Raw genomic sequence first — 144,179 nt, forward strand, 5'->3', positions numbered from 1 at the left:
ACCGAAACACTGAAATCAAGACAGATGGCACAACTATACAAGCAAGAGGAAGCAGAATTCTGTGATGAAAAGCATCAAGGAACATATCTATAGGTGATATCACCAGTGTGTCTATCACGCTCCTCGTATCTCTTATGATAAAATTCCAGCCAATGAATCTCAACTCTGTGGTTAGTTATGTGCTCCTTTCCAGTGATTTGGATGAGATTTCACTACATGACAAAACAAGTGATTTAGGGGTAGCAGTACTCAGTACAGTAAGAAGAGAGTTCAGCTTCTTGCCCTGATCTTCTTCTTTCCTTGAATCATGTCTATTTTTTTACCTAAAGCCATAATAAAAAAGAGCTCTACCATCTCTAAACCAGCAGCAACCCTAACAAGTCCCAGTCAAGCACAGGGGACCGTGGCTGAGGCAGCAGCTTACATGAGCAATGCCTGAGAGGGTCAGACTCTTTTGGGGCAAGGCTCCACATAGATGTGTGCATCAGTGAGCACATCTGTGTGCAGCCCCAAGCACTCCAGGAGCTCCCCAGCACCCCAGGCTACAGTGGGGAGAAGAAACACACCTGTCTACCACGTTTGCAAGAAAGGATGCTGAAGAGCTTGCTGTAAAAGCTGCTTCCAGATATATCACACTTGGCTGCCCTGGGAAGCAGGGTGAAACTCAGTGGAAGAGGGGCTACAAAGGGATGTCTCCTGGGTATGCCCCTCTACAGTCCCAGTCTCCATCACACTGGCTGCTGTGGGCACTTCTGCCTCTGCTGACCCTTCTCCCAAAAAGTGAACCTATGCATAGCACTGTATGTGCTGACTTGATGCCCTGGGGATTTGTTGAGAGGAAAAAACAGATCTGAAAAAGGCAATTAAGTGGATGCTTGTTCCTGTACTTCTGTATTCCTGTAGCTTCCAGAAGAGCTTCCTGAATATGTACCTAACCCCTTGACAGCTTTTTAAACAGCACACTGACTATGGCAATGCAAGGATGATGCTAACATATCCAGAACTTCCTGGGACATATTTGTGTGGAACTGATAGCACTGTCAGCAAGATATGGGACAAGGCTCCCATAATAAACTGGGCTACATGGGCATCAAAATGGAAAAAAAGATGCAAAAAGTAGAAGGCAAGAATCCCAAGCCTTCTTATTTTTAAAAAGGGGAACATTTCAAAGTGAGTATCAGGCACCTGTTGTTATGTGCTAATGGAGAAATCTTTCCACCAGATCCACAGGGCAGGTCTGAGATAAGCAGCTGGAGAATGATAAGTTATCTCTGTTGCGATTCAGGAAATATAGATGCTTCAGATGCTAATGGTGTGTCAGCAGGGAACCAGACACACAGTGAACTGGGGTTAAGTAAGCCTAGGAAGGTGTTTATTCATGTATAACATTTGCAGAGAAGGTGACTCCCTACCTCGCTCCTGGCTGCCCAGAGGAACTGCTTATAACCAGAAGTGCGCTCAGAGAAGTCAAGCAGAAAGGTCAGGCAGGGTGAGAGGTGAATCCCAGCCGTGACAGCCCTCCCATGAGCACTGGCACTCCCCAGCTCTGCACATGTCCTGGGAAGGACAGGGGTCTGGCCACCTGCACCTGCCAACCACGGCACCTCGGCATAACCCAGGCAGGCTCCGGTGCCGGTGCTGGCAGAGGGGCACTGCCAGCGCTGAGGGACCGTAAATGTGCTGCAGCTCAGAAGAATTAGAGGTCACTTGTGCATCCTTTGGCACTGGGCTGGATCGAGTGTAGCTAAACCATTCCCAGCAGACATTTGTCCAATCTATTTTCAAAATCCTCCCACTGTCACTCTAGGCAATCTATTCTTGTGCTTTCCAACTGAAAGTTAGAAAGCTGTTCTTAATGTCTAATCTAAATCATAAGTCAACTTTAAAAATGACAAGTATGGTTAAAAGTTTTAAGATTTTTCCTAATAATAAATGTGATTTTCATTTTATTTCTCTGTTGGTTTCTGCACATTCAGGGTACTTTCAAATCACTTTTTAAAACATCCCTCTAGAATCATGATGTATAGAAACCATATTTATTATTTTTTACAAGAGCTGAGATTGTCATTTAATTACATAAATCCAAGAGTAGGAGATTTAAGGAGGAAAAAAATTGCAATAAAGTCCTGAGAGAGATGCCAACACTTAATTTAGCTGTAAAAGGTTTTTGGGATTTTTTTTTATCTGTATGCCTCACAGACCCATTGCCCAAAAATGTTCTGAAGTGATAGCAATGTCAAGCAGAAAAGATATCTCACCCATAACTAATAGAGAAAAATATCTCGGGTGTAGGAGACATATTCCTATGTATTTGGATACATATTCCTTCCTTTACCACTCATCAAAATCCCTACTAACTATCCCAATCACGTGAACACTGTCTTCCAGTAGATAGTTTGCAAGACCCCATTCAAACCAGTTAATAGCAAAAGAGGTAGTTTCCTCCTGCCTCACTGAAGATGAACCCTTAGAAAACTGCCACTTTTCTCTGGTGCTTGAATTCAAAAACATTTCTCAAAAAAACCTGGACTCACTTCCTGATTCAAGCTTTTTGAAAGTGCAGCTGAGGTTGCTAGCAACCCTGATTCAAATGCAGAAACACAATAAAAACACAAACCGGAGATCTGATCTTTTACATCAACAGCACCAGACATGAAGGAAAACTACACTGGCTCAACTTTCTAGGATACACATGGCTGGGCACTGATTCATCCCTGGAGACAAACATGCTCAAAATTTACATCCTCAAAGCTTGTTATTTATCACTGGAAATACCCAGCTTTTTAACTAGGGTGTCACATTAATTTTGTTTAACTTTACATCCGTGGCATAGTCAGCTGTATCCGAGTGAGTTACCCTAGGCACTGCACTTCCTCCTAGAGCAGACACAGAAGCACAGCAGATGAGCTGTGCCTCCCCTTGGCTGCCAATGGCTCCTGCACTGCAGACATCTGAAGTTAGGCCACATTATTGTCACCCTCACTGCCTGCATCCTTCTCTCCAGAGCTACCCAGGGAAGAGAAGAGAGCAATTCCTGCTAAGAGACAAGTGACTGTCTCTCCTTACCATTTCCTGTCAGCAGGCTCAGGTCAGCCAGCCTGCCCTTTTCAAGGTGCCTGCTTATCAGGATTGTAATTGTGATAACGTGGAGTGCACTTTCGGGCTCTGAATTCCCTTGGAAAGCCAGATATCTAAAAATTAGGTATTGCAACCCTGAGTTTCAGACCCCTTCTATGTATCTAGCCTGAAGTGCATTGCTAGTCTCTCTTCTGTACCTTCAGCAAACGCAAGGGAGGGAAGAGGGCTTCTGGGTGTCCTAAGCTGTTTATCTTTTTCTTTTACCACATCACACTGGACCTATATGTAGGATGTGCCTTTTTCTTTATGGATATAACACATTATCTACAAATTACATTGAAATCAAGAAGCAGTGGCTATGGTCTTGTCTTTTGCAGGCTAATCTAAGACAATAAAAATGGTCGAATGAAATGTCCAGGAGAGTTTCACTCCTAGAAAAGAAGAACAACCATTCATACTCATTGTGTCAACCATGAACTTAGAATGTGAAGGCATGTAATTTCCAAATGGCCCAAATTTCCACCTTCAGCATTCCTACAGGGCATATAGCATCAAGCTGGATGATCTCAGCCATGCCTGGAAGGGCTAGTTCTGCTGTGCTATGCGCTGCATCTGAAGCCAGTCCCTCTCAACCTGTTCCCCGCTCCTTAGACTTTTTTCTTTGCCCCACTGTAGATTAAAATCTACATAATGAAAATTTTTGTCCCCATTTCCAAAGCGCTGTGTGGCGATAGAAAATCTGGGCCTTATTGATGCGATCTAGCAACATTATAACCAAAAACTTGTAACTGGAAGTATCACACAACTATAACAAGGGGCAGCTCTCTCATTCCCGCCTGTAATGACCAGGACGCGTTCAGATAGGAAGCAAAGAAAGAGTGAGGTCTTCATCTCCCACCCTTAAGACCAAAGCAGGCAGATTTTTTAATGAATGCATTTATTTTTTTCAGCAGCTATAAATATGGACCTCTTTCTAAATAATGCATGAGCACTGTATGTTGACCAGGCTTTTCTGGATAGTTACTGGCTAGATATGTTGGTATAGTATAAAAATGCCTGTAAGAAAAATGAAGAAAGGAAATAATGGGGGGGTGGGGGGAGGCAGTACAAGAAGCCCTGCAATAAATTTGTGAGAGCTGGTAGAAGGCGCTGCACCCAAATCACCCTTGAGTAGTCCAGTCTAACCATGGCTCACCATCCCAAAAGGTTTGAACCAGAAATGCCAAAACTCTGGAGCAAAAGGACTAAATCAGAGACCCTTTTGGCGGCATGAAGATCTTTTATTTTGAGCAGAGAGCAAGTTGTCGTGAAGCCATGGCAGGGAAAACACACTGACACAGGGTCCCCCAGGATTACTGGTGCCAAACACAGAAGCTACTGTCAGCTCACAAAATGCTTTACTGACATGCCAAAGATAAAAATTCTGTATTGCCAACTACCCTTACCACACAGCCCAAAACCTGCCATATGGCCGAAAGTACGACAATGGATTTCTCCATTCCTCGGGTTTGGGTGTGAATTGACAATGAGTCTAACATATAAATTACATCATCTTTTAACTTTTTGTGATATATAACATCAGACAGCTTTGTCTGGGACAATCCATCATGAACTAGTCTTGTTGACATTCTGGATTCTCTCTTCTGACCTTGTCCTTTCAGCACAGGCATAATTGTGCTTATGATAATTTTATTCCCAGTTAGGCAGTGATTTTGCACACCTTTGAGTTACAGAATAACTAAGAAGCCTGTTCTCTGTACGACTGCTGAAACAAGGCACCTTGAACCAATTTATGCTGAAGCGCAGTCCGGTAGTGTAGCAGTAAATAAAAGTGGATAAACTCACCTCTCTCAGTGCGCATAAGTAGGTTAACTCTCTTTAGTCCTGTTTACTGTTGACTATACCACAGGTGCACTCTCAGCTGGGGGCTCCCCACTGAGGAAGCACCAACCATATGTTTGCGCAGCAGAAAGTGGAGGGGGGAGATGTAGGACCCAGTCTTCACGGTGTGAAGGGTCTAGCAGGCAAAGGGAAGGAATCCAAGCTCATTTCTTCCACCCAGCTCACGTGCAGAGAGACTCCCATTTCAGCCACGGAGTTCTAGGCTCACTTATCATCACTAATTTTTCTGTACTTGCATATCATCATGGGGGTTTAGGGATTTTTTTAGAAATGTAACACTTTAGCAATCATCTACGGTGATGGGCAAATCTTTTTTGTTGAAGGATCGGCTGTTCGGTGTCACTTTAGTGGGAATATACAATTATTATGGTACATGAATTATTTGAGCTGTTCCCTATGAAGACTGATTGCCTTTCATGAGCCGTGTGTGGGAGCAGCAGAGAAATCCCTGCTGTTCCAACTGGTGTCAGCACCCCCAGACAGTCAAGCATAGCTGCAGAAGTGCAACTGTCTCGTCACCTGTAGCAGTGCCTGAGTCATGGTCCCTGCCCACCCTGCACTCAGAGCAAGGGAGTGATTTAGCTTGTTTCAAACCACTGGATTCACACAAATGTGAGAAAATAAGTTGGACTGCAAATACTTAAAATTAAACTTTTTTCTGTCACTCACCACAGCAGAGAGAAAGGGGCATCCCACCACATCCATGTCTGCATTTTCAGTGAAGAAATGGTTATGTCAGCTGTAGCCTCCTCTCAATATGAAATGTCTGGACCAATTACTAGATTGCTATAACAAATAGGCTATTGCACTCCCACTGTGATAACTTGGTAACCAGAGTGCTGGTGTGTTTTAGTTGAAGACCACTACCACCCAGTCACTTCTGCCCTCTTCAACACATTTTTCAGCCCCTTCAGCTCTGCCACTGAAGCTGACAGGAAGATATGCAGGAACACACATCAGCTTGACCAGAGGCAGAAAGTTCATTCCTAAAGAATCAGTTGTTCTAAAGCTGGGAAGAGTGGCAAACTGCAGGCTGCTACGTTTTTAGCTGCGTGCCACAATATTCTTTTGTGTGGTTTCTGGATCTGCTTCTGTTACATGTGTTTTTCAACTGTTTCTGGTGGAGGTTCTTGTTACTGAAGTGTGAATATTTTGTTGAAGATCCTGTTCAAGTTTGCAGACTGCTTGTGTGCTACAAGCTAACTTTTACTGCCCTCAGTGCCTCTGGTCCCCCGTCTATCCAACTGTATTTGCCATCAAATTTAAAATAAAAGATATTTTTTATTTATTGGAAAGATTAACTCCCTGGGTAGTAATGACTTGTTTTTAGCATTGGTCTGACTGCTTGGCCTAGGCTTCAGACCTGAAGGAGAGCTGCTACTGGAGATCAGGGCCGAAGAACAAGACAATTAACTCTTATCTCCTCCACAGCCTCCTCACCTACTCCATTTCTGGAAGCTGTTACTTAACATAGCATTAAACATAAATGGTTATCAATCCAGTCCAGAAAGTGGGCACAAGACAGTAATAGACAAGAAATTGATGTTTTTGACAAATACTGAAGCTCATGGAGGAGCAGTAACACTGCAATAACAGAAACTGAGTTTCAATTGAGTTGAAAAACCAATTATCTGGTACTATAGAATGAAGTGAGAACAAGGAAACATTTTATGATGTTATGATTCCTCTTCCTCACAGTTTTTCGAGGTGGGGAGAGGGTTGCTGTGAGTTTTGCATTTAACTATGAGGCTACCAAAGGCCACCTCAGCTCTGCTGCCCAGTTGCTCTCCCAAAACAGCCTCTGGGTAGTAACATTTGTCCTAGTCAGGCTTCCTCGGACTTTTCTTCGGGAGCTTTCCTGGAGGCTCAGTACAAAGGCAGACACAACGAAGAGGCACAACCAGCATCCCACCACCAGGCCGGGGATGCTGCCGGGACAACGGAGCCGACAGGGTCGCCTGCCCCCGGCATCCTCCGCCCCGAGGGTGAACACCCACGCATCCGCCCCCCACATGCTACACACCCCCCCCCCCTTTTTTTTTTTTTCTTCTATTTATTTTTCCCCTGCAGAAGTCGAGGGTAAAACCCTGAAACCCGAAGCCGTGAAACCGAGCTGCTTGGCCCCGCCGGTGGCACGGCCCCGTCACACACGCCCGTGTCCGCTGCGTGGCCCGGGCGCCGTCGGGATGGGAAGGGAGGCGGGGGAGTGGGGAGGGGACGGGGGCGCGGGCGAGCGCAAGCAGCAGGCTGCTGCCCGGGATGACCGTGACCCGTGGGTTATGCGTGGGTGACCGCGGGGCTGGAGGGGTGAAGGAGCAAGGGAGAGGGGGTTTCTCATGGGCAGGAAAAGGCAGGATCCTGTGTGCCTGCGTGGAGGAGGGAGGGAGAACCGCTGAGGTTTTATTCTTGACAGAAGCAATTAAACTCAAATTAGTTGCACTCACGAGGTGGAAAGATAGCCCCATCTCTCTGGCCTTTCTCCTCGGGGCGGCCGACGGAGGCAGCCCCTGGGGCAGTGTGGGTGCCCGGGCCGCTCCTCAGAGCATTCCCGGGCGGCGGGCGAGGCGCCCCCGCATTTCCCTCCGCACCCGCGCACCCTCGGCTCTCCCCCGCCCCGCCCGGCCTCGCTCGCCACCACATCCGGGGCGGTGGGTGAGGGAAATTCAAGTTAAAAAAGGGCTGACCCAAAGCTGCTCCCCGGCCCCGGTCCCAGTCCGCGGTGAGCCCCCGGGGTTCGGGAGGAGTGGGACGGGGCCGGGAGCTCTCTGTGAGGCCGCCGGGTGCCGGCGACCGAACAAGTCCGGTCTCCCCAGCCTGCATTTTAATCCTGAAATCTGGAAATGGAAATTGTTTGATGTATGAGGAGACGTTATCTAATTAGGGCGTAAGAAATTTAATCTTTCCAGCAGGCAGGTCATATAATTAATGTTAATTTAACGCTCAAATTCTCAGTCATTAATTTTTATTCTCTTAAATGTAGTTTGGCAGGGCCCCCTGATCCATGGCAATGGATTTTACTGAATGTAAGAGCACACTTGGTCTTTGGAGTGAATTACTGGAGCCCTTCCTATCCCAATAACAAGATCACATCATGTATGCATTATTAAGCCATGTAATTGAATGGTCCATAGTTTGCATATCAGACTATTAAAGTAATGTGTTTTGCTTTTCTTCCAACACGCAATGTTAAAGCCTTTGCGAATATTTGGTGATTCTGATAATTATCACCAAATTACTACAAATGTTCTCTTCATTAACGTGATTTCTCTCAAGCATTTTTAAAAAAATGTGAATAATGCATTAAGTGGTGGCTTGTAAAGTGTTTTTTAAAATAAAACTTGTCGACTACAATTCGAAAATTAGAAAAGAAGAAGAAAAAGAGAGAAAGAGAGAAAAAGAAAGAAAGGAAGAAAGAAAGGGGAGAGAATTAACAGTTGCACAGAAAGAAAACAATTCTCCTCTAAGATTGGAAAATACGACTTTCCTTTTTTCCCTATTTCAGATAAGTGACTATACACCTTAAAAGTTTCACTTCCTCGGGAGCAAAAGTGCATGCAATCTAAAGAACTGTCGATTGCAGATGATACAGAACAGATGGAGGCACAAAGTTGGAGCTTTTCCCTTTACAGGGGATAGATGGGGACATAGGCAGACAGACAGAGAGATTGATTTGAAAAGATACTGACCTCTCTCCTTCAGCTGCAATTTAACTTGTCCTGGGGGAAAAAAAGAAAAAAAAAAAAGAAAAGAAAATCTCACAAGTGAGACCTGCCTCCTCCCCTGTCGGCCTCCTGCCTTCCCCCGCCCCAAGTTCGCACTGTCATCTGAACAAACTGCTGCGCCGATCTCAGAAGGTGAATAATTCTCAATTAACTAAGTAACTAACTTTCTTTGTGCAATCTTGAGTCACTCACTTAACTAAATCTTAAGCCTTCGAGACCCTTCATTATTGCCTTCCCCCGCCACACTATTTTCAAAGTTCAATAGCAAGGCAACAAAAAACACTGCTGCAAAATAAGAGTCTCTTTTAAAATTAAAGAGCTGCTCATTTGCATCGGAAGAAGTTATTTTTTCCCCTGCTTTGAATTATTTAGGCACCAAAAAAAAAAAAAAAAAAAAAAAGAAAAAAAAAAAGAAAATTAAAGGACACCCCACAAAGCCTCCCGCAGTCCGTGTCAGGATCAGTGTCACGGATGCTCTGCGGGGTGCGAAGCCACAGTGACCAAGTGGGTAGGCGCTGGATCAGGTGTGCTGTTGGGCTGTGCGACTCGGGGCATCCCGCCGGGCTGGCAGGTTGCTGCTCCGCAGCCAGCAGCGCTCGGACCCCGCCGGGCCGGGCGGCGGAGAGTGCGCGGCGGCGGGCGCGGGGCGGGGCGGGGCGAGGCGGCCGCCCCGCGGGGCCGGGGCCGGGGCCGCGAAGGCTCCGAGCCCCACCGGGAGCCCGGGTCGGTCTGCGGCCCACTCTTATTTTGGTTGGGAGCGGGCAGCGCTGCCGGCTGGAGCCGGGAGAGCGAAGGGAGCCGAACTGTGCTCCTCTGTTTGGTTTAGGGTCGGGTATTTTTTTCTTTCCCTCTCCCTCCTCTCTCTCTCCCCTTCCTTCCTCACTATAGCAACCAACGCCAGCCTGACAAAAATGCACCCTCTGTGGACAATGGCCCAGCCTTCCTGCTCGCCTCGCTCCTCTTCTTCCTCGCCAAGCAAAAGAAAGTTTCCAGCCCCCCCGGCCCGTTCTCGCCTCTCCTCCCGAGGCAGGCTCCTGTGCAAATCCCGCTCAGCCCCGCCGGGACCGTGCCGACCCCCACGTGGGAGGCTGAGGGCGGGGGGACACAGAAGTCGCCCCCCAGCCGGGGCCCCGAATCCCCAACCCGCCTTGGCAGCGGGCTGGCAGAACGCCCCTGAGCCACCGCCAGCCCCGCGTCCGTGTGCGGGGCCGCCCTGCGCGGCCAGGGCCGGAGCGGTGCTGCCCGCTGCCCCAGCGGGGCTCAGCTGCCGGCTCCTGGGTTCGCCTCTTTTCTGGAGAAAAACAGCATCCCCCAGTCTGGAGCGCTCCGCACCTGGGGGACGGAGCGGGGCAGTGGCGACCGAGAGCCTTCTAAGAAGGCGCTTCTCAGAGTGAGGAGCGGGAGTCGTGCCCAAAAGTGCCCCGAAAGTTGTAAGAGGGGAGGGAGGATCACGTCGCCTGGTAAAGCCGGGGCACCATTTATCTGAGCTTTTCCCGGGGATGTCTGCTTGTCTCCATCAGGCACGAGCACTGACAAAACAAACAAAAAAGCAACTGTTAGATTTGTCACAGAAAGCCGGGCACTTTTCTTTTTTTTTCTTTCCCCCCTTTCTTCTCTTCTCTTTTCTTTTTTTTTTTTTTTTCTTTTTCTTTTTCTAAAGTCTGTTGCTGTGTTTCGTCCTGCACAACTCTCCGAACAGAGCAGGCTTTGGAAAGACCTTTGTGAGACCGCTTTCCCGAGCCAGAGAGGCTGAATCGCCTCCCCTCTCCTTCCAATTCACCTGCTTTTCACGCCAACAGAAACGCCCTTCCAGCTCCAGCACGGGGCGGTCATTTCCCAGCCAGGCTTTTGAACACTAAATTGCAAACTCCGTTGCACCAATCGCATCTGGGTCTGTCTCAGAGAATTCAATAAACAAGCTGTATTAACTCCAACCAGAATTTATCTCGTAGACTGATGGAATTCGTCTTTTTTTTTCCTTTTGCTTCTTCTGCTTCTTTTTCCCCCAAGGCCTCATATTCACCACTCAAAATTTAGCAGCCTGCCTTTGATAAATTACTCAAAGTAATCCATGCAACAGCTAAGTCTGACTGGTTGACGTTGCGTTAGAAGTCTTCATAGCGGTATCTGTCTATAAAATATTCACTTGCGGACTACAAAGGGTGGATCATTTTTAATGACAAGATTCAGAACTGGAGGATGAAGGGAAAAGATTAATATCCGTGAATTCAAATAATTTAATTTCAAATACTGAACTTAGAACATTATATCCCACTAGTTTAAACACTGATGCAGATAAAATACCAGATTCTCAGATGAATGAAGCGGCCGGAAGAATAGAGTTGTGGGGAATGTTGGAAATGAACATTAATACAAACTTTACAGGAACTTTTTTTTTAAATTCTACACCTTTCTACGTTCTGTGTTCTGAGATAATCAGTATTCTAGCAGGGCAAAATGTGCATGATATTACATGTACACGTATGTATATCTATATACTCAGGGAGAGAGATTTTATTTTCTCTAGAGATAGGCGGAGAAATCTATTTAGATGGCAGATTTTAATTTCAATGGGTAATGTGAGCTTGTGCAATCAAAGTTATCAATTTCTGTCCTTTTTGTTTAGATTTCTTAGTTAAATGTGTTTGTTATATCTACCCCGAGGAGAAGCAACTTGAAAGTGTAGCTTTTGAGTCATCTTATAAATACATCCCTGAGGCTGCAGTTCTTGCCGCTTTAAGCAGTTTTCATTAAAGCAGCCAGCTGCCTCTTTGTGTAGACTGGATTTTTTTAAAGCAATCACTTGTGAAGCCCCGGCCTCAGTTTTGTCTCTCCGCAGGCCCTTAAAGTTGAAGTTTCATTCATGTCTTGGGTCTCTCCGCCGAATCAGACTCCTCGGAGCAGCACTGGAAAGAGTCACACGAAAGCACAGGCTTGAATACCTCATAGAGAAAGGTTAAAAAGGAAGCAGAGATCAAAACAATCCCATCTCACAAAAGGTGCATTAAATGCGCCCCAGCAATAAGCACAAATCTTCCAAGTTGGCCTTTAAAGCGAGCACCAGGAGTCTCACGTTTATTGCACCCAGCAATTCTCTGAGCGACTCTCCGCGTCTTTGCACTCCTGCCGCATTTCCTCCTAAAACAACATCTAATGGGTAGATAATAGACACGCGGAAAGGAGGCGCGGGGATTTCTCCCCCTCCTCCTTTCCTTTTAGCTGCGTGAGTCTATCTCAAGGTTTGGAGAGCAGAGTTTAAAAAAAAAAAAAAGCTTTTCACCTCTAAACACAACAGGCATATGCAAATATATATTCCCCACCCTAGAGCCGCACGCATCCAAACGCACATAGGAGCGCGCGTTTGGGGACCATTCCCCCAGCCCCCCGAGCCGGGGAGGCTGACGAGCGCCGGCTGGAAGCCGAGGCTCGCTAGGAACGAGCCGTGCTCGTTTTGTTGCTGGAAATGCAGCTTTCTCTCCGGCACGCACGGAGTTGAAACAACAGGGAGCCCAACATCTCGTCAGCCGGAGCCCGCCGCGGCAGCTGGGGGCGGGTGGCGGGCAGGGGACCCCTAGGTGGGGAGCTGGGGGGGCCGGCGGGGGGCGGCCAGAGGACTCCCGCAACCCGCCCGCGTCCTTCTGGATGCACCTGATGTGTATGCAGCACCTCGCCTCCCAGCCAGGAGTCAGCTCCAGTTAAGTGGCGCTCTATGTATTTTATAGCGAATATTCTCGAGTAGCTGCACTGCAATGAAGGAGATATCAAGGAGGCCTGTCAGTTCAAAGCTTTTGGGGTTGTTTGAAAATCTTCTTCACGTCAAAGTAAGCAGCCCTAGTATTTGAACAGCTGCTTTGAACAGTGAAAAGGGCTGAGCTGAATCAAAACACTGCAGTGTCTGCCCAAGACACCGCATCACCTTCAACCTGCTTTTATGCGAGCAGAGAAAAGGAAAGAAAGGCTGGTGAGACCTCTAATCCCGCGGGGTCAGCTCCGCCAGAAAGGGGCCACATGACTGTCTCTTTTACATCCCGAGTGGTCCGGACCTGAGCAGCGACCAGAGCCGGAGCCCGCGGCGGACAGCGGCGAGGCGACAAGACCGGCGGTCGGGCGCTCGCTCCCCGCTCCCCGGCACTCCTCTCCACGGGGGGAGATAGGAGCGGAGGATGCTTAAGGAGCGGTATTAATGACAGGGCTAACAATGATGGGGAGGACGAGGAGGTGGAGTCTGCGGCGGCTCTGAATGCACCGGCCGCGCTCCTCGCTGCTCCCAGCTGCGCCTCCATAGGCGTGCGCTCCGCCGGGGAGGGGGCAGGAGGGACGGCGGGGGGCTCTGCCGAGGAGACGGGGTTTTGTCCGCCTCCTAAGGCCGCGGTGCTACTTCGGTAACTGTGATTACCGTCAGGCCGTGAGATCTGCCGCTGGGGCGGCAGGGGTGAGAGGCAACACAGGACGGTGCCCGCAGTAGGCAGCACCTGCCAGAGGGCCGGGCGGGACAGAGACGGCCGGGGAGGGGGTCAGGAAATGCACGACTGGGCAGGCTGGAGCAGGCCTGGAGGGGTTTTTCCCCCCAGAGAAGTGTTGGTTGAATCTCGCTGACCCCGTGTCCCTTCTCCTGGTCGCGGCAAGCCGCGAGGAGTGCGGTGCCGCCGGCACTCCACGGGGACGAGCTGCCCGTGGGGCGTGCACTCGCCGTGCGGCCGGGACACAAGGGAGGTCCCTCTGACGACCACCGGGGTAGGTCCGTGCTCGGCGAGCTGGAGGCGCCCGCGCGAAAACCTCGCTCTGAAAACGACGCGTGGCATGGCCTGTCGTGTCTCGTCCACGCACGAACTTTTGGCAGCGGACCTGGAGGCGGGCTGGCTGGAAAGCTGCCCCGGGTAGAACTTCGGTGGCCCCAGGAACGGGGCGGGAGGGCTGGCCCGGGCGCAGAGAGCGGGGCGGCTCTCCCAGGACGGTCCCCGCGATGCCTTTGCAGAAGCCTGCTGCGGACTTGCCCTGTTGTTTTGTTTCAATTCACTGGTCTACACCTAATTGGGAGGAAAGAGACGAGAAAATGAGCATCAAATTATAAAATTCCTGGGTGCCCAGTTGTTTACACACGGGAAACAAAAGATAGAGCTTCACTTCACAGGCACTGACTTCCCTCTCCACAACCCTCGCAGAACAGGCAGTATTGTTCTTCCCTTCGCCTGCACCTCGAAGAAATGGGGAAAAAAAACCAAAACAAACCTTAGGAAGAATCTCCACTCTTTCATGGACAAAGTTTGCGCCCTCCCCTCCTCCTCTCCTTCTCCTCCTCCTCCTCCTCTCTCCCTCCCCTCCCCACCCCCCAGCAGAAGGAGCTCTTGATACGCCGCTAAACTAACGAAACGAGGTAACTCCTGCTGCGCCCCTTGTCTCAGGGCACTGGATATCCTGTTTATGCTGCTGCTGTGTATATGTTTATGTGCAGGAGCCCATCCCCCTCTCCTCCACACCCCCACGCAGAGGAATATTTCTAGGCAAGGAGCCTTTCCAGCGCTCACGTTAAATACGATGATTTATAAACAACTCGCTGAAGAAAGCTGTTTCTTGTTAGTAGTAATAAATTCCCCGGTCCGCCCTATTGTGTTATTTCGATGAAGATAGCGGGAGCCTGCGACGCACACCTACCCCCGTGAGCAGTTTATTTTCGAGACAAAGCTATGAGGCTTTCAGCTCAAAAATGGGCAGCGAACTCTTTTCGCGTCGGCCAGGCTGGCGCTGCTCATTCCTAGGAAATCCGAATCCAGTTCCAGGGTCTCCTTCCTTCCTGTCCGGGCCGCAACTTCTTTCTTTTTCCCTATCCCCCTCTTTTTTCTCTTTTTTTTTTTTTTTTTTTTTCCTTTCTCCACCACCCTCTCATCCCCATTTTCCGCATCCATGCAGAGTCGCCAGCGCCGCTCAGGCGGTCCCGCAGGCATCCCGTCCCCACGGGACGAGACAAGCGGAAAAAAACCACCTCCGCAGTGCCGAGGTGCGAAGCCCCGACATCCCCGGAGGAGCGGTGTGCTCCGGCGACCACCGGGTGCCGGGAGAAGGGCAGAGCCGGCGAACAGGCAGGGGGCCGCCCGCTCCCCGCCCCCGGGGGTGCGGCGCTCCCCGGCCGCTCCGGCGGGGCTGGCTGCGAGGCGGCGCTGAGAAAGTTGGGGGCGGGCAGGCGGGCACCCCCCGGCCCGCAGCACCCACTTCGGGGCGGCGCGGCCGCGCTCCGCGCAGAGACGCGCGTCGGGGCGCGAGCAACAGGAGCCGGCGGGCGGACCGGCGGCGGCGGCGGCGGCAGCATCATCCTCCCGCCGGTGGTGCGGGGCGGGCCGGGGCGGGGCCGGCGGCGGCGGCGCGCCCCTGCGCTCCCCCCGCCCCGCGGCCGCCGCTCCCCCGCGCCCCGTTCCCCCTCGGAGTTGGGTTCCAGCGGGGGCGGGTCGGGGGCGGGGCCGGGGGCGGGGCGCGGCCGGCGGGGAGCGCCAATGGCGGGCGGCGGCGGCGGCGGTCGCCGGGAGCGCCGGCGTCCGTCAGGGCGCGGGGAGCCAATGGCGAGCGGCGGCGGGGCGGGGCGGCCGCGCGTGCCTTCGCAGTGGGCCCCGCCGCGCGGGCCGGGGGGGCGCGGGCGCCGCGCGGCGCCCGAGGCGAAAAAGTAGCTGTCAAATGCGCGGCGCCTTTAACCGGCGCGATCAGTGCGGCTCGGCGAGTCATGGCGACCGCAGCCTCCAACCACTACAGCCTGCTCGCCTCCGGCTCCCCCATGGTGCACGCCGAGCCGCCCGGCGGCATGCAGCCCGGCGGCGGCTACCGCGACGCCGGCGCCCTGGTGCAGGCGGACTACGCGCTGCAGAGCAACGGGCACCCGCTGAGCCACGCTCACCAGTGGATCGCGGCGCTGTCCCACGGCGGCCCCGGCGGTGGCGGCGGCGGCGGCGGCGGCGGGGGCGGCGGCGGCGGCGGCGGCGGCGAGGCGCCTTGGTCGGCGGGCGCGCTGGGCCAGCCCGACATCAAGCCGGCGGTGGTGCAGGCGGGCGGGCGCGGCGACGAGCTGCCGCCGCCGCCGCAGCACCCGCCGCCGGGGCGGGCGCCGCACCTGGTGCACCACGGCGGCGGCGGCGGAGGGCACCACGCGGCGGCGGCGGCGGCGGCGGCGGCGGCGGCGTGGCGGGCGGGCGGCGCGGCGCACCTGCCGCCCGGCATGGCCGCGGCCAACGGCGCGCAGGCGGGGCTGCTCTACTCGCAGCCGCCCGGCTTCACCGTCAACGGGATGCTGGGCGCCGGGCAGCCGGGGCTGCACCACCACGGCCTGCGCGACGCCCACGAAGAGCCGCCGCCGGGGCCGCCGCACCACGGCCCCGAGCACCCGCCGCCGCCCCACGGCCCCCACCCCGGGGCGGCCGGGCCGGCACCGTCCGCCGCCGCCGCCGCGCCCCCCGGGCCGCCGCCGCACCACGACCCGCACTCCGACGAGGACACGCCGACCTCGGACGACCTGGAGCAGTTCGCCAAGCAGTTCAAGCAGCGGCGCATCAAACTGGGATTTACCCAAGCGGACGTGGGGCTGGCGCTGGGCACCCTCTACGGCAACGTCTTCTCGCAGACCACCATCTGCCGCTTCGAGGCCCTGCAGCTCAGCTTCAAGAACATGTGCAAGCTGAAGCCTTTGTTGAACAAGTGGTTGGAGGAGGCGGACTCCTCCTCGGGCAGCCCCACCAGCATAGACAAGATCGCGGCGCAGGGCCGCAAGCGGAAAAAGCGCACCTCCATCGAGGTGAGCGTCAAGGGCGCGCTGGAGAGCCACTTCCTCAAGTGCCCCAAGCCCTCCGCCCAGGAGATCACCTCGCTCGCGGACAGCCTACAGCTGGAGAAGGAGGTGGTGAGAGTGTGGTTTTGTAACAGGAGACAGAAAGAGAAGCGCATGACTCCCCCGGGAGGGACGCTGCCGGGCGCCGAGGACGTGTACGGGGCCAGCAGGGACACGCCGCCGCACCACGGGGTGCAGACCCCCGTGCAGTGAACTCGCGGCGGGGGCGCCCGGCCCCTCCTCCTCCTCTCCTCCTCCTCCTCCTCCTCCTCCTCCTCCTCCTCTCCTTCCCCAACTTTTGATTGTCCTCCTTTTTTTCTTTTTTATTTCTTTTTTTTAATTTTATTTTCTCCTATCTTAAAAAAAAAGACAAAAAATCAAAAAAACGAACAAACGCGAAAAAAAGAAAAGAAAACAAAAAGCGAGCGAGCGAGAGGGCAAGCGCGAATCACAGCGGACAGACAGATAGACAGACAAAGCACCTGCACCACACTGTCCCATAGACGGTAGGAGGTGTGATGCTGTATTTTGACCTTTCCAGGCGAGTGCCCGTGCACGGGAGTGGAGTGGGTACCGCGCACGGGCAGGCAGGCGGGCACCGGCAGGGCAGCGGCAGGCACCGGCAGGGCAGCGGCAGGCACCGGCAGGGCAGGCGCAGGGCGAAGCGGTTCGCACAAAACTCCCTCGCTCTCTGGCCAAAACATACGGCGCTGCCCTGCCGGAGAGGGGGCGGAGGAAAAGGGGGGGCACAGCCACCACGGGTCCTCTCCGCAGCCCCCTCCCGCCACACAAAGGCAGATTGCATTGTGGAATGTCGCTCGGTGTTGGCACATGCTGCTGTGTTTATTTTCTGTGGATCCCCTGTATGAATATATGTTAAAAAAAAAAAAAAAAAGGAAGAAAACCGAAAAGCTATCCCTTTTGATGTAGACAGTATTTAACCGTACCAATTTGCACTGCAAGAAAATCGAAGTTTACATAAGCAAAATGTTTATTTTGTCTTTTTTCCCCCCTTCCTTTCCGACCTTAATTTTGCAAATGACTTGCATTTTCCACAGTGAGCGTTAGTCAACCAGTGACCGGTCTACAATATGTTACTGTGTTCTAGCCTTTGCTTTATGTGTATATGTGAACTTTTGTTATAAACAAGTATTCTTAAATACGTGTAATGCTTATTTTCTCCTTTTACCATAGCAAAAAGGATTAGTATATGTGTGTGTATGTATACATATGCATGCGTGCATAGACATACATACGTACACATGTATATAATCTCTCTATATACACATATATTTGCACCTCAGCTTCCATTCTCCAGAGATGTGACTCTCATAATTGTTTAATATATGCCTTCAATGGCAAGAGTCGAGTTTGGAGAAGGGAGAATAATGCAAATCAACAAAGTAAACTTCATTTTCAGGCAGTGTGTCTGGGGGTCGAGGTGCAACCAAAGGGGGAGGAAAAAATATGTGCAGCCCTTCCAGATTGTGTCAGTGCGGGCAAGCAAGGCCTGGTGTGGGGAAGGCGGAGAGGGAACAACATGTTTCCAGAGTTTTCCCAGAGAAAGTGGCATTTCCTTGAGAGGGAAAGGGGATTATTTAGCTTCCCCACCACCGCCCCCTCAGCGCCCTTTCCTTCCCCTCCTCCCCCCGCGGCTCCCCTGCGTGCCTTTGGCATCCCCAGTCTTGTCGCCCAGGCCGATATCAGCCTCCAAACTTTCTTGTATTGAGAAGTTTTACGTCAAGGCAGAGCCAGGGAGAGCCTGAGGAGCTGCTGGGCCCGAGGTGGGGGTCGGGTGCTTACACCTGCCTGTAAACACTCGCTGCCCCCTCCTCTCCACAGAGACCGTGTGCATTTCTTTTTCACTTTACTTTTCATATTTATTTTATTTTCTATTTGTATCCAGCCCCTCTCCCTCCCCATCCTCCCCTTGTCCTTTGGTCAGATTGCGGTATAATTTATTGAAGGAAAGGACCAGTTTTAACTTGGGCAGCCTTGTGTCTTTCACTGGGGAATGAAATGAAGTGGGAAAAAATGCCATTTTTCAATCCGTGTTTCCTCCCCCCCCCCCTTTGCTAATAGTTTTAAAGTGCATTTCGTGACATTATCTTGATGAGAAATGGTTAACTTTCCAAAATAAAAAAAAGAGAAAAACCCACGGGGACAAAAAGAAAAAAAAAGGAAAACAAAAAGGAAAACAAAAAGCTCTGAAGGGAAGCAGAGGAGCGGGACCTCGGAGCAGCGCATGTATGTGCGTGTGTCTGCGTGCGTGTTTGTGTACTTATGCACACACACAGCTATGCATATACATTAGAGGAACTTTATGATAGTTATAAATTCATAAAGGGATCATTTAGTCAGCACAAACGGGTGCTATAGAGACAAAGCATTTTTATAATCTAAAAGTTTACTTAGTTGAGTGTTGGACAATTATGGAGAAAAAACAGTGGAGCATTCTCTCGCAGAACTCTCCTATAAATATTGCATTCAGTAGCTAAGGCTTTAGAATATGTTTCTCATTGTCTTTTAAAATGCCTGTGACACTGGGTTTTCTTTCCTTCTTTCTTTCTCCCTTTCTTGCTTGCTTGCTTGCTTTCTTTCTTCTTGGTTAGACAGTTGATGATTTCTAAGAGGCACATGCATTAGCCTTATTCCTGGTTTTCCAACAATTGTTAAAAAGATACGGGCACCAAGCTTTTCTCTTTTCTTTCTTTTTTTTTTTTTTTTTGGGGGGGGGGGGTGTTTGGTTTTTTTTTTGTTTGTTTGTTTGTTTATGTGTTGAGCTGCTTGTTATTTAAAGTGTTGAGGACTAGCGCCTAGTGAAGTGAATCAGATCAGGGCAGATCCAGTGGTAAAGGGAGGAAATGAACTTTCAGACACTTATTAATATGTGTGTAAGGTCAGACAACGGAGTCGAGAGGGTGTTTGAAAAAGCCTCAAACTCCAAATAGGTTTACTTAAAAAAAAGTTACCACGCAAACCTTACCACTATGTATATATGTTTAATATTTGTCCTTTGAAATGCAGAAATAGTTTCAATGTTTTCTTTGTCTATTTTCCTTTTTTTTTTTTTTTAAATGCTACCCAGGGAAATATTTTCATATCATTTTTAAGTGGCCTGCCTCAATGTATATTTATTTCTTTTAAAGCAAACAGGTTCTGGAAACTGTTTTTCTGTAGCTTTAAATGAGTAGGTGAACAAAATCTATATGGGATGTAATTTTTTTTTTGGTTCAGTCTCTTTAAAAATACTTTGTTTTGGTACATTTGGATGTGCTTGTGGGGAAAAATAAAAACGCAGAGATCCTTATATATTTATGTTAAAGTAATATTTTATTATCTACATAAAACAGAAATGCACAATACCTTCATAGTTTCTTCTAATTATTGAAATATCGTTATTTTATTTTTAGAGATAGCACAGATTTGCATAGTTCTTAAGATTTGGAGGGAGAAGACTTATACTGAGTTGAGTTCTGTGTAAAAGAACCACCGTTCCTTTATATTTCGTGGAATTTTTGGAATAAATTTGATGCCTATACCGAGAGGTTCCACGCTCATAACTTTCAGGGTCTTGAAGGAGAGCCTCGGGAGCTGTGTTCATTGTGTCTCTCTGCAGATGAACCACAGCTGTGTGTTTTGGAGCATTGATTTCTGTGCGGGTAGGGCTGTCCTGCCTTTGATGCTGGTGGGGAGATCTGCTCCTCAAGTTTGTTGCATGTTCTGGCGGAAGGCACGGGGGAGAAGGGATTCGAGTCTTCTCGGTCTCTTTTTATAATTTAACATCTGACTCCTTAAAAAAAAAAAAAAAAAAGAGAGAGAGAGAAAGAAAAAAAGCAAAACAAAAAGGCGGGGCTTAATGATGGGAGTACCGTTTGCAGGAGGAAGGAAGAATGCGGCTGCCCAGCGGGGCTGCGCACCCCCGGGCCGGGCCGGGCCCCGGGCCCCGCGGCTGTGGCCCCGGTTTCACGTTCGGCGTCTGCGGCTCCGTGCGTGTGACGAGCCGGTCGGTTTTCCCGGACGGGTACCGGCTGGGGACCCGCGGGGCTGGCGCGCTGACAAGCGACATCCAACTGCGCAGTGTTCGCACACGCGGCGGTGTGTTCAGGTCCTTCTTGGCTGGCTCGGTTTCCTAAGTGCGATATCCTGCTCTTCTCCCCCCTTCCCCTCCTTTACGATAGTTTCTGGGCTTATGAGATTTAATCATCTTTTCTAACTTCTAGTCAATATTACACTCATCCCGAACAGATTCAGCTAAATGATCTTATCAATAGTTTCGAAGAGAAGTGACAGAAAGAAGAAGTGTTTTGTGACCGCAGACGTGCTGACGGGTAAAATGTTGAAGCTGGGTATGGATTTAAAAGTCCTTGGTCAATAGCCCGCGGAACGGGCTGCAGAAAGCGAGCAGCCTCTGCCCTCTGCAGGACACTCGGGTGGGCGCCCAGGGAATATTTCGCCTTTGACGACAGGGCCCCGTTCTCGGGGAGCGTTCCCGTGTCGGGTGGACAGGAGATGACTTGGATGGATGGTGCCTCGCTCGGCGGGGCAGGCCCGGCGCCGCGGGGGCGGCCGCCTCAGCCGGTGGCGGGGTGGCGCGGCCGGCCGCTGTTCGGGGCCGGGCCGTCCCCGGCGGGGGTCCCTGGGCTGCTCCTCCGGGGCTCTTTGCCCAGCAAGAGACTGAGCTTAGGGGAGCGACTTCGGTCGTCCTTCCGGACTGGTTGTGGGGAGGCCGGCTGGTTCGGGGGTCATTCTTTTTATCTCCTTCGGTTTCCCTTTTAAGAGAAAGGAGAGGGGGAAATGGAGCAGCTATAGGATGCTCCTTCTGCAGGTGGCTGTCAGGGTGCGCGGCAGCTTCTCGGGCTCCCTGGCTCTCATTTCCAGTAGGGACACTGTCGTAGGTCAGATGTCAACAACAAAAGCCCTGTTTCCTCGGTTCGCTCTCTCTCTGGTGGAGGCCGAAACTGGAAGGGGAAGGGAGACTGCATATCCTCAAGTCTTCCAGTCTTGATTATTACCCCCAGTGTGGCCAGCCCCGCAGGGGCGAGAGGCAGTAGTCGGTGCTGCCCGACCCGGGGAGCTCCCGCCGCCGCCCAGCTGCGCCGTCTCTCTTGAGGGTGGGCAGTGGGGGCCGGAGTTTGAAAAGAGAGAAGCGGAGGAAGGGGAAATAATCCCACAAATCCCCAGGCTGCGGGGCAAGCCGGGATGGTGTCTGGCCAGGTGATCTCTCGGGCCGGGCAGCTTGTGAGAGCCCCGGCGGGGCCAGAGGCTCCGGTTGGCCCCGGCTCCGCCCCGCCGTGTCTCTCTCCGTCGGGCTTTGTTGGCGGCAGTTCGGGGTTCCCCCTGTGCCCCCTTCTCCAGTGCCCTGGCTTCCGAGAGCGCTTGTGGCTGTCGCGGGGCCGCGGGGGTACGGCGGGACTATTCGGGCTGCCTGCGCCTTCCCGGTCTCCGGCCTCAGACGTGGCCCCGGCCTGGGGCTGCTCCCTGCCCTCCGGCTGATCCGATGGGGGGAAATCCTCTCCCCCGGCTGCCTACCCCTGCTTGCCGGGCGGCCCCAGGCCTCGGGGTTGTCCCAAGACGCGTTGTTGGTTTAGTGGCTCTTTGTTGCGGTGCCGTCGGTGAGGGGGGAAGAGGACGAATATCCCGGCCGGCGAGGGGAGGCTACGGCCTCCGGTGGGTGATGAGGCGCGGGGGAGAGCGGTCACTGGCGGGCGGGAGAACTGGGCTTAGTCCGGCTTAAACCTCTGGCCTTAGGTACAGCACTGGCGGAGGGTGGCGGGCACGGAGAGTCCCCCCAGCCCGAGCTTGCGGAGCAGAGAGTGGGGATGGGGAAGGAAGGAAATTGCCTGCGGCCTCTTGGCAGTGGATGGGGCAGCCGCGGCCTTCTGCTGCCTCCAGAACGGAGGCTGGGCGTAGGGGTCTGTCCTGGGGATCGTGGCTCTCCCGCCTCCCCTGCTCCTGCGGGCGGCTGTCTATTTATTGTGCGTTTCGGAAGGGACGCAGCCTGGGCTGCCTCTCTGGCTTTAAATCTCGAGACGGAAAAGATAAAAAACCAAATTTTCAGAGTTGCAGAGGCTAAATTGGCACTCTGTGCTCGGGCTGCCGTCGGGGATGTAGGAAGATGCTCCGCAGAAGTGAGTTTGCCCCCGGCTCGCACGGGCGGTGCTGGGGGAGTGGGCACTTCTCCGGGGAAAATTAGAGCAAAGGCAAAGCGTGCTTTAGCAGAAATAGTAAAACAAATAGCAAGGACTCGTCCTCAGACCCGACTTCTCATCAAACTATAAACCAAACAAGTGGGCTTTTAGGCAGGCGAGTCCCAGCTGCAGCGCGTGGATTCTCACGCCCCAGTCGGCCTCAGCCCGTGGCCTGGCCCACGCTGTGGGTCTCTTCCTTCGAAGAGCTTATCTCTCCCGGCCAACTCCCTGTAAATACCTCCGAAACTCGGCCAAGTGTCCCGAGTATGCCGGGATTTCGCGCAGGGCCCCCGGGGCCGGGAAGGCCGCCTGTGCCGGCGCGGAGACCCTTCCCCCGCAACCCCGGCTCCGCAGCGGCCCAGCGCCAGCGCCGCCAGACCCGAGCATCCCCGCGGGACGCAGGCATCCCATCCTGCCCTCCTGTCGGCAGGCAAAGAGAGAGAGGGACAAGGCAAGGACAGCGGCAACGGAGCGGCCGAAACTGTGGCAGCGTTGCCGGGAGGAGCGGCGGGTCGGCGGCGGGCGCTGCTCCCCGGCCGGGGCCCGGGCGGCGGGGGAGGGGGTCCGGGACCCTTCCGCCCCACGGAGGCGGCGGGTTTGGCCCGTGTCTGTCTGGCCTCGTCCGTGCCCCCGCCGGGGCACAGCCGCTGCCGGCCCAGAGCAGGAGCTCTGCCTCCCTCCGTGAGTGGGGATAAAGGGCGTGGGGCCGCCCGGGGAACCCCATGGCTTCTACGGCAGGGCCGTCCCAGCGCCGGGCTCCAGCTCCCGCCCGGCTGCAGCTCTCCCGGCGGTCTCGCACCGTCCTGCCCGGCCGGGCTGAGCTGTACCGCTCCCTGTGTCCCTGGGCCTGTCCGCACAGATGACATTTTTAAGGATTAAAAAGAGCAGGCCGGTAGGAAGCTGGCGGCCGGTGTTTCTCCCCCTCTCCTTGCAAGACGGTAAATCCTGGCAGGCAGAGGTAGCTCGTAAAAGTGATGACGAGACCACTCTCCCCCTCCTCTTCCCCGTCCCGTCTCCTCCCGTCCCGGGAGTTTAAGAGGCGCTCGTCTAAAAGTTAGGACTTGTTTTTAGCCAGCCTGACTCATTCATTAATTCTCTTTCCCTCCTTGATTCATTCATGTCTACAGTCATTCATTGCCAAGTCCATGGAGGCATCAGCTCCTTGGTCAGTAGGGGAGATGTACAAACAAGGATGGTGCTATTTATTTCCCTCTGCCTGTGGATTTCTAAGACGTTCAAGCAGGCACAATCATTAAACTAATTTGTATTTGATTGTTTGGGCGGACGGGGGTGAATTTTATTGCAGTAAGCATTCAAGCACGCACGCATCGCTGATTACCAGTATACATTAAATAAAGTTGTTTGTACACATTGTCTTACCACATATAGGCAGTCTTATTATTCTAATTACTCTAATTAGTGCATTGAAATGTTTTCTACTTGATTTGAGGAGACAGTGATTAGTTCTATTACTTCTTTTAACTCTTATTTCATGGAAAACTGTTGATGCATGTTCCAATTACCTTGTTTTTCTCTTTAATACAGCGTGGGCCAAAATTATTATGAAATGATATCGTTGGCGGGTAGAAACATCCATCTATTTTCCCTTTTTAAAAGAACTTCAATTTTATTATACTCCCCCCACACCAGATAGAACACCCCCAAAGCGTTCACAAGTAATTATTTCTAGCCAAAGCAGCACGTTTCTTCTTTACAATTTCTTCTGCTAGTGCTTTAGTACTTTGTTGTTGTAGCATTAACCTTTATAATTTTTTTTCTTAAAAAGAGAAAAAAAAAGAGTCTGACATATACTTCACGCAAAGCTATTTGATAAGTTTTAAATTAAGGTTACTATTAATTGATAGGATCAGTTCATCAAACATGTTACTTCGATAGGGAATTGTAATTAAAACCTTAATCCCGTTTGAGACTTAGTTTTATCTTAAACACTTTCTTGAGGGATTTTTCCCCCCTTTTCCTTGGCGGTTGGTGCTTGAAGCACGGTGGGGGTACAGAGCGGAACCCAGACCCCACCTGAACAGGGAGGTTATTTCGTTATCAAAATACCCATCTTCGCTTTTGAGCCAGTTGAGGTTTCGTGTCGAGTTTTGGAATGTGTGTGTGTGTGTGTTGGCCTTTTGTGTTGATGTGGCGGCCACTTAAACCCAGACGGTGACAAAGCGGGAGGCGAGGATGGAATCTCGCCTTCCTTTCACGTTACAGACAGGGAGACTGGCTATTTCTCGGTTATAAAAATGCTGCTATTTTGTTGGCGTTTCCCCCTTCCTCTTCACGTTAGTTTGTTAAATAAATACGAAGGGATGGGGGAAAAATAAAGAAGGGAAAAAAAAAAAAAAAAAGGAAGAAACGCAAACCATCCCTTAAATTCTTAGAAGTCCAGGTCTGGAGGGAAATCTATAGAGTTACATAGGTAAATACTGGGCCTAGGCTGCTTATACTTTTAATATTTAAACTGGGATTATAGGGGATCTAGAGACGCCTTCCTAACCTTTGCCAATTGCCTGTGCGAGGAGAAATCCCGCAAGATGCACAAAGGGGTGAGACGGCTTCCCACTGCCTCTGACAAACGACTCCGCCGCTGGTGTGGCTGGGGACCGACTTTCCCCCAGGGTCGACGTTGGCGGGGGACAGACAGCGCTGGGCTTTGGGGGGTGTTTGTAGGTGGGGGTCCTGTTTCTCCTTCCCGCGGAGCATGGTCTCGCCCCTCTCCGTGGACCGGGCTCAGCACTGGCAGGGCTGCGATCCGAGGAAGGCGCCACGGGCCCGGGGCCGGGATTGGGGCCGGGAGCGGGATTGTGGCCGGGAGCGGGACTGGGGCCGGGATTGGGGCCGGGATTGGGGCCGGGATTGGGGCCGGGAGCGGGGCCGGGGCCGCGCGTGGAGTGCGGGCGCCCCCCAGTGGCCGCCGCCGCCGCCGCGGGGGCTCCCCCGGGAAGGGCAGGGCAGCGTCCCTCATCCCCCTCCCCGATCCCAGCCCCCTCGCTCTCCTTGCGCACAAGGACGACGGGGCTGGCCTCAGGGACATCCGTCGGAAAGGTCGCTGGAGCCCGTGGTGCCTCTGGGCGGGGGATGACAAAGTCGTGAGTACGCTCGTTGTCTTCCCTTTCTTTTTTTTTGTTTTGTTTCTGTTTTTTGGTAGTTTGGTTTTGGTTTGTTTGAGTTTTTTGGTGGTTTTTTTTTATTTTGGGGTTCTTTTTTTCTTAAATATACACACAGCAACATCTAAATCTCACGTTAAAAGTGTTTCTTGTCCTGTCGTCTGGATGGGATTAAAAAAAAAACAATAAAAAACCACCACCCATGGTTTATTTGCAAGCCCCCGACAACTGGGAGAAGATGCTATTTGCCTCCCCTCCTCCCGCTGGGGAGTTGTGCAGTCCCTCAGACTGGCAATCCCTGCGTGTTGGATAGCAGGAAAAATCTCTGTCACTTCTCCGTGGCACAGAAGCAGACCCGCGTGGTCCCATGGAGGGGGATACCTGTGGGGCTCGGCTGTCCTGACCACGCTGCGTGGGCGGGGTGTTGCTCCTGCTCCTGCCCTCAAGCTTGCAGGGAGGTGCGAGCCCAGCGCCAGGCATCCCGCAGCCGCCGGGAGCTGTTCCCGCCCGCCGCACATCCCCCGGCAAGCGAGGGCACAGCCGGGGCGGCGGGAGTGGGACAGGTCCCGGGGCCCTGAACACACCTCTGCCAGCGCCTTCCCACAGGGCTCCTTTTTTTCTGGGAAAGCAATAGGCTCAAATCCCTCCATTTCACCAAATGGCTTCTGTTCTTGCTGAAGCCAAACCACCCCACATGCCAGACCGGTGTCACCAAACACCTCCAAAAAAACCTCAACAACCCCAAAACTCTCTTCCAGTGGAAGAACCCCCCATTTCCCAAAAACAGAGATCCGGGGACAGCCCTGGTCTCTCACAGAGCCTTTTGGATGCTGGCTGGGTGCTCTCTTTTTACACCCAAGCTCATGACAGCCTCCCCAGGCCATCTGAGAGCTGTCAGGAGTTCGGATCTGTATGGGCCCAGACCCTGCAGCAGCACGGGCTGGTACGACCACACAGGTTTACATCTTGTGTTTATTTCAGTGCTGCTGGTTTGTAACTACCACTTGCCACGCTGTGTATGTACGTGCTGAAAATGTTAAAATATTGTGAATATCAAGAACCCAAGACATTCAGACATTCTGCTACAGCAGACTTCATTGCACTGAAAACTGATACGTGACATATCACGATCTCAGAGTCTCTTGTTAACTCAACAAGAAAATTGAGCTGAAACAAAATAAAACAAAACACCCAAGACAGATTAAGTTTTAGAAAGAAATAAGCATTCTGCACAGAGCTAATCACGCTACAGGCAGCCAATACTGTAACACTGAGCAGACATGGGAGAAAATAATCTGTTTTCCAGCTGAACATCAATGCTGGACTTGTTCAGATAACAGAAATGAGATGCTGTGGTACAGCAGGACTTGGAAAGGTAAGCCATGGCTACGTCTTCAACCACAGACCAAGCCTGTGTCCGTCCTACCTGTGGAGGTAGCTCTGTTCACAGTAGGCAAAAAGCTGTAAGAAAGGTTCAGCGTCTTAAGGGAAAAGATGGCTTTGTTCCAGGGACCCTTCCTAAACCAGCTGATAAGTAAGGATTGATTTATTTGCTAATAGGTCTGAGGAGCTGGAGAGCATTGGCCTTTTGCATACTAATTTTGCATACATGCTCAGTATATAAATCATATCCCAAACCAGAGGTTTTTAATTTTCGGTGCAATCGAGGCCTTTAGCTTAAAGCAGTGCCTCATTTAATCATACAAGTCTGGCCCTTTGAATTGTGCAAGAAAGGGGACAGCCAACCCAGCGTGCCCACATGCCTTGTGCAGCTAGCCAAGAGAGGTGAGTGTTCGGAGGACCTGCGGAGAGGCCTTCAGTCCATTCAGCCTCTCCAGCTGACCATGCAGAAATACAGGCCCAACAACCGTAGTGGCCAGGCTGCATGAGGTTTTGTATCTATAGGTTAGGTTTCCCTCCCCTTCACTTCCCACAGGCTCTACCCACAAGGCTGAAATCAATCTCCCTCTCCCCTGCCTGGCTCGGCACCGTGACTCTTGCCCTCCTGCGTCTACATCTCTAGTGAAAGGGCAGAAGGGGGCTCACCCCAAGAACACACACATAACCCGGTGGCTAAGCCTCAGCTGAACTTCAGTTAATTCCCCTTGGCCTGAATCCAAGGCTTCCCACATTCTAGCACTGCTCTACTGCCAGACTTGGACCTCTCACCAGAGGAAATCAGGCTAGCTGCAGTAGGCTCCTGCTACTCCTAAACACGCAGCCTACATGGCCACAGGCTGTTACAGGCAGGGGAAAGCCCCGTCATTTATATGTGCTGAGTGACTTCTAGTTAAGGTAAAATTCAGCAGTGACCAGAGAGTCTGGGGTAAGAAGGACACACTGTGGAGTTTGCAGGAGACCTTAGAGGCAGCAGCTGCAGCAGCTGTGAGTGTTGTAAAACACGAGTAACAGCCTCATTGAAATGTTACAATTCCAACCTGTTACCCAATACAGAAGAGCATCCCAAGGGAATATGGGCCATTTTCTCATATCTGTTTTAAGACAAGATACAGCACTGCTATTTCTCAGCCAGAGGGAACAGCCTCTGCCTTCTCTGGACAGATCCTGCTATTGTGTGTGAACAGAGCCACAATAAAGGGTTCAGTAGCAGATAGAAAGATGCAAGAAGCTAGAACTCCTTCACTCTTCCAAATTAAAGCTCATTATCTTAGGAGACTCCAGGGGAAAAGTGTTTTTTATAAGGAGAGAGTGCTGTTCTGAGGAAAAAGATATGCTAGGGAGCAAGACAGTACATGTACTTCCTTGCAAAGAGAGAGGAGAGTGTCTGCGTTCACTTAGTCTCCTAAATATTTAAGGGAACTGAAAGGTGTAAAAACTGCCTAAGGACTGTATATTTATGAAAAGGCAAAAAGAGGGGTTGTAACCCCACACCCCCACAACTGACTTCTTCCTAGCAGGTGACAGACAGCACTCAATCTTTAGCTGGAGATCCTTAATCCGTACCTCCTTTACGAAGATCTGCCACTTTGGGCAGAGGAGACACAGACGTAAAAGCCTCTGCACCTTTTGGAGAGCAGCAGAATGCCCACGGATCAATATTTTTACCTGAAAGCTGCTATAATTCTCTGAAAAGACTGAATTATTTAAAAGGATCTATATAAAAAAATCAGAGCAGCATTGTAGATCTCTCAGTTTGATCAGTGCCCACAGTATTTTGATCTTACAAGTCCTTTCTCTTAGCCAATTCAAAGATAGTGATTTATTCTTGCATAACATTTAAGTTCTCCAGGAGTCTCATTAGTAACAGATACAGTAAATACTACCCGGTGACACACAAATGAAAAGTGAATCAGAACTTCTTAAAAACTCTTCCCCAGGTCAAGCAGCAGCCACAGCACTGATAAAAACATAATCCAGGGCACCTGAAGGCTGTGTCCCACCATTTCTTTTCCCTTCCACAATCACTTAAAAAAGAGGAGCATCTTACATTCAGCACTATGTAGTGGTTCTAGAAAAGATATCTGCTGGGGGAATGAAAATTCCTGCAAATCATCCTATCATGTCTATCAATGAATGATATGGAAAAAAAAAGATGTGTTGAAAATAGCGTATCATCACCTTCAATGAACCAGATAATTTTGCAGACAAACCCTTTGCAATTACTAGACAGAAGCAACGGCAAAAGCACAATGAAAAATTCTCTAAACAGAGACACCACACAGTAAGTTCTCTGAAGTTTATCCCAAACACAGTAATTTTCCTCCAGATTCTTCTATGATAGGCCTTCTGTGCTACAGTAATGTTAACATTTATTATTAGATACTGGTACTAGAAAAGATAACCTAAGTAGATTGCCAGTCACATCTTTCTGTCACAATCAGTATAGTTCTTAAATAGAGACTATTTAATTTCTTTTTTTTTTTTTTTTTTTTAATATTTTGCCTGTGGCGCACCTTGAGCCCTGAGCTTGTAGCCAGTTAACAAGGCTACATCTAAGCATGATTCATCCTTTTCACAAAGAAACTATGCAGACTGCATCACGGGGTTCCAACTGCATTTAGAGACCTCTTGGCCTGAAGTTTGAACTGAAATTGTTTGTGCATTTGCATCCAGAGGGGCGGGCATGACCTTGCTACAAAAATGCTGCTGCATTTACTTTAACTTCTGAAGATATTTGTCAGTACAAAACTGCCTGGTCACGGCATCAGGGCATTTTTATTTCTAGCTCTAAAAAACTGTGAGGGAAAGCATTATGTTAAAATCTGTTTGTAATAATAAATGCCTACATTGTATATAATGACATTTGATTTTACCAGTGAATAAAAAACTGCAGCATGCATGGTATCAGATCTGCAGCATTCTGTTTAAATTTCAATCAAGATTGCCAATTGCATTGCAAAGTAACAGAGACAAGTTTGCATTTTTTAATGTTTTCACAGAACACTAAGCTCTCCTTCACCTGTCTGGACACAGAGCAGGTTAAAGTATGGTTATGGAGAACACATAACCCCTTTCAATTGCCCAAATAATGCACATCTGCCAAATAATAATGTAATGAAGTGTATTACAGGCTCTCAGGCATTAAAGTCTGCAAATCCTGAAATATTTTGAAATCTGGCTTTATCTATGTGGGTTTTGAAACTGTTTGCATTACCAGAAGTGCCACACAGAGGAAGATAGACACCTGACATATTTCAGATTTTTTGGTGTGAATTTTCAATACTGTGAAACAGGTATCAGCAGAAACAGGGCCATCAGAAATGATGTCTGAAACTGTACTCAGCAGGTGTCAAAAGTCAGCTGTGTTTTGTCCAAATGCACAGAACCCAGGTCCAGTCTTGTTCTTACACTTCTCGATAACTGGAAGCACCAGCAGCTCTAAGTTGATGCTAGAAGACAGTTTTTACACATTTGAAATTATACTGGCCTGAGGCAAAGCTGTGATACAAAAGCTGAACCCTTTAGGAGGTGCTGGAGATTAAAAGTCTTATTAAGAGTTTCTTTAGAGATGTTAGAAAACTCAAAGCTCTGTATCTGGTTTAGTTAATTGCCTTGAACAATTAACACTATCAGGAGAACCTAACACTCGAAAAATTTGTCTAGAAGAAAATGGGCACTGATTAAACCAACATCAACTTTGGAACACACAAAACCACTTTAGATAATTCATCAAAAGGAGGACAAATTCTAGCAAAGCAGTTGCTCATTTTAAATTCAACATTTGGGTTGTTCTTGACAAGTACAGTCCAGCTGATCACCTGTCCCCTTCTGGTGCCCATTTTCAAAGCTGCAGAACTCTTAACATTCAGAGTTTATCATGTTACTTAAGTTCCACATTTAAAAGCAACTGTACCAGTACGTACATAATTAAAGGGATTAAGAAATACCTTATGGTAACATAATTTGTGCTAGAGTAGGAAATTATTCTTGAAAGAAATTCAACAATTATATTTTTCTTGGAGGTCTCTCTTGGTACATTGTAATCTCCATATTCTGCTTTATATCCCATCTGTCTACATACATCTGTTGTCTCTTGCTCTGTACCACAAAATGTTTCAGGCAGTGAAGCATCTATTTCATGTAACACACCTAGTTCCGTGTGCTTTCATAGGACTAGAGGAAGCTAACCATTAAACAATAATACACTTTTCTAATAATAATAATTTTTTTAAAAAGCTAGCTTACAAATTTATATCCAAAACCTTCCAGGGCGTCTTATTTCAAAGTGAACAGTGATAAAAATATTACCAAAATGTTCCTCAGAATGCATCATATTGTGTTGTATTTCATTGTTTTCTAAAAGGAATGCACAAAAGGTCAATGAATGTAGACAAATAATTTATTTTTTATTTATTCATTATTTTATGTACACTTGGCATTTTGCAACAGAGTCAAAGGGAAACAAATTAAATGCAAAGCAAGATAAATATTACAGGTTGAATATATTCTAACACATTTCTGTCATCTCTGAATTAGCAGACACTGACAACTCAGGGAGAACATTAATTTAAACTTCTTTATACTGGTAGTAATGGAGTAAACTGCACAACACAGTATTATGACATTTTAAATGCTCCAACACAGCAGAAGAAAACAAGCTTAATTTGCTAAATAGAAATCATTGGTTAAATTTTAAAGATAAGAAGAATTTACCTTTGAATTAGCAACATAAGGCATTAGATAATTTCTCCGTAATAAATGAAATCCTTCATGAATACAGGGCTAACATCTCTGTTTTTTGTGTACGTGTGTGTTCAAGTAAACTCCGACCTCATACCCCAAAAGCACAAGTCAAAGGTATTCAAATGAGGAGGAGCCAAGTATCCATGCCTGAGCTGTGTCTGCAAATGCAGACACCTTTGGGTTTACACACAGAAAGAAAATACGGTAGCCAAATCAGAACAGAAGGAATACACCAATAACATTATCTTCCACTTAGTCAAGCAGAACACAGATCAGGGGAAAAACCTTGTTTTGAAATGTAATCAAGTACTTGCCTAAGTGTAAAAGGAAAGCATGAGTCTCAGAGAGGAATATTAAAAACAAATATACAGATGTTAAACACTGCTTAGTATACTAAGAGGAGCACAAAAGTAAAAGTAGGGCTAATTGCTGAATAGGAACACAGAAAACAGATTTGGGATCTAAGACTGCACATACAGAAAGAGCTCTTGGAATACTGACTATATTTAGGACTGCAGTGGTGCAAAGGAGTGGATATTAGCTTCGTGGGCCAGTGTAGCTTAACATCAGGAAAACAGTTCTGAAAAACACATCCAAGAAACTGCTGCCCCTCCCTCCAGCTTGGTTTGGCTAACCACTGCCTTCACCATACTTTAAATACACTCTTATTAGCCTTTCTAATCTAAACCTTCCAACATCTGTTTGGAAGGAAGGATCTCTGTTGAATTTATTGAAGCCAGTTAGGACCTGAATGTTCTCATATGTTCACAGTAACATTTTATACTTTAGGGCTTGAGCCACCATCATGAGGTGCAAATAAACAACCTCACTTTGGATATTTTTGTGGCACAGTAATGAGATGAACTATATAAAAATTAAGAAGCTTTGGATCACAATCTAGAGTGGCTATCCTCGTTTATGTGAATTTGAATTAAAACATTTGCACAACCAACATGCTCCCACCTGCTGCTTGTTTGTTTTTTTTTTAATTGAAGCTAAATGCCCCCTTCCTTCTGCTGGCTTTAATAGCCAAACTGGGAGGGTAAAAAAAACCCCAAACAACCAAAAGGACAACCACTCGAAAACATAATTTTCTAGTTTTAACCAAGATATTTTGTAGGAAACAATCAAATCCAGTTCAACTAACAGACCAAGCAAGTGGTGGCCTTTGGTGGAAGCAAGTGAAGCTAGGGGACTAATAGAGAGCACTGAGGGGTAAGCAACCTCTTACTCTGAATCCACTCGTGCTAGCTTCCAACAGAAATTTTATTTGGTTTACACAGACCTCTGCTTTTCCAAAGGTCAATTCAAGACCTCAATTTAAGACTAATCTGATCTGAATTACCCTCTAGAAGAACCTATCTACCCAGTGACAGGACCTTAGGAGGCTAGTTTCCTAACTTTAGTATCTACTCTAGAGATTTAAAATTCAATGATATAAATATCCTCCAGCTACAGAAAATGTGCTTAGAGGCAATTATCCCTTTTGTCCTTCTCAACTTGTTATTACAAAAAGGCATAACTTGCTTCTGGTGCTTACAGGCATAGCATGCACAGCACAGATATTTACAGATAGTGTCTGGAACTATTCCCTCTATTCCTGCTCTTCCACCTTTATAGAAATTAGTTTCTTTAAAAGGTAACACAGTAGGAGTTTCTTGTTACATTACTCAAACTCCTATTGTTGTGGCAGAAAATGGAGCATAGTATTAAATAATAAATACAATGCAAGTATTTTGTTGCTGGTTAGGTGATGGGGGGCAGGGAGAGACCTACTATGTTTAAATTAATCCAGGTGCTGGGTTTAGGTATTCAAATATGAAAGTCTGGAGATGCCCTTCCCTCTCCTCTGCACATATGAACAAATGTGATCAGGAAATTTCCCCAGCCAATTCACACACCTCACTTGCAGAAATCAGGCCAATCTCCACAACCCCCAATTCCATCTGCCTGGCAAGGACACGAACGCAAAATGCCACAAAGATGCTGAAGAGATGCAGTGGCTTTATGTTCACTAACAAGATCCAGAAAGATCACCATCACATAGACTTCACTGTGACAGCTGAAGGGCACCTGTAACTGTCTGTATGCCAAAGTTAAATCAGAAAGTGCAAGGTCTCCCTGTAAACACATCAATTCCTGGTTATTTCAGTTTATTTTCAGTAACTATTCCAAAGTAACTCCAAGTACAGGCTAGCCATTAGTTTCCAAATTACAACCAAACCAGCTATTTTAAATTCATTTCTGTTTGTTTCAGAACAGTGGGTATGTGCAGAAATCTGTGGCACTGCCCTAAAGAAAAATCTAGAGAAACCAAGGTCTGATAAAAGGGAATCCATCTTCTGATGGTGAGCAGACAACTCTTGACAATGGTAAAATAGTAAATATACAAAAGATGGGAATTCACCACAATTATACATGGTATCTCCCTAAAACACTCAGACATCTCAGTGTTTTGTAAACTTGGTCCTCTTTTTCACCTGAATTCAAATGTTTGTGTTTGACACTATGAACAGGTAACTCCTGTACTCAGCTTCCAACAGAGTAAGCAGGAATAACTGGCACCTACACCATGGCAATCTCGATTCAGCGTAAGGTCTATGTAAGCCAATACTAAAGATACACCAACTAAACTGTTCCTAGTGTATTACAGACAACTCAGTTTCTAATCAGAAACTATTGCCAGTGCCCAAGAACAGCGTTACTTTTCTTAGTCGTTGGTGTAGCTTTCAGACTTTGGAGTGACAACCATACTCCCATAAACCAATTGTGTGTTTTGCATGTTACAAAACTGCGTTGAAAACGTTACCAAAATTTTATTTCAGTAAGTTGCACTGCTAACTTAAACTGAGAGAAATGTTACTTCTAAAATAACAAAAAAAGGAAATGTCCAAGATTCTTATGTCTGTTCTCAACACCACAAGTTCATTATGATAGGTATTCTTTCCTTCCCCTCTCCCTACCTTCTTCAGCAATCAGTACACTGAAGCAAAGAAACCAACCACAGGCATATCTCGGATCATGGAACAAAGAATGGATGAGTTTGGAAAGGGACCTCTGGAGGTCATTTGGTCCAGCCTCCACCTGCTCAAGCAGGGCCACCCAGTCAGTTGCCCAGGACGATGAGTATCTCCAAGCATGGAGACTCCACAAGCTCTGCAGGCAACCTGTGCCATAAAATGTGTCATCCTTGTGTGCTTCAGTTTGTGCCCACTGCCTCTTGTCCTGACCATGGGCATCACTGAGAATTTGGCTCCCTCTACTTCATTCTTATATCCATCAGATATTCCTATACATCAATTACACTTCCCTTGAACCTTCTCCAGAAACTTTACCATTTTTACTCCCAAACTGCAGTTTATTTGTCCTCAGAAAAGGACCACTTGCAAAAGACCTGAGCAATTAAGTCTTACATGCACCTGTGTGTACATGCATGAAATAGTTACATTAAATAACAAAAAACATGGCTTCACAGTGGTAGGCAAAGAAAAAATATTTTTATGTAGTTGATAAAAATGAAACAAAGAGACGTCATGACTTACTGCACAAACGTGTGCAAAAGGTCAGTATTAAGAGCATCTAAATGGTAACTCTTGATTTAGAAGTATGAGCATGTGATAGTATGTGGAAAGCTATGTTTCTGGGAAAGATAATAGCTGATCTAGAGCAAGGCACTTACTTTCCTCACATCTATAAGTAGCTCTGGCTACCCTTCTATGAGTTTCCAGATAAAGCTGGATAAGTACCCCTTTTTTTCTGTTCTCAACCTTCTTGACATTTGCATTTCTTCAGGATCCAAGGAAAAATGCATTTTCAAATAGTTGAAGGTATTTTTATTTTTTTTTTATTTTTAGAAAAGGTGAACAAAACAGGCAAGAGCAAAATTTCATTCCTCACAATGGATCCCCTTCAATTTAGGACGTCTGTCCTAACTGCACCATTTACCATCCTTAAATGAAAACAAGACAAGGAGAAACCAGAGCTATGTAACTCAAACAAAAGTAACAGTATTTACTCCATTAGCTGAAAAGGAAAATCTCACCACTGCCTCCTATTACAGAGGCTGAATCTTCTTAAAGAGACTCCTCCTGCTGATGCCCTTCTCTGAAGCTCATGAGGATCTGTAACATGCAACATTCATTTCTCAGCCCTTCCAAATGTCAGTTACCACAACTTGTCCTGTGCCTGGTAACATTTAACAAAGAGCACCTTCTTGCATTTCATTATCAAGTCAGAAATCTAAAAATCACAGAAATCATCATCTCAGTGAAGGACTAATGCCTTCATCTGGGAAAAAATGTTGACTGCATCTGACACAGCATGTGCAGATGCATTAAACCAGGAATTTTTAGTCTAGCAATTTCAAAAGCGACAACTTACAGAATCATTGTAAAAGAGCAATAATGAACATGTAAATCATATAGATAAAGTCACTCCCATAGTCCTCATAATAAAATGCTACATTTTATCTAGTTTTTGTAAATTTAGCAGTCCTGCAGATGTGACATGGGAAATATATCCCATAAGATGCAATAAGTACACACAGTAAGAACCAGGACCCAGCACACAATTTTTGCAAATGCACAGTGGGTGACACTTCTGATGAAGTAGAGCAGTTAAACTACTCAGTCTTAATTATAGCAATATGAAAAATTATCAAAATAGTGGCAATACATTAATTACGTTTGTCTGTTCATTTCATGCATTTACAGAACTATACATACAGCCAGTTAGGTACACAACATTTTGGAACAGAGAAAAGGGATGCATTTCCAAAAAAGCCCAAAACCAAAAACCAAACTAAGAAAATAAAACAAATTACATACCAAAGGCATTGGCAAGGGGCAGAAGCAGATCCTGGCATTAAGAAAACTTCTCAAGTTTTCAGAATTATTTTATTTGCTTCTCTCTTGATGGAATTTGGCGGGGTTTAAGGTTTAAGGATGGATGTTGTTTGAGTTTTATTTTTCAAGACAGGTAGTACAGCACTGGATGGAATTAATCTCAGTTTTGTATCTAACCTGAGCTAAATCACAGCTTCCAGAGTCTCCAGAGAGGTTCTCTAGAACATGATTCATTCTACTTTCCTTAAATGTCTGTCTTAGGAGATTAATAACTCCCTAGAGGTGCCCAGATTCCTCCCTTGAAGTAGATGTCTAACTTTCAGAGAACTAACATTCAGTGAGATGAATTCTACTCATTGTGTACCACGATTACTGCACATCTTGTATCCGGAAAACTTAGCATAAGAGCTCTAAGGAAATACAAGGGGTTTGGTAGGTTTTGTTGTTTGTTTGGGCGTTTTTGTGTGAAACTTGAACCTCCAAGTACATGGGGGATTATAAGGTCCAAACTCCTATGCAAAACTGTTCTATATAAGTCATGCTCACTAATGGACTTAATCAGGTATATCATTTAAAGAGCAGAAACCCCATCCATTTCCATAGAGCTATGTAGCCAGACAGCTCAAAATTACAAATACAAGTAAGTACACTACTGAATTAAAGCCTCGAAGAGTTGAGAAGATGCTTTAAATGGTAAAGTTATCATACTAGTTTTTAAAACTACCCAAGGAACTATATCTTTACCTATAGGCCATCCCAGATCAATTTCATACAAGAGGGTATGGAAGCCCCCCTTTAGTTTACAAACAGGAGAAGTTTGGAGCAAACCTCTTTTTGCGGACACGTTAGCCATGGGTTTTTAACATTTGTTGCCAAAGCACATATTTTACAAAGCTTCAGAAAGACAGATAATCGAACAACAGGATTAAAAAAAGGAATATCCTTAACAGCAGAATTTAGATAACATGACTGAGGGACAGTCTAGTGATGAAAATAACAACCCAATTCAAGAGTAATTAAATTCCTCCAATGGAGGAATTGACATAATTAATTTTGGATTACATGAAATTAGAATATGTTTCCCTCTACACAACTGCTTTGCAAGGAGACAATCCACAGTAGTTATCGGACTTGGCATTCGCTCTTCGTACCCTGTAACACCTTTCAGGAGCAGACAAACCAAAAGGCACTTTGGCAAAGCAACATTGGAAACCCAGCACATCTCCTGTCCAGGCTTTTCCTGCTGCATGGCTGGAGAGGAACTCAGGCTCCAGGTACAGTAAAGCAACAGCTGAAAGCAGAACTCCTATGAAACATCTTTTGCTATTACACTCACTTCACAAAAGTAATTCCTACATGAAAAACTTAAAGATTCGTACACATTTAAGTTTGTACACACATCCAAAAAGATTCATACATACACATGAAGATATGTGTGTATATATATAATTTATGCATACATATGTATAAATAGACACACTTAAGTAGAAGATAGTGGAGCTAAAGAGACAGCGACCTACTCTTGTTTCTTTGTGATGTATAAGGAAGGTCTAAAAGCAGGTTGTTTTCTTTATCCTACAAGTATTACAAATGTCAAGTCTGGTCTAAATTCATTTTGCTGGAAGACTTCTTGGACTTATAAGGCCATAGCTAAAAGAGCTTCTTACTTCTCTGACTGAAAGTTGAAGTCTACAACTACAGATGGAAGCCATTCCCAATCATTTCTCAGGTCTTTGAGTTAATTATATATTGGCAATAGCTACGTTTTAAACAATCCAAATAAAAAGTCAACTTCAATTTATCTTCCAAATAACAACAAGAGAATTCCTGAAAAAACCAATTCAAACAGAAGATGCAATATAAGAAAGAAAAAACATTCAGTACGAAAAAAATTTCAATTTAAACCTTCTTTACGCTACCTAAAAAGCAACGGAGAATGAAATTCATTACATGTACATGATTACAAAAACACTCATTTGATTCACTGATGAGAAGTTAAACTCTATTATCTACCAAGTTTACCAGTTTGAAGGCACAATGGCTATCACTTCATCCACATCCCATTGTATTTACAGTGAAAAACAAACACAAAGGATCTCTACAGAAAAAAAAGGACATAAACACAGAACAACCCCTGAGAAGTGAAATTTTACAACAAAAACATTTGTTTTGAAATTCTGTTCTTTGTAAACTGCCATTATCTGAACCTGTGTTCTCCTGTAACTAGAATAATAATGTTTAATACTCAATTACAATGAAAAATATAGACTAAAAAAGTTAGAAGTTCCCAGAAAAATAAACAAACCCCAAACTGATTGAGAGACATGAGGTCTCACAGAGAATCATACCAAAGCTGACATCTTTCAGTGTGGAAAAAAAAAGTAAATCAATCTTAAGTTCTCTGACAATGTCCAGATTTCTTAAGAAAAAAATGGAATGGCATAATCTAGTTGGAAATCCCATAGTGCCATCTGTGTGGAGGAAAAAATCAAAAAGCCAACTGTGCATGCCCTTCTTTGGATCTGGAATTCCCCAGAGATTCAGCAAATTTTAAAAATCTGAAGAACTGGGTCTTTCAATAAAATCCGGTAAATGTTTTGTAGCTGTTTCATGACATGGTTTATAAAGTATTGGCACCAGCACAAAAAGTTCAAAGCAGTCATTCAGGAGTCACAGAGATTGTCAGATTTTTAACGATTTGCAGCAGTCCTCTAGTAGCAGTTCGTTATTTACTGCATGAACTGAAGTGTTCTTTGTCACTGATCTTCAGAACAACACTGTACTTCTTGCAGACAAAGTCTTTTTCTTCTCATCCCAGTAGGTAATAAGTGCCATCAGTACAGGAATAACAGAACCAGTATCAAATGACAGCCTATATTTTATGGTCCATATTCATCAACAATGGTTAAAAAGGTAAAATTCTAAACCAAAGCTATACATAGCAACATACTCTAGCAGTGGTATTTGAGGGGAAAAAAAAAAAAGAGAAATGCTTCATCCAAGAAAGTGCTAAAGGAAGAAACTTCCAGAAATTGTCCACCAACACAGTTTACTTTCTCCAGAGGCTAAGCAGTCTTAAAGAGAAAGTGCAATAGTACCTTGAGCTAATCTCCTCTTGGAAAAACAAAACAAAAACTCCAAATGAAACAAATCCAGTACTAAGGTTTAGTGATCATAAAATCATCAAATCATATTGCCCTTGTTTCAAGCCCGTTATATTTTCATTGCTGTTTTACTGAACAAAGATGCTTTTTTTTACACCTGACAGTAGATTTGATGCCAGTGAAAGGGACAGTTGCTAATGCATTACCCTAAGTTCTACTTTTCATGGTACTCTGCATCCAGATGTATCACAAATCAAGTCTTGACCATGACAAAAATTTAAAAAAGAAAACTACTCCAGAGTTTTCTACACATTACCAGTTACAACATTAAGTACCTGGCTTAAATTTTGTATCTCAATACCAAGAAGCAGCTGTTAATTCTATCTTTCATTTCTGCTCCAAGTTCAGGTGGTCCGGGTTCTTGCATTTATCTGTTGTGTCGCTTAGGCTGGACTGTAAAACACCACTACATCTATTTCAGGTGAAGGAAGGGAGAAAGATGTAACAGATACAACTCACTGCGAAAACTCGAAGAAGACAAAGTGCCTTTTCTATCTTTCTTATACACACTTAAATTGGCCTTCAAATAACTAATTATAGGCCAGATCATAAAATCTTATGCTGTAGGCCAAGCTAGAATGCTACAATATCTGTGTATGTATATACAAATACATATGTATACATTTATATATACACACACACGAGCACATGAAAAGGAAGCACCCATATTTTCCTTACTGCTAAATATTGAACTTCTGCTTTCACCTGGATATTAACAGTGTACTGTGTGTAACACCCTGTGAAGGGACATTTAAGAAGACATTAATTTGCTTCTCATTAAAGCCAGACATATGGCTAGTATTTAAAACATGCAGTGCCACCAATTAACAGAGTAAAATAATTCTTAGGTACAATATCAACTTTAAGAAACATAATACATTCAAATGTATTTTACCCATTTGTGTAGATAATTAATAGTTTCCGCTATTTCACAGCAGATTTATATTCTCCTTTAAAAAATCAGCACAAATTTACAGGAAAACAACTCTGTCAAACGAGTTCCACAGCGGCATATGTAGGGAGTCACTGGGTGAAACTCTTTTTTATGAACACATTAGGAAAGTTGGCATTCAGTTCTAGCACAACTCTATTATCAATCTGTGAACAGAAGGACACATCGAGTAAAGAAAGGTCTTTACAAGACTCCAGCAATTTTCTTAAAGATGCAGGGCTCACCATCCTCGTTCCTGTTCAAAAACAAAACAAACAGAATTGTAAAGTTACCAGGAATAGTGGAAAGTTTCAAGCTGTTAATACTGTGTCATGAAAAAATGCTACTAAACCACAACTTTTATCTAGAGAGTTTATATATCCAACACTACTGCAGAAAACTGCTGGCAGACACCAACTCACACAGCTCCATCTTCAGCTAACTAGCACCCCAAAAAGCCATCTAGTTCAGGATCTTGTCTATGTCAGGGCCAATTATGTTCCCCACCCTCCTTACCTCCCCTGCAAAAAAAGCAGCAGAGTTTTTGAAGTAGCTTTTTGTGGTGGCCGGTTAGCCTGTGGTACAAGGGATAAAGAGTCCGCTGGTGGGACAAGTCCCTAGTACCAAAAGAACCTCCTCAGGTTAGGGTGACCAGAAAGGCTTCTCCCAGGATGCATTGTTATGTTAATCTACCCCAGTTCTGCTTCCCTGGTTGGCCCGTGGCCCCTCCACCCCCTTGCTACATGATACATTTCATATCCTAGAAAGTTCTCCATTCCAGGTTCCCCCCACTGGCCTCTGCCCCTCACCACTCCCCCAGAGCTTCTCCATCAGTCCCTGGCACTTGCCCCACTGCCATACTTAAACCTGAGCTTTCCATTGTTTTCGTCTTTGCCTCTGGAGTCCTTCACAGTGTAGAAGTAATAAACTGTTCCTGTGGAACTCCATGCAAAGACCCTTCCTGCCTCTTTGCCGCTGACCCCTATCACTGAAGCTGTCCGTGCATTTCTGCGTGCATGTGTGTGAGTGTGTGGCTGATCCTGCTGAGCGGCTTCGCTAAGGAGATGCTTTTAGAAGATCGCTGCACCCTGCGCTCCGGCACAGAAGCAGAGAGCCCAGGATAGCAATAGCTTTTCACTGGTGAATCTTCTCAATTGCCAAAATTTATCATTTTAGGGTTTTCTAAAGTTATCTTTCATGAATTCTACCACTACTCTGAATTTCTTCATACTTACAGCCCCTTCACAAGTTCCACAGTTTACTACATAACATCAAAAAAAAAAAAAAAAAAGAGAAAAACCAAAAACTCCAGCCTATTAATTGCAATAATTAAGGTGCAATGGAAAGAAGCAGTGAGATCATTCCCAGTTTACTATTTCTAAATCGTTCATACTCCCATGCACATCTCTTCTGTTCCCTCAAGGCCATCTGTTTTCCAGACTCCCTTGCATCTCAAAATGACCCTTGTTGTGTTGTTTCTGCACTAATTTAGTACTTTTGAAACTGGATGACCAGAACAATACAGTACACTGAGCACACAGTCAGTAATTTTATAATACAGTCTTACGGCATTTTCTCCATTTCTTGTCTCCCTAATCTTCTCTATTCCCATTAGAATGATGCTGGGCAATGAGCTGATGTTTTCCAAAAATTGTCCACAGGATCTCTTTCCTACATAACAGCAGCTAATACAAACCCAGCCCCCTATATATTTAGCTGATGTTATTTTGCCTCATGTGATTTGCATTTGATTCCATGCTTTCCTCCTGCTTTATCACCTGTTTAATAAATATCACAAGATCATGCTGCTGTTTTTCAGAGTTAATTCTTCAGTTTAAGATTTTTCAACTCTGAACACCTGTGTGTTACCCTCTGGAATTATTCACCCCTCTGCCTGGATTAGCAGACCCTTGGTGACCACAGCAGTGACATAACTTCAGTGTGAAGAGATGATACATTCTTGTCCTCTGTTGTTTCTAAAACACTCAAAATCCAGAAGACAGCTAAGTTACAAAAGCAGCACAACCTTGGCTAAAGCTTTTGAAAATCCAGTGCTCTATGGATTGGAGTAGTGCTCATGTTCACCAAGAACTCCAAGGAATTCTAAATGACTGGAGAGGCATCCTTGCTGCGATGCAGCTCTCCTTCAAAATATGGTAATGTCCCCTGTATGTCCACTGACTGACTTTCTCATCGCTGCCACTGGTTTACACAGAGCAAAAGATGATCTTACTGTTTTGTAGCTCCTAACCCAAGCCCTTTACAGAAGGTTGTGCCATGTTTGTAACCCTGCATTACTCTAGCACCGAGGCTGATTTAGGAGACAGATCACACCAGAAATAAGATTTCCAGAGCCCTGTATTTGAGCTCATTTAGAACCACTGCATAAATACCATTTAGTCCTAACAATTTATTATTATTCAATGTATTGATTTGTTCAAAAGCTTTCTGTATTGGCATTCCAATTTAAGGCAGCTTTCCAGGCTAATCTCCAGGAAAGAATGGCTCTGATGTAGAAGCCTGCTTGATCCCCTCCGCCATGAACACTAATGGACAGACAACAGTTCTCCTGCAACAGCCTGGTATAGGGGTGAGCCTTCACATCTGGACTATCTACCAAGCTCAGTCACTCCTGTAGATGTCTAACACATCTAGCTGAAGTACAGGATCATTCACCTCTAGCCAATGGCTCCTAAATACTTCATATTTACTGCCTTACTGTGATTTCATTTCACTTTCTAGAGTTCATCTTCCTATTTTCATTCTCTGAATGGGATTCAATTTCAGAAAGACTCCAGATGGTTTCAGTAGTCTCCAGTACTCTTCTGCATAAACAAGGGGGTATCTAAATGTGGTCTTCAATTATCCTATGTCAGGCTCTCAGATTAGTTGCTTTAAGACCTTACTGAACATCACCCAAGGACAGTCTTTGCTATCATGTCCCCAAATTTTATCTCCTCCACAGAGACAAAGCTTGTCATTATCATTGTGATTTTTAACTCCTTTATCATTATATAATCACCATCATCAGAACTGTCTGGTGGTTCATGCAACAGTCCCTAGGGCTTTACATAGAAATTCTGTAATATGCTTTATTTATTCACTTCATTTGACCATGAACTTTACCACAGCATCACTGTTCTACCATAAGGACCTGCTCTACCATTCCAAATGCAACTCTAGGAACAACACATTATGCTACTTATCTTTTTTTCCACCAAGCCTTAAAATTGCTACTACATCAGCACCTTCATCTAAACCCAGTCTCATTTATGCATCACAGCTTTTATGCTTCAAGATCCAAATGTGTGTTTCTACAAGCATGCTAGATTTAGATGCCTAGCTACAGATTTTTTGTGTAGGATGTTCTTCGTTCCTTCCTACCTGAACTTTGATAGTTCTCCTACCATTTCATCTAAGACTTTTAATAGATTTGCAACTAAGTAGGTCATCCTAAATTGCATGTTTTATTGCACCTGGGTTTTTTTCCTCCTCAGACTCAAAATTTTATGTTAGGAAATACCTTCTTCTAAAAGCAATCCAGTTGGGGTTTGGTTATTCAAACCACAGGATAAGTGAACATTATCTGTAGTCTTACTTTTATTTATACAATGTACAGTTAGTAAGGTATGTATCTTAAAAGCCCATTCAAAAGCATTTCAGAATTTTAATACAGCACATTTTCCTTTGTTTTTGAAGGATTGACAATGTAGCCTGCTAGTTAATTATCTATATAGTGCATTTTTCTTCTGGACTTTGGAGGCTTTTGGACCTTTATTATTTACTACTTCTCCTCCATGGACTAATCAGCCATTTCTCAGAATACACACATAACCAAAACATTAAAATCTGCTATTTACTTTTGTTGTTCAGCTAATTCTCTGAAAAAATTCTCTTGCATCACCATTGCAAAAATCACCTCTGAGTAATGATCTCTTTGCTAGAACAATTATGTTTATTAGCTGTAAATAATTTAATTTATATTCATCATATATCCAAGTCTTCAAATTCTATAGCAGTTTAGGAGACCTGTGCACAACAGCTATAAAAACTGCCAGAACCCAAATTTCTTGGGCAAGGGATACTACTACACACAAAACAGTATTTCAGAGTAGCAACCTTGAAAATAACTAGCACTCTTCCCTCAAATATTCTGACTTTTTTTCCCTTCTTCCCCTAGACCAGCCAGACTAGCCTTTTATTCTTTACATTTTATTCCATCTATTGCACACAACTCAAATTCAAAATTTTAATGTACTACACATTTTCATGTTTGAATTGACTAACTACGTGTTGATGTTCTCAAGATAAAGCTGAAAAGTTTGACAGCTGGCAAGGGGGCAGTTGGGTTTTCTGTTGCTCAGGAAGGTGTGGGAGGTGTTGAAATGTAGATAGGAATACATGAATTTTGTGGTAACGAGGGTGTCTACTTTTCATTACTCTTCTTGTGCAGGACAGAGGCAGTTGGAACTTTTGGGGAGCGAGGTTAATATGATTTACTCTTCACCCTTGACAGCAGCTGAGAACCCCACAGCAAGAGAACTAAGCAGCTGATGTGATGTGCAAGAAAAGCTCTTGGCACTGTCAATTCAGGTTGCCATCTGACTTGTCACATTGCTCAATGCTGATCACAGTTTGAAGACTAGTTTTTTAACTACTGGTCTAGAGGTGTCCACTTAACTTTTGATAGCACTGGCTGATGTACTGCGTCACTACAGAACTGTCAGATGATCATAACTGGATCATTCTGACAGAGTGTGGAAATATGCCATGTCAGTCAGTGGAAAAGATGTGGGTTGGGAAGGAAATGATACTTGTAAGCAGCCAGTTCAGGATGTAGTGGGTAAAAACAAGCTCAGAACTAAAAGTTCAAGAGAAGCACATTGTCATGCACTCAGTGACACACTTGCACCATGCTTCCTCTTCCAAACTTATGATACAGCAAATATGACCAGCTCATGATTTTTTTGAACAGAAATTTACTTTCTATGTTTTATACAGCACAAACACAGCCTGACATCCAACAATGCTTTACATGGGCTCTTGAAAACCAGCAATTTTAATCTCCTACAGAGTTCTCTGACTCTGTAACAAGGAAATTGCCAAACAATTATGCTAAAGGACAGATGGGTAGCAAGCCTAGGACCTATCACCTTAAAACACCATCCAGGCTATATATAATGCGTATTTTGCACCACTTACAGCTTAACAAGATTTCTTTCAGAAGCTTAGACTCCTCCATCCCTGAAGCTATTATGATGATAAATAACCTATAACTGAAACAAGAAGTTTTCTCTGACAAGTTTGTAAGTTCTAACAGCTGCAGAGAGACACCAGTAAAGTATCTTCAACACTGGTGACTACAGTGAAGACACTCTGACCCTTACTTAGATAAGTGCTTGTATACAGCAAAAACCATTGCTTTTACACAGCTTTGTTGAAGCAAAAGAAGTTCCTTTACAGCACACAGTGCTAACCTAGCAGCAATACCTCTAGACCCTTCACAATGCATACACAAGCCAGACATTTCTGTACTTGGGAGATGACAAAGGATATAATGAGAGCACCTCTCATTCGTTCACATCACAGAGAAGACCCACTGTTCAAGGTTACTCTTGCAAAGCTGAGTACTGACCTCTGGCCTCTTACAGCTTCAGACCTGTTGTCACACTTCTACTAAAGGACAAAAACATACTACACATTTATGTAGCTTAAAGTAACAGGATGGCCCTGTATCACATGCATAAAGTAAGAGCACAAACAGACATTTATGACTTTCTTGGTACTCCTGCACAGTGAGAGTCTCACTCTTTAGTTCAGACAACAGAGACTTCTGCACTTACATGGGAACACCTGGCATATCTACCTCCAGATGACACGATGTGGTTCTACTTGACAGCTCTTTCTTTTAACCATAGACTGTAGTGGTTACTATATTCAGACAAAAAAATGAACAGTTTCCTGGCTGTTGCCAAAAAAGCAGGGTAGGTCCTTCACATATATTTTATCACCTTGTACTGACTTGTTTACAGCAGAGGACAACCTTTTTTTCATCCTACCAAGTATTTCTCTGAAGGAAGAAAGTAAGATTTTTTTTCAGATTATTCATTTTGCAGATAATTCAACTGGCTATCCCCTAGAGAGGATTTATCTGAACCCAGCATGCAGTCTCACTGGAAAACTTTGACTACAAATCCACCTAACTCAGGAATATTGGTAAGCACTCAGGGAACAGAACAAACTCCTTTTCCACCTTCACATGGTATTTAAAAAAAACCCCAAAACATTAAGATGTCAAACTGAATTAAAATGTGAATTCAAACACTAAAGAAATGTGGCAACAAGCCTTCACTGCTGTCAGAGAGGCAACAGAAGTAACAGACTATCCACAGGCTTAACAGAGCCAAACTATTCTCTGGGGAGCCTCTGGTGCAGTAAGGAGGTCTTTGCCCACTTTGTGGGCAGACACCAGGTCATTGCATAAGAAACACATGGAAGTGGGTGGTCAGGAGCACATAAGTGTTTCTGAAAGACTTAATTCACTACACCACTTGGAAACTTTTGGTGTCTGAATAGGGCAATGTGCCCCTGATAATTTCGCTACAAAGCAGATTCTCTTAAAGATATGCAAAACACAGTACCCCCAGTGGGCATATAGACTCTACAACTTGTACTAGGGGGAGGTTTTTTCTGTTTATACTCCTTCTCCATGTTGCTCAGAAGGTAACTTTCTCAGTCAGAGGTGAGTAAAACTCTTTATCATGACAGAAGAGTGTACTGTGGGTACGATCTGAAGCCATATGCTAAACACTTTGCAATAATAAATGCTGATAGCCTTAAACTTGCTTGCAACATTACTCACATTGATGTCTCTCAGTTCTTTGCAGTATCCCTCTCAACCTAAATGTAATATTTTCATTATAATTATTAAATGTTAGAAGTACACAGAGCTGTTGCAGTGCATGTGGCAGTGGCCACTACAGCAGAGCATTCAGAGGACTGATGGACAGGCCTCCAGAACACAGAGGTCTGATTCTCACCTTGGTTACAGCGAGCTCCCCTGCTCCAAGTGGTTCTTAGTTTACATGTTTTAAGTTTATTGGTTCAGGAGTTCCCCACCCAGTTTTATGTATAAGTTCATGTTTATGTATTTCCCTTAGTTGCTTATGTATTAGTTCTGGAAAGTTCTCCCTTCTTCGATGCCCCATTGGTCTACTCATGTAATTCCCTCCCCTAAGTTATCCCCATTGGTTATTCCCCTGTTATCTGCTCCTCCTCAGTTGGTTCCCATTGTTTTTTTCCCTTTGTTTCACCCCCCCCCTATAAAATGCAGTGCTTTCCCCCTTTTCCTGGTCTTTGTCCCTGGATCTTCCACTGGCAATAAACCAGCTGGAAGCTGCACAGAGACTCCTCTCTCATCCTTTGCCTCTGCCGATGCTTTTACACCACCATTGTTTGGGGCTCGCTCCTTGCGAAGGAGCCAGCTTTCCCTGCAAGCTGCAGCCAACCCCTGCCTGCAGCAGCAGAAGCCAAGGACATCTGCAGCTGGACGCTGTGCTGCCTCAGGCAGCCCCAACAGTGTCACAGAGCAGCTACTTTATTCCCTTCCATTTAAATCTTCCTTTTTCAGATAACCTGTGAAAATAAGTTGGTAAAAACACGAAGAATTTTCTCCCACATTGATGTCACAAACATCCCTGCTGTCCTACATTATTATAAAAAGAAAACCTCATATGCCACCATAAAAGAGTAAATTCAGCATCACACAAAACTATACTTCTCAAAGTCCTTACTTGAGAGTTCAAAGTATATTTACTTTAGATTTCTAAAAATACTTTCAACTATGGAAGTTGCAGAGGATTAGAAATTTCAGATTTGCTATGCTTTTTAACCCTCATCACTTCCTTCCCACCTTACTAGAAAGTCTATTTAAGTTTCGCTGTTAATTACCCTTTCATCTTTATTAACTCAAATTCACTTCCTGATAAAAATGATGAAGAAATTCAGTATTGCAGAGTATATACCTATATGATATAAATAACAAGTATTTACTGCACAAAAGCAAAATCTGTTTATTGATCAGAGACTCATGCTATAAACGTACTTCATCACACTTCACAGAAATAAAACCACAAAAGCAGAAGGAATGATAAGAAATTGGATCTTCTGATAATCAAAAGAGAAAGGCTTCAGTTAAAAAAAACTATGGTCATGAAAATAAAAATTACTGGAAAAAATCTTGCACTTAAATTCTAGTTTAAGCAATTCATACTCAGCAATCAAATTATACGGCTGGTATAAATCCACTGGATTCTGAGTCAGAATTCATGCAGTGAGTAAAACATCCCTCTTTTTTTCCATGTGCTAAACCATAATTTTAAGAAATAATTATTTAAAAATTATGTTTAGAAGACAGTTTTGTCTTAATGACTCCTCTTTAACTGAAAGGCTTTCGAGACACAGTAAAACAAACACCAATATTCCTACATCCTCTTACCCAATATATCCAGCTGCCGTAAGTGCGTACAGTTGGCAGCGAGCTCCTCGATGTCTGTGTCACACACAGACCTGTTGGCCGTGAGAAAGAGCTTCTGCAAATTGGGGAGTTTACGTGCAAGGTTTGTGAAGCAGCCTGTACTGCTCTGTAGCGTAGGGCACCAACCAAGATCAAGTTCTTCCAAAAGCTGGCAGCCTGAAGCCAATTCTGCAATCCCGCTTTCAGTTATGTTTTTACATCTCCACAAATCCAGACTGCGAAGCTTTTTGCATTTTGCTCCCATCATGCTTGCTATAAGGTCATAGTCTTCAATCTGCAAGGAAAGCAAACACTCGGTGACGTGTAACATCGTTCCAGATATACAGAGGTGTTTCAAGGTTTGCTTCCTAACACACATAACAGATGTCTGAAGCATTTGTCATTTCTAAAGAGCTCTGAGAATTGTCCATTGTATGGTACAGTGAGACCTACTTTTATAAAAGACAAAAATAAAATAAATTTCCTATAAACCCCAAATATAGGTGTTTTTAAATTCACTCAATACTGAGGATCAAAATGCAGCAAAAGTTGTTTCTTTGGAGAAACTTCTTTTGCACAGTTGTTTTCCCTTAAAAAGATGATTACAACAGCTTTTATGACCACAGAAAGTGTAAGCACTGAAGAATGCTTGAAGAATTTACTTATTTCCATTTTACATTGATCAGTTGCTACATCTCCTTATGAAAGTCTCATTAACTACTTATTAAGTGATTACGCATATAGAGAATGCCCAAAAACTTAGAAAGAGGCTGAAGAACTCTGAGAAAGCCTACAAGCTATGTTTTAGGCCTACTAAACCAGTACGTAACCCTTAAGTATATGACCAAGCTGCATTCATCTTGAACCTTCCAAAGAGTAGAGTCTTGTATCACCGTCACATTTAACACACCTTTGTGAAACAAACCCAGACTGAGTTCCAAAGCAAGCGAGTGCACACACTCACACCCACCCTGAATGGGTGGTGTCACTCACCATGACACAGCTGCCCAGGCTGAGGTGCTGCAGCTCCGAGCAGAAGTTCAAAATACTGAGCAGGGCTGTTTGCTGCCACGGGGGAACACATCAGAAGGAAATATGGAAAGTGAAACAGAGAAGAGGTCAATTAGACATTAAAGGCTGTCACCGCATTTCCTGAAATACAGCTCAAAACTCTTTTACAGATGCCTCAAATGCCACCTAATGAGTCTCTGGGTACTTTACCCATTGATTGGCTTAAAGAAATGGTAATCGTTACAAACCTTTATGCAAGTCACTTTGGATGGGGTTCTGTGCTGCCCTGAAGAGACCCACACACCACTGACCTATCCGCTCATTTCCCATAGGAGAGCTTATGAAGAAGCGTGGCAAGATCAAAAAACAGGCAAGGCCAGCCTGCAAACACAGAGGGCTGGGGACACACCAGGAGAAGAGGGCAGGCTCTGACATTCACCCATCAGCTGCAGCCTGATGGAACTGCCAATAGAGCTGCACAGCATTAGGGCTGGGCTGGTGACTTTAATGTCAAAGGAGGCTCCGTGCTGACAAGGATGCTGACAGCCATTGAGCACTTGTCACTACTATCACGCACACTGAAACAGATATAATGTGTATTTTACAGTCCTGTTCCTGTCATTTAATGTGGCCATTCTTTGCCAAAAGTACTGCACATTGCTCAGCCTGAAATTGGACTGCAACATCAGATGCACCTTACATAAAGTGCCCAGCTGTTCTGTTCCACAACAAAAGAAACTACAGATTTTTCCCTGTGTTTCTAAGATACAGTAAAGACCCTTCTGCATTGTCTGTAGCCATATTTTGTTTTGTAGTTGGAAACACACACAGTGTGAAAAAAAGAACATAATCTGGGATTCACATCCCAAATATCTGTGTATCACACTTAAAACATCACTTCATTAGGACTTTGTAATCTATATGAACTTTAAAACAGGACTAGGCTTCACAACACATTAACAACAAAAACGTGGATTTCTACAGGATATCCAACAATTTCTAACAGAAATAAACCCCCAAGCAATATACAAGTGACAAAGTCATCGACTGCTGTTAAGTGTAATTACAACAAGAACACTAGTCAACAATGTTTGTATGCAGGGGTAGTATAATTTATAGTTTATTTAAATATAAATTTACTTGTTTTCAGAAAGTTTATAGTTAAATGCTTTACTTAGTTTCCTCAGTTTGTTACATTCCAATGAAACTTGGCAGAAATATGATCCTTCATATCGCCAAGAAGAAACATCTGATTCCTTGCACTGGAGACATGGAACAGGGACACAGCACGGGGTATTCACAGAGACCATTTCAGACATTTAATTTAGGTGTCTCCAGGGAGCAATTATAAACACCCAACACTTGACATGTATGGAATCTCGATTCCAACCTGGCCTTCTAAGATTTGATTTCCCAAAGGCAGCCTAAAAGTAGATGCTATGAGTAAGCCTTCCTCACACGTATCTTGGTAGAAGTCTAGAAACTCACTGTCCCCATGAGTGCTTGACTTTCATTTTTAAAGGAAAAGGTAGCTAGGGAATGAAACACAAGCATTAAAAATTCATTACTAAAGGGGTTATTAAGAATATTTTAAGGCTGGTAAATGTGTAAATATCCAATTCATTTTAAATTGCGCCCTTAATAAGCAAATGGTTCATTTGGATCATTAAAGAGGAATAAACAAATAACTGAAAGAGAATGAGACATAGTCTTTCCTTTTCAACTCAGTGAAAGCTATGAGCTTTAGAACCTACCCAGACACACAAATTAAAAGCAAAATCCCCAAACTGCTGTCTGCAAACCTTACATATCGGAGCTAAACAGATCAGTCTCTGACTGCACACAGAGCTCCAAACAAGGTTTCTGCAGGTATTCAGATAACTCCACAGGAAAGCTGAATATACTGCTGCATTCTACCAAGTTTTTTAGTAATGGTTTCCAGACTGGAATTTAAACACTGGCCTGAAAGGATGAGAAACAGCAATCTCTTTCCTTAATTGACACAAACAGTATAAAAGTGAACAGTCACTCTGAATAGCTTGTACGATGTGGAATCAATTCCATGCTTCTTCAGAGAGGGGTGAAATAGAGAGGAAGACTAGTATTCATAATTATCTTCATAGACAACTGAGCTCCTTGTGTTAACATGAACAGGAATGTCATGGATCTCTCGGAGTACCTTTTAGTCCCTCTCTTTTTTAAGACAGTCCTTCCTGTACTGACATGCACTGAGTCCACATTTTCAAAGGTCTTTTCACAATCTATTATTTTAAATCATTATTTTAAAAACCAAAACAACTTAAAAAAAACCCACTAGAAATCTGAGTAATCGAAGGGAGCTTGGTAGAACACCATGTCATACCATCAGAAATCATGCCAAGTCAAGCTCAAGAGTAAACAACTACATACTCAACATTCATTTCACTGGCTATATTAATTCCTCTTCTGGGGCGCATACATGCCCACACACAGCAAACCAGATTTCCTTCAGACGCAGTGTCTGTTCTTCTGTAACTGAGGTGGGCTTTGCATATGTCATGTAAGAAGAAAAAACCCTTTGTGCATGCCTAGCTGTGTCTCAGTCAGTTGAGAACCCAGGTGGCAAAAGACATGAAAATAGCTGGAGAGAATGGCAGCTCACAGAATCCATATGCACTACATATAGAAGGACTATCATTGTAATAACCTGTCTGTGTCGAGCCATCTGTCAGTACAACAACATGAGTGACAACACTCTACTTAAGCAAAGGAGATCAGCAAGGCAATCACACGATCCTGGAGCTGTAACACAGGCCAACTTCCAAATGTTAAAGTGCTTCACAGGAAGAGCTAAGAGGCCACCTAAACTCCAGATCAGCAAGCCTTAACCTGGAGTCTAACTTCACTTTCTTGGCCAAGCACAGACAGTCAAATCAAAGACTGTCTAACAACATCAACGACATCTAACAACATTCTTTAGCCTACTAGCCAAGACATATATAGTTTGGAGATTTTTTGAGTTTCCCCTGAACCAAAGGCAAAGTTTAGCTTCATACATGCTCCCTTTTACAGTGATTGAGAGAAGAGTGGATGATTATAAAACCCCAAAATACACTAAAACAAAGAAACACTCTGGAAACAAACTTTAGGTAAGATTTACTTTTGCTTTGTGGAGTCATGGCTTCAGTGGTCTGAATTTCTTATGCCATCCAAGCCAAACCAAAACCTACCAAAACAATTAATTTTTATAAGACACCACAGACAACAGGAAGAGTTCAAAGTGGGTGAATAAAATGGTCTGCCCTATCCTCCATTCCCAGGAAAGATGTTTTCAGATGAGGAAAACATACAGTGAAGAAGTTGCTTTCAGAGAGAAGACTTTGACGCCAAACTCATCAGAAGGATATGACAGTGCTGCTAAACACAACATTACAGAGCAGATTTCAGAAATATTTTAGGGCATAGTAGTGAGTCATAAACCTCAGAAAAAGGGAAGATGGTCTGAAGATTCTCTGAAATCTTTATATAGTGGTACAACAAATGTCTGTCAGAAAGGACATCAACAGGGCTGATCCTGGCTTGACCTAGAGATGAGATTACCACTTGAAATCCTACTTTACTCCACACAAGACAGGTGACAGGTCTGCCCAAACATCAAAGTCTTCCACTCTGTAATGCATGCCTGGATACATACAGTAATACCTACTGGAAGATAGTTATGTGCTGTGTATACTTCAAATAAATAGGTGATATTGGACTAAATTGTATCTTGTCTTTGTAAAGGCCTTGGCCATCACACAGGTTTTGACTTCGATGTTGCAAAAGCCTTGCTGGTTTGAACAGACAACCCACCAGCAGAGAAACCAAACACTGATGCCAGAGGATTACACTTGGTAAGACTGAATCTTGCTTGACTTTTTTCAGGATTTTTTTACATTCATGATCCAGCAGAAAGCACAAATCATTTCTGATGTTACTATGATAAAGAAAGCATCCAACTGAGCTTGAGCTCAATGTCTGTTCAAACAGAAAGCCCTTCTGTCTGTGGCAGATGGGACTCACCTGTGAAAGATGCACTTTGAATATTTGACTATTTACTCATTGCAGTTTCATTGTCAAGCACTCAGAGATTAAAAAAATATAAAAAGGGTTAAAAAAATACAAATGATGCACTATAATATCACGTAAGAGCTGCACTGCCATACAAGGTATGAAAACAAGTGCACCACAGTGTGACTCTGGAAGATTAAAGGAAGAGCTTAAGAAAAACAACAAAGTTTTGCTTTGGGTTGGGTTAGGGAAGAAATAATCTGCAGCTTTTAATTAACTTTCTATAGATACATCTTTAAAGATACTTTAAAATTTGTTACTTTTTTACTGGAGACAAACAACAGGTTGTTTTTTCCTCTTCTCAGAAGAACTTTGACATAAATTGGGAATTCTTCCAGCCCCTCAACGAAACAAGAGCCTAAATCTTTTACAAGATTTTTATTCTTCTGCAATTTTTTCTTCAAATTTTTCAGTGAAGTTAATGCTAAGACAAAGGAATCTAAAGACTATCTTAAGATAATTAAAGACTGCTTCCTCCCTTCCCTTGCTTGCTTTTAATCAGGGTTACTAATTCTCCAGTTAACCTTTTTGTTGAAGCAAAAATTGAATTATGCAGGATTTAATTTTGTATTTTTAGCATTAAAAATCCAAGTTACAAGTGAAAAGTATTTCCTTCAATACCCACCCCACATCCCTGCCTCAATGAGGAGAGGTAAATGTGGTGGTAATGAGGAGGTAGCTCTGCAAGGTGCTCTAAGTATTCTGTCTTCCTAAAAACTATCTAAGTCAATAACTTTTGAATTAATTCCTTAAAATTCTTGGAACCTGAGATACTGAAAGAAAGAAGAACTTGAGAACTGCAGACTAAGGCCAGGCCAGTGAAATCTCTGTCTCTCTCAAGCCCACCAATCACATCCATAATTCTCAGAAGCTGATTCTTTAGCAGAAAAATCAGAACATTCTTAGAACTGTACAGAAAGGCTCCTCTTTCATGATCTGGGCAGAAGCTTCCCTTTTGTTCCCAAAAGGTTTAAATTTACAGCATGGGATGTTGGAACTGGCTGACTCACCCAGAGAAACACACAACTGTGGGAACAGATTAGCTCAAAACATCTCTAACTTCAGCACACACACCCTTGAGTGCTACTTGCTGTTTTTAAATTAAACTGTATTTTCAAATAGTTGATGTATCAGTCTATCTTAAGCCAGTGAGCCAGTGAAGTAGTATTTCATAGGTGTCTTTGTTTGAAAGACAGGTGTCTGCCAAGGAAGGCAGAAGCCTCCCTTGAAATGAAATATGCAACCCCCTTCCCTCTGAATTATTATAATTTTGAAATTAAGGAGTTTCAGGCAAAGATATGAGGAATAGGAATATCAGTTCTTTACTAATGTATAACCAGTCAAACAAACAACAATAACTATGGCAGTGACAGCAAACAATCACAAACCCAGTCCCAGCCTTCTCGGCTGTCGGGCCCTTTCCCCTCGGGTGCAGTTCCGCTCGCAGCCGGCAGGGGCGCTGGCGGCTCCCGGTGAGCAGGGCAGGTGCAATGGTTCCCCCGCGGCTGCAGGGGGCGCTCCGGAGCGAGCTCGGGGAGCACGCGGCACTGGCGGCCTGGGATCCCGGGAAGGGATGGAACAAAGGCTTCACAAACCCCTGGGCAGCCGATCCCGGTGTCCGGCCAGACCCTCGGGAACAGCAGGCTGGAACAGCAGGGACGAGCACAAATCCCGGGTGGCAGACAAGATGTATTAAACTCAGGAGCTGCAGCAGGAACTCCTGGAGGTCTGGGCAGGCAGGGCGTGCGGGGCTACAGAGTAGTGAAGGCTCGAAGCAACGGCAGGGGCGGCTGCAGCTCGGCTCCCAGCGGGGCAGGGAAAGGCGGGCTTGGGAGCCCCGAAGTTTTTCCTGAGGCACCCAAGCAGATGGTGAACAGGTCTCTCTTTTAGTAAGGTGGGCTGTTAGGGTCCCAGTGCAACAGCCACTCCAGTGAGCAAGCTCTACTCACAGTAGAAGGAAGGCAGCCGAAAAAGCAGAAGCCTGCAGTGCTGATGAATTCCCTCCACCACGATGGCAGCCTCTCTCTCCGTCCGAACACCGAGAACCACAGCCCACAAGCCCAGGTGAAAGAGAGTAACCCGCTGGACGCCTCCCTCTGTGGCCAGGTCTTTTGCTTCTCCCAAGCACCCAGCAATTTGTCGCCCCAGTAACATATATGGGAAAAATTCCTCAAGAGAAAAAAAAGAAAACAGAAGGGGAACTCCCCAAACCCCAACAATAGGTACCACACCAAAAAAAGTTTCAGCGTACTAGAACTACCTGTAGTAAAAAACCCCATCAACCAACCAAGGAAATCCTCAGAAGAAACCAATTCTATTTCAATCTGAGTGCCACTATTGCTATAAATATTTGTAATTACAAACACCCCATGCAAATGTAAAAGATGATCTTGTCAAGACTGTCAAAAGTAATTAAAAATCTATAAAAAATTCACAATACTTATTTTTTCCTCCCTTTGGCATTATACAGCACTAGAAGAAAGACAAAAATCAACTGTTTGGGTGAGGGGATTTTCTTGGCACAGTCTGTGAAAGAACTAAGTCAGAAATTACTTGGCATGTGCTGTTCTACCACAACGATTAAAAACCTCTTTGGATGCGAAGCCAGAATTCTGCAAACTTCTATTAAACTATGCCTTTTGGAAGGTACAACAGGGCAAACCAATACTGCCTGTAAGTAAAAAAAAGGTCTACTTAGTGAATTTCAAGGTATCATACCTCCGCGTCTAAAAACCTACAATCATGCTGCAGTAGTCCCCAAAAGCAATTTTTTCTTACAGAAAGAAGAACGTAATAGATTAATAATGCAGAAAACCAAATGTAGAGTAATGGTGAAATACAATTTTCATCTAAATCTGCTCCAACAAAGAAACTGTAAAACATGATTCCAGGATTATTTCCTCTCCCATTCATTCCCTGCCCACACAGTATTTTAAGGCATCAAGATAACTTCAGTTACGGACTTGTTGGTCTATGATACTTCAAAACAATTATGCTAAAGATACAAGGTACTGTGAGAGATTTATAGAGATGAGATGAGATGCATGCTTATAAACATGTAAGAGTCAGTGGTTTAACCAGTTAAAAAAACCACAAAGTTAGTTTTAGATAATTATAAAGTACTAGCCTTAGTTTTCAGAAGAAGTTTTCATATCTGCTGGTTGCCCAGAAAATACCCATCTTTAGACTACTTCCAGGATTTTGAGTTCTGAGGATAAATACCTATTCTCAGTAGCTTATTTTTTACAGAAAAAAACCCCACATCCAGGGATAGTACACTAACATTCAATAACACACAAAATACATAATATACTATTTCTTGAAACTAAACTTGGATCTGTGGTCTACACAGCTAGTCAAATCGTTCACCTTCTTTTGGTCTGCTTTCACTTCTCTATATGTTAATTTTCAGCTAAATGAAATGTTACAGAAAATGTCAGTTATTGAAACTGGCAGGGAATCATATGTCAAATTAGAACTAAATGGTGGCCAAATTTATTTAATGCTTAAGTCCTTCAGTTCCCCAAGCAATTTCATAAGGAAACAAATAGAAGTGATCACCTCACCCTTTACAAGGTAGTTTTTGTGGCCTTTTGGAAGAACAAGATGCCTATGTAGTCCCAGACAGAGATATCACTGCAAGTATCCAACCATTTTGTGCCCAGAAATGATTATACCTCTTAAGCAAGCTTTAACAATCCTTTTCTCAAATTTTCCAGAGGAAAAAAGGTAAAGCTTTGTAACAAACTGAACTTCCTGCAACTTAGAAAACCCTGTTATGTTATGTACAGTATTTCAAGTCCTCACACACACCCCTGTACAGAGTATCCTATATAGTACCACACATGTCAGAGAATCTCAGCCTTCTTTATATTTATCCTCATACCACAGCTATAAAATGAGTAAGTTGCTACTACACAAATTTTACTGATGGAAGAAGTGTGGCATACAGAAACCGTGCACCTTGTAACTGGCCATGGTCCCGGTCAGAGATCAGGAGAAAAAAGCTCCCAGGTTAAGTCCTCAGTTAGTGTCATCAGCACTAAATCAGAGAATCACACAAGAGCTAAGTGTGGGAAGGAACTTCTGGAAACTGTTTAGCCCAGACCACCTGGCTCCAGCTCAGCTGTCATCTCCAACCTGACTGAAAAACGCTGTCAAGAGATGTAAGACCCAGTCCCTTTCTGGGATGAGCCCCCCACCCTGTCCTTAAATACCACAATCACAAGTCTATTTGAGTGATACCTTCTTATAGTAATGCAAACAATTTTCATTTATAGATTCAAAATAAACATGGCAGCAAATAATTTTCCTCCACAGTAGAAGCTGGCATTAGAACAGGAATTCTGTTCTCCCTCAAGCATCCATCAGCTATCACCTTGCAAGATACAACATGGAAAGAAACATGATGAAAAGGGAAATAACTGAAATGTATTTATTAAAAATCAGCTTCCCGTCTTCCCCTAATGCACTTGGATTACAGGATCATTTTTGAGATATGATTTTTGAGACAATGATAAAACTTTTGTCTCCAAAACTTTACAACATGTTTGTCATAGGTTAGCAAGCATAGTCCCGGAAGGGACATCCTTGCTAAGGGGTGCTTACAGTTTCCTCTGGGAACTGATAGAACCTATCAGCTGGCCAGTTTGGATATGGACAATTCTCTAAGCCACTTAAAGTTGTGACCACCTCTGTGATCCACATTTAAGAATAGGCAAACTCCCCCTCCAAGCTCTCTCTCGTTTCCGGCGCTGGGACAGGTGGCTGCGGGCCCCGTGTAGGGGCCAGCGGGCCCGGCCAGGCCCTGCTTGGGCCAGGCCGGGCCGGGCCACGGCCATCCTGGAGCCGATGGACCTGTTCCAGCCATGGAACCCCCCCCACTGCCTTGCCGTGGGCAGCCGGAGCAGCTCGGCTCTCCCCCCTCTCCACTGCAATAAGAAAAATTCAACATTCCAGCTGCAAAGCTGCAAGGCCGAGGTGAGAGTAACCCTTTTATTGCTGTGAAGAGCTGAAAACCTGAGGGAAGAGAGAGAGGAGATGCTTAAAGCTGAAATTCTGTTGTGAAGCTATGATATATCAGAGTATCCTGTTGTAATTTCATGAAGATATGGGGGGTGGAGCGTTCAACTCGTAAGCAAAAGCACCTGCGCTGAGATAGGCAGATGCTGACGCAGCTGTAATTTCATGAGAAGTTTGGACAGGGAGAGATGGACCAGATGAGGACTTTTGCTCCAAACGGGAAAGGAGAAAACCTCAGTCCGTAGAGATGAACCAGATGAGGACTTTTGCTCCAAATGGGAAAGGAGAAAACCTCAGTCCCTAGAGATGAACCAGATGAGGACTTTTGCTCCAAATGGGAAAGGAGAAAACCTCAGTCCCTAGAGATGCTCCCAGAGATAGTCCTAAAGATGAAGATGATGAAGACCCTTTGCTCCCAGGGAAGGAGAAGGGCCTCTGTTTTTGTTTCTGAACAGCTCAACCTTAAAATTGTACCCCAAAAAACTTCAAGAGTGGACCCTCGAAAGCAGTTGCAGGAAAAGCTGCAAGTCGGGGGAAGGGACTCACATGCAGGCAGAGAGACTCCTCTTCCTAAATAGACTGAACAATATTTGGAAGTGGGCGGCTGTCTCGTTGCGATAATGTTTTCATAGCATGAGCAAGAAGAGACTTCTCTTTCTAAATGGACTGAACAAGGTTATTATGGAAGTGGTAAACAGACTGAACATCTCAAGGGTTGTCTTTGAACATTGTCAGTGGGAGAAGGGAGGAAGGTGGGGGGAGGAGGAGAGTTCTGAAGGTGTGGTATAATTTTTTTTTTTTTCCCTCTTTTAGGTCTGTTAATAAACTTCTTTATATTCTTTCAAGTTTGGTGCCTGCTTTGCATTTCTCCTAATTCTTATCTCACAGCAGATAAACAGTAATGAGTATTTTGGACCAAACCACTACACTAAATTGGTGTTTCCGCCCGGTTACAAACCAAACCCGCGACAATGTTTTAAAAAGCTGCTACAGTATGAACACTTATAAGGTGGAATGAGCCTTACTACCAAGTGCAGGTGTAGCCTTTCAAAAGTCAGAACAACTTGGCTCCTCAGAAACAGACCCAGTATAATTTGCAAGCTGGGATTCAGAATATACAGGGGCACCTTTTTGTTCTCTACAGCTAATTGGCAGTGCCAGGGGCACAGCAGAGACTGGGACACAGCAACACAGCAATTACTGAATTAATTCAATGAAAGTAATAGTCTCAGCAGTTAATTAAATTACTGTATTCTGGTTTTGCTTTATTTGGTCAAATTATGTCCTCCCTTATGTCTGCAAATCTGTTTTACACCTTCATTCTTCCCCCTCACTTCACGTTACAGGCTCAAACAACCAAATTCCACGCTATCAGCCTGACATGAAATCAAAAAGCACCATCAAGGCCCTGTATCACACGATTATTTGTCACTGACTCAACTTGATTCCAAGAATCCACATTCCAGCTAGAGCCTTTCAACTTTTTTTTTCCCCCACTATTTGCTTGCAACTCTTCATCCTAAAGATTCATACCCAAGCCAATGGAATTTTGTCCGAAGTGAAAACCCTTTAAACAATAGCTCTCAAAGGTATGATATGACCCATAACAGGTTATTTCTGAAAACTCTGTAGAACAGTTTTATGGCAGCATTAACTTATATTGCTCATGGCACAAGAAAATAAGAGCTAAAATTACTGCTACAATTCTTCTGCTTCTTTTTGGTATCCAAGATTCCCAGTGTCCTCTCTCACAGCTGCCCAAGTTCCAAATTTGTTTTTGGTCAAAATTATCAGAGATAAAATCTATAAATACAAAACTTGCTTTAAAATGTGTGAAAAACAAAATCCTTTGTCCATTGTAATTGGTTTTGAATTTAATTGATTTTGTATCTCAAATATAATTCAAATACAAACTTTAAAAATTTCTTCTTTACACATTAGAAAGATTTCAGAATGTCATGCAACATGAAATATATAATCTTACATTAAAATTTACACCCATCAATAAGAAGACTGACAAGTTCTCCTACTGTAATTGTGGCTTTGGTGTCTTTAAAATACAATTTTGGCTGCATTATTTATATGGACTAAATACTTCACAGTAAGCATTAAATTAAGACAATTTCATGCTTAAGGATAAAGATATTGCCAATTACTATATACAATAATACCTCCACTGTGTGGTGGCCGATTGGCCTGTGGCACAAGGGACAGAGAGCTCTTGGTAAGACAGTCTCTGGTGCCAGAGACTTACTGGTCAGGGTTAGGGTGACCAGGAAGGCTTCTCCCAGGACGCATTGCTCTGTTACAGTAACCTACCCCAGCTCAGCTCCCCCGGTTGGCTGTTGGCCTCTACCCCTTGTCACTCCCCCAGAGCTTCTCCATTGGTCCCCGTTCCCTAGCCCCGCCTTTTCCCTGCCCCTAGATAAAACCCCTGAGTTCGCCGTTGTTCTCGCTTTTGCCTCTGTAACCTTTGACAGTGTGGAAGCAATAAATGCTCCTGTTGGAACCCCCACAAAAGAACCTTCCCATCTCTTTGCTGCTGACTTTATACAGAAGCTAGCCGTGCGTTTGTGCGTGCACACGTGTGAGCCCACAGGGCCGGACAGAGACAGTAATACCTCTGTTTATTGTATTCTTCAAATTTATCAATGCCAACAAGTGCTTAAGTTATGCTGTGAATACACTCTCAATGAATAAACATGAAGGAGTTATGTATTAGTGAATACCAAAAACACCAGCACAAAAATCCCACAAATACAATAGTGGTCTTCAGCACAAAGAAATTACATTTATAAAAAGTTGACATTAGTTTCTCAAAGCAAGATACAAATTATTCAAGCATACACATAATCAAACAACCTTTGAGAACCTTTAATAACGAACTTATAGCACTAGAAAAATAAGCTACATTTTGTGGGGAGGAGTATAGCCAGGCAGGACACTTCTTTCAGTTACTAAAGAGTTACTGGAAGTCACTGGACTTCCTTTCTTCTAACAGAAAGGTTGAAATAATTCAAAGGCATTGGAAGCTTCAATTCAGAGGTTTGAAAACAATTTTATACACACAACCTCACACTCAATATGTCAAGGAAATAACATTATATATGGCCTTAAGAATCAGCAGGGTTAGGACCAAAGAATACAACATCCTCCAGATGGTACAGCAATCTTCCAAAGTAGCAGTGCACTAAGTAGCAGAACACCAGCATTGCCCATTTCACTAAAAATATATACTTAAAAATTGGAGCTTTGATTACAGAGACAATGGCAACATTTTCAAATACAAAACCTATTCAAAGAAAATAGCTAAAATAAGAAGAAACTGTAATTACACTTGCTCAGACAACATAACGTTATCAATTTTAATAAGTTTCCACTGTCCTCAAAATCTATGCATCTAAAAAAATCATTAACAGTAGTCAATTTTCTGCAGAGCGCTTCCTTAGAACTTCTCTATTAGTGTCACAGTAACCATATACATGGAAAAAGTACAACAAATACTTTAAATTTAGATGCTGAAATAACTTTTTTCCTCTTTTTTAGTATTAAAAGGCAAAAAAGTAAAGGGAAAGGCTACAGCAAGACTTAGACTGCGTAACAAAATCCTGTATCTAGGTAGGTACTTAAGGGTCTGAATGGGAGAAATACAATTTCTTTTATTAAAATGTTAATTCTGTATTTTTTATTAACCGTAAAGCAACACCAGAAACAGCATTATCAAATATTGACAAATAGCATGGAGGATCTTCATCTCTTCCTATGTTGTTTAATCACGTCTAAATCCACAACCAAAAGCAAAAGTTGTACTATTCACCCAGATGTGCTCTAACACATGAAAATTTTGTGATTTATTTTGAATACTGCTTGGTTTAAGAAAAAAAAGCAAGCCACTAAATTATTTAGGAAAACAGGCTAAATGAAGTGAACAGATTTTTCTTTTGGTTTCTTCTTCCTGGGTTTTGAGACAGAACTTTAACAGAACACCATATCAGCTCTGTTCTTCTCACCTTACTTTCTCATAATAAACACATACTTGTGATCAGTTTGCAGTTTTTTCTTAGTGGATTCACAGCCTCAGATTCTTTTCACTGAGCAGATCCATTGGCAACAATACAATGCCAAGCTCTTGATAATCATTAGCATTGTTCCTCTGTTTGCTCCTTAAAAGCTCCAACAATGAAGACTGCAGTACAAATTTCACGAAAATCACGAACACTTACCACTCGACAAGTTTTAGAGAAGTCTCAATCACTTCACAGCATGCTTGATCAATCTATCCTTTTCTGCATATAGCCACCACTTACTAACAAGCATTTCTGTACCAGCTGAAAAGTACAAAAGGAATGGCAGCCTATTTTGTACAGATAACCAAAGATTTGCACTAAGAGAAGCTAATGTTGAGAAAGATAATGTTACTTCTACAAATCTGTGACTTTTGTCACAGCTCTAATGCTCTAATTCAAATCCTATGCTACATCTTCATTCTTTTCCTTTTATTTTTTGACCTGTAATGCACAATGTATATTGTTAAGTGGCTTCATATTAACAAGTAACACATAAGCATCATATCCAATTTACCTATTTAAATTTCCAGAAATTTCTCTTCCACTGTTTGTTAGGAATAGTGCCTTTTGCTCATAATTATGCATAAAATGGAAGTGCAATCTTAAATAAACTTGATTATGAATGAATGTTCTTGTCAGCTACAAGCAGAGGCATGTCCATACACATGAAAGGCAGAAGTGAATCTTCACAATTTAATGGCTTCAAAGCCAGGAAATCTTTACCACCTACATTCAATCTAATTTCAAGCTCTGCTCAGCAAAGCGATAGCAGAGGAATGACAGCTACCAATCACTTCAGAGTACATCTCATCTGCTGCACTATTACAAGCATGAAGTCTCAAACTTCAGAAGTTACCTGAGTAGAATCAAGAAGATTCTAATCAATCAACAGTAGAAAATAATAAAATTATACAACCACTACCTCTGATACAATGATCTTTCCTGGATCTGAAAAAGCTTTGTGAGTAAGAGCCAACAGTCAAAATGAAATAAAGGAGATTAATCCAAGATTAACAGAAAGACTAGTAATGTAGAAACAGAACAGATACACCCAAGGCACCAATTCAGCTCTATTCAAAAAATTCAGGGCTCACCAATTTGCTTCTTGAAGAAAATAATAATTGCTTCAATACAGAGAGCAGCTACCACCATGTAACAAGTTACTGAGGGGCACTGGCTTCACAGTGACTGCACACTCCACTGCAAACCCCACAGTAAGCACCAATCATCCCAGGTAGTCTAGCCTTTAATCTACCTACCTTGTGTTATCCACTCACCATTACAGACACCTAGCTAGACCTTGGGCACAAACATACTGGGGATTCACCAAATAAAGGACAACAAGACCCAGCTAACTCTTAACACGCGTCAGGTGGGAACTGCTTATGAATGCAATGTGGTACTCTTAACTTCAGATGTCCCTTGCATATCTGGTTGACAGAACCTACTGTTCCAGCTTCATTCCTTTTATTACACTACAGATTAAGACCCCACACAATCGAGTGTCACAACCTGGCTTCCGTGTACCAAAAGCACAAGCACAAGTAACACACACAACCAAACTCTTCTTAAAATGTTTAATCTAGGATTAGAAGTAAGGAAAAAGCCTGCAGAGACATGGGGTTTCCCCCATTTTGGAGCACCTTTTGCAGCAACAGAAGTACATGTACGACAGCTTCCAAGTAAACCACAGTAGTAAGGCTGTAACATATGAGTAATGGAGCTACTGAGAGGGAATGGAATTTTTCTGATTCAAAATCCTGAATTTACAAGGATACAACATTTGTAAAATGTAGCAAACTACAAGAGACTTCTCAGCTGTAGCACACAAACCCATTCCATCCTAGAAGGAAATGTGTTGCACCAAGCAGTAACAACTCTGATTTGGGCAGTCAAGTAACTGTACAAAGAAGTAATTTTTACACCATAAATGAAAAGTTTTACAAAAAAATTGTGTTCTGTGTCTCAAATGCTGCTAATATACAAAGACTGTAGGAATCTAGTAACTAGCAAGTCATTTTAAAGGAGAGAATGTTGTGAATTAAAGAAAGTTACTAAATATTATAATTTTACAATTATATTTACCAAATACAGTTTGTCTAGAGTACACGTCAAAATAAGAGAAGAGCATTAAATTTGTAATTTTACCACATTGCTTAAAACAGCTGGTGAAAAGTCACCAATGTACCATGCAAGTTAAAACATGCAGGCCGAAAGCTATTTTGAAAATAAAAAACCATCCTAAGTTTTTTTAAACTACCTTTGGATTTTCTGGATTTACCTCTGAATTTACACTCAAAATTCTAATTTACTTCTTCATTATTGGAAAAAAAAAACAAAACCCAAAACCAACTTTATCAGGGTTGAAAATATTTATTGCAAAGGTTAGAAATAGTTGTTCCTACCTCCACTTTTGTTCTGTAGAGAATGAGACGCTTCAGGCTGCCCACTTTGGCTATGTGGTTGAAAGCCTGAGGTGGTATTTTATCACATGATGAGAGATTTAATTCCTGAAGATTTGGACACATTTCAGTGATGACCTCCAAGCACGTTTCATTGAGGAAATGGCCACAAGACAACTCAAGACGTACTAGTTCAGAGCCACAGACTTTCAAGAACCTGTAAAAGAACCCCATGTTTAAAGTGAAAAATTAACATACTTTCAGGTGAGAGTCTGCATACTGTCAAAACCTTAACCACGTAAACCAGGAAATAATTCCTTTCAACAAAGAAAGGACACTAGTCTTGAAAGTTCTGTTTTGGTTTAGAAGTTAGAAAATGCTTTGTTCTTAATATTAACTCTGAGACAATGGAGCAAAGTAAAACACTGATCATGTTTGAAAAGCTTTTAAACAGCTGAAAGCCAATTTTGACAATGGCCTGCAAATTTACACCAATAATTTCATATTTATCTCAGAAAAATCTGCAAATGTAAAAATTAGGTTAAACAAATACTTTTAAATGGATGAAGTGTTTTAAGACTTCCAGAAAAATAAGATCTCATTCTTTTCATTAACAAGTCAGAATCAACACTTGCTAGCTGTTCTAGAACACAAATTCCTAAGGAATATTTGACTTTCATTGGAATTATAGAAAATTAAGACAACAGATGACAAAAGACCTGAAATTCAGAAATTTTGATGGTCTCTATATTTTGCTGTCCTGTCAGAGATCTCGTGTCAGAAACTCAAGCTCTTTTATCTCTAATCCAAGCTGTAACCAAAACCACATAAGCTTAGTCCCTTTTCATTGCAAAGATAACCTTCAAACTATAAATTAATCACTAGGCTTGTAAGCTTGATACTTAATAGGATAAAAAACCACACACATTTGCCATGTTTGTGTTATGTTTTGGTAGTTTCTCCAGTAGAAAAACTAGTTTCTTAAACTAGGGGCTGTAATGAGTTTCCCATGTTACTTCCTAGAATAATGGAGCTACTTGCCAAAGAGCATGAATTAGTTTCTCATAATAAATGTTCTTATCTGCTCTACTACCTACAAAAACATTCATGCACACAAAGCAGCTTCAGGTTCTGACACTTCCACCACAAAGTTAGTATTACTTCTTGGGTTTAACTCATGTAATAGAAATGCCACACAGACACAAGGCTCCTGCTTGCACAAAAATTCCTACTACTAAAATGAAAGAGTTATTAGCCTTCCCAAGCATTTGTTCATGCTGAAGCTTAGGATGAAATTGCTGCTGGTCTTAGAAGAAGACACATTCAGGGAGGCATTCCTCAATGACACCAACAGTAGCTCAAGACTTTAAATCCATCTTTCAAGATCCAAGTTTTCAAACCGACTCCTTTCCTTATTTTTTCATTACTCACTCAAGTCATACTTGCCATTCATCATCACCTTTCTTTATTCCTTTCACCTTGCATATTACATGGCCTTAGTGTGATTATGCATATCCTAAGGAATACAGAGGGAAAAGGAGATTCTAGGGTGGTATCTCCATCCCTGGGTGTTTCCAAGAGTCACCTGAAACCTTGACTGACCTGATCTAGCGCTGGGGACACTGGCACTTCAAGTGGGAGCCTGGAGTAGACGACCTTCAGAGGTCCCTAACATCCAACATTTCTATGAGCCTAAGCAAACAGAAACAAAGAGAGGGTCTGAGACACAAAAGGGGAGACATAAGCGCCAGAGCCACAGGAGTTCTGCCATGTATGGTCTTGAAGTCTACTCCTCCACTGTTTTTTTCTAACTCTACAGTCTCTATCTAGAATCTATTTTAGCTTTTAAAGTCAGAGTTTAGTCAAATACCAAGCAGTTTCCATACTGGATACAGTGAATTCACAAAGACTGGTAAGCCTTCCTGTGGGAATGTCAGAGCTGAAATGACATGACAATTGACAACAATTAACATCGGGTATTTAAACATTTAAGTGTTATTTCAGACTAGCAATAGAGTTCAACACTGTTATGGAGAAATGCAGGACGAAAATCCCCTGGAAATCAGAGTAAAGATATATGGATACATTGCTGATTACCAATTAGCCAATTCCTCTATTTAATGAGTGCTTTAACAATACATTCACACAGCTTCTTTCATCAACAAATTATCAGGTTTGTTTGAATGATGGTAATTTTCCATAAAACTTTGTCAGTCACCACTTATTATACCTCTAGCTTTTAATTTGCTAACAAATAAATATTTTATGAATTACTCCATTATAATAATGGATGTTAGTTTAACTGCCATATAGTTTAACAGGGCTTGGCTGTTATAAATGTTAGTAGAGATCAATGCTTTTCTCTTTCTAGGACTATTAAAAGTTAACATTACCAGGTCAGGGAAACACTCAGTTAACCCCCTAGACTTGGAGAAGAACTCCAGGCTCACCAGCTTGAGGAGTTATTATCCTCATAACGTTTTATTTAAACTCATTACACTTGAAAAACACAGGCAGAGAGCAAACACAGTGACAGCAACAAGCATTGCCCTTCATGGCTTTGCTGCCTTGTTGGAAAAGGTTATTTAAGAGACATGAAACAGAAATAAGAGGGGGATAAGGAATATGCAGCAGGGTACAAGAATGAGCGGACATGCACGTAGGAAAGAGAGGAACAGGAACAGAAGGAGGAATCTGCGGAAGTCACCAACCAGCACAGGGCAGAGAACATCAGGCAGAAGTGCACAGTCCGCTGAATGATGGGGACACTGTGATCTTTGTTTGCATTAAACAGACTGCTCAGTACAGAGGTTTTTGCTACTTTCTACATGGATCTCCACGTAGAGCCATATGGCAAGGTAGAATATGAGTTCTCATGCTTTCAAAACAAACGTGGTATGGTCTTCATACTTCTCAGACTTAACAGTATCTGACTGACTGGCTCGATTTAGCTAATTTGAAAACAAACAACACCCAAAAAAGCACCTTCTACCCAAATCAAAATTTCTTCACATACCTCTCCTTTAATCACTGAGGATTGACTGGTTCCTGTTCTCGGTCTCTCCTCTGTTCTGCAGTCATCCATCCCCTTAGTTTTCCTTTTATTATCAATATTTTATACACACTATTTCTGAAGTGATTTCTCTTCATCCCTTCATGTTTATTATAAAATATGACTAAACAACCTAGAATAATGTGCATTTCTTTTGCTAGACACTGGATTGGGCCTTTCCCTTGAAGTTTATCCTCACTCTAGACAACAGTATTTCAGCTTTTTTAGTTATTCAGTTTTGGTTTTTTTGGTTTTTGGGTTGGGGGGGGCTGATTTATTTTCCTGGGGGGAGGGGATTGTTGTAAGGAATCTCACTTTCCATCACCTTCTGCCTACTGTCAAGAACTGCTGCTTATTTTCAACCCCTTCAGCTTTTGGCAATGAATAAGTCCTAGTGAAGTTTTTCTGACACATCAAACATATTTATTAGCAGGCAGGATGATATTTGCTCATGGTGATGTTAAACCCATCATGATCACAGGGTCACTTAGCCCACTAACAATTTCCAATCTTGTAATTTATGTCTGCATCGTAAGCATATCTCATGATACAAAATTAAAATCCAAGGTACAAGAGAGAGTACTCTTCATGTCAGAATATAAGACCCCCCAAACAAAATTCTCAAAATACCTTTAGACATGTGCTTATGCAGATACTGAACACATCACATTTGCTCCAGTGGTTTCTGGTGGAACTGCACTGGACCCAGAACCTACACTTCACTGTTAGCTTAATGATCCTCACTTACTCTATACTCCCCAGTTCAAAGTTACTGAAAACTCTCCAACAAGCAGGGATCACAGTCCTGTTCTCTTTCGTGTATTCATCCTCCACAAACACAATTAGCTACCTAGTTTTATATTCCTTCAGTGCAATTAACACAACAGCTTTCTATCATGCTGATTTTACCAAATTTTTTTTCAGTTAAAATCTTCAGCACTGATTTTGTACTCATTGACATATATTTGAATTTGGTATCCAAGGGGGAGGGTGGAAAAGGCAAGCAACTTCCATTTGTGAACAACACAGGGTTGGACAGAACTTTCTCTTTAGCACCTTCCCTTGCAGTGTTACCTAACATCAGCATCCACGCTAGGCATGTTACCTCTCCTACTTGACAGATATAACACTGCCCCATTTGCCAGGCCTTCCTTGGTATCAGCCTCCTAGAATCAGTATTTTATAAAAACTACCATTTCTGTTTGCTTCAAGCCAACTACATGCTCCCTCCAGTTACTCAGGTCTCCTGCTTCCAGAGCCTGCCACCAGACAAGAAAAATGTCAAAATCCACTTGGATTTTATTCTTTCTCATTTCACTTCCAAGATCTTGAGGTCCCCTCTTTCTTATTTAGTTCTATCTATATTACTTGCACACGCTCACAGAGGACTTTTTGTTTTACAATTACAGTCTTGCATTTAATAAAATGGTTTGTGGAATTACATTTTAATATCCTTCTTGTTCATGTATTTTTAAATTCACAGTGATGCTTTTCCTTTCGAGACTGCCACATTACATGACAGCAGCAGCATTTAGCACGGGTAATTGTAACAAAAGTGTTAAGGTTGGTATGAGTGGAGAACAACTGGGTACACAGAGGTGTAGAAGCAGGAGAAAGAACAAATGGCAATACAAGGGCTGGTGAAGAGGTGTGTGTTGGTGGAAGTCAGATTAGCAGGTCACCGACATCCGTGAACGTTTGTGCACACAGTTTCTCAGGGCACATGGCTTAGGAGATGAAGGACAGGAGCAGCACAGGACGGTGAGACCACATGCTGGACAAATTTATTTGGACACATATCTTGGTTCTCTTGGTGCATGCAAGTATTCATGCTTGAGAGTGAGACTTTTGGAAGTAATTTGGTTTTAAAATTAAGTCACTTTCCCTTGCTCTAGCTATTCTAATTGGTACAATGTTATTTTCTACTCTAGCATGTATTACACCTTTTTGGTAAGCAAATCCTAAAACATGGCATGTAAGTAGGAAGAATATTAAGTATCTGATCTTGTGTTTTTCTCAACACAGATTAAACTATTTCAAGACAAACATGCAAAACAAACATTATACCTTACTCTCAGCTACAGCCAACCCTAGTTTTACTAAAAACCTCTGGAAATTAAAGCAAGAGACAGACCTGATTTTTAAATTGAGAATCCCTGTGAAGTCACACATTACTCCTATTTTCTGTGACTATTTGATGCACATTTCAGTAATTTCTCTGACCTTCCTGCTAGTTTGACTCATAGCAAAGCCTCACCAAATTGAACATTGTCAAAACACACATTGACTGAAGTCAATGAAAGCCTTCAAACGTGAACAACAAAACTGTTAAAGAAATATTCCTGGATGTGCTTGACATGCAAATACTGCATCACTTGCCTGAAAATAAAACACTATTAATTCTTTTTCACAGTGTAAAATGTCAGACATAAATAAAAATCCTAATTCCTCATATATTTAAAGCAGAAGAGTTTAAACAAGTTAATGACATTATCAGTGATCCAAGGAAACCTGCATGCAGAACTCTGTTTTTAAACTGTCATTGTCCTTGAGCTGTTTAAACCTCAGAGCATTTATTCAGCACCTCAGTATTTAGTACACCTCCAATCAACTCCCCTCACTCTTCCTATTTAAGTCCTATCCTCCCACACTGATATTCCCCCCGGCATGAAGAGATTCACCAGACCTCTAAAGCCAAGAAATGCAGTGCTGCTTATGTAATGCTAGCTGTGAAATCTTTGCTTATTCCCTGTCATTTTGCATTTCAGACTCCTGAGACTGCTCAGATACTCCTTTCACTTTTTTTGTACACTTTTAGTCCAATCTAATATAAAGTTTAGTTAATTTATATTATATGCTGAAATGAAAAATTTATTATAGTAATTTCTAGCCCTAAGGAGTAGATGTTATCAATAAGTTAAAATACCTTCAGCTTTGCCTCAGGATGTTCATATGCCTGAAGCATTCTGTCTTCTCATGAAATACAGTGTTTGCTCCCGTCACATTTCTTAAATTACTCTTAATTTTTTTCACTTTAATACATTTTAAAAATATATATTTCCAATAATTTCTTACTATTTTCAATAATTTCATGCACATATGAACATTTTAAAATAAAAAATTTACACAAGCTACTAAGTTTTAAGACTGTCTTAAGAAAATACAGATAGAAACATTTTTGAAAGATATTTTCCAAAATAAGATTTAAGCATGAGTATCATTTAAACATACCCCAACTTGTAGAAATCATAACTTAAACTGTACAACTGTAAGAATTAAACCAACTCCACCAGTTTTGAATTCAACAGTGCCAACTGTAACTCCAAATGCTGAGAAAAATGCAAAAATATAAGTGTCCTGCTTTTGGACAAAGGAAAAATGGTGTGAATTCTTGATTATGTGTCCTGGATGCTGTAATATCCCCAGGCTGGTGGTATCTTAATGACAACCAGGGCAATAGAACTAAAGCATTTATTAACAGATTTTTCTGTCAAGGAACAATATCTCTTACCAGGAAGCTCCTTTTTCAACAAGAGTTAGATTAACGCTTTTGAAAAGAAACTCTTGTTCTAGTAAGTATCCTCTATTAGTAGATACTTTCATAGCAAATGAGCAGCAAATTTTCTTCTCCTGGGGGCCAGCAAATTTGACAAATATGCTGGTAAAGATTGTCAAAAGAAAAAGTTACGTTGGGGAAATTTTACTAGAAAAGACTTCTACAGAACAAAGAGTTGCAAATTTTTTTCTGTAGTAGAAAAAAGTTTAAAGCCAGACCTAGTTACAGTGGAGAATTTTTGTTTCAGAAGGGAAAATAAGCACAGTTTAGACATGAAAATTATTTAGCTTATAACTTTGCTTCTAAAATTTACAACTGAACTGCATCTCCCATTCCCAGACTGCATTCATCTCTTCCGAGAAATATTTTTTCCTAAAACTAAGATAACTTCAGAATTGCATCAGTGTCAAAAAACTTTTTTCCCCTTTGTTACAAATAAATATAATCCCTTAAAACAAATATACACTGAAAATATTTACTCACAGATTATTAATGGTCAAATAATGAATATTTATTATTTTAAAATGCTGTATACACATAAATGTTACTTGTAGTTCAGCACTGAAGCAAAAAAAAAATTAGTAATAATAAAGTCATTTTCAACTAAGTGGAATTCAGAAATACCAGAAACTGTAAAGTTTATGTCTGAATTTGGCATTAATTTCTTCCAAGACTAAAAGGATTTTTAGCAGTACTAGATGCCAAAAAAAAAAGAATTAATGGAAATGAAAGAAAGTTGCCACAAAGATGCACGTATGTTATGTTTTCAAAAGACAGACTTAATAGCTAAGCATCAGAAAACAGGCACTTCATGATTTCAGAGCTGAATTCTCAATTAAAGTGTGTGCATTTATCCTCTGCATAACATATCTAACATGAAATCCAAACTTAGGAGAAATTTTTGTACCCAATTCAACAACTAGCCAATGTCTGTTTTCTCTTTCTACTAATAAGCACAAATATGCATAGGGTTATTGTATTATACTGGAGGGTCTGGAAAAACAGAAGTGACATTCCCATCTTGACAACGTATTTCTTCAAAATATTTTACTTCCTCAGGTAAGGAATTTAGGCATGAAAGGAAAGAAAATGTCTGCATACTTGATTTAAACTTTTTATTCAGAAAACAAATGAGAGTTAAGACAACTTTTTCAGATATATTAAACATTTCTGTTTCTTATCAGTCAGTTTCTGCTTTCACCTGCCATTGCTGATTACCCTTTAGTTGAAGCAGCAACTTTCGCTTAAATGAAATGCATTGATAGAAGCTGTTTAACTAATGCAAATGAGCAAAGAAGCAAGAAATGATATCTTAAGAAAGCAGAGAACATGGCTGTTATACAGAGAAGAATCCCTGCAAATTTGCTATTTTAATGACCTACAGCACAGCCATATTTTCAGCTCATTGGAATATGCACATGCAACCCCCCTGTTTTCCAACAGGGCTAATGTTTTAAATCATTTTTATGAAAATATTTGCATTTACATTGGACTCCAGTGATTACTCGGCTCATACCATGTGAGCATGCAATCAGTTTATTACTGCAGCCATTCTAATACAGTCCTACTGATGACTCATCTGTACAAAGAACAACCACAAACATTTTCCTTGCGAGATGGATTTTTGACAGCTCAGTTCTAGCTGAGTGTTTCAGAAGCCCAGAAGAAAGCAAAACACTGCTCCCCCTGGAAGAAGTCTTTCAGTCACAAGCAGCTTGTAACATGCAGACTGTACAGATTGCAATGGACTTCTGCTGCTATACTTAGTATCTCTTACTGTTTTAGCTGCTCCTTTTCTCTACGTCATAGCAATCACACCCTTTATAGTAAATCCAAGACATTTCTTGCCTTTATAACAAAGTTTCAAATACTTAGTGAAACTACCATGCAGCAGCTCTGCAAACAGAGCTTGTCAAAACATTTCTGTACATTTAACACTGACCTGCTAAATCCAGAAACAGAGATGGCTCCCCTGTTTCCAGTCCAAGATAAATTCAGCCACTGGATGAGAGTGCAGCGAGACTGTAGGTACTCCAGGGATGTGTCATTAATCCTCGCCCAGTAAGGTTGTAAACTGAGATGAATGTATTGTAGAGGATCACAGCAATGTTGATACAGTAGCTTACAAGTTTGTGCTAGTCTACACAGGTCTGGTACTGTAAGGTGACTCAAAATCAACTGGATGAGCTACATTAAAAACAGGAAAAAAAAGTCACAGATGGTCATATGGTACTTAAAACATTAAGGGAAAACTGCAAAGGAATAAGAAAATATGTTCTAACTTCAAAGAAAGCAAAACCTTTTACTTAAAAGTAACTTCTCAAATCAATCATTGATTAACTATTAAATAGAACTGCACTGGCTTCTCAATTTGACAACATGCTAAACAAGAAAGGAAAAAGCAGACCAGCATATGAAAGGGACAGGAAGCTTTCAAATTAGAAGTTTCTTTACCCATGCTAATTTAAACAGTGATATATATGTAAACACTATGTTTATATATGTCCTTTCACTAAGTCTGCTCTTTCACTGAGCAGAAAACAGAACTGGCATCCTCCTTCCTCTCCATATTTGGTTTTTAAGATGGGAAATATTTGCAAAGTACATGAAAAAACCATACCATGTCCCAGTTTTCCCACACCCTGAACCAATTTCAGATTTATTCCTCTTCTCTCTGCTTTAAAAATCAGTGTTTTGTCTTCCATATTATATCCTCTCCTCTGGACTATGCAACCAGGTAAAAAATTCAACATAATCAGATCTCCTTTTACAATGTCTTCATTGCTGTAATACCTCGAGAGCATTTTTGTTCTACACCAGAGTCAAATCTGAAAGGCAAAAACCCCTTTTTAACTGTATCAGTTGAATCATCTCAGCTTCAGAATAATCACCAGCCTTTCTGACTGCCATCACTGTAAATGCTTTTGTAATGACTTATGTCACACTCAGAAGGTAAGAAATATTCCTTCCTTCCTATCACACTCTGTTTTCCTTTCTAAGGAAAGATCAACACGCACACAGACATAAATACTCGCTTTAGGAAATAACAAAAATGCCCAACAAAATAAATAAATCTCCTTTGGCTTAGGAACTGAGAGAAAATGCACTCAAAAAGTGAAATCTAAAAATTAATGTTTACTTTACCAGAGCTGTCTCTAGCAGATATAAGTACCTGCACTCAAGTTATATAACTAAAATTGACTGTTTTCAAGCAGAGTGGGAAACAGTAACTCGCTGAAATGAATCAGTGTAAATTACAAAAACCACAACAACTCACGAATCAACTTAAACTGAAGAGAATCCTGTGGACCTTTCCAAATACCAACATGTTTCATTTTAATGTCTTAGAAGGATTCATAAGACAAATCCGCCAAAAATCAGAATAAAATCTGTGACGTAAAATGAAAATGGAGCTTTTTTGAGATCCAAACAGATTGTACTTCCAATGCACCAGTTTATTATGCAGCTACTTTCCACCTCCCCCCTTCATTTTTGGAACAACAAAACAATTCAACTTCCTGCAAAATGGAGAATGTTAGTTCCTACTCAGCTCCAGATTTAGTATTTAGATTTCCAACAAGATCTACATCTCTTAAAAACTTGTAGTTCAACTGCAATGCAAAAATACAGTGTCTGATACACTCCAGCTTTTTTCATGCTTGATTTCAAGCCTTTCGTGTTCTCCTCTCTTTGCTTGTCCTTTTCCCTAAAAATAGCCCAGGCTTTTGTCTCTGCAGGTGTCTGGAACTCTTACTCAGATTGATGCAGAGAACCTGCACGGACATTTCAATGTAACAGCATTATATAATTTTATATATATATATACACACACACACACACATATAATAACTGCAGTTATATTATAATCAGAAAAGTTTGCACCCAACTGACATTTAGGAACTTGTTGACATTTTGGAACCTAGAATATCCAAAATAACTAGGAGCTAACAAAGACATAATCTCAAGTTAGTAGCTTGATTTTGCTCAGCTCAGTCCCATAATTAAGCTTTAAACTTGTCTAAAACAGTTTTGTTTGTCATTCTAATAGCAGATACCTAAACATATACCTGTTTTTCTGAGACCATTTCTGTATCTGAGTCCACTTGAAATAATTTTCGATATTCTGAAAGACAGCTTCAAACTATTTCGCAAACTTTCAGCTAATCCACACTACAGAAGTCAGCTAAATATCTAATTTATTAATGCCTTTTCCCTCCGATTTTTCTCCCATGGTTACTTACTAAGTTTTCTAGAGCTGAAAGCTCAGCAGAGGCTGCACAATCAGCAGAATTTATGTCTACAATTAATGTAACATAATAATGTCTGATAAAAGCAAAGTAACACAAATTTCATTCAATGAGAAAAAAGTTATTTTGTAACTTCTGAGCAATACAGAGAATGGTGAATGAAACTATAAATGACTGAACAATGTGCCTTTACACTAATTGATGACTTCAGTGAGTGTTTTGTAACACGCAGGATGTCTTTCCACACCTGAGATGAAATCTCTTATGTCTCAATCAAAAAAATCCATCTTTATTTTTTACTGAAATTATATTACTTCATAATACCTAGAATGAAAACACACAACAAAATGTCACTCCTATGACATTGTATTATAAAGTGCTTTTTCCTGGCTTTTGGTTAAACAAAAATAACAAGTTTGAAACATGCAGGCTAATAACCATTAATCACCATTAGCCAGGAGTCTGGTGTCTGTCAGGAACATGCTTTTTATGTCTATGTATCCTAGCATAAAGTACAATTTGATACCATAATGAGTATGTGACATGATGTGCTGTACACAGCTATGCTGTGCTCGTGGTGATTCCAAGAATGCTACAGAACTGAGTATCCGCTTTGAAAGCTAATTTCATTATGCAGTTTCTCACAAACAACAGTTTTTACTGTGCTTTTATGAAAAATTATGACAATCATTATTATTTCACACTTTCTTATAAATCAATCAGTAAAAACAGAGTTAATTAGAAAAACCAATAGAAAGAGGAAAACAAAATATAATTTACAACACTGATTGCCTTTTTAGGCTATGGTGGACTAAAAGTACAAAAGTACTCCCTCTCCCATTTCCAGGGCAAACATGGCACATGCCAGCTTTAAACATGTGGCAAGATCAATGCCAACTGCAGTGAACACCTCCAAAACCAAAGGTTTCCAAATCATAATTCCCCACAATTCCACAAACAATAGTACACAAAATCATTGTGTGCTGAGCACAAAAAGGATCCTGATTCATACCCAGTCCATATTTTTAAGATCATGGCAGTCCCTGATTACAGCATCTCACATACATGCATATTTTTTGAACTAACAACTAAAAAAATATAACATCTTAAAAAAAAAGAAAAAAACAAACAAACAAAAAAAAAGCATCTCACCCACTGCAAAGTTTGCTTATAAGCCCCGAAAGAATTTCCACACTTCAGTAGAGGGGGCAAAACTTTACCAATGGTGTGGTTTCTAATAATACTTATTGAACCAAAAGTTTATCTAACTTTTTTAAGCTTTTTTGCTGAATAACAGCAAGGAACAACCATTTGTACCTAATAAAACACTACTTGTGGTAGAGCACAATAATGCACAACTTGGTTTGCTCAGAAAAGAATGCCTGGATGCTGGTCAAACCTACAATAGCTGTACTTTCTACAAATTCCCTTTTTCAGTTCTTGCACATGAAGATGAAATTGTTTTCCAATAAAAAAATACACTGGCCTATGCAAACCACTCATTCAGAAACAGACAAATGAACGACTTGCAATTTTTTTACTCTGCAGCTAGAGGAGCTACAGCTTAGAATCCATTTAATTAGAACTGATATTAAAACATGCTCAGGTAAAGGACAAAGGATATGTGCACAAAGAGACAAAGAGAAAAGGCAGGAAGAAGAAGGTATTCTAGGGCTTTCTCAGCATAGTTTAAGAAAACACACATCTCTGGTTCTATAGCAGCGTGACTTGCACCAGCAAATGCACACACATTTGACAGTGCATGTGAACACCAGCAGACACCAACAGCTCATAAATCTTGTAGGCAGTTTTTGAAAAAACAGCTTCAAGGAATGACAAAGATGTCATTTATATCTTTCTATACCAAAATTTTTATAAAAACTATACTTCGGACTGGAGCATGCAGAGTGTCCTGACTCTCCTTTCTGGAGAAAAATAAGCTGGGTTTTTAGTAGCCAGCACATCTTGGTGAGTCTCAGACTGCACAACATGTATGCTGTGGCAGGTATTCCTCAGCTTTCCCAACAGCTTTGAATTTCTTCAGGCCTTCAGGCCTCAAGTATTCCTGCAAAGCCAACTAAGACTAAGGCCTTACTCCTTCCACATTTACAAGCAGCACAAGCTAGTCAATGAACTGGGAAGAAAGACAAGGACATGAAGTGTCTCCTCTAAAATCCTTCCTCCATTTTAAGGTAGTTCTGGAGAAGAGATAGTACAAGTACTTCACAGCTACTAAGGGCTGGTTAACACCATCCAAGATTAGGGAAGGAAAACTCTCTCACCTAGGTCATCCAAAAATTTACGCTTTCTTCTACAGAAGTCTGTGCCCTGGGAAGTTGAGCATTTTTCTCTTTTTTAGACAGAAGCAATTTTACAATGTCTTTAGAGCTCACGATGCAGCAAGCCATTCCTAATGCCATTTTCAAGAACACCAGACTCTATGAAAGGATAGTCTATGGAAGTTTCAGAAAGACAACAAAGGCAAAAAAAAAAAAAGGCTGGAGGAGCTACTGTCTACTTAGCACAACCAACTCAGCTTGTGTATTTTGTGAATTACAGAGGGTAGTATGAAAAAGCTTCAAACAGCTCAAATAAGGAATAGGCATGTGCGTGAAGACTTAGGACAGTTACACATTGACAATCAATATACACCTACAGAAAAGATACAATTTTTCATGTAATGTATCAATCAAAACTGGAAGGAGTCGGCAATCGCCTTACTTCATCCATAGTCGGAACACTTCCCATAAAAATCTGTCATTTGTCAGCCTTAAATACAGCATGCAGAGTACGGCTCCCATATCCAGTGTGATAAAAAACTGTCACACTACCAAGGAAAACATTTTTGTTGTTCTGATGCCCAACCCTTCCAGCTGGACTACAAAGTAGGAAACTGGGATTTCTGCTGTCACAAAACCAGTCCAGAAATAGTCTTTTATAGTTTTCTGATGAATATTCCACCCATATTTTTAGTTTCTTTAAATCAAAGCAGAAGAAAAAAAAAATGTTCTTGGTATTGACAGACCATGTAAATTTATTCATGAACCCAAACATGCTAAAAAATGGATAAAAAAGGAAGCTGGTAGACAAACAGGAGAGCAGAAAAACACAATAAAGTACATGGAGACAGAAGTTCATAGGAGTAACAAGACTACACAAATACTTTCTAAATTAAAATTTTAATATGTGTAATCAACCATTTATGGTTGGATTCAATGGTCTTGGAGGTCTTTTCCAACCTTCATGATTCTGTGATCACATGGAACAGAAAAGAGATTGATTAATCTCCCTGATATTCTACTATACTAGAAGTCAATTTATCCAGCCTTTTCAAACAAGAAAAATTCCTACATTTAAATAAAGCTTTATCTACAATAATTTCTTTGAATTACTTAGACCAACATGTTTTCAAACTTTCAAACAAACATGCAAAGTACTTTCTTTACTTCAGTACTGCTATGTAAGCACCAAAAGTAAAATATGTTAAACACTATGTGGACTCCAGGGAAAAACCAAACAAACAATCCAAAACAAACAAACAAAAAAAAACAAAAAACCCCCCACCACTACCTCATTTATTATTCCACTGCATCAACAACAAAAAAATCCCAAACCAAACTCAAGAGGTTTGGTTTCAAGAGAAGTTTCAAGAGAAGACAAATAAGAAATGTTACATTCTCTTCCTCACTCTTTTGTCTTTACAAGCACAGCAAATTTCTGCAGGCTACTAGGGTACATGGTCACCCAACCATGGCCTTCATGTGTCAAACTGGGGTACTTAGAGTCAAAAGATGTGGTAAGACCAAAATACTATTTGATTAGATCAGGTATTTCTGCAGGCACCCTTCCATCAGTGGCAGCACCTCACCACACTCCCTTCCCTTTCCAAAGCAAGTCTGGTTAAAGCCACAAGCACTCTGAGCATTTGCGGAGTTACCACAGTAAATGAACACTTGCTGCCTCTGCCAGACTGCAGCACACTGAAGAGCAGGAATAATCTTGTCTCTGACCAAGTCCGAACATCTGACCAGTAAGTAAAGGCTCCTTTCCACTATGTGCCAGCAGTTTATTTCAGGAGAGGTGAAGGTAATTGTTTTGTCTCTCAATTCTTACTCCAGTCAGGGTACCAGCCTCCATAAACAGCTACACCCCACTGAGAATTGCCTGGCTGGCACATGGTATTCAACAATCGTACTCCACAACTTCATTATACTGGAAATTAGAGGAAAGAAAATTCTCATCTACAGACTCTGAGCACACTTGCAACTGTCAGGGGAACTGAAAGGAGTTTATTCACAACTGTTTTCTCTGCTAATGATAGAACAGAAAGTAGCAAGCATAAAAAGAAGACAGTGTGCAGAAGTCCAGCTATACGATACTTTACCTGCACCACAATTCACAACTTAGCTGGATGGAAAAGGCTCATTTAATAATAATATAAAAATATTATGGAACTTTCAAGAACAAAGCTCTGTAAGTTTTGCAAGACAAGGAACAGGAAAACAAACTTTTAGCCTATTACAAACTATTTCCACTTCCAGGTGTCGACTGAATCTTTTCATATATTTTCTGTATATTTTCTTTGTCAAGCATGAGGACTAAAATCCTATTGGGAAACTGCTAAAAGCTTCTAAGTTCAAGAGCTAGAATAACTGGTGTAAAAACTGTGCGTGAATGCACAGATTCTTGAGAAGAGGGCAATAACTATGCAAATACCTAACATCCACCCACGTAAGCAAACAAACTTGCAGAATTCAGGCATACCTAAACAGTAAATGCAGGAGATTCACAAGGAATGCAAGGAACTGAGAAAAAGCAACTATCCTGACCAAAACCCTGTAAAGCACCTTTGCACCCTTAATGATCAAGACAATTGTGATTACATTTTGTAATTTTGACAATTACAATTAATGAGCATAAACATGCTTTTCTTACCTCATAAGGCAGTTTATCAAAATATCCATTAGTTGGCCATTCCCTGAGGGTAACAATGCTGAACTGTTTATTAAGGGTGTCCATTCCACAGCCAAACTTTTCTTCATCCTCATCTTCATCTATATCATTCATATCAATCATTGAAGTCTTAAGTGAAAGCACAGGCCTCTCTTTCACACCATGTAGTACTACTGCATCCAATTCAGTGTAATAGTCCAGAAGAGAGCTGTTCACTTCCAGTCGGATTAAGTTGGTGGGAAAGTTTATCTGTTTGATACAAGGTGTGAACTGCCGAGCCTGAGGACCATTCACCTTTGTAGGTGCCTCAGACCAAAGTATTTCCCATCTGTGAAAAAAAATAAAAGGACACACATACAGTACAGGAATTAAAATCAAAGTTACTAAAGCAATTCCTGAGCACAGTAAGACAGCAGCATCTTCTGTCAGAAGTATTTAACAGGCAAGAAACATGGCTGAAAAGATGACTTATGAAATCTATGTTTTCCCTAGATTTGATAAATGGATGAATTTAGGGATGAATTCAACAGGACACACTAATTCATGACCTTAGCATATTTTCTCCGCATTGTTAAATAACAAAACAAGCTGTAGACTCAATCACTTGTGTTAGTGTTATCTGTGCTCAAGCTTTTCTAACATCTCACAGGTAAGGTAATCGAAACAAATGGATTACTGATGTCTTCACAATGTTAGTGTAAGTACACAAGGAACAGTCTTGCCATGTAACCCAAACAGAGTCATCTGACCTCTCATTTCCTACAAAACAAAGAGAAAAACCCCACTGCTCAGACTCTTTAACATCAAGCCTGTCCAAATTACAGTATTACAGGTCACTAAAAAAAAATTAAATTTTACTTTGCTATCTGTCTAGGCAAGCACAAAGTTCCTTTTAGAAGTCATTCACTGACAAATTAGCAAAGAAAGTAGAATCTTCAAGTCATTTTTGAAAGGGTCCTTTGCAAAGGACGTCAGAATTTCCAAACTGCCGAACTGAAAAGCCTTTTTCCTCTTTGGTCCAGTGACAGAAGTCCAGGGCATGCACAGAACTACCATATGTAGTTTCACAGACACACCTCAAATCTCCTCCAGTAAGTGACAGGGAAACTTGCTGCCAACTGAGTAATCTGAAGAACCAAATCTTACATTCCTTAGATCTTCAGCACTCCCAAACCTGCCTAAAGGCCTCAAAACAGAAACATGCTGTTTACATCTGCATGGGTCCTCATTCAGTGAATGGAGATCCCTCTGTCACTGATGCCCATATTTTTCCTCCTTCAAGTCCAGTTAATTCTTAAAGAAAGCCTCCAGCAGTTACTACTGCTATTCCCTTTGACAATATGTTTACCTCAATACTAATCCAGACACTTCCACATGTGCTCCATCTCCTTCTGATCACCCTAGTCCCAGCTTCAAGGATTTCTCTCAGAGTACTTATCCTGTCACATGAATCTCAGAAGCCCTCTATCTGCTCCTCAGTACCTCAGCATCTTGGCTTTCCCTACTAGATACCACTACTTTGAACTTACAAGTATTGTTCAACACTGGTACCTACTGCAGAACACTTGTGGGGATAAGAGGGGAAATATTAATTAAAAAATAAAATCAATCATGCTTTACTTTCAGAACCAAATGCTTAAACTTTTTCCATCATAACAGAAAGTAAAACAAATGTAGGGATTTTCATTAAAACACTGCACACAGCATAAGTAAGGTTGAGAAGTTTGATATTTGCTAGTAGGTAAATCAAGAAAATTAATCCATATAGGCTGAAACTTCCATTTCACAACAGACATTTTCAGGTATGCACAGATAAATTTTCCTATCCTACATCATGCTGCTCTCCAAGTACCTTATAGTAGAATGGGAGACTTGCAGAACTCTCATGTCCAAAGGAGAAAAAAAAAGAAGTAATGAACTAAAAACAAACATACAAGACTAGTGAGCATATGGCATATCAAAGTACTAACGTAGGAGAGTGGACAGCTCTAGCCTAAAATTAACAGTTTTCATAAGAGAGACATAATATTAAGGAAAGATTTCATTAATTTACAAAATGAATGTCAACTCATGGCAAAGTAACAGCTGTAGTCCCACTGTCACACCCTCTCACATAGGTCGATTCTCTAAGCAAATACTTAATGCTGGCAATGCACATGACCTTCCTTGAACACATCCAGATCACCATCTGACATTTTGCTTAGACACTTCCATATACCCGCTCAAGTATCCTTAGGGAACTCAAGGCTATTTTATCATTAATCTAACACATATTGGACCATCAACTTCTAGCAGAATGTGTCTGTTATTGACTTCTCCTTTTGTACCCTGGAGAGAGGATTATCTAGCAGCAGTAGAGCTCTGGAAAAAAAAATAATGCATCTGGAGATCTGGGTTCATCAAATTGCAGTGCAATAACCAACTCCAGCAAGCAGTATCCAGTTTCCAGTCTTGGTAATGAACTAGAGAAACTGGAAGACATGGAGCATGACTTCACAATCTTGTGAAACTCCACATTACATACCAAATGCTGATGAACAACAAAACTGGTGACAATTTTCCACTGTCCCTGTCATACTGTCTACTTTTTATCAACAGCCCACCAAACTAACTTCAAAGGAATTAGCTCTTGGTTTGTCTGGAAAACCTCAAGTCTGCCAGGTTGATTTGATGATGTTCTCTGCTGTGGTGGCACCACACACAAGAACAGACAATAGCAATTGCTCTGTGTCAGGGCTGGTAAATCCTTCCCATGTGTAGGCTTGCTCTTAACCCATAGCTGCAAGTGGTAGTGATCTCCTCCTCTACGATCACCACTGTGATACTTAAATGGGCTGCATGTAATCTGAATGGGAGTGAAGAATTCACAATGGGATCTAAAAAGTCTAAATTTCCAAGAGGCTTCAGCAAGAACTTCATTCTTCTGTTCTGGAACATTCTTTTATTATGGTAATCCATTTAAAAATCCTTCATAAGAAAGGCATTATTGCAGTCAGTCCTGGTTTGGGGATATATATCAAAATCAGTTTCCCTAATAAGGTTGCCTGCCATTTGTTCCAAGCTTACAATGCCCAATAAACTATTTAACCCAAAACAAAGAGAAACTGAATCCTAATAAACCTTTAAAGAAGTCAAAGGATTTCTGCCTGCCCCACATCCCAAGTTAATTAGGTAGCTCTCAAAAAATCAAGTAGAATCAAATGAATGCAGGTTGTACATTATTTGTCCTCCAGTCTTGCAGATATACAGTAACAGCTGATCAAAGATGTCACAATGAGAACACTTTGATAAGAAGGTTTCATCAGCAATGTGCTAGAAAGCCTCAGTATTTCCAACAAGGAGTGCCAGGCAAAGCCTGAATAAGAGTCAGCAATATCTGTGTTATTTTCTCTAGTCATTGAAGAAAAAGAGGACATTAAGCAAGTTTCTCCATTCAGCCTTAATAGACTCAGTTTTCCTATTAAATTTCTGTCTCATGAAGACAGACAGAAACTCAGTTTTCTCTGATACTAAAGACTCCATACACCTATGTGGTAAAAAAAAAAAAAAAAAATCCCATTTTCCTTCCTTCACCATGAAAGAAAATACAGTTTAGTGATTTCTAGGCTGAGAATCGTAAGGTCTGTGTCAAACGAGAGCATATATTTAATGCTTGCTTAATTTTCTTTTTGACCTAATGCTGTTGGAAAGGTTTTTAATGGTTAAGATGATGCCTGAGCAGACCTGGTTACTTCTGAAGAAATATATGTAATAAGAGAGAGTCTTTGGAAAAAGGGCTTCTAGGAAAAGTAATCAGATTTCTCTCCAGCAATACAAGATTAAACTTTGCTTGCAATTGCTGAGGTTTCTTGTATTGTCAAATCAAGATAGGTGTAGAAAGTAAAAAAAAAAAAAACACTACAAGGAATCCAATAAATGCCTTGCCTCAAGACACTAATAGCTGAGTTAAAAGCCAAAAGAAGGGAGAGTTCCAGATAGACGAACAAGGAGAACATAAGGAAGCTCAGAGAATATTTGATGGAAATGCACCTTGATGAAAATGCAACGCCTTTGATGAAAATGCAACTTCTGCAACAATTATTATTATATGCTGCTCTTAGCCAAGCAACTGCACTGCAAAGAGCAAAGATCTGTAGATTACCTACAGGAAAACATCTCCTGCCTGCAAACACACCAGGGATGCTTCAGTACACTAGTTCAACCCAACCTGGAAAGTGTACCACTGACCTCAGCTGTGAGCTCATAAAGGCAGGGAAGACTGGGAAGATCATGAGCATAATTTAAGAATCATTCAGGTTAAGCTGATAAGCAGAGTTCATGGCAGTCTAATTATTATGGGAAAATACACAGCAAATTTTAATTTCTACCAAGAGATCAATTCTGAAATGCCAGAGACAGCAGACAGGACTCCAAGAATGCTCAGGACACTTAAAATAGCAGAATGGACTTCAAGTAACTGTTCTGTCTACATGAGCTTTTTAGGCATTTCTCAAAAATGACTGTATTCCATGAATCCAGAATTCATTTTTCTATGACGGACATCAGAACAAGAAAAAGCTGCTTGCCTGAAGATGTCAAAACAAGTTTTAAGTAAGGATGCAAATGTCTAGAACTTGCGTGTTACACATAGGTGAGATACAGGCCTGAAGGTTCCTTATCACACTCTAATGTGTTGATGGTATCAGCAGTGTTTTGGGTGTTTTCATCTGAGATTCACAGGGAATAAAAGGTAAAGTGAAAGAACCATCTGAATGCCACTCTCTACAAGAACTCATGATATTTTACATTCAGCACACTGCCTTTCTGGTTTCACCCCCTTTTTTTAAAAGGGGGGATTTTTTTTTTAATCAACATTTTGATCCCACCTGGCTGCTTAAATACAATAAACTTCCCATTGGAAGGGGAGGGAGCATTTTATTTTGTCATCTTCATTAGCCTGACCTTCTTGTTTGTAGCAGCTTCTGCCTCTATATGACTTAAGACTTTCAGAAACAGAAAGAAACTTTGTATACAGCAAACACAGCAAAGCTTGGAAACACTGAGCCACGCTTAATTTTCTAGCAAAATTCTAAACGACATGATTCTAAACAAATTAAATAGAAATAACAGGAATACACAAGGCACAATGGAAATGGTCCCAGACAAATGATCATGGTATCTCATCCGTGAGAAAAAACCTAATCAGTGTCACACTTTATCTGTAGAAAACAAGAAAAAATTAATCACAAGAGAATCTCTAATTATTGAAGAAGCAATCATTGCACAGCAGTATGGACATACGCTATGAAATACCACCCCAAGTATAGCCACACATTCCAGACTAGTTAGGAATCTCTGATTTTGAACCTTTGTAAAAGCACATGAATATACAGTGTCACTATGACATATATGACTTAAAAACAACTATCAAATTAAGTTAAAAAAGACCACAACAGGAGAATAGGGACCAATTTTTTCTTTTATATTCCAAACTTAAAAACCAGAGTTATTTTTATAAAAGGAGAAAGTTGAAAAACTTCTGAAAAAATTATTTTTTACTTGGTGACTCCCACTTAAACAAAGACTAACAACAGCTAACTATTAAGAATATCAAAATGTTTTCAAAAGGGCTGACACTGAAGAAGCCATTAGGGAATCACCAAGAGTAAGACTTCTGGGTAAAAAAGGGGGAAAAAAAGGAAAGAAAACATTTTTCTCAACACAGAAGCTAGCTGTATCTTACCCATCAATCTAATACACTATGAGAAACAAAGAAAACTCTCTTGGTTGGGTTCAGCTCATGCTGAACTATCAGCTGCATTTGTCCCCACCACATGTGTGTAGAGCTCTGCCTCTTCCAGTGGCTGAAGCTTGGTGACAACTCAGCATTGTCACCAAACCCTACAAACAGAGAACGTGCACTACAGTACGAAGTCCCAGGGCCACACTAGTATAATAATCATAACGCAACACAATCAAGAATAGGGATTGATTTCTTCACCATATAAAAACTGAGACTTTATGTTACAATATTTTCTTAATCTCAGACTATTAATTTTTTCTTGGGTTTTCTGCACTCAGGTAATTCATGCAACAGATCTGTACATGGAATGTTAGTATAGTTTAACGAATTACCAACACTTCTCACCAGCCAAGGTATGACAGGCACAAATGAAAACCACAAAAGATTTCCATGTGCTGTAGAACAGCAGTTTCTCTGATATTTATGATTTTTAAAAATCGTTTAATGTGGAGAAAAGTGATATAATGCCTTCTGTGTTTAAAGCAGCAAAAGGTATGAGGACAGAGGATCCTCCAATTGCTGGATGCCAGTTAAACCATAACGAAAAAAACTTTCAAACTAACTGTTGTGTTCTAAGCATTAGGATTACTTAGAAACAATTACATGCCCTCTGAGAAGTAAATGCTTATTCCCATTCCATGAAGATCTGACCCCACCTCTAAAGACACTCTGAATAAAGCTCACCAGCATCATACAAAGCTGTGACAGCAGTACTCAGTGCACCAGCAACAAAGGAACATGACCAAAGACCATTTTCTGAAAACCTGCATGAGTTGTTCTTTCATGCAACTGAAGCATAAAGTAATATATTGACCAAATATGTGGATGTTAGCCATTTTTTAACAAGAATACATAAAATTCTCTTGAGCAAGAACTGTGATACACTAGCTCCTTACAGAGACTCTTGTAGCCTAGAAGTTTTTGCACACAGCAAAGTTTTGAATAAGCTGTTCTAAATACTAGCCAAAGAAAAAAAATATTACCTAGTTGGAAGTACATACATAACATAACATAACATTTAAGCAAGTCTGAACAGACTTTTTCCTCTTAACAGTTTTGCCTTCACTGTTAGTTTGGCCTTCTTTGTATATCAAAAGTAAGAACTGGTGAAAAAGAACTTTGCTAACGACCTGCCCTTTCTACACCGGTGTTCAGAAACAGATACAGCTGATAAAACAAAGCAGCACTGAAAGGTTTCTTTTGTAATAAGGTGATTTAAAACCAAGTATCAAAATAGTCAGAAGAGGAAAACAAGGTTCTAAGTGCCTTTTGAGTAAGTAGGTCATGGCCTTTTTTAACAGAAGAAAATAGCATGGCAGTGCTTCAAGACCAAAACATCAGTTAAACAAGGAATCACCTGAGATTATAGCAGCATTTCATCTTCAAAAAAAGAATTCTTAGCTGGTATCTCAGAGAATTTTTGCAAGTCAAAACAAGGGACCATGAACAAAAGCAGAAAAGAGACTGCACTCCTGCAACTCTTCCTATTCCCCTCATGAAGGTGAGCAAATGAACAGAGAAAAAGTACTGTGTACCTCATGTGGAGAAAGGCTTCCTACATCTTCCCTTCAAGACACCATACATAAGACATTTGCCTCCTTTAGAAGAAAGGAGACAAACCAAATGTGCAGCTCTTAACAGACAAGTCTTGCTGAGGAAAGGTAAGCCAACAGAAAAAAAAAACCAGGTCGCTCTAACACTTCTCTAGCATCAAGACTAAGAAGTACTGAAGAGGCAGCACAGACAACTGTTTCCAAGGATGCCTGAGACAACCTTTTTCTAACCAGAAATGCTGTTAACCTATGTAGGCAGGACAGAAGGGATTCTTGACTACAAATTAAAAAGCCATATCCTACAGAAACTTAATCTTCTATTAAGAAGGGCATCTGAGCTTTCACTCAGACCACACCCCAAGAGAAGTCATAAAGCACATACCCCGAAGTTTTATATTAGTATTTTCACTTCATCTCCTTTTAACTCTCTGAACAACTTTTTTTTGTGCACCTATTTAAACAGGTCCTTCAGTTAACATTTCTTGAACTTTGCTCCATTCTGTGCTCCATCATAAAGAAGTAAAATCTATATCATAAAAAAGAAAAATGGAAGTTCACAGAGTAATTGCCCAAAAGTCAATTCACATTAGGTTTTGAATTTAAAAGTCTTAAAGCTGCCTTCACCACATACCATTCTGTAAATAAGTTCTGTATTACAGTGCCAAATACTCTCATACTGCTAAAGTTAGGTGGCCTATCATTATTACTTTGACCTATCACTGTTCCTTGAATTTGGATATTTACTTTAGAGCTATACAACATATTCTCATTTGACCTGTAAAACAAGTAACTGCACTGAACCACAGTAGATGACAGAATCATACAAAATATATTAGTCGAGAATTTTGAAAATAAACCATGACACCTGATTTTCCAAGGGTTTTTGAATGAACATCAATGGCCTAGTATTAGGAAGAAAGGGATACTAAGTTAGACTCAAAAATATACTTTTTAGCTGCATCTGTAAAAGGTAAGTCTGGAAAAAAAATCACCCAACATCCATACTAGCACTGTTTATACCACCAAAGTGTGTATATCATAGCAATATAGTATTTGTTCGCATACTAATTTTTGCAGGATACATTTTGTTAAGTATTTCTTCTATCAGCTCTGCCTTCCTTTATATCTTTGGTATCATTTAATCTCTTTTTGATATGGAATGTTTCAGTTGCATACACTGGCAGTTTTTCCCAGTTTTCCCCACCATGTGCTTTGACCTGTTATCTTTCTCCTTCCATTTCTATTTCACCACCTCCTCACTAAGAGCTTCTTACCTCATACACAGTGTTTTTCTTTACTATCTTACCATTCCCCAGGTTACCACACTCCTGACTCTGCAACTAGAATTTCATCAAGACTTCCTAGTATAAGGAAAACCAAGAGCATCAAATCTGCTTCTTTTAGCTGAAGTGAGTGTAAAAAGAAAGTGCAGCTCACACCCTTTGATCAGACCAAAAATAAAGATCAGACAAATGGCACCTTTTGTCTGAGTGTTCTGTGCCTCTGGTTTCAGCTTCATTTCCATACGAATAGTTACAGTGCCTGATTGTACTATACATGCAACCTAAAGCATGCAGAGAAGGAAGAGTCTATGGCTACTTGAAGCAGGATGATACAGCAACCATAAATCCTCAGCATCTTTTACACAATTTCCTCTTCGTACTGGAGGAAGAGCTCAGACCTACCATTTCAAACGTAGTGCTTTATACAGACATAGTAATTACTGCCCATAAAAATTCCAACACCAAAACTATCATTACACAAATTAAATTTGATATTAGGGGATGCATTAATTCCTACAAAACATCCACATCTCTGAAGTTGCTATCAAAATGAGCCACCACAGTTTTAAAAACATGAAAAAATAAAGAAAATTTTAGTGGGCCAGATACAAAACTATGATAAATACTAGGAATTAAGGTTCACTAAACAGCCCTATTTGTGGCATTTAACATCTTACAGGAAAGCATAAAGGAGAAAAAAATTACCTTACTTCAGCTGGTGGATTTTGTGAGTAGGGATTTGCAGAGCATGCCAAAATCCTGACTACAGCTCCAGGATGATAGGTTTCCAGAATATGCACTGCAGTGGGATAAACTGGTTCTTCAAAAGCAAGTTCCACATAGTCTTGGCTACAGAAGGTGGACGGTGTCCTCTTGAAAGGCAGCCGAGCGCTTGGGCAACGATCCCACCAGGTCCCATAAGTTCGAAAGACAGCAGTCTGGGTGAAGTCACCAGAACTAGGGTACACGTTGGGAATACCTGCTAAATTCCACATGGTATACGACATGCTGTTTTCACTGCCATAGTGAGAGCTGAAATCCAACACTTCTTTGGCATACTGAACTATTTCAACATTGATAGGTAAGGCTCGGGTGTTCGATTCGATAGCCCTCCGACTGTTCATTTCTCCTCTTGTCGCTGTCCTAGCTCGGCGCCGAAGGCACATGTAGTAAAACATGCTCAGAACTGTTAACATGGGAAACACTGGTGACATCTAGATAGGACTTAGGAAGATGTAAAAAGTGAGGAGTCCTTTATAAGGTGCATTAACTGCCTGTGGTGTTTTGAAAAAGAGCTGATAAAACAGAATGAATAAACACAGATGAGCAGATACAGCATTCTTAGAAAGCAAATTGTCCACTTTAAAATATCCTCTTAAACAAAGTACTGCTACTAAAATATTACTAAATTATTGTACTTTATTGTAAGACAATTGTTTAGTTGGAAGCTACTAAGCATGGCTTCCCACTTACTTTTTACCTTACTTCCCCTTTATTTTTTGTTTAAAAAAAGAGAAGACTATGAAGAAATATTAGCCAAAACCAGCCCTCAAGCAACAAAAAAACTAATGGTCAAAATAAGCATTATCTTCAGAGATTTATTAAGAGAAAAAAAAATTGCACTGACTCAGGGAAATGAATTCAAGTATGAAATGAAATTTGGCTCTCGCTGTAAACAACTTTGAAAGCATATCTGAAGATACACCTTCCCATTGTGAAGATACAGCTTCTTAAAACCGTTGTAAATGGTTTTACTTTCTTAAAATAACATTGTAAATGGTTTTAAGAGTGAAAAGAATGAGCTTTCGGAGTGTTAATCTAAACCCAGTGGTTCCTCTATGAGAGTGCTAATTTGAAACAGAGTTACAAAAATACCGCCTTTACCTTTTGAAGTTGTCCATGACAGCACACACACTGACAGAAGGGTCACCAGCCTCCTGAAGGATGCTCCAAATTCACTAACAACATCATCTTCCTTTAAACCATGCAACAAACGAGGTCTTCAAAAGAGTCCTGGCATCAGAAGTCCCCACAGAAAGCATTTTAATTCTGAACAAGAGAAAATATTTTCACTAAAGTAACAAGTCAGTTAAACACAAAATGTACTAGACCTGCATACCTAAAAAACCCAAGACAAAATATACTATTAATTAAGGATATCTTTGTGTTTCACACAGCCTACACCAACACAAGTAAAACAATCAAATAAGCAGGTTTAACACTTAGAAAAAGCTAAATTAAAGCTAAGTTACTTTACTAAAGTTTTCTATTTACAACAGTGAAGAAACATTTATAGCTGAATGTTCTCTACAGGACACAGGAGGGCTGTATCATATTCCCTACTAATAAAGATCCTCTTACATATGCTTGTCCCATATTGAGCAGCTGCTCCATACCTGTGTGATGTAAACTGTGAGTTTTACCAACACACAACAAAATGTGGAGCATATTCTCCAATTTCCGCTGGCATTACAACACATTTGGGCTATGAATTCACATCCTCCAGCACCACAAACTGTTCCTGACAAAGTGGCCTTCTCATTAACTTGTCCATCAGCTTTACTAGGAGAGAATAAGGAGTAATGCCTGTAACCCGTCAGAGACCAAAACAGGGATGACTAAGAATGTCTCAAAATAGAATAAATGTTTCTTCAACCAGCCCGTGCTGGAGTTGCTGCTTAGTTTACCACAGGATACACACTGTGGTAATCTCTGAATCAACAGATGTGACCCTTCTATTGCAGAAGATACCTCAAGTAACAACTAACACAATGTCTCACACTTCTAGGCAGACAAACCACGTATTTAATGTTTGCAGTGGGTACAAGTGAGACCCTATTATAGCATTTTTGGAAGCATAAGCTTAAAGTAGGGTAACTAATTAAACAAATTTAAACTTTTTAAAGTCTCTACACAAATCCACAGTGTATGATTTTTGGGTCAGCCACTTGCTCCCATATTCACAAACACACATATGTACAAACAGCTCTCTTTCACCTCAACGTTTTCAGCAAGAAGGCACTTGTGGTAACAGATAAGGACAGGCTGCACTATTTGCCCCTCTTATCATGACAGAAAGAAAGTTTACTAATGAGGTGCTCAATTCTCACTTTCTTGCCTCTTCTATTATTGGCTTTTTGTTTAGTTTCACATGTTGATGCAGGTGAATTACTCCTGATACTCAGTGCAGAAGGGAATGCATAAGACAATATGCTGGATTTACTACCAGATCCCCTAGAATGCCAACAACCAGTAATGTCACATTTCCCCCAAACAACCTGAGCCACCTTTTAGAAAAGACACTGGTAAAAAACATAGCACAACCCTGAACCTCTCCTGAAAATAAAAAAAATTAAAAAATAAAAGAAACAACTCCAGTCTGAAAATCGTTATTTTATTTTTTCAAAGCAGAGATGCTACAAGATGTAAGTAAAGATTACAAATACATTCTCCTTCTGGATTTTTCCCTCTTAGAAAGAAGGATCTATTTAAAGAATATGCCAACAGACATTAAACTTCAACAAATGTACTGCTATCAAGCCCTGGAATCATGGGTAGATCAGCATATACACCACCTTCAAACTCAAAATTTTACTGATTAACATGATTTGAAGCCTGCTCCATGGAAATTATGGCTTTACAGATCTCAATTTTAAGAATCATTCAGCTGTGGTACTTCAAGATGAGGTGGGAATCACTTATCTCACGTATACAACCTACACAACTTCACATCTGCACTGCAAACTCCAGGTTTCCTCTGGCCACTGCAGCTCTTGTGGTGCTGCTGTAAAACCCAGCAGTGCTCCTTATCTAAGCATGTCCAAGACCAGCAAAACCATCCAGTGGTTCAGAGCTGTACATCAGGTAGCTGGCCAGTTTAAGCCAGGTCTAACAGAGGAAATAACCTGAAATCATGCTGAAGATTTTCCATTAGCAGTAATGTTAATTTGGGTCATTCCCCCTCTAGCAACTTGATGATTTCACAAAACCTGTAAAAATTTCATATCCTTTACACTGACACGATTTTGTCAATTTTGGCTGGCATTGGTCAACAGGGTCAAAAGTAAGTAAGCAGGCATAGAAAGCTTTCATGAAAACATATTAGTCTAAACAATACAAGTGGAGGCAAATTAGTTTTAAAGGGTTCAGAACAATATCGGATTTAGTAGTTTATTACAAGTAAGACAAAACAGAAAACTATTATAAAAGAAGGATTAAATAAGCGTTAGGACTACAATACAAATAGGAATTCTTCTTCTGGCATTTAAAAAGAATTGTGTGGAGTTAAAAGACGAATGAAAAATTGCTCCAGAGGTTAAAGGATAATAAGCTAGTGCAAGAATTACATTAAATACAGATCAGTAGGGCCAGATGATACAAAGAGATTTTTTCAGGAACTACCAGAAGTCAAGCTGATTTCTAATTAAGAGGATTTAACTTTGCAAAAAAAATTAAAACTGCAGACTCAGGTCTATGCAAAGCATCGAGATAAACAGGTCTGGAGTTCATGTACATAAGTTTATGTCAAAAAGTCCCCCCTCCTTCAAACTGCTTGATTATTTTTAAAAGATCCACTTAGGCCGGTGCAACTATGCCTTTCAATCTCTGGCTGTGTCTTTGGCCTGTTGTATATTATTAATTTTTTTTTGTACAGGCATAATTATGCCAAAATAAAGTCTAATAAAGGTTTCTTATAAGTGTGTCTTTTTATCCTCCTCCCAAGCAGCAGCCTTCTACATCTTTTCTTTCTTTCATATCATGATTTTTTCTGTCTATGCCATTAAATGGACTGAAATTGTGCTATTAAATACCAGAACCTTCAGCAGCCGCCAGAGACTAGCACAGAAGGTACCAACAATTCGGTTAGAAACAAAAAACAATATGCTATGAACACACAGTGACATTGTGAGCTATTATCCTGTGCCTACGTGTCCATCTTGCATTTGAGGCTGGATCCAATTCCCAGCCTCTCTCTGGGGCTGCATGAGCCCTGTCCTCGCATCCCGTGCACCACGCAGCCCATCCCTCTCTGCTTCACAGCCACCTTTCCAGCCGGCACTGCTGGAGAGCCAGACAGATGAGCCTTGGGGCTTGCCCAGCCAGACATGAAACACTCCTGCAAGCAAGTGTAGTTTTCAGTCTGTTCTTCTCCCCAAACCAACACATGAAGTCAGTGCTGGCTTGAGGGGGGAGAAAGAGTGCACAGGCCCCAAGTCAGACCGGCTCAGAGGGCTACCAAAACGTTATCTCTACTTTTACAAGTTAGACAAAACTCCAGGAAACCACCTGGGACTAGACCTGGAATAAAATTTTTTTAAGAGATATTTTCTTTCAAAATACATTAGAGTCCATCATATTATTTACAGTATCTCCTACCCAGACTATTATTTAATTGACTATTTCAATTATATGGGCAAACTCCCTTTCTCTATTCCAAATAACCCTTCTTCTCTTTGTGCTATACATACAGAAAGGCTTCTAAGACTGAAATTCACTATTTCCTTCTTCCAAGCACAGCAAACCTCGATAAAGTAAAATGTCTTACAGTTTCTGTAGAGATTTCAAGGGAAAACACACTAATTAAGTTAAAGCATTCAAAAGCACTAGATCTCTTCAGTCTATTTTGCCTCTTTTTACAAGGAGTTTTTGTACACAAATCTATTTTCCAGCTTTGAAGCAACCCATCCAATTAATGATTATTGTACTTGAAAAAACAGCATGAAGCTGAGTCAGGGCAGGTTTAAGCTGGATATGAGGAAAATGTTTTTCACCCAGAGGGTGGTTGGGCACTGGAACAGGCTCCCCAGAGAGGTGGTGACAGCACCAATCCTGTCTGAGTTCAAGAAGCATTTGCACAATGCTCTCAGGCACATGGTGTGATTGTTGAAGTGTCCTGTGCAGGGCCAGGAGTTGGATCGTATGATCCCGAAGGGTCCCTTCCAACTCAGGATATTCTATGATTCTATTTATTCATTTTGGTTGTTTTGGCAAATGCAACTCCTCAATAATCACAATTTTATCCCATACAAGCAGAAACAGGACAGAGTTATTCACCAACCAGACTGCTGAGAAAAGGTGGGAAATACACAGAAAAATACTTGAGATTTCAAGGGGCTGTGAAATGAAGGATGTGTGTGAAAACATAACAAGTAACAGATACTAGATTTAGAAAAAAAAAAAAAAAAAGAAATATGGCACATTTCATCCTTGAGCCATCCCTGGAAAAGCACATGATAGGCAAGAGTTTGTACTATTTCAAGAGAAGCAAATGTTGTACATGCAAGTCATGCATTCACCAGGTTTGATTTTTAAAGCCAGTGAAGTAATAATTCCTGTTTACACCAGCTTGGCTAATCTCACATTTGGGAGCACTGAGCAGGGTTTTCTTTCATTTGACTATAAAAGAAACAGAAACATTGACAAATTACAAAGAACGTATAAATGACAAAAACAATGGATTGTCCTATCTCTCAAGAAAGATTAATGCAATTTAATATGTGTGTCTTAGATAAAAGATGGTAAATGGGAAACCTCTTAATTATCTTCGTACATGAATGCACAGAGGGAATACTGGATCCTTACATTACAGTCTAAAACAGAGTACTTTTACCACAGGTTAGCAACTCTTGCTGTTAATTACCTAGATTATACCAACATCTACACTCAACTTGTTGAAACTAGAAACTACTATTAATTAGAAATTAATAAGATCTTACAGTATACTTTAAACTCAGACCTCATTTGCTGTCCTTCTTCCCATAATATATTCTGGCACTAAAATGAGTCATTTTATACATTTCTAACTTATAATTTTACTGTTTGAAAAAAAATTGGCATATATGGCAATTTTATCTATCTAAAATCTTGTGTTGCCTTCATGAGCACCAAAACATGCAAAATCCAAGAATTTCAGACTACTTCACTGACTGCCTTCCTGCCAGGACCAGACTCATCATGTGGTTTACCATTGAGATATAATGGAGACAAAAGTTACTTTGGCATCTATTACACATTCCAAGTGGCTACCCTGTCTTATGGAGGCAGCTTTCCCAGACAAAAGAAATTGTTTCTCAACATGGGTAAATCATCAGGTAGCCCATTCTACTCAAAGTCTGAAGTTACCAGCACTAAACCACTTCATTCTGACCAACTACTCTTCCAGCTGTGGTGAAACTCTCCTCTTCATGTCAAAAATAATTTTTTTAATTCACCATACTACTTTTAAAAAGGAATTTGCATGCATTTGTCTTACTTGTCTTTTCACTTTTCTCTTGAGATATCATACTGCCTCTCCATGCAGGCATACTCTGTATAGCATTTACTTGCTGGTCAGCTGCTTCCTCACTGCACTGATCACAGCTACTAGGCCATGTAGTTGTTACTGTCCACTGTCACAGAATCACTGAATCAACTGGGTTGGAAAAGGCCTCTGAGATAATCAAGTCCAACCTAGGACCTAAAACCACCATGTCATCTAGACCATGGCACTAAGTGCCATGTTTCCTTAAACACCTCCAAGGACAGTGACTCCATCACCTCCCTGGGCAGTCCATTCCAATATCTAATCACCCCTTCTGTGAAGAAATTCTTCCTCATGGCCAACCTAAATATTCCCTGGCACAACTTAAGACTGTGTTCTCTCGTCCTAATCATGCCCATTCACATCCAACCGATGTCCATTTGTCGGACTACACTGGTAGCAAATAACAATCCACAAGAAGTGAAGCACCCCAAAGTACACACCCAAAAAACAAAAATAAAATAAAATAAAATAAAATAAAATAAAATCGCTAGTTCAACTCCTATCCTGCTTTCTGTTGTGTTGTGATCGGGCAACTGGGTGAAGCCGTGTAAGTGTGTAACACCGCAGGGACCGAGCAGCGGCGGAGGACCCGCAGGAGACAGGAGCACAACCCGTGCCCAGCCGGGCCCGCTTTGTCTGGTCCCAGCACTGTTTCCCCTCCCTGCTCCATCCAATCCCTACCACTTCCCACTCCCTGGGCGCCCGCGCTCTCTACCGACAGGGGCAGTTCCCCTCCCCGGGGGCAGTTCCCGCCGAGGCCCAGGGGCAGCGGCGAGCAGAGACAGGTAGGACTGCCCAGCGCCGCCGCTGCCTTCCGCGTCCCTTCCCCGACAGCACCACCAGCCCAGCCGGGCCCGGCCCGGCCCCGCAGCCTTCCACGGACGGGCGGGCGGGCGAGGAGCGCACACCCGCGGCCGCCCGCACCGGCCGCCCAGGGCCGGCCCCGCACCGGGGCTGCTTCAGGGCCCGGCGCTGCGGCCCCCCCCGCGCCCGCCCGGCGCCGCCGCCGCCGCCGGAGCCGCCACCCTACCCCGTCCGGAGGGCGGAGCCGCCCGGGCCGCCGGAGCCGCCGCCGCGCCGGGCGCCGCCGGAAGCGCCGCGCACGGAGGGCGGCGGGGGCGGGAACCGGGGGAAGCGGCGCGGCGGGGGCGGGGCCGCCGGCTGCGCCTGCCCGAGCCCCGGCGCGGGGCGGGCCCGGCCGGTTTGTTGTGGGATAGCAGAACCATGGAATTATACGGGTGGGAAGGGCCCTTAAAGATCATCTAGCCCCGACCCCACTGCCATGGGTAGGCAAGTTGCATAAAGCTCCATCCAACCTGGCCTTGAACAATGGCAGGGATGGGGCATCCACGATTTCTCTGGATGATCTGTTCCTGTGTCTCACCATCCTCATGGTTAAGAATTTCTTCCTAATGTCTAACATAAGTTTCCCCTCTTTCAGTTTATACCCATTACTTCTTGTCCTATCACTACAGTTCGTGATGTGGAGTCCCTCTCCAGCTTCCCAGTAGGCCCTTTCAGATACTGGAAGGTTGCCATGAGGTGTCCACACCGCCTTCTCTGGTCCGTGCTGAACAGCCCCAACTTGCTCAGCATTCGCAGGGGAGGTGCTCTAGCCTGGACTTGCACCAATACTTTCATGTTCTCCTTACGCTGGGGACACCAGAACTGTCCACAGAACTCCAGGTGGGATCTCACCAGGGCAGAGTAGAGGGTGAGAATCACCTCCCTCGCTCTGCTGGCCACACTGCTTTTGATGCAGCCCAGGACTCCATTGGTTTTCTGGGTTGTGAGAGCACATTGCCAGCTCATGTTGAGTTTTTCATCAGCCATCACACGCAGGTCTTTCTCCACAGTGTGGTTCTGTCTCTTCTCCACCCACCATGTAGGTGTGTCCCTACAATTTGTGGATTGCCACAATCCAGGTGCAGGACCTTGCACTTGAGTCCATTGATCTTCATGAGGTTCACAGAGGCCCACCTCTCAAGCATGTCAGGGTCCCTCTGGATGACATCCCTTCCCTCCAGGGTGACGAGTTATTGCTGTGTTGTGGTTTGCGACTCAGGCCTGCTCTGCCTTGTGTCATGTGGCCTCTGCAGACACAAAGGCTGTGGTGAGGTGGGTGCCATGAGCCCACCTGCCCGTGACGAGCCCCAGTTTGGGTTGTCCCAGCGCTTTTTACCAGGCAGCATGTAAGTCTTGCCCCAGCCTCAGCCCGATCAGGTTGTGCTTTCAAAGTCAAGTTTGAGTCCCCAGCATGTCATAAGGGCAGCCCTGTTTTTAAGTGATCTTAATGCTTGCTCCAGCATACTGCAGTGCCTCTTGGGTTCTTACCTGGCATATTGCAAAGGAAGTGTCATGGTTTGTGTCCATATAATTTAATTTGGTACGTGTGTTCAAGCACTTGTGTTTTCTCTCCCAAACACCCCTTCCAGTCAGAGCTTTGGCAATGACTGCCAAAATTGCTGTTACTACATCTGGTCTCCTCAGGTCTCCAGCAATGCGTTGTGTTAGATGGTACCTGGGATCGTTCAGTTACAGTAGAAAATGGCGTTGCTGACTTGTATTAGGTGGTCAAATACAAATCTAAAACCACAGAAAATATGCAAATGCTTCCTATCTAAAGTGCTTTTTGTATAATGCTTTAATATAAATTCTATGCATTTATAATAAATTGCAGATATAGAAATGTATAAGTTTCGTATAGAGTACATCTCGTTTGCTAACCGCAGTGGCAGACAAGCCACCACACAACCCTGCTTTCCACAGGAGACATGCCAGGATGACCAGCTTATGGGTGATTCATACACCTGCATGCACCTGTGTGCACACATGAAGAAATGCACATCTATACACACATGTTTTATGTGCCTCAGACACCACTGTACTATTTTAAAATAACAATTTGAGCCCCAAATTTTAAGGCACTGCTTCTATGGAAGAGGAAGCTAGACTCCTCAGGTTTCCGTGACAGCAGTGTAAAGAGCCTTTTGGCATCATTTATCCTCACCTCAGGCCTACAATTGGATGCAAGCTACTAGAGTATTTATAAAGGTGCTTTCAATAACCACCTTCCCAGGAAGTGTCCAGCTCAAAGTTTGAATTTTCAATACAAAATTAAATTGGAAACAAGACTATGAATAAGTTTGATGAGTCAGAAAATAGGTTAGGCATGAAGATGAATTTTTGTAGTTTATTTTGTTTATGTTATTGTTTTCATTTTAGGTTTTATACCTCTCATGCTATCCTCCCTTTTCAAATTAAATGAAGAGAGAGGGAATACTTGGAAGACACAATTTATCTAACCCATTTAAGACTTCTATATTAGCATTCAGTCTATCACCTAAGAACAGGAACCCAAAAGTTTCTATTTCTGCCTATTGTCTGCTATAAAGAGAAAGGAGGAGACAATTCATTTGTACAGAGGTCTATGTTTGGCCAAATCATTCCTATCCTGTGTTTATTTTAATACTGTATGGAGGTTGAATTCTGTATCAGTGCAAAAGGTAGATGGATAAGAAAAGTTTTTCTCACAGTCCATTCATCTGCCAGCTCACAGAGTCTGGAACAGATTGCTTTTAAAATTACCATTGTCAAAGTTCTATGTTTGCTCTAGTCTGCTGGGCTTATTCTGTAAATCATGGGAAGACATGGATACCTCCAGGTGATCCAGCAAATCCCGTTCACTCCTATGGTAGGTGTCTAAGAGCACGGAAGGTGTCACTGGAGTACATCTCTCTTCACTTAGAACAGACCATCCTCAAGCTTTCAGACAGCAAATAGGATGTGCTGTGTGAACACATCCTTAACAAGCTAGAGAAATTACAAAACCAACGCCATCATTATTCACAGAGGCTGCCCAATGGCATTTATATTTTAAAACTGCAGAGAGACTAGTATTTATTGAAGGGGATAGCGGACATTGGGTGACAGTGTCCTTTTTGTCTAGGCTGCTGTCTCAAAGTCACGCTATGTGCATTCAATATGTGCTCTAAATTACTGTCAAATTGTCATTCCACAGCCTTTGCAAAAATCAATTGATGATCTGTTTTTATTCAACAGTTATCCACATCTGGAGCCGACAGATAATTTCCAGTGAGCTATGGCACATGAACACTTTATACATACTTCTATATCCACATCAGCAGTAAAATTAGGCATAGAATATGTCCCAGAAATAGTCCACTGTGTTGAAAGGAAATAACACTGGTAGAGCAGTACAGGAAACCTTCTGTTTGTAAAATAAGAAAGAAACTTGGCTTCTGTGTGTTAATCAAACTTTGTAATCACGAAATTCATGTCTTAATCACATCCTGCTTCTCCTTCAGGTTTTGCTCATTATTATAAGCAGTGGTATGTCTTGCTCATGAGGGGAAATCTCACTGCAGGCAACAGGAATATTGTTATTTCAAAAATAGGTATAGAGCATGGAAAGGCCATGTGAGTGGCATGGATAAATGAGAGTAAGTTATGTCTGTGTCTATACCAAAGGCACATAAGGGAGTGATATGGCGGGTGATATTTCAATTACTTTTGACTCCCAAGGCAGGTCACTAGGTCTTGGGTTCACAGTCAGGTACTTTAACTCATCCCAAGGCACCATTGCTACAACCGATGAAAATGTCAAGAGGGAAACTTTCCACAGGAGGAGGTAAAGATCCCACACATCAGCTATTGGCTGTTGGAGGTCCAAGGCTCATTTATATTCTGCACTCACAAAAGATGTCCAGATCCGCTTTACCAGGCAAAGTGATTGTTGAAAAGGTATATGTAGCAAAGGGATTTATAGTGAGGACAAAGGATCTCCTGATGAAGCAGTGAGGCTTACCTGAGCCTTGTGTAAAGCCTTAGGAGACAGCTCCTACTGAAAATAAGATAACACTTTAGTTAAGTTTGCAAAGAAAGGAGGCTTGTGTTGCTATTTCTAACTTATCGTTTGAGAAAATGTTTTGTAAGTAAACAATTCATGCAGGAAACTAGCTGACTTTTAAGTCACCAGGTCCTGCTCCCAGCAGGAAACTAATCTGAATTTTATTACCACTTTGCAAATCTTTGTATGTTAAAGTGTTAAATTGAACCCTAAAAATAATGAAATCATTTTAATCAGTGAGTTATTTTTAATACAACAAACTTAGCCAACTGCTAACTGCAAAGCAGCTCTGAGTGCGTATGCATAACACCATTGCCACTGGTGTGAGTTGTTCTTTCTGGCTTCCTCTGCATCCCAGGATATTAACCCAGCATGGAAAACATCTCACTGCCTTTTGGACCGGCATTACTGCTTTTTGATATGTGAAATTACATATGTTCTTTGAAATGGAAGAGAAAGTATACTAAGTCAATGTGACTGAGTAAGTTTGTAGGTGTTTCCATGAGCCAGGCCTAACAATTCTTTGGCTTTTATGTTAGCTTGAAATCTTTTCAAAAGGAAATTTTTTATTCCCTGTGAGGTTTTTTCCCATGTAACAATATTTTGTGTAGCATTCTCTCTATCTCTGCTATGCTTTATGAAAATTCTGTATTGTGTGGTTGATCATATTTACTGCATTTTATCTTTATTTTCTTTAATTTTTATCAAAAGATAAAAGAGAAGAATGTGCTACAGTACAAGTATGTGCTTAAATTTTATATGCTATTAAACAGCTGCTGTGTTTCATCTGTGTCTCTGCTTCTTGTTACTAGTTCTTGGTAGATCACATAAAATTTAGGCTACAGACTCATAGAGCAAGGGTGGTGTCTTCCTTTGCCTTCTGTAAAATCCCTAGTATACATGATTTTATATATATATAATTTATAAATTATATGAGTGTAACAGATTCAGCATTTGAATGGCTAAGCACTGCCTGTACTGTGTAAACACTCCACATGATATGTAATTAAGCTTTAAAAAAAAGCATAAAGAGTGAGAAAATCCTGATTTATGAAAATACAGTATTACCTGGACATGTCATGGTTAAACATCTTTCTTCTTTCCTTTTTGTCTTTCTGCAGAAATATGAGCAGTAATCCTAAAGCCTGGAAAGGATGTGCTGACTGAAGTCTTTATGAGATTTTTGATGAGGATTAGCGAATCTGAGATAGCAAAATCTACCGTATACAAGGAGGTCGTTGTGCAAGAATCTTCAGACAAGTTTTAGACCAGAATCCTTTGTCAGCAACAATAGGATCCAGTAAGGATAATGTGCTAATTTTAACCAGCAGTAGGCTTCATATAGGGATCTAAAGAGACAGAGATAGATACAATCTTATTAAGCTTTTGTGTTGACACTGCACAGCTTGTTACGGCATTCTATTGAAATTTAAGAGCAGGACTGTAAAACCTGTATAACATTTTCGTAAGATATACAGTAACATTGAAACCTGAATAACAATTGAAAGAATAAGTAGGAAATTCCCTCAGCCCTTGGGCTACCACCATTTTTCTCTTCCAGCAGACAAGTAAATGCTCTAGGTGTCTGTGCCATAAAAATTTTCCCAGAGGCAATTCTGGCAAAGCACCTACTTTCTTTGAACCAGACCTGCTGCTTTAACCTTCTGAATGTCAGTTTTCTAAAACTAAGTGCTCCTGGTGCAGTGCTTGGCTGTTTCTAGTCTAGGCTTTCCTTGCAGCCTGCTAGGAGTGCAGAGAGATATCACAGGCAGGTACACTGAAGGAACAGGGACAACTGATTCCCTCTTTACAGCAAGAGAGCTGTAATGTACATTTAAACAAGGTCTCATTGTAATTTCATGAAAATTACAATGAAAAGAAAGTTCTAACAGTCAGAAGGACAATTAGTGTTTTGTCAGACTTATGATATTGATTGGGAGTAACTGTTAATCAGCTCAAGTGTCATTTATCATGCCATTACTTTTTCTCTAGAAATTTATCTGTGTTTTCATATTTTAATGTGGAATGGCTGTATGAAATGTCTGGCAACAAGGAGTAGGGGATGGGTAGTTTTGAGATAGATGTGTATAATGTCCACACTGTGTGTTTTTTCGGACAAAAACCAGGGGAATAGATACAGCTGCAGTGCAGGACTTCAGTGTTTGCACATCTGAGCCATATTGATCTCAATAGAGATATGTCATTTAGCCTCACAAAAAGACATTGTCATCCTCTCATCAAGCATCACATAACTATTTTAAACTCTATACAATACCTTCATATGACCAGAGATATTTTTATAGGTCAGCTGTGTTCCATGGCTACAAAACGGACTGTGGCTCATCCACTGCTGCCGCCTTTCACAATGACATGATCAGTCAAATCAGAACTCAGCAGAACTGAAGAGTTACAGACACTAAACAGTGAGATGATTCCACCCAGGGCTTAGAAACCTGGAAAGCATTGAAAAGTACGCGAAGTTCTTACTGCTGTTCCAATTGGATCAATGTTAGCATTGTTATCAGCAGCACTGAATGGAGAAGCTGGTGGTGGTGCTTTGCAGATGATGTCTTAGGCTCCCGATATGATAGATCAGATGGGCAAAAGTTTTTCTTTCAGAAATAGCATATGCATCCACTGATGCAGAAAAGCTGTTTTCAGCCATATAAATATGCCAACAGTAAAACCATATGCTTATTTAGTACCTTTCTCCATTGCTAGAGATATCACACAAGTATGAAAAGTAAAATTGATATATTAAAAGACAGTATAAGAAAATATATCTATAAAAAGTTAAGGATGTTATAGTGCTTGCTGTGTTTTATTAAAAAAAAGAGGAGCAGAAATATACAAAGCACTTTGAAAAGCTTCTTTTATGATGGAATATTTCAGAATATATATTAGAATTCAGCACCCTATTTTGTTGTCTTCTTCTAAAACAAAATTATTCCTGAATTTTAGTGAAGGAAAGTCTGGAAGCTCTAAATGTATGCAAGCTTTAAAAAGTCATGGGAAATCTACCACAACTTGGGCAGTTAATGACCTCATGACCTCTTGGTTAACCTAATGAGTCCTCTTCAGCAAGCAAGGGCACAAAAACGGAAGCTATCTTCTCAAAGAGATAGGGTCAGTTTGCCAGCAGAAATTCAGTCCTCTCAGAGTTGAGGATAAATGGTTTCTGGTTGTCCATCTGAGCTTGTCATTCAAGCATTCTTCCAGACTGTAGAGCAAACTAGGGAAATGGATTGAGAAAGGAGGGCTCATGTTGCTAGGGCAGGTGTTTAAAGCTGGCAAGATTTCTCTAGTTTTGATCTTTGTCCTTTTTGTTTTGAGCAGATAACGTGTAAGTAAAGAAACTGACACTTCCCTAAATAGATAAGCTTTTAGCAGCCAATTTCAGGAAAGACTTAATGAGCTTCAGCTTCTAACTAGAAGCTCGTATCCACCTTCTTTTCCCTGCTATACCAACAGCTAAAAGGTACACTGTGTATGTGTGCTTGTAAATTCCATACGCATAGACACACACACTCAGGAAACACTTCTGAACTCCTTAATTTGTGGAAGTCCCTGAAGTACGGATATGGTACAAATACAAAATAGCACAGTCAGATGTCTGACCCAAGCATTCTCTGCTTAGTAATGAACTTCTTACAGCAATAGAAACAACTGGACTAAGTCACTTCTGAAATATGCATGGGTACCATGTTGGCATTCAAATGACCAGAATATAAAAGCCATGGGTCTGGGGTTTTTTCATTCTTGGCTAATAATTATACTGGAATTTTCTACCTTAGTGAGCTGGATGCTTTATTTCTGTTTTACAGCTAGTCAGAAACAAGCAAGCTGTTAGTTGTTAGTAAATTGTGTCTTAGTTTATTGAGCTATCTCCTATTTTGCAACATTTTAGCTTTTGAAATTGACGTATTTTCTTGCAAGAATTTGGCTGGTTTCCCTAATTGATAAAGTAGGTTCATGATCTAGGTAATATTTATAAAGAGAAGGTTAATGGGAGGCAATATCAAGCAACGCGGTGTCGTATTAGTACACAGAGGAATCATAATGGGCAGAACATTTACATATAAGTTCTCCGTTCAGCATTGCCAGGGAGAAATACTGGAAAGTGGGAGTAAATGCTAGCTGATCCCAAACAAGAAAAACTAGGCATCATTTTCAAATAATTCCTTTTCTACATCCGCACAGCGTTATTGCTTTGGAGGGGTCTTGTGGAGTAATGGGAGGTGATGGTTCCTGGCTATAAAATTACCAGCACTTTAAAGACTCGGGTATGTTCAGGCTGAGTCACACACTGTTAAACCTGCATGGTCTCTGATTTTGTCAGCTGTAGGTTGATTCCTGGTATGTTAATGAAGATCTAGGTACAATTTTCTTGATCAATGTAAGGCTTATAACTTGTAACTTAAGCACTAAATAAGATATAGTTTTTTGAGCTGTTGCATCTGATACTTCAATTATTAATCCTGGGAATTAATATACAATTAGCATGAATTTGTGCTCTCATGGAAATAGGTGGTTATGTTAATTTGGATGCAATTGTTGAAAGAATTCTGAATAATGAAAAGACTGATATTAATATCTTTCTATTGGACACAGCTCAGATTGTGTAAGGAATGATTTTTTAAATGTAGAAATATCTTCACTGTTTTATTTGTTCCATTGTCCCTTCAGTTTCAGGCTATTAGGGACATGTGCCAATGACTTCACCTAATTATGACTGTTCTATAGTTTTTTACTACAAGTATATATAAAAGAGTTGGCCTGCTTCTGTACTGATTTTTACACTTTGAAATGACTGGAATTAACCCATTATAAAATAGCATAAGGAAGATCTTAGGTAGGTCAGTTCTTCCTGGAGGTTTTTCCTCCAGCATATCATGAAATTTGTCAGTGAGTTACTGGTAATGCAATTAATTAGTTTATCCAAAAACAGGGCAACAGTGTGCAGTTGCTAAGAACAGTGGAATATGTTTTTCAGGGCAGAGTGATTTTATTCTTAGTTTTTACCAGAGTGGTGTTTGGTTTGAATCTGTTGGTTTGGGTTTTTTTTTTAATCTGTTGATTTCTCTGTTCCTGCATCAAAAGGTTTCCTTACTGTTTGGAGAACATAGCTAGGAATCATCAGTCCAAGCCTGAAGCTGCAATGACATCTGCAGCTCCTGCACAGGTTTGGGATGCACAGAAAACTGCTTATGTGCAAGCAGCCCACTCACCTCCACACAGGGGACAAGAAGTTATTTGGAATAACCAGCAAAATTAAACAGGGGGTTTTTTTGCTGCCTGCTGTTAGCTTCCAGTTCTCATTAATGAAACATATTTAGCATTGTTTATGAAATTCTTTCCTCTTCTATTATTATAACCCTTTGAGTGTTGTCCTGTCCCTGGCTTCCTGATAATTACTTATTCTGGGCACATAGTTAGTTCTGACAGTGGCATTGTTATTGACTGAACCTACTAACTGCTTGAGAAAAATGTTGATTACTTCACATTCCTGAAAATTAATCCTGAAACCTTCCTGAACTATATTAATCAACTTTAACTTTTTCTCCAGTGGAGAAGGTGGAAGCAGCAATGTCATGGAAGAGCAGGTGCTCCTCCCTGCCTTATTAGCACCTTGCCTTCTTCAGCTGCAAAATCCTCAAGCCCAAGAAGGCTATTTATTGCTTTTGAAAAGCTCCCTTGGCCTGTCCTATGTCTGCAGCTAACCATTTGTCTGCCTCTTGCACTGTGTTAAATCAGCCCCTTGTGACAGCACCCTCAAGACGAGCAGAAGCAACGACTCTGGAATGACGTGGCAGGTCTGAGGGAGATGGATGGCAGCTGGAATGGGGGACCAACGGGAGCATTTAAACACAGCAGCTTCTGAGAGACTGAGTCAGAAATCAGGGGAATGAGGATGATCAAAGGGGAACGTGAAGGCACAGGAGGGAGGAGGAGCAGGGGCTCCCATGAATAAGAGCCGGATGTATCCCAAGACAGGAGGGTAATGTCAAAATGCCTGCAAAGCAGATGCTGGTAACAAATTACTTTTAATTTTTTAATATGTGTGTCCAGAATGTATTACAATCAGAGTGAGAGAGAACACTTAGCCTTAATAATAGAAGCCATGTTAGAAAAAAATGGGAATATTTTCTTCCCTGTATTTGCAATAATTATCTTCTGACAGTCATCTTTGCATGATGTTTCAAAATCAAATACTACTCTTGGATTGTGATCAGCAAGACTCTTTGTAGTCCTCTGTCTGCAAGGTATTTCTCAACAGATGTCCTTGTGGTTTCAGGATATCTATGGATGATTTTTCCTTCCATGTGCAAGGCAGCACAGCCTGACTAGCCAAGGGTATTACTCTCAAGCACCAGGCCAACCTACTTCCACACACACTGGATACTGGGAATAAGAATCAGTATTTCAGGTTGGCATGAAAAATCCTGTGTTTCTAATGACAGTAGTGATAACCACGATGACAAGTGGTTTTTTTATGATGTTAGAAAGCAGGAACCTTTAAATGTTGATAGTTGAGGTGTGCAGTGCAAGTTAATGCTGTGGTGACCCATTTTCAGCACGTAGGAAATGTCCCTGTACAAACTCCTACTTACAGTAATAGCTAGGCACACACGTGGAAATCAAATACTCTAGGTAGTAACACCCAGGCCAGCTGCAGCCAGCTGAGTGACCTTAAATATCTATCACTTATCTATGTATGCAGATGCTCCCCCTTACAAAGGAGGATTAATGATGTTACTTCACGGAGCTAATGAGAGAATGAATTGGTTAATGTTTGATTCACAAGAGCCGTAAAGCATTATATAGACGCTTTTTTAAATTCCTCCCTCTATCATTCTGGCTAATAGGTAGTATTTTTCATATTCATACTATTATTAAAATCACATTATATTTCCCAGATAACCCAAAGCATCTTTCTGATACCCTTTTTCTTGCTTCTTTTCCACTTAGCATTTCTCTTTCAGGCTACCTGGGTTGCAGAATCTCAGCTCAACAATATGCATTGGTTACAAGATACAGGCAGGTAGGATCGTGTGTCCCCATCCCCCCTTTCTCTGAGAGTCACAATCAAAGGGCTTTATTCTCCTCTTACAATACCTAATGATCCCTGATTTTTCTTCAGTTTCAGGATCTCATTCTTGAGATCCAGTTTACTTTTCTGGATGGAAAGTGTTTCAAGGATCTGGCTCAGAATTTGTCCTTCTACTTCTATAAATCTGAAAGAGGTCGTTCTCAAACAGTGTAAGTCCACATTTGGATAGAGCATATATGCTTTTCCATCTGGCCCTTGCACTGGCTACCAAACATGAAAAGACATCATCAGCAAATGATATGAAGCATCATGTGTCATTTCTTTCTTGTTTATTACTGGAGGACTTAGAATTTTGTAAATATTTTTACAGGGTCTTAGAACCACCTGTATAAAAGTTGGTTCATATTTAATAATGACAGCTCACCTGTGCAAGCCTGTGCTTGTTAAAATAAAAGGTAGCAGCAATCACACACTCGTAATACAAATAAGAATTCCGATCTATGTTCATCTCCTTCTTTTTTGTTTGTTTTTATTTTTTCCAGTAAAATTTCTGGTTATCAAACCCATACATTCTTCAAACAAGTCAGGCTATATCCCATCCTATTACAAGCATAAGTGTTCTAGGAACATAGTTTGAGGATGAGGCAGGTCCTGTTTGGAACTCCCAAATGGCTCTTGTATTTCCTTTAAGAAAAAAAGCAATAAATCACTTTTTTATTTCCTTCTGTTACATGCTATTAGCCTTGCCAATGTGAGATGCTTTCTTGAAGCAACTGAGACAGCAGTTCGTTTGAAGCCTGCGTGAAAAACATCTTTCCACACTACTCTCGTTCCAGTCCACCCAGTTAGAGAGTTGCTTTTTACTTCTAACTTTCCATCTGGATTCAGAGCATTCTGAAAAATCAGTTCTCACTCTGCCAGGGGTTAAATTTCTGCTAACAAATATGGACTATTTGGTATAAAAACCATTATTGTTTGATATGTCAAATAAAACATTTGTCAATCGAAAGTCTTTAAGCACTGGGCTATGTGACATTTACTCTTTTATAAACCGACAAAGTCCCTGGTGGCATGCCTTTCTTCCTCTCATTTAAATAGTGGTAGGAGAACAAATCACACTTCAGGGCAAGTTGATAACTGCCAGTCACGATTTCTGCCTTGTTTACTATAATGAGCAGGGTAATAAATGCATCTGACCATTTCAGCTGGCATTTGCATAGATGAATGATTTGTCCAGTCAGTCGCTCTCCAGTGATTTGGGCCTTTTTGTCAGCACAAAGAGCATTCAGTCTCCCTGGAATTTACAGCAGCCAAGCTCTCATTAGCAAACATCCTTTACCATGAATGATTCAAATAATTACCACTGAAATAATAAACTGTTTCACAAAAACATTTTATTTGATGGCTCCAAACATCAACTTTTCTGAATTGTTGACATTCAAATAAGCCAGAGAGCATTATTGTTGAGCAACAATGATCCCCTTGTAAAAGGGTGGGCATTGTTTTACCTCCAGCAGACCTTTAAACTTGGCCAGATATCAAATGTGTCCCTCAAACAGCCAGCCAACGTGCTGGGTAATTGGAGGGCATGTACCAGATGGAGCTATAGTAAAACTGTATGTTCAGGCTCCCAACTAATTTTCATTAGATTTACTTAGGATATTGTGAGCGTAAAATTCCAGACTAATTAGCAGCAAGTTATCCCTTTGCTTCTACAGGAGTTGTGTAATTATTAAATGCTTCTGCTTGCACTGAGCCCTCAATTCTGAGTTCTCTTCTCTAATGGTATTCTACTGCATAATTAAGTGTTATTTGATATAGTTTTGGAGTTCAATCAAATGAGCAAGCAACAATTATACCCCATTATGATCTCCTCCAGTGCCTGGCAATAGGAATGATGTCACTGCGTTTCCAAACCCGTAGCACGAGGCAAAAGGAATTTCCTGCTATCATTCTCCTTTACCCTTTTACTATGCATAATTAGGAAAGTTTTATTAGTTAATTTAGAGTAAGGCCATTTACTACAGGTTTTCATAGGCTGCAGGAATGTATTCAGTTTTCATTGCAGCATTGTTTGTATGGGTATGTGCATGAAATTATTATCTTAATATCAAGCAAACAGGATTCAATTGCACATTTTATGCTTCTCTTAACTGTAAGGAAACAAAATAGAACAACAGAAGGGGGAAATATTTTACTCATCCTAGCACATTCTTCATTGCATGATTTCACTTTCACATTATGGTTGGGTAGGTAACAATAATCTCAAACAGCCTAATACCTGAGACCTTGATGTTCAGAAATAGAATAACTGAGCCCTGATTTCCATTTACAGGCCCTTTATATTCCTCTGGCAAGATAAATTTCTTCTGCTGCCAAGGAGAGGTAGAGAGCTCTTAAAATATGTGAAAGTCAGGCCAGTAAAATTAAATACATTAAAACACATGACTGTTATTTGCAAGCCGTAAAGCACAATCCCTAAGATATAATGTCTAATAATTGTCCTGAGTCAGGAAGGCAAATATTTAGAACTCAACTTTTCATACTTAGGTATTTACAATAGGATGAAAAAAATCTGCCTCATTTTTATTCACCCAAGGGTAATTGCCCATTGCAACACCCAAATTTGGGACTATATATCCTATTTAAGCACCAAGCTTTGTGAGCTAAATCCAAGTGAACAAAGTTACTTAGATAAATTGAACACCATCTTTAAGCTTTCCAAGTTTGTCCATGGACATTTCTTCTTCATCCAGCCAAGACCATTCACGTTCAGTCTAGTTCAGTTATTTTTTATTTCCTCCTGCTGTTTCTCTAATCTATAGTCAGTTTCTAGATGAAATAGACTATTTCTCATCCTCCTTTTTGACTTCTCAGGTGCGACATCAGAAGGAAATTAAGAAATCCCTTAATAATTCACTTTTGACAGATATGTAGGGGTTTTTTTTTTAAATTTCTAGTCCGTTTTGGTGTTGATAGAGCTAAGGAACAAACAGAATTGGCTGGAGCTGTTTACAGATGACTGCAATAACATTTTCTATGCCTTTTGGTAGTCCCGTGTTCTTTTAGACAGAGAGGAGCTTTCTCTCTTGCAATGAAGAAGAGTAAACACTTGGTTAAAAGCAATGCTGCTTTCCAGAGCAGTCCCCTGAACATGTCAGCAGGAAGAGAACCTGCATGCTCATATTTACCTCACAGTCTGCTCTCTGGAGTCTTCTGTAGTAAATTGTTCACACTATTACCATCCTGCCAGTGTGGCACAGGTGAATGTGCTGTTTCTGTCACCACCAAGCTAGACTTTAAAGTTGACATAATTAATGACCTATTCAATCTCAAACTGCAGACATCTTAGATATCATCACAATTTAAATAGCAATAAAAAAATGTCCAGTTTCAATGAGAACAAAAAACCACCAGAATTTAAACCAGAATTTAGAGTGGGATTGAGCTCCAAATAAAGGTGCGTAGGAGGCAGGTATGTAAGCTCTCATCTCAGTAAGTAGAGACCTTGTCAATACTGTCAAAGGACCACAGAGAACAAAGTCAGGTCTCTGTTGACCTTAAAGAGTAGAACTCCACAGGCTACAAAGGAAGATAGATATTTTGTTCACCTGTAGTGATCTCCATGTGGACACATAAGTCTCAGTTTAGTTACATAAATATAGGCACTTTGTGTTATTTGAAATATTCTGTGGAATCTAAGGCATCTGCAGAGGGCTATGAGCAATTTCCACACCTCTGGAACAGCAGCTGGAGGCTTAGTGCAAGCAAAATACCACTAAAACTCATGTCTGCAACTCTAAAAAAAAAGTATCTTAATCCTTCCTCAGGTCTACAAATCCATAAATGCTGGAAATTCTAGCTGTGACAAAGCTGGAGCACCCTGAGTAGAGTTGGTTTTAGACACAGGCAGAATAGGTGCCTGCCTAACTGCTGCACGCTGCTGCTGCCAGGAAAGGGACCATTTGTGTATTCCTCAGTTTCTTGGGAATGTGGCACCTTCCTCACATCTCCCCAGTCAACCTCCACTGCTGCTCCCATTTTTACCTGGTAGTAGAGTACAAAGTCTGGCCCCAGTACAAGAACTATTTACAGAAAGAGGTTGTATTTTATTTTGCCAGCTCACTTTGTTGTGCTTAGACAAGCTACATGATTTATCTCATCAAGGCATTGCAATAGCTTGTAATTGTAAAATGCAGCTGCAGTTCATTAGTAAAATATTTTTTTAATCTCTTACTTATGTTTTTCTTTCTAATTAGGAGACTTCCTACATTATGTCTGACTGTTGTTTCCTTTTACACCAGAGAAACATAGTAATATTAAGCAAGCCTAGTGAAATGAGAAAATCAGTGCCATCTGTAAGCACTGGGATGGTGTATTATAAGAAGATTCTTCAGATGGCCTTCTGTATAACCCTTCATTGTGACAAGGAAACCCCAATTAATATCTATGTAACAGAAAAATGCCACTTTTTTTTTTAAATCCAGTGCTGTGGCAAGGTTTTAACTGGTAGATTTAAAATTCTACCACACAAAAAGCTTTCTGTAAATGTGTTTTGTTTGCAGTTATATTATCTATAGCAAAATTGGTCAATCAAAAATGGATTTGAAAAGTAGCCAAAAGTTATCAATCTGGAACTGTTGTTTTTAGAGTTTAATTCAGACTTTCAAGTCATATTTTAGTGAAGCAGACCCTAATTTTATCATGAGAAGGTATCAAATAATTTTTTGTCCCATGCAAGAGTGATTGTTCTGAAGATGGAAATGTTACATAACAAAATGCCTACCAACATTTTTACATGACTTCTCAAATGGAAATATCAATTTATTTTAAGCCATTTCCTATCCTTTTATTTCACTGGTGAGGTTCTTCTTGAGAATTGTATAGTATAATCACTTCCAGTTATTATGGCAAAAGTAAACTTTTCATTAGAACTATCACATATTATAATATTCCCAGTTTCAGACAGGCAAACAAACATAATTAACATAATTAGTTTTTGGTGATATCCAGAGTAAGTAGGGAGTTTAATGTGACACACATAGTTCGTACTGCAGTAAATGCTAAAACGACTTAAGGTATAAACTATTGCACAGAATGTGAAGAATTTCAAGGTAATGCAACTTTATAGAATTATGTTCCGGGTAGTCCACTGTATTACACCTTAGTCTGTGTCTGGCTGTTTGTACTGGATGTTCATACTTTTGTCAGCGTGGTCTTTTCCTGAACACCCTGGCCCTTCTCTGGCAGTATATTTAGAAACTGTCAGAGTAAGGAATACACTACAGTACATTAGGTGACTCTCAATTTTGTGAGACCGCTCTCTACTTGAACTCTTTGGCAAAGCTTCAATGAGACCTCAGGGGGAAAAAGAGACAATTCTCATAAGAAGCAAACTTCTATCTTTCAGGATGGATGCTTTCACAAATGATGTGTTTATAACCAGAGGCAAATGCTCAGCTTGCCATCTTCACATAAACAAGCACCAGGGTCTTATGATCTGGGCTACAATAAGATGCTAAAAACCTGCTTTCTCTGCCTTTGTGGGTGAGTCACAACAAGTGGCCATTTATGAAGTTTGTCCTCAAACCTCATGACTCTGAAGTCTGTGTTCTTTGTGTATGCAGATCTACTGTTTAAGACCTAAAAAAAGCTCAACAGGCCATGAAAAATAAATAAATCTCAGCTACTGAATTTCCTTGTAAGTCATGTCCTCTGAAAAACTGTCTGACTCCTCCAGAAGTGAGTCATTTGGCCTGAAATCTCTTTGTCAGTGAGCCAGATCCTGCCTTCTCTTATATCCCTCTTGTAAAGATCTCTGGCAATTCCCCAGGTGCAGAAAGAGTAAATCAGCCCCATGGCTGTGTCTTTGCCACAGGGCAAGTGTTCTCGGAGGCCCTCCTGGAGAACATTATAGCTTTCTTGCTCATGTGCAGTCCAGACCTTGGTGGGATGCTAAGCCAGTTTTCTCACGCCGCAGAATCAACATTTCCTACATTTTTACTGGGTGCCATATAGTCTCGAATGAACAAATACAGTGAAGAGAGGGAGATGGTGGCTTGTGAGTGGGAGAAAATGTATTTAATGTGCAAAGTGTGTGTAGTGGCACAGACCATAGCCAGAACACAAGGTTGTCAAAGCAGAACAGCTACAGATGGCAGGGAGTGGAGGAGCCCCTGTGGCATCCAGATCGACCAAAATTAAGAAGGTAACAAAATCACAATGTTGTTTATTTTCATTCCAGTCCAAATACCCAATACTTCCTCATCAGCTTTTACAGCTTTTAACCTGACTATTGAGTCAGAGCAGTACTGCAAAATAAAAGAGGAGCTGTGCAAAAAACTTAACATGGAGATATCATGCCTTAGGCTTTAGATCTATAACAACTGAACATGCAGCCTATTAAGCCTGCAGAGCCCTCCAGCCTCAGAAAGGTAAGTGCTTCCAGGGAGTCTTTTCTATCCAGCATGAAAATTATAGCTGCTGTACAGCTGTTTTGCAGTGGTAGGAGTGGTGCTCTGCCTTTCTGGGACAGCACTGTGAGCACAAATCTGCCCTCTTTCCAGGAGAGCAGCTGCTGTGGGGCTTTCCCTTGAAACGATCCCCCTGCACTGAACATCTACACCTCAAGTTCCCTAAGCTTGACTTCATTTTAACAGAGACAGCAAGGAGTTAAACTCCCACTGTACTAAATGAAACTGTACAAAAAGGATGTGACTCCTACATATCCCAAACTTTCAGATGCCGAGCATATTTTCTTGAATGAAAGCTCTCTTGGTATTTTTCATTGGAGGGGTAAAAAGGCATTTCAGAAGAATCAAAACCAACAAAGAGATTACAGATAGCAAATATAACACTGCACATATTATGATGGATAAGTACAGCAAGCATGGATGGCTAATTAAGGGAATTCTTGAGAATGTCTTGAAACAGGATTGCTATATACATTTCTGATGAGCCATCCTTCAAAGGCATCGCATTCAGGAAGTATAATGGAAAATCTTGTTCCTTCCTACCAGAACTACTTTATCAAAAAGCTAGCCTCATTTTTATTATTTACTAAGCTTACAGTAGTGCTTAGAGTTTCCAGGTGTTAATCTAGCTGCTTAACAAATCTTGTTAAAGACGGCTGCTGACTCAGATTTGTCAGGGAGAAATACTCCTTTCATCTCTCTCCAGATCATCCACACAGCACCTGGGTGTCTTCAGGGCCAAGTAGCATCTTTGCAAATCTTAGATTTAGTCATGACTTCCTCTGTGTATTTCTTCAGTTTGAACTACTAGATTAATATGAAACTTGTGCTGCAGCTCGCTAGAGCAGTGTTTTTACAAAACTGAGTGCAAAATCCTCCACCCTGCCTTTCAGAAAAAGACCTGAGGGTGAATCCAACCAGGAAGCTACCTCTGCCTTGTCAGTGAATGACTTGCCTGCAGTGATGCCAAGCAAAGCCAGCAGTGGGAAGGCAATATAGCGGATGCATAACTGGGGCCGAGAGTGCATTTCTTTGTTCTTCACTCGTTTAGTAGTACAGATTGACTCCTATAGAAATGCAAGAAGTTGCTGGGACAGAGTGGAAACTGAAGCTGCATGTCCTGAATCTCAGTCCTGTTATGCATCCACTGGAGAAGCTCTTCCTTGCTTCATCTACTATGAAAAGCCACCATACATTATATATATATATTAAAAAAAAAAAAAAAAGGAAAAGAAAGACACAGTTCTAATTTCTTATTTAGTGTTTAGTGCTCTTGAAGGAATAAAACTCTTTCCCCCTTGCTGCTGTCACCACTTTAAGCTCCCCACTTCTGTCTTCCAGAGTTACAGCAGAAAATCTGTGCACAGAATGGATTCACTGAAGATAAATTATGCTTGACCAACCTGATCATTAGCAAAGAGAAAAATGTTGTCATCAGAATCTAAAGTACTCTGAGAATCAGCAAACATTCCTGCTTACAGGACAACTTTGAGAATTTTACCTGGTTTGCTTCTACCTTCTTTGAATCTAATTAATATAAGGGCCATCTAGCCCAAGACACTTTTTTCAGCAGATTGGAGGGCAGATGGCTACAGAAAAGTATGAGAATAAATAAAACACATCATGCTATTTCCCAAAAATACTCTCCTAGCAACCACAAATTGTCATCTCAGAGACTTTCTGAACCAGAGAGAGTGTTTGGTTTTCAACAGCCATTGGTGGATTTCTCTTCCATGAATGGCTCTGAAATAGAAGCAAGGAACAAGTCAGAGACTACTACATTTACCTATCTGAATGCAGGAGTCAATGGAGTAAAAATGTCACAAAACAAAATTCGGCCTTTTTTTCCTAGTGCAAAATGCACTGTTTTTCACGCTGATGGTACCACAGTACATACTCAGCTAAAAATTTAAGTCCATTTTGTTAATCTCCATCATGTGGACACACCAGAGGAGTCACGCTCGAGTAGTATAAATCACAAGAGTCTTCATGAGGTCAGTGAGTTTCCCCATGTAAACCACAGAAAAATTTGGCTCACCATAGCTTCCCCTACTTGAGATTCTCTTGATTAGCAAGGCTGGAAAGAAATACTGCATGTATTCTTGAGTTGCAGATAAAAATGATGGAGGTTTTTGAAGAGAAATTGCTCAAAAAACGTCAAAGAAAAAGAACTGCATGCTCTATGTTGTATTTAAAGGAGTTAAAGAGTATCTTGGGTAGCCTGGTATGATGTTAGATAGTACAATTTTATTCTGTTTAGGAAAGTTTGCTATCCAACTTTATCAGGCTCCATAAACTTTCAGTATGATATTTTAAAATCTATCTAAAACAGCAAGAACACAGATATGTGCAACACCATGAATATAAATGCAAGCCATTTAAAATATATCTAAGCAAGCTATCCAGTAACAGTCTGATCATGCAGGAGAAAAACAGATAATCTGAATTTGTCTATATCCATGTCTCTCTCTGTAAATATCTATCTATGCATACTCATAAATATTTCATCTGGATCTAGTTTGAATTTGGATTCAGCTCCTAACCTAGATGGGCAGAGTTCACAAATTGCCTGTTCAGTGATCCTGCTTTGTTTTGTAAGTGTGTAAGGATGTGATTCTCACAACCGATAGAGAATCAAAAATCCTCAAAGAAGGAAAACTCCTGAAGGACAACACCTTTGGTTCTGATTAGTCAAACACCCTAGATTCTTGCTGCAAGGTGCATTATGGAGGGTAGTCAATTCACTGCTCAATTTCATATTAGAGGGACTGAAGTGAGGGCCTGGTTTCTAAATAACTTTTTCTATCCACCTTTGCGGGTTATCACCCAGGGCACTCAGTTGTAATGCTGTTGAGCACCTCCTATGGCATGTTTGTTCTGTGCTTGGGAAGATTTTTCTTAAATCAGGAGCAGAGTGCATAAGATATTTTTATCCCCAGAGAGGTTTTGGGATTTTTTTAATACCTAAAAATCAAGCACACCTGTGACATTTTTTATTTGCTTATATAAAATCAGTTTTCATTGGTATGAAATATGAAAGAAAGAACCACATATCTTTAGCTCATCTTTTCTATAAGATTTTTCTTAAAAACATTATCTGGTGCAACATATATGTTCACACATCTGGATCCAGGATATACAGTGGGTTTGCTTGTAAAAAGAATTTTAGGGTGAAAATCACTGGTTTTCTATATTCTGTCCATTCTAAACTGGCTTAGGCTGAGAAGAAATGCTTGAATTTCTTTCTAAAAGGTAGATTTTCAGGTAGGTGTTAGATCTTGAAAGCAAGAACTTAGCAGTACCTGTCTGCTCGAACATAGTTACAGCATTGCTACTGCAACATCAAAGAAAAGCCTTTCAGCCCTACATGGCCAGCCTGACTTGGACTGTCAGCACCTGCAGTGCTGCCCCCCAACACATTGCCTTGGCTGAGCTAACGATTTTTTCTGAAGACTTCCACCAGATCTATTTTTATACATCACCTACATGTGTAACAATAAGCAAAAGTATAAATATCTGGAAAAACTAATTCAAACCTTAATTGTGTCCTCATAGAGCTTCACAGAGAAAAACACTTGAAAAAAAATTGCCCAGTTGTCTTTTTATAGACCAATTTTTAATGAACTTTTTTCTCTTCTTACACTTTAAATCAGTTGAAAACAGACTGTGTGAAATGTACCTCCTGTTACATAGTACTGCCGAGCTCTGGAGTAGCTGAAACGACAGCATGCATGGGTAGCTGCAGCACAGAGAACTCCAGGCAAATGTGCACACAACACAAATTTCCCAAATTTGGGTCCCAATTCAGCGAAGTCCCTAAAACATGAGCATAACATTAAGGATACAAATAGTCCCAGTGAAGCTAGTGGAATTATGTTCCTCCTAGTTCAGCGACGTATTCTGAGGCACACGTGCACAAACAAAGCCATATAAACCCCCATCTATCTTTCAAATAGCTGCTGCTGACAGCTGCTGAATGCGGACAAGTATGCCCAGTGCCACTCTAGCTTCTGCCGGCGTTATTGCTTGTGTCACCCCAGCGTGCGGCCAAGGGAGCACTGGCAGCTGCTCTCAAGGGCCAAAGGAGACTGTAATGAACAGGAGGGAAGCAGGCAGAAGGGCCACATGGAGCTGTAAGGAGCAAGGGAGAGAGATGTGTTGGCTGCAATAAATCCCCTCGCTGGAGCCATAAAACTTGGATTTTTCTGTTAATAGGGCTCTGAGTTCCTCTGTAATGTCATCAGAAAAAAATTACAGCATTAGAGATGAAGAAAAGGGAGTTTCTTGAAGGTCTAGGCTGATTCAAACTAATTTGAGCAGACTGTTTCTTCATTAAGACAATATACTCTAATACTCTTAAATCCTGATTCCAGTATTCTGTTCCTTTAAAAGCATACAGTCTCTTCCTAAGCTCATCTACACACACTAAGAGAGGAGAACTGGAAGAAAGATCTATCATAGTAATCTCTGAAGAGATACTTGAGGTAGGGTTGTAATTCGCCACAGCATGGAGCAGTTACCCATGTGCCTCTAGCATCCCTGTCCCCTTAGGGAAGAATTAGATAAGGCTGCCAGGGCCTCTACAGTCAGACTCAATCTAATCTGAAGAGTGTAGATATATGTCTTGAATGTATAGTGTGAAGAAACTCCACCTTTGCTGTATTACCCTTGTTTTCAAAGGAAATGAGGTCAATGTTGTCACATTCTGTAATTGCATGTGCAGCCACACCCTCTCTCCACATCCCAGCACTATCTGAACCTAAACATTTGGCTAGTTCTGACCAAATTTAGCAGAGGGGCAATAGGCCCAAAGACGCAATCTGCTGCACTTCTCTGAAGGAAGGCACCTGCCCAAGGAAGGGAGATCCACCTGAAAGAAAGACAGGGGTGTGTGTTCAGCCCTTCTTCAACATGGAGAATCCATGTGACAGAGAAAGGCTCAGAGGGCTCAGCTGTGACAGAGGCTTGCTCAGTGCAAGTCCCTCAGTAGACACTTGAGAATCCAACCAGAGACACACACCAGTTCATAGGAAGCCAAGCTCCTTCAGTCGTACTGGCCAGGGAGCTACCCTGCTTCCAAAAGGGAGAGCAAGGCACTGGCTGGAAGAGAATGACACTTCTCAACTGGTTTCATTTATTTTTACTGGTAAAATCTTAGCACTTGTCACAGTTTTAACTTTCTAAGGTAAGTCCTGGGCTCCACCTGACAGTGCTGCTCAGCCTGCCCACTGTACAGCCGGGGGAAGATAAAAGCAAGCATATTCTGCACATCAAGCTGGTTCAGTTCCAGTGCCGAGCGTGGACCTGCCTGAGTGCAAGTGGAGCTGTCAGCTCATACAGGCTTCACTGTCAAGGGCTGTGTCATCTGTCAGTGTCGGTTCCAGCTCACTGTACCACATAGAGGCGATGCACTGGTGCCTCCCAATTGATAACACGCTGCCAGAAGCATGTTACTTTCTCATCTGTCTTCTTGTAGCTGTCAAAACTGGAATCCATTAATTAGTTTGTTGTTGTGAATTTTATTTGTTCTGAAGACATGTAAATTTCAAAGTAAGACACGGAAAAAAAGAAAAAAAAGCAACCAACAAACCACGAGGAAGGTGCCAATGGGGGGTTCACAAACCCGAAGTGGCAGCTTTTATGAACAGTAAGTGCTGGCTACAAGAGCCCCGTCTAAGTGAATATAATGATGTGGCTAGTTTCACCACATTGCTTTTAATGAGACTGAGCTGCTTACAGGGGGCGAGATGTAGTGACAGCTGAGGAAAGGCAAGAAAACAAGGCACGAACTAGGCAAGTCAGCTGGGTTAAGAAGACTCTGCTTATTGTTTGTATAGGGGGATTTTCCTAATTTACATTGTTACTTAGTGGAGGGAAGGTTTGACTGAGCTTCATTTCCCCATATTTTATATCTCATGAAAGACATACTGTGATTTCAGATGAGATTTTGCCAGCTCTGTGCATTAAAAATGAGACGCTTCTCAATCTAGTACTTGAGTGGACGGTGCCATCTCTAAGCAGAACGGCAGTTCCATTGAAATTTCAATATTAAATAATATCTTATTATTTAATATTTACATGTATTTATTATTAATAAATAAATAAATTTGGTTTTATTTCACAAGGGTGCCTTTGTCCACTCTCTCATTTTTTCATAGTGTCAGCAAAGAAACTTAAGGTACAAGTTTCAGAAGCTCCCTAAGTGAGTCTTCAAAAGTGAGTAAGAGACTGGAGAGCCTGCATGACTTGAGAATTAATGGGACCTTAGTGCAGCTAAGTGTGGTGTAGCAGTCCCTGAAATGGCACCACATGAGCATAGCCTTGGAACCAGCCTCACCACAGGCATCAGAAGAGCTTGCTAGCTCTGTCACAGGCACACAGACACCACCAGGCAGAGGCAGACTCAGGCGGACGCCGCTGCAGCCTGAGCTGAAGCAGCCATCCGGATTTTCCAAGCAATCACTGCCACATGCTCTCTTGGTTCTAAGCTCAGTCACTTTCAAATTTGAAATTATGTTCATGCACTGCTTAGTATTTCTGAAGTTCCCATCCTAAGGAATATCACACACAAGCTAACTTCAACTTGGCTGTCTCGCTTTCTACAAAACCCTACAAGGTGAACTACCTATAGGAAACCACGTGCTGAAAGTTTTGGTACTCTAATGCCTTCTACTTGAAGGGCAATTTACTAATGCTGTGACTAGACATGATTTGTTTTAACATTTTCTTTAAAGAAATGACAAAATACTTTCCTAGATTCTGTCCTCAAAATAGCTGCTTCTCTTTGAAAAATCAAGATATCTCCTCGTTTCTGTCCCAAATTATGCCAACCAAAGGCATATAAATATATTCGCCCAATGTAAAAGGTGGGACTATATATTAACAGATAAGATAAACCTGTTTCCAGGAAATCAGATCCTTTCTTTGCTTTTTCACTGGTTACAGAAAAGGAAATGAAGTCCAAATTTGCAATTCAACGGGGTTACTTCAGTGTCAATAAAATACCTTTCATCAAAGCTTTATGGCCATTGTACTTGGATATCTTCATTTGCATGCATTTGCCTCATGTGGCAATGCTCACTTTCCTAGGTATGTGTTCATCTTTTTTAATATCCATTGAAAATTTGGCTTAGAATCAGCTCTTTAGTGGTTTCAGTTTATCCACTCACACAGGTAATCCATGAAAGAACAGGTATTTTAAATGCTCCTCAGAGAAATAAATAGCTGCTTTATGTGTGGTTTGGGTGTTTTAGGTACTCCCATAAAGAAAAATAAATACTGTTTATGATCACTGGTTATATACTTGTAGTAATCCATATCTGAAATCCCGAAATCTCACAGCCTGGATGATGATCTCAATGCTACATGCAGGAATGGAGATCTGTGTTGTTTAGCAATGCTTGAACTCTGTCAGAGCTGCTGCCATTGCCTGTGCCTTCAAAGCCACCCAAATCTGGCCAGAACAGCAGATTGCACACAGTCAGACCCGGGGCTGGAAGAAGAAGGCTAGAAACCAAATATTTGCACTGTGCCAGGGGGAAAGGGACAGCCAAATGCAGCCTCCTTAGTTCTGCTCTTTGCTTCTGCACTCAGGGCTATCAGTGCACCCCTTCTCCGTGCCTGCACACTTGGAAGACAAGGAAAGTGTCTGCCTGCCAGTCTTTACCAGCTTAGCTCCAGCAGGCTGGCAGGCAGGGTCCTTCCCAGGCTATTCATCTGCTTGCAAAAGCGACTTAGAGAAAGCAGCAAGCTGCATCCTCCTGGCTGGGGGACAAGGGGTTACCCCTCTAGGAGGGAAGAAAGCACCAAGCATAGCTATGAGGATGTGAGCACCAAAATGCCTCTCTACAGGGCTGCCTGGACTTGGCCTGTTAGAAGCATCTACATTTTTATGCACTGCAGTGATGATGTGTGGACCCTGTATTGCAGGTGCTCGTAAAAATAAGCAGCAGCTACTGTGGATATTTATTGCCTTATTTTGGGAATCTTATCTCTCAAGTAGCAGCAAACAGAGTCATTTGAATACAGTTGCTGGCTGAGATGCACATGAAATCAGAAGTATTTGTTGGACAGAGTCTTTTTAATGTTCACAGCACCACAGGACTTTCTGGAGAGGGATAGGACAGAGGTGCGCTTGGGGAGTGGCTGGCGAGCAGTGGCCACCTGGCAGGGTGCTCTGATGGGAGCCCCCAGTGCTGGCAGACAAGACCCAGAGCTGTGGGGCTGTCTCTTCATCCCTCATGCCCTGTAGGCACAAGGGCAGGACATTTTACCTATGGGTCTTGTAGGGATCCTGAAGTGTGTGACCATCTTTGTCCAGAGTCAAGCTTTGCCTCTGTGTGCAGTGGAAGACTTTAAAGAAACCTCTTCAGCGGGATTTGTCCCGGGACGTTCTGCAACGTGGAAATGATAACATTTACAGCTAGATTAGAGGCAATCTCTTCATGGTCAAATTGCATTGCATAGGTCAGCTATCAGTGATACAACCGATTGTTTTATTGTAGAAGGTGGAAACTAGATTGCCCTACACTTGCCCACCTCACTTCCCCCAGGAATAGAGAGGGATATGCACCCAGCTGGTATTTTATAATAAAGTCCTTCAGGACTGCGTTTGCCTATGAATACTTAAAGAAAGCTTCTGCTTTCTACAGTGGATAGAAATTCATACTTTTATTCTCACTTTTTTCTTAATGACCTTCTGCCATGAGAGCAATTTGCTTAGTCCACTCCAGGTGATTTTGCATGATTTGCAAATCTAATTTTTATCTCCACGTCTCACATTTGAAAATTTTTTGCCACCATATTAATTTAACATTTTTATCTTTTACCTACCCAGACAGCTCATCGTGACCTTTAAATTCACTTACAAAGGATAACCCATTGGTTAATCTGGACCAATTGGCCTCAGTTACACACTTGGTGACAAACCATTATTTCTACTCCAGTTCTTTAATTGGCCAGAATGCTCTTTTTTATCAGATATATTAGCTGTCAGAAGTGTCTGCTAGCCTTTGCGTACTTCCTGGATGGTGTCCAGGTCATTAAAGCAACATCTTCTGTTCAAGTCTGGAATATTTATCCTGTGCCAAAATCCTAACTTTCTGCCTGCTTTTAATTAATTAAAGCCTGAAGAATGCTGGATGGGTCATTCTACAGGCAAGCCTTTTGAAATGGGAAAACTGATACGAAATGTTTCATGCTCTTTTTTCTTTTACTCATTCAGCAGTTTTGCTTCACAAATCACAATTTTATACTATTTAAATTTCATCTGGTTGAAGTATTTTACTTTTATTTCTGCTGAATTATTTTGCATTACAATAAGGCAGGCACAGTTTCATGGGCAAAGAGGGAACAGCAGGAGCCAAAGGGGCTGTAACCACCAGCATATGATGGGAGAGCAGCATCCCTCCTGGTAGTCATTCCCCCATCCATAAAGGGATGACATCTCATCAGGAATGAATCCTCTGAGAATCAGAACCAGCTTTTGAGAAAAGATAACACCCCACAACTCTGGCCAGTTCTCACAAACCTCTACACACCTGCCTGCAGGGAGCAGCCAGGCAGCTGAATCTCACCTCCCATGTGGTGCAGACCCTGGCACACCTCTTCAGGGTGCTCAAGCACTGCTTGTACAACTAGCATACATGACCCACTACCTTTCTGTATTTAATGTCTAACAGAGATCCTGGTAACATTAATAGTCCTTCATCCCTTGCACTTCCAGGGCAGAAACATCAAGATTTTGACTGTCTTGGTACCATAAATATTGTATTCACCAGCCAAGAAGACCTGGTTAAAATAAACTTTTACAATGAAAGTTTATTTATTATTTTATACCACAGTGTTTATTGCCATTCATAATCTGTATTCTCTGTCAGTGACTCACAACAGAACAAAGGACTTCTTGACAGGAGATGTGGTTAAGTGTGGTGATTTCTTCATACATATGTTGTAAAATATTGTTCATTAAAGAAACATCTTGTAATATCTCTTGATATTTTCCTTTATGCCAGTCTTCAACATAAAATTCCAAGGTCATCCTATGATAAAAACGGATTGACAGTCTTCAAAATGTCATAAGTTTATTCTGGTTTTGTCACTGTTATGTGAATTTGAAAACAGACCTACCTCGGTGAAAATCTGTTTTGTTACAAATATTTCTTGCAGCTTCATGTTCTTCCAGCTGTAATATTAACACTCTGTGAAGTGTAAGACTGGTGTCTAAAGGTATGCCAAATGGAGATGCTATTTGAATGGCAAATGATGAAAAATTAATGTAATACTTCTATTCTTGCTTCATGTTTTTGGCTTATGGAGCAAAATCAATGTATTTTAAAAGCAATTTTTTTTTTTTTTTGCTGTTTCTCTGCTTTCTGTGTATTTTCCTTTTTATATTTATTTCTTATTTGGATTTAGATAATCTTTGAATAGTTGAAGAACATTTCTGGGAGAGCAATGTTCCTGCCTTGCTGTTTGATCAGGGATCAAGCTTCACTATTGTTTGGATTTTTTTTTCCCACAAGAAAAATGTTTTTCAGGCAAAACAACAACCCTTAAGTAAAGTCATGGGGGCCGCATGACCTGAATGAGGCAGAAGGGCTCTACTAGACGTGCTCCCTATTGAAACCTGCAGTGTCACCTATCAGCAAGTCCTTCAATCTCCAGCATACTGTATGTTTAAATGCTGTGTAAATACAGCTCCTGCACTTCCATTTATCTTTGTCTCGCTTCTGCCGTGGCGCTGCCAAACAATGCTGGGAGCAATGGGGCGGGGGGAGGTGAGCACGAGGCTGGTACGGGAGCACATCTGCCAGCGGTGATTGAAACGTTCAGGAGGTGAGCACCGGCCTCGCTGATGAAAAGCAAGTCCTGCGGTTCACAGAGGCTGTTTCACACCGGCTGGGATAGGCTGCTCGGATTTTCAAGCCTACTGTATTTTTTGTAAGGTGAGGGCTCATGTTTGCAAAGGGTCAGAAGATGCAGTTGCATAGATCCTATTCAGGAGGAGGCCCTTTATGTGCATTTGTTCTTAAGGAATGATTTTGCTGTAGCTCAAAAGGAGTTGTATCTTGGTCACGTTTTTGATTTTTCTCCCATACATTATAGTAAATGTAAGTCTCTCAGAACTGCCTTTCATTTTGGCATCTAAACCCGATGCAGACATTTTTTCTGAAACCTTGAATTCTATGTCTGTTCTGGTTTCTGATTTTTTTTTTTAATGGATAAGCAGTTTATTTAATGACACTTTAAAAATTAGTATTGCAAAAATTAAGCTTGTGTTTGAAATACAAAGATGAACCCCTGAGGAGCATCTTGCAAGCTAGGAAAAATCAAAAAATTTGCCTTTGGACCAAAATGTGAACAACATTTAAAAAATACAACAACATATAGAAAATAAAGCTCGAAAAACCCAGGAAAAAAAATTAAAATGCACATAGTTGCTGAGTTACTTGGTTTGTCTCACACAGTTTCTTATGTACATTGGATGAGCAAGGAGAAAGTAAACTTGGGCTATTGCTTACATTTTTGAATTGGTAGCTTAATACTCCTTCATATATTCTCTTTGGAAGTAAAATAGGTATAACATGAATACTCTAGCTCAATGGTACCCAAAATCCAAATAGAGAATGAACAGGAAAGAAAATTAAAAAGTCACAAGGAAATCCCCATGTCAACATAGTTAAAAATTCCGTTTCATACAACCAGACTTGTGTATTAGAGGACATGTATTAATTACACTTTTGAAAGGCTTTGCATGAGAATATTCAGAATAGCTGCAAAAAAAAATCTTGTGCAGAAAAGTCACTCATCCTGCCAAATTTGAAGGCACCACTCCAGAGCATTTGCATTAGAGAGTTCCTCAAATAAATTATTTTTTTTTAAACTTAGGAAGACAGTCATTCTACTAACCTGTCCTCAGAATTAGCTGAGTCATTTTTAATTGAATTCTTTCAGATCAGCCACCCAAAATAAGCCACTGAATGAAAAAATTTCCACTCACATGGTTAGAGCTTGTCAGCTGGAAACAGAACATCTGCAGAGAGGACCAGTGTACCCTAAGCGTAGCAGGGGCTTATCCTGTTATGTTCCTGCAGGTGGTGAGCACGTGGAGCACAACACCATTCAGGCATCATCTCCAAAAAGACTTTCTTCCAGAAGCTGAGGAACAGCACTTCCAATGGCAGCACCTTTGTTTTCCATGGAGCTGAACTCAGTGCTATATCTCTGAAACAAGACAGGTGGAGGACTATGACTGAAAATGTCCATTTTAGCACCAAATCGAGAACTCACATTTTGGCTCAAACTGAGTTATTCATCACTTTCACTACACAAGCTGATCAGAAATTGAATTGAGGGGACTCTCATAGGCAATTATGAACTATCTTCTAACTTATCTGCTTGCAAAGAAGGGGAATAAATCTCCTTCAGTGAAAGCAAGATAAAACTAGGTTTAATTTTATGCCATCTGAGTACACAAATAGTTTACTCTTCTGCTTGTCAGTTGAGCTGCTATGTATTAGTACTGCAACCTCTCAGGATATGTAGATGCATTGTGTTGGGTATTCTAGCCCTGTGTTTGGTATAAAACAATCTCTGGATAAAACCAGCACTAAAGGTAGGAATGGCAGCAGCATTCCTCAGTGCCAAGCTCAGTGTCTACAGCCTCTTCAACATTGTTAGCTGTTGAGCTCTTGGCTTGTTTGGCTGCTTTTTAAACATGTTCAGCCTATGAACTCCTCTGGATGTCAAACTGCAGCCGATGATCTGCTGCTTGGAATTGGGAACATTTGGTGGGATTTTACAGGGACCTGATGTAAGTAAAGTACCATGGAAATCAGGTGCAAGCCACTGCCTTTGCCAAGAAAACAGCTTTAAAGCTTATTGTAAGGCAGAAGCAGGGGATGTAATCCGGGGGCAATCTTTGTCCATTTCTCTGTTTGTCATTTCTGATCTGTATTAATATTCATCCTAACCCGACCCCAGTGGGAAATTACTATGCATTTGTTCTAAATCGGTCAAAACTCCTGAACCAGCCATATGGTGTGAATCCCTGTTTGTCTGGTAGTGCGGAGTCTATCTTTCACAGCCCTGATGCACATACAAAACTGTCTGCTTTCACTGCTTCATAGCAGTGTTGTAAATATAACTGAACTTGTGAAAGAAACAAGGTGTTAATTGATGGTGTACATATTTGTCCTCATAAACGTCTGCTCCAAAACTACTTGTCATGGTTTCTAAGGAAACCCTTATTCCTTAAAATGGCCAAGGTTCTTGCTCATAATACAGTTTAAAATCTTAATTATCTAAAGCACTTTTTGCTGTGAGGGGAAAGGTGTAGATATGGCCCATCTGTATATTCAACAGTTACTTTGAACTTGGAGGAAGGGAAGATTTTTGTCAGCACTGACTGTAGGAAACCATCAATTCACACATTATGGGAAATGTGATACCCTATTTTCAACTCCAGCTCCTGACTTTCTCAATTAAGTCTGTGCGAGACATGCCAGAAGAAAGGGACTGTGTGTCTGATCATGTGCAGGCAGTTAGAAACAGTTGTCTGTGGTTGCTTCACTCATCATACCTGTCCATTTTATCTGGCTGTGCCAAGATGGGTTGGCATCTCATGAAGGAAAGGTCATTGCTAATAACCTCAGTGCCTTCCCTTCTGTCATGGTTCTTGTTGCTTTGCTTCCCCACTGTGTCCCACCAGCCAGGTTGGGGCACAGGTACCAAACCCAAGGGACCAAAGCTGGAGACCAGCTGTCTCTTGATACATCCCTGGGCAATGGATTCTCCTGGGTTTTTTTCCCAGCCTACACAACACTAATTTATTAAATTCCCTGAGATCATGCCCTTTTTCTACAAGAGCAACTGCTGTGTTGGTCAAAACAAGATTAAGGTTTCTAAATCAGAGCATGTGTCTAGTATGCTGTTTGATTTACGTTTAAAATGTATACAGGTATCTCTGTAACTCAGAGAATTGTAACCACTGTAGCAAAAGCCTCATAAGAAAATGCCCAGATCTGAACAGACCTAGTAGGATACCTGAGCATCAGGTGTGAGTCATGTGCCTGCTGACTTACAGCTGTCTGCCCCACTGCATATCCTCCAGCTGCTTGGACATGTGCTGATCCCTCCCTTTAACAGAGGCAAAGAATGGGATGTTCAGGAAAGCTCAAAAGTGACCATTCCTGTCATATTGATCCTCCTCACAAAACTGTATGATATAGCTTAAGAATCATCTCTTTATTATCACAAGCAAATCTTCAGAAAAAAATCTGAAGATCTGTGATTTTGTATTTCCAAATCGTTACTGAAAAAACAGACTTGTAGGTCTGCCAAATCTTTGGCTCTGCTAATACCCTAAAGCTTCCCTGGGCTGTACAAGGATGAGCAATGTTCTCTGGCCCTCAAAATCCTCACAGTTTCAAGGCATAAAATGAGATGCCCTATATTTCTGAGGTACAGAATCCAACTGGCACTGTTTTATTACCCCCATGCACTGCTAGTGCTTCCCAATTCATTTTTAGATGGGATTGTATTTTCCCCCAGAAAGAAAAGGGAATTGTCCGGACTGTATTGTAAAGTCTGAGTCACTGCCCAGAAGATTACAAAACCATGTGGATAAACCTGCCCAATTGCAAGTGGACAACTTGCTGTTGTTATCAAATAACTCTCCATCAGTCCTGTCTTTCAGCCACTCAACAACTGCCTTGGTAGAAATTACTGAACACATTTTCCCTGCCATAAAAATTGGCCAGGACTATATTTCTGGATTCCAAGAAAGCTTCTGACAGCCAACCATGATACTTTATGTAATAAGTTGTCAGCACACTGTGTATCACCTAGCGCTGTCACTTGGCTTAGGTCAAAGCTGTCAAATTGCCAACAAAATATTGTTACTAGAAGCACTAAATCTTCTTTTCAGCCTAGTCCTGTTGGGGTCCATCAGACATAGTCCTTGGCCTGTTATTGTTTATGCTGTGTTTAAATGACCTACACATGAATATGCATGAAAAACAAAGCTTACATATATGTAGACAACATTGCCAGCAGATGCCGCAGTCACGTTTCAAAAAGATCTGTGAACCACTAGGGAAGGACCACTTATGGTCTGCTTATGGTTTTAAAAGCACACATAGAAAATGTTCCGGATCACCATCATCATCAAAGTTCAGACTTAGAGCTTCTCTGTTGTACGTGCAGTTTATGATTATGTTGTACATTAAATTGAAACCTGAATTCTAGGTTTTACCCTTTGATTATAAAAAAAGATGAATTTTTGAAAACTCATGCAGCCCTGGGGTGAGACACCAAGAGACAAGAGAGACACCTGAGAGGGGAATTTGGGAGCTGTCCTGCCTGGGATGCAGATGTGTACTGCCTCAATGCAGCTGATCTCTGAAGGCTTCTTCTCCTTTCATGTCTTCTGCGCTGTGGTGTGACAACTGCTTAGCTGATCCTAGAGGTGGAGAAAGGATGGAATGAGAAGGAAGAGCCCATAGTCAGGACTAGATCTCAGCTGAGAGCGTGAGACCATAAAGCCTGAATTGTGGGTGCAATGCTCACACATCAAGGATGGCTTTGGAGAACAGAAACAATTTTGTCTCTGTTATGTAAGAAGAAGACTTGAAGGGACCAAAGCAGTGCCTTGTCTTCTGTTTTCTCAAATATCTTTAGTCAGCCTTGTAAAAACACAGTCTTTCCAAAGCACTCCACACAAACAAGTAGTGTTGAAAGCATGGAGGTAGTTTAAGGATGCACATGTCCATCACGGCCAATGCATGCTGCGGAGTGCAAAATAATATTGGGCTGTCTTGTCTGTTTGGCAGCAAGTAGAGGGAGGTGAGTACCAGTGTCAGTGTGATTTCTTCTTGACCCCTGAAACATCTGTGCATTGGTGCTGAAACTTTATATTGATGAAACCCCTTTACCATTAGTGGGAGTAATTCCCCTTATATTGGAATGAGCAAGAACTGAGTCAGGCCCTTGGAGAAAGTACAGCAGTGAGATATGCTTACATATCATAATGAGGTATCATATAGATAGAGAAGACTGAGGAGACCTCAGTGAGGCATTACAGTACTTAAAGGGAGCTTATAAAAAAAGAGAGAGCGACTTTTTACATGGGCAGATAGTGACAGGGCAACAGGGAACAGTTAAACCAAAAGAGCAGAGATTTAGGTTAAATCATGTAAAGAAATTCTTCCAGTGAGGCACTTGAAAAGGTTGTCCGGACAAGTTGTAAATGCCCCATCCCTGGAAGGGTTCAAGGCCAGGCTGAAAGGGGTTTTGAGCAGCCAGGTCTAGTGGGTGGCATCCTGGCCCATGGTGGCAGGGGTTGGAATGAGATGAACTTTAAGGTCCCTTCAAACCCAAGCCATTCTATGATTTGGTGAACCAGAGATTCAGACCAGGAATTTCAAAAGTAACCTATGAGTTGAGGCTCCTTGGTTCCTAGATGCCTGGTGTAAGTGTCTATAAAGGGTCTTAAGTGTCCACAATGCTGAGAATTAACACTGTCTAAAACCTAAGATATCAACATTCCATACTGAAAGGCTGTTCTAGCCTAAAAAAACACCTTTGCAAATGGGATGAGAAGGCTCAATGCATCACCTTACACCAGCCCTTGCAGAAGTACCTCCACCTGAGATGTTTGCACTCCTTGTCACAGCAGATGTATCTGTACTGCTAAACTAAATGGAGGACCTGTTCTCTGGCTCTCTGGCTCAGACAGGCACAGCCTTAGCAGCTGCATATCACTAGGCTCTGGCTCTCCCCTGGGCCCTGCAGGATGGTCCTACAGGCCTGGGATATAAATGTGACGTTCTGGCTTTGTCATTGCTGTATTTGGCGCTGAAACACGAGGGTTGCAGACCATGAGGGTGATGTTTTCCTAGCAGGAGCCCCCAGGCACTGTGCTGCAACCGCATAGGATGAGGCGTTGAAGAGAGCATCCTGGATGCCTGCGGGACAGAGGCAGCAAAACCTGGTGTGCCCTTCCTGACTGTGCCAGCTGCATCCTGGTGTTCCCTGAGGGAGGGAAGTTGGCACGTCTCAAGACCACTCTGACGTGTGAGCTCCCAGCTAATCGCTAAGCAGCCCAGACGGCCAGCAGTCAGGCTTGCTCCCTAGCCCTGTGTAATTTACCAGCACAGACACAGCCTGTGACAACTTGATTTTTGCTTTGAGAGCAAGCGCCAGGCTCATCCGTGGGGTGTAACGTGTGACTGTGCCTCCTGGATCACTCTGTCAGTGCAATCCAGGTGTGACACAGCCTGCAGTCCCCTCCACTGCTGCCCGTCACTTTCTGGGAGCCCAGCCTGACACTTGTGGTAATTTGTGCCTAATCCCGTGTTGCTTGAGAGATGAACAAAAGGATGAAATAATTTTGTTTGGCAGCTTTATATAGGACTGGGAGGAAAAAAACCCCAAACTTGAGTCCCTTTTTTCCCTTTAATGTAAAGCAATTGTTAGGACTATTTACAGATCTATACATTTAGGTTCTTATTGCTTTGGTTAATTATTTTATTTAAATGGAAGCAAAGGTTCTACCAACTCTGCACTACTGATTATGTGGTCAATAACTGGATACAATTATTATGCCAAAATGCATTCTTATATTAATGCTGATGTGAAGACATTTCAAAATATAAATCAGCAGTGGATATGTTGTGACTCAGAGCAGAGAATCAAAGTCACAGCATGGGATGGCAATAAAGAAAAGAGCACAGTAATGAGGAGAAAAGTCTAGGAGAGAAAAAAAGGCAGCACTTGACAGACTCTTTGCAAGTTAGAAAACAAGCAGTTCTGAGAGCCGCATCGTTAATGAAGCCTAGTTTACTATGAAACTGTGTCCTATATTCCTGTTCCACTCCTCCTCCCCACCACCCAAATCCTCACCACTTCCCTATGGCCTCGATGGCCTCCCACAGCATCCTCCCCCCATCCCCTTGTTGTCCCCCAGCACTGTCACCTCTCTGCCACCCCCCATGTTGCCCGAGTGACAGCGTGTGCCCTGGCCTGTCCCAAGGGATGAGGGTGCCGGCTGTCTGGCCAGTGAGCACCTCCTGCTTGGCCAGCTGGCAACCAAACCCCGCAGATAACTGCTGGGCTGAGGCTCCTGCCACTGAGCTCCTCCCCGAGGAAATCTCCAGTATGGCATTGCCTTGGATCCTTCTTCCTTTTGCAGATGCTGCTTTTCACAGTTTCTGATAAAATCACATATCTGAGAGCTACAGTCTGTAAAACTTGTTTACGTCAATCATCAGTGGATTAAAGAAGTTATGAGGACTGGGATGGGATAAAATGAGGGATGGAGTCTTAGGAAGTAGAGGTTTAAGTCTGTTTTTTAACTTGCAAACCAGGGAAACTTTATCAGAATTCCTGTCCTGTATCTACTTTTCCAAATGAGAGCTACAACAAACATCACTGATCAAAAGTCTCAGTTACAGCCTCATTCAAAAGCTCATTTTCCCTTTAAAGAGATATTCAGGTTAGCTACATTTTGGCATAACATAAAGTCCACGTAAATAAAGCCCAACAACTAAAACAGCCTCAGTTTTCCTCACCCGTTGGTACGCTGTTGCAGTGGGGATACTGCAACACGCATATATCAAACCAGGAGTCCCGTGGAAAGGAAATATATATGGACAGACAGATTCTTGCTAGATGTTTCAGAGATGTTTATTTCTCCAGCCGCATGGCCGGAGCTCAGCGGAGGAACTGTTCCAGTCACGGGACCAAGGGTCCTTCTGCCCGCGCAGGGAACACAAACCAACCAATGGGAACGAGGCTGAGCAGGGGCAGGGAAGCCCCGTGTCTGTGCCCTCAGGGCCCCTCTCCCAGGGCTATACGGCGGGGGAGAGACCCCAACACCTCACCCGTTTTATTTTAATAAAAGGAGAATGAAAACAACTGGATAAACATAACAAGAACAGTTTCAAAACAAAACAAGCCACCCTCCTGAGTCTTTAAATGTCCAAACAGATTCTCTGGAACATCTTAGGGCTGACAGAAGGGAGACAGAATTCTCTGAGCATGCTTTGTGGGGAAACTGAGGCAGGAGAGGGTTTAACTTCGTCCCTTCCCCTTTTCATCCCCCACTCGGCATTGGAAAGGGATTTTTGGGGAAACAATTGGCAAAAGCATGGTTTTGTGAGGGAAACCATGGATGAAAAAAAGGATTGGGAATACACTGGGGGTAATAGGACATAGGGTAAAAGGGAAAGGTGGGATTAGGAAAGGGAAACTGTAGGGGGGGCTTACAATGGAGATACTGTCTAACATGACTACGATTTTTTGCATATATACTGCCTTTTACAGAAACACCATCAGGCCCAGTGACCTGCGATGCTTGTAACCCTTTTCTCCCTAGTACAATATTAAATTCCACCACCTCTCCATCTCCCAAGCTTGGGATGCATTTTTCAGGGTTATTCTTTTTAATAGCAGTTCTATGCACGAATATGTCTTGCTGGTTGTCACACCTTGTTATAAAACCATAATTTTGCTTAACATTATACCATTTTACTATCCCTAAGGTCTTAGTTACTATGATCTTTTTCCGAGTGGCTGCTGTTTTTTGTCTCGCTGCGTCTTTGCTCTCTCCTTCGGTCGCTCCCGTGTTGGAATTGTCAGAGCTGCTCGTGCCTGCGCGCTCTTCCCGGGGTCGCGTTCGGGGCTGCGCGGGCCGGGCCGGGCCGCGCCGCTCAGTTCTCCGTGCGTCGCCTCCTCTGGTCGCAGCTTCGCTGCCAATGCCGGGCGCTGCACCCACGTCTCGGCCGGGCCCCCAAGCGATGACCCCCCCGCGCCCTGCTCCAGCGCGCGTCTCGGCTGGGCGCGGCTCCGTCTCGGTCGGGCATTCCCGGGGCTCGCTCCACCACGCGCTGCACGCGGCCGGGCAGGCACCGCCGGGTCCCGCCGCTCCTCGCTCCGCCACCGACGCTGCGGCTCGCTTGGCTCCGCCCGCACGCGGGAACTGCCTCGCTGCTGCTCGCAGAGCGCTCGGTGCACGTGGCCTGGGCCGCACAGTCCCTGCGCCAGGCTTCCCTTCGCCAGGACACAGCTGACATTGCTCAGCAGTCTCGGTAACTAAATAATATTCACGAAAATATTCTTCCATCGGCATATATTTTGACTCAAATATTAACTGTGTCCAAACGGTTTTCCAAAAGCCCTTGGTAAGAATTAAATCCCAAGAAACATAGAAAAAGTTCTTAAACAACCATGCCAGGAAGTGTTTCAGTTCTTTCTGAGCTTGAATCAAGCTAAAATTTACAAATCGTTGTTCAAGAATCATTTTAAGTTTAAGATAAATGTCCATATGCGGCTCGGAGAGCCAAGAGTCTTCCCACGGTTCCTCCATAGTTTAGATATGGAATAGCAAAGCAAAACCAAGAAGAGGAATCCAAAGTTTCCAGGGTTTACTCACACAAATCAGTCGCTTAGGGATCGGGGATCGTTCTGCTCACAAATCTCCACCATTTGTTGCAGTGGGGATACTGCAACACGCATATATCAAACCAGGAGTCCCGTGGAAAGGAAATATATATGGACAGACAGATTCTTGCTAGATGTTTCAGAGATGTTTATTTCTCCAGCCGCATGGCCGGAGCTCAGCGGAGGAACTGTTCCAGTCACGGGACCAAGGGTCCTTCTGCCCGCGCAGGGAACACAAACCAACCAATGGGAACGAGGCTGAGCAGGGGCAGGGAAGCCCCGTGTCTGTGCCCTCAGGGCCCCTCTCCCAGGGCTATACGGCGGGGGAGAGACCCCAACAGTACGCCATGGAAAAAGTAATGCTGCCCTCTAAAAAAACTGCAGCTGCATGTACAGCTCAGTCTGAGCTTTGGCTCACAGCCATATTCTTCATTTTAACTGTGACTTGCAGAGTCATGAGGCTCCCACTCTTTCATCCCAGGGTGTCTGGGGATAACTGAGGCAGATATGACGCGAGAAGTAATCAAGAGGTTTAGGCGTTCACAGCGACCCAGGATTCTGCACAGGACTGCTTGATGGCATAATTAAAAGTCTAATTCAGAGACCAGAATTAAAGTTCATTTGCCACTTTTATGCTTTTTCCCTGCTTTTGGACCTTTAATTTTTCTTCATTAATAATATTCTAAGAGAATGCCTATGGATGTTTTTTAATTTCTTTAAAATGACCGGAATAGATCTAGTCTGCTACATACATAGATCTGTTAGTGCCAACAGGTACAACCTGGGATCAAACTTTCTGTTTCACTTAATGTAAAATTTCCTGAGTTATATGGATAAATTTCCTGAGTTGTATGGATAAAACTTGGACACTAGAAGTGACAAGCATCTTTCTGGCATCTTATCAGAAAGATTTCCATACAACTCCAATAGCCATTGAGAAAAGCAAAGTGTGATTTATATACTCCTACATTAGGCATTCCCACAAAACCACTAGGCTGTGATCACAGCACATTATTAAATGTGGAAAACATGACAAAACCAGGACATTTTATAAAAACCCTTACAATTTTTTTCAAATCACAGCTAATTTCCACCAGCTGACAGGAAGCCCATTTTGCTCTTCTACACATCCTCTTTCTCAAAAATGTCCAGTTTATGTTTGTTTTGACAAGTTTGGTCTCATTTTAAAAAGTGTTAGGTTTTTAAAGTTTAAAAAATGCCTAAGCCAACCACCTTTCCAAATAAATGGATAGATAAATAAATAATTACAGAACTGAGAAAATGCTCATGGTTGCAAAGGAGGAGGTAAAGAGTAACAAACCAGAAGCGGGTGAGAAGGTGAAAATGGTTATATGGTCCTAACTGCAGGCACTGAATAGAGCTGTGTTTATGAACAAGTTCAACATACACATGTGTCACACGTTTAGGGTAATGACGGCCATATGGCAGAGCGTGGAACTGCCAGGAGTGACAGTATGACTAAATCATGCCTGTGTATTTGACCACCTCATTGACTCCCTGACCATCCATCCATCTCTGCTGAAGCTCTTGAGATGTTCCAAACCTCTAAAGAGATAAAGGCTTTTCTTCTAAACTAATTTGCTAGATTATTTCTTTTGTATTTCCTGCTCAAGCATCAGGACAGATGCTTTATATCACTGGGAAGGAAACCTCTTCTTCCCAAAGATGTAGAGGTTACCAGAGTCACGGAGGAGGTTGAGGCTCCCTTTGAGCCTGGGGAGAATGTGAGAGAATGGACTTTCAATGCAGTACAATTCTATGGGCTAAAATCTATTGTAGGCCAATTCAAGAAGATTTTATGTCTTCCTCTGGATTGTGGACCCATATTACTTCCTTCCTGGTGAAAATATGGTTCAAGGTTGTGGATCCACATTGAAGTTTAATAGTTACTTCAACATCAGAAATATTTGTTTGACTTGTATCTCCCCATGTCATAGAAGTTCAAATACTGCTGCAGCAATATTTTAAGGGAGAAAACCGAGTTAAAAATTTGAGGCCAACAGGTCAAATATTCTATCATTAAAAAAAAAAAAAGGAAGGAAGCTGAGCGTCTATTTCTTAAAAGTTATTCAGAAGACCACCAGATCTTATGCAGAAATCTGCTTTTTAGAAGATGTGTGTTTTAAAAATGCAAAGAAGAATCTTAATCAAAGAAAGTTCACTTCATTCCCTTCCCCCCCTTTTGAAAGAAAATAAAATATGAAAATTCGAATTGAAGAGTGTATCTGTGAGACACTGGAAGATGCTACCCAAGGGTGTTCACTGCAGAGAGGAGGATAGCTGTATTAAAATGAATAATTTTGTGGGGAAAGGATAGAGAGTTGTTGCTGTAAGAAAAAAATCTTTTTGATTGACATGAGAAATTGCTGCCACATGAAACAGTTCATCTTCTTTGAAGGGCTCTTTTGTCGGTGAGGTCAGGTCAAAGAGGTTTGAAAGGTCCTCATCAAAGGAAGTTGCCCTTCTAGGCCCAGTACATTCCCTTGCTGGAGTAGTCTTGGCTTCAGGAACTGTATGGAGATGTGGGAAGCCGGGGGATGGCAGCTGCATAGCTAAGCAACCGGGGCTGGCTGAGCCATGAATCAACACTGTCACCTGCTGTGGGCAAGACAGTCTCCTCCTCGTCCAGGCTGGTGGATAAGTGCTGCACACAGGCGAGTGTTCTGCAGCCCTGGTCTGACCACAGCACTGCCCTGCTCGGGTTGTGTTTGTAAATACAGAGCAGGAGGGGGTCCCTGCGCCCACCACCCTGCACCCCAGAGCCAGAATTTGGGTTTGCAGCTGAAATAGCAATGTGAGCCCCTTCCCACCTTTCCTGTCCTAGTGTTATTCCTTCGATACCCTCCCTCATCTGGGAGTGGGAGTGTTCAGGATTTTCCACTTGGTGAAGGAGCATTGTCCCTGGGGAGGGCACAACACCTCTTTGCAATAGGAAGGAGCAACAGACATTAAATTCTAGCCCTAACCCTCTAGTCCGACACACCTGTGTCACCTCTCTGCCCTGATGTCACTAGCCACTAGTCACTAGTTTTGTAGGTGTCCCCCACCACCCCACTCGTTGATGGGGATGCTGAATAACCAAACCCAGAACCAGGGTGTAGGGTCTCAGACCCAGCCAGCTAGCCAGTCACTGTGCTGCACTGGGCTCAGCCAAACCAAGCCAGTGCTGCAGCCTGAAGGGTCCCATTCCTTGCTTCCACCCTGCTCCCACAACCTCCTGCTCCAGTGGGACCTGGTGTCGCCCTGCACAAAGAGAGTATGGGAATTGGCATCTCATTGAGATGAGAGATGCAGCTCCCACCTCTGCCAGCAATGTGCAGAGCCCAGCCCTGGTAAAGGGCAGTTCATTTTTTAAATTTTTTTTTCAGGGTAATTTTTAGGAAACCTCAAAAAATTGTGGGCTCCTGTTTGTTCTCTAAAAGGAAGTTGCCCTTCTGATATAATTGTGCAACTCCAGGCTCTGCTTCCTTGAGTAGGAATTTCAGATGCTCAGTGCCTTAAAGCCTCACTCAGCTGATTGCAGGCAGTTTCCCCCACTGCTCACTCAGCCACATCTCAAGCTATGTGAAAAATCACCTCTGTTGATTAGGACAGGGCTTTCCTTCCTGATTGCATTGCCCTGTTTACTGTCATTGAATTCTTGAATCAGGATGATGTTTTGTTTGTTTCTCAGATTTTAATTGCTGTATGACTTTCCTCTTCTTCACTAACCTGCTCTTACGTTTTAGCAAACAGTTCCAGAGGTAATTGCCGAATTTATATATTCATGGAAATCCAGCAGATATGTACGATAATAGCACAATTCGATATTTATGAACTGCCACTTTTCTATAAAGGTAGAATTTCAGTTAATTATCACCAGCCTGTTTATTAACACTTGGAAATGGAAAAATAATGAATGGGCACATCGTTTATTCATTAAAATGCTGATGATGAGTTGCCCCATTCATAAATTAGTCTTGCATTTCACTTCAGCGTAGCACTGCCTGTGCTGGTGGGTTTTGAAGGTCAATTGTACTTTAACCCATGGCTTCCTGCAAAGGGGGAATCTGTCACCTTGGACTGTGATCACAGTGACTCTTGTCAACCAAACAGAGTCATTCTGTGAGCAGTTTGGCTTGGTAGGGTGTGTAGGCAAGGGGAGAGAGCTACAGCAAGCACCACTGCTCAGGACATAATTCTCTTTCACTTGGAAGCAGTGCATCTGTCTCTATCAGACAGTGAGGATTAATACACTGGGCTGAGAAGGCACTCCTGTGGACATTCTGATATGTCACTGAAATCAATGCCCTTCCCTCCCACAGACAAAATCCAAGCTGTTCTTGGGGAAAGTTCCACTTTGCTGTTGTCTCTCTGATGAGAAATCCCACCCCACTGACTGGCAGAGCTATGTGGGCAAGGCATTTTGATATAGGTGCAGGTGAAATTCAGAGCAAGTATCTGAATATTTGGGCCCACTATTACCCTTTTTATTTGGGAGACCCCTCTTCCATCCCTGGGAGGAGTGTGTGAGGGCATGTAGAGCCCTGTGGGAGAAGAGGGACAGCAGCAGCAGAGCTGAGACAGAGAGGCTGGGCAGAGGACACCTCCTCACTGCTGTTTGCTGTTCAGGGCAGCATTGAGAAGATGCCACACTAGAATGAGATCTGATAGAGAGACTTTCTCCTGAGTTGCTCCAGTCATTAAAATTATCAAGGACTTCTTTCCAGTATAATGTTAGCCCTGGGTCAATATAAAATTATGTATTTAATTCTGCCCATCCTCAGCCTTCCTGCAGCACAGGCTGGATGTTGCCTGGTGCAGTTGAGGAACCATGGATAACTGCTGCCCTGGGGGCAGCTGGATACTTTCTGCAAAGTTCACTGGATGCCGTTGTGCAGGGGTGCCACTGAAATGTCAGCTGTTATGAGTGCAACCACTCTGCCAGATGTGCTAAACATGACAAAGATGAGAAAGTAGGTGCCAAAATATTCTATGGTGTTTAAATGGAGAAAATGTCTTTGAAACCATCTTGAGCTGATGCCCATTTCCAATAGGTTTGGAGTAATCCACAACACAGCTGGAGCTTGAGAGAGACCTGAGGTGGGAAATGACACAATGAATAGCTAATAGTGGCTGTTTCCTGGACAAAATACCTGCCAATATCAAAAGCGAAGCAAGCGCTTCTGGCTGCGGGCTCTGCTACTGGCAGTAAGCAGCTCTCTCTTCTGAGAAAAAAACCTGTATTGCTATGAGGAGGAAAGCTAATGCAGCTTAGCCCAGCAGCTCCAGGTCTGGAGATGAGCCTCCCTCCCACCACACATCTGGGTCAAGCTCTGCTAGGTGCCCCAAGGCATCCAGTTCCTCTGAGTGTGGTCAGCAGTGATGTTAGCTGGGTGCTCCTGTGCCACTAAGGCATTTTCAGAGGATGCTATTCCTTTCTGATAGCATGATCACTACTTGCTCAGGTGAGGAGTAAAAGACTTGTTTTAGGAATGATGGCAAGGCAAAAGAATGATCCCGAAGGGCCACAGAAGGACAGGTGTGGTTATCTAAACATGAAGCCACTTACAAGCAAGGTGGGTTTTCTGAAAAACAGGTCTACAGTGACCTTGAACGGGACCAATATCCTCTCAAGTGTTCATGCTGCACAGAGCTGTCCTGAGACAAGTCCAGGCTGCTAACACTGGTTGCTAAGACTATATATTGACTTATTTTTCCAGTGGCATGTTTGAAAACAAGAATGCAAGAATCAAATTGAGGGTGGGTTTTTTTTAGCTGTCTTTAAAAATGCATAAAGTTTTGCTTCAAGTGTCACTGTTGAAGTTTTACTATTATGCTAACAATCCAGGCTACCCGCTGAATGCAACGGGCTGCAGGCTTCATTTGGGGATTTTGCCTACTGTGAGCATTTTTTCGTTTCTTTTAAAATAAAATACCATTCTCAAGTGCCCACCTTTCAGAGTTTTTTTTCATATTTTTTTAAATAAAAGAAAGCTTAGAGAAATTATCTCTGCATTCACACATGTTGCTTATAAAGTCAAAGAAAAGTATTTCTCCATTGTTTTTTCCCTCATCAGCTACAATTAAAATGCAAAAAGCCACTGAACTTTTACCCAGTTTAAGGTACACTGCATTCTTTTAAGTACTGTGATTCTTCATGAAATAGCCAATTGAATTTTAAAATGCATGTCAAATACAATGACTAGCAAGGACAAACTAAAGTTAACATTTGACTTTTTCTTTTGAAGTACAACTAATTTTCTTGCAAAACTACAGCATCGGTTCCTGCAAAGCACCTTTTTTGTTATTGATTGGAGAGATATAATATATAAAGCTGCTGCCTGTACCACTCTACAATAATTAAAAGTACTTAATCATGCAGCTTGGAGATTTGTTTTAAATGCACAAAATATGTTCCTTATTGTGATTCACGGGAATTTACTGGTCTAATTTCTTTAGAGACCAGCAGGAATATATATTGACTCTGGTTTATTTATAAACCAGCTATTTAAATTACCAAGTTATTTACACTGTTATTGTCTCCATCATTTAGTCACCATTTGCAAAGATTTCACATTGCTCTTAATTTGGCACTCCCTAGCGCTAGGAGTACTTAAGGGAGAGGGTTATTTAGGAGGTAGTCCAGCAAGCCATCTTGGTACAGGTGATCTTCTTGCCCCAGACAGGCTTGTTCTCTTGGTGACCTCCTGTGAAAGGGGACAACATGCAGAACTGCACCCTGGAGGGTGTTGCAGCTACTTACCATCACAGTACTCAAAGGAGATAAGGCAAATTGTAAGGACCTGTAAATCCAGGAGGTTCAGTTACCCTCGAGGTCTGGATTTAAAAACCTCTGGCCAGATGTTTATAACATTACCCAGCAGTAAATTGTTCTGTTGGGGAGAGCAGGGAGCACCAGGGGAGGAACATGGTCACTGAAGTCCCCTGAGATCCTGATTTGATTCTGGGATTACATGAAGGAAAGAACAGACTTTGGGTGGACTTGGCTGACTCTGTTCCATCTTAGTCCACCAAAAATGTATGCAAAACATCAAGACCACAAGGCTCTGAAGTTGCTGTAGGACTACCTGAGGAAAACAGTTATTAAAGGAATATTTCATTCCTGATGGTGAGGACATTACCTGCTCTTTATTTTCATTTCTAGCAGCACTTTTTTGTCAAAGTCTAAAGCACACAGAACACTACTTATTTTCACAGCACTCGCTCTCCCTTTCTTCTTTTCTTTCCTGCCTTAAAGTCTGTGTGTAGAGGGTTGAGAATAACAGCTATTATTTAATGTGTGGCTTTTATACCACAGCTGGGTCTTGCACTGAAGGACCTCCCTGAATATCTCCAGTCGAGAGACAACTGTCGAGCAGACCGTGTTGAAAAGCAACCCCAGTGGCCCCTGTGGGGAGAAGGGCGGCAGGTGCCTCCCACTTTTGGGGGTTGCATGGAGAGAGGGTCAAGTGCCCTGGTGAGCCAGCCAGCCCCTGCATGACAGCAGAGCTGCCAGGCACTGGCGGGGCCAGGAGGTGCCATCTGACATTGCGCCAAAAGCCTTTCAGAGAGGATGAAAGGGACTGCAACTCAAGTGTTTGTACTG

General features: G+C 42.1%; 2 protein-coding genes and 1 long non-coding RNA gene across 4 annotated transcripts; 1 reads left to right on the forward strand and 2 right to left on the reverse strand.

Moving 5' to 3' along the window:
- Positions 1-7,351: 7,351 nt before the first annotated feature.
- LOC116442290 lies at positions 7,352-9,317 on the reverse strand. Its single transcript, XR_004239493.1, has 2 exons — positions 8,667-9,317; positions 7,352-8,325 (listed from the first exon to the last, which is right to left on the reverse strand). It is a non-coding gene; the product is annotated as an uncharacterized LOC116442290 (long non-coding RNA).
- A 5,991-nt stretch (positions 9,318-15,308) lies between these two features.
- On the forward strand, positions 15,309-16,824 carry POU3F2 (POU class 3 homeobox 2). The gene has a single exon (XM_032105120.1). It carries the CDS (start codon positions 15,412-15,414, stop codon positions 16,717-16,719), a length of 1,308 nt encoding a protein of 435 aa, XP_031961011.1. The 5' UTR covers positions 15,309-15,411; the 3' UTR covers positions 16,720-16,824.
- A 14,778-nt stretch (positions 16,825-31,602) lies between these two features.
- FBXL4 (F-box and leucine rich repeat protein 4) lies at positions 31,603-98,842 on the reverse strand. Of its 2 annotated transcripts, none has more exons than XM_032105121.1 (9): positions 98,765-98,842; positions 92,316-92,480; positions 91,137-91,726; positions 81,796-82,141; positions 74,556-74,800; positions 66,009-66,222; positions 50,408-50,479; positions 49,397-49,709; positions 31,603-41,155 (listed from the first exon to the last, which is right to left on the reverse strand). In XM_032105121.1, the coding sequence occupies exons 3-9, from the start codon at positions 91,643-91,645 to the stop codon at positions 40,992-40,994; spliced, it is 1,863 nt and encodes a 620-aa protein (XP_031961012.1). In that variant the 5' UTR covers positions 91,646-91,726; positions 92,316-92,480; positions 98,765-98,842; the 3' UTR covers positions 31,603-40,991. The 2 variants fall into 2 exon arrangements, with proteins under 2 accessions (XP_031961012.1, XP_031961013.1); XM_032105122.1 differs by lacking the exon at positions 98,765-98,842 and adding an exon at positions 97,684-97,974.
- Positions 98,843-144,179: the final 45,337 nt, after the last annotated feature.

This window comes from Corvus moneduloides, chromosome 3, assembly GCF_009650955.1.
Source record: "Corvus moneduloides isolate bCorMon1 chromosome 3, bCorMon1.pri, whole genome shotgun sequence".
Taxonomy (NCBI): domain Eukaryota; kingdom Metazoa; phylum Chordata; class Aves; order Passeriformes; family Corvidae; genus Corvus; species Corvus moneduloides.

What these genes read in the sequence shown, in the direction of transcription:
- POU3F2 (XM_032105120.1), top strand. Translation starts at nt 15,412, where the DNA reads ATGGCGACCGCAGCCTCCAACCACTACAGCCTGCTCGCCTCCGGCTCC.
- FBXL4 (XM_032105121.1), bottom strand. Translation starts at nt 91,645, where the DNA reads ATGTCACCAGTGTTTCCCATGTTAACAGTTCTGAGCATGTTTTACTAC. An exon ending in AATCCACCAGCTGAAGTAAG is followed by an intron (nt 82,142 to 91,136) that starts GTAATTTTTTTC and finishes TTTTTTTCACAG; the next exon opens with ATGGGAAATACTTTGGTCTG. An exon ending in GCCTGGGCAGCTGTGTCATG is followed by an intron (nt 49,710 to 50,407) that starts GTGAGTGACACC and finishes CTTTCCTTGCAG; the next exon opens with ATTGAAGACTATGACCTTAT.